The sequence below is a fragment of the Meleagris gallopavo genome, chromosome 2 (genome assembly GCF_905368555.1).
Source record: "Meleagris gallopavo chromosome 2, MGAL_WU_HG_1.1, whole genome shotgun sequence".
Classification (NCBI taxonomy): Eukaryota; Metazoa; Chordata; class Aves; order Galliformes; family Phasianidae; genus Meleagris; species Meleagris gallopavo.
The window spans coordinates 44853815-44995089 of NC_139405.1; the positions used below are offsets into that span (position 1 = coordinate 44853815).

A 141275-nucleotide genomic window follows, 5' to 3' on the forward strand; every position below is an offset into this window, starting at 1 on the left:
CTGGCATGTTTCCACAGCTGCAGTAATGCAAACTGATGGCAGAATATTAATTCCCCTCCTGCTCACAGAAAAGAGCTCCCGTTTCAGAGAACATCACAACAGAGTCACTTAACCACATTGTCCCTCGTTAGCAGATGATCAGCAAAGCCTAACAAGATCAAATCCAATGCTTGGAAGACAGCACACTGTTTCTGAAGGCATATTTGCCATTTAGTGCCTCCCATGCCATTTTGGGATTAAGTGGGAATGGTATCATTCTCTGATTTCTTTGTTTCAAGATGAAGAGGAGGAGACCTACTGCTTTTCATAAAATCATAGGATCATAGAATGGCCTGGATTGAAAAGGACCACAGTGATCCTCTAGCTGCAACCCCCCTGCAATGTGCATAGTCGCCAACCACCAAACCAGGCTGCCCAGAGCCACATCCAGCCTGGCCTTGAATGCCTCCAGGGATGGGGCATCCACAATTTCTCTGGGCAACCTGTTCCAGTGCATCACCACCCTGTGTGTGAAAAACTTCCTCCTAATTCTAACAGAAACCTCCCCTGTCTCAGTTTAAAACCATTCCCCCTTGTCCTGTCACTATCCACCCTCGTAAACTTCAAGTACTAGAAGGCTTTTGTCCTAAAACTGTCCACCGAGTTTGTCATTCTCTCCAGCTGCCTTGTGCCATACAGGCTGACTCCAGTGGACCTGCAGTCACTTGTTCAGAAGAATTTCTCAGCTATCGCTGCTCATTGCTGAGCATAGTTCTCTCTCCACTGGGGACAACACCAGACTTTCTTCTGACAGCCTTCAACACAGAGCAATGTCCGCACACCCTCCTCCCATATGGAGCCTCTCAGCTTGCAGGTGTGCTGCTTTCCTGATCACCAGTGGGATAGAGCACTTCACCAAGTGAAGGTCTGCCAAGCTCTGCTCTCTGAGGGCTCTGGGATAAGCAGTGCAATAGCTACTTCCTAATTTTACCCCCTCCTCATGGTTCTCTCCAGTTTGATCTTGTTTACCGCTGCCCAAAAGAACCTGCCACAACAGAGGTCCCAGATGAGGCTTTACATCACACATCATTGTCACCATCATGGCATTCCTCATCTTTGCCATGCCCATCAGACTCAGAAGCATTTTGAATTGTGGGACTTCTAAATCAGTGTCAGACTGATTTACACTTCTGCCTTGTCCAACCCTATTAGCAGCACTGTAAATGCTTTGGTCTGCCTCTGTGTGAGGGATGGAGTAGGATGAGGTCTGGGAGCCAGTTCAGACAGCAGTACAGAGAGTCCTGAAAGATGAGGCAGAGATGGCAGGAGCAGAGTCAGGACTGAGTGGGAAACCCAGGTCTTCAGGCACGAGGTGGGCGTGCATTTCTGACTTCTCAGGACTATAAAGACAGTGAGTCACTATGCAAGATTGCCCAGGAAAACTTCTGAGTCTTGAGCACAAAGCAAAGCGAAGGCCTCGCTCCAGGAGCTGGGCAGTACAGTGGGAGCACCCACTAGCTGCATCTCCCAGGAAGGAGGCAGGGAGCAGCAGGAGGAGGACAGAGTTCAAGCTGGGCTTGGGGAGGCCAAAGTGCAAAGCCCATCTTGGGCTGCAAAGTCTTTGAGGGTAACCATGGAGAAAACCACCTATGTGCTCTAACCAGAAAGACCTGTCCAAAAGCTGGACCACAGAAACTAAGCATGGTGCTAAAGGGTGGAAAGGACAGAGAGCAGCAGGAAAGAAGCCCTGCCCCTGGCTGCAGGCTGCCCACTTCTCTTGGTTGCTGTGCCAGCCCTCGGGCCTGTCTGCTCAAAGGGGCTGTGTGGGCCTTGTGCTGGTGTGGCACCTTTTGTCTAGTGCAGATCAGAGGGTGAGTGAGTAAAAGGTGCCTATGGGATTAGGGAAGAGCTCCAGCTGCCTTTCTGTCCCCCATCAGCATGATTTTCAGCTGTACTAATCATAGAATGGCTTGGGTTGGAGGGGTCCCCAAGTATCATGAAGTTCCAACCTCTCTGCCGCTGGCAGGGTTGCTAACTGCTAGATCAAGTACTTGATCAGATTGCCCAGGGCCCCATCCAACCTGGCCGCAAACACCTCCAGGGATGAGGCATCCACAGCTTCTCTGGGCAACCTGTTCCAGCACCCTAGTATTCTCTCAGTAAAAAACTTCCCCCTGACATCTAGCCTAAATCTCCCTTCCTTAGTTAAAAAACATTCCTCTTTGTCCTATCACTATCTACCCTTGTAAAAAGTTGATTTCCCTCATGTTTTTAAACACTCTTTAAATACTGGAAGGTTCCACAGAATCACAGAATATCAGGGATTGGAAGGGACCTCAAAAGATCATCCAGTCCAATCCCTCTGTCAGAACAGGAACACCTACATCAGGTCACACAGGAATGCATCCAGGCAGGTTTTGAATTTCTCCAGAGAAAGAAACCCCACAACCTTTCCCTATAGCCTTCTCTTTTCCAGGCTGATCAAACCCAGTTCCTTCAGCCTATCTTCACGGGTGAGATGCTCCAGCCCTTGAATTAACTTTGTGGCCCTCCTCTGGACCCTCTCCAACAGTTTCACATATTTCCTGCGTGGGGGGATGCAATACTTGGATGCAGTACTCCAATTGGGGCCTCACAAAGGGCAGAGTAGAGAGGGACAATCACCTCCCTCACCCTGCTGGCCATCCTTCTTCTGATGGAGTCCAGGATACCATTGGCCTTCTGGTCATGGTACACCGAGGATATTCATCAAACTATGAAGCATAGGCATCCCCACTCCATTGTGATGCCCCCAGCTGCAGACACCCCTCACTGAGCCCTATACCTGTCCTGTGGCATCAATTCCCATGACCCAGCAGCCCTATTGGAGCAATGACATCAAGCAGCTCCAGTCTCACATCCCAGGGGAGGGGCAAGTCTCAAGTGTTGTAGGCAGCTGTGGGAGTTTGCAAATCCTTTTCCTTATGTAGGAACAACTAGATCTGCTGAAGGTGTTTCAGGCACAGAACAAATCATTTCTGTGGGGTAAGTGAATGTTGCATGTCCAGTTATGCTGGCTGTGAGTAGTTTTTTAAACAATGGGAAATTATAGCCAGCATGACCTTTGGTAATCAAAAGCTGAAGGCAAAGCAGAAATTTCTAGCAGCGTCTTTTAGAGCAAACCCAGAACATGCCACAGCGGCACCCGATCACAAGTGCCAAGTCTTCTGAAACAAATAAAATATTCTGCATTAGTTCCAAGTACAGAATGAGGAGTTACTGATGATTCTTCCACTGATTTCAATGCTTAGAAATTCAGATGAACCCCAGGGGTGTCAGTGGTATTACTATTTGGAGCTGCCACTGAAACCACGAGCCACAAGTTTGCTTCTTCCGTTTATGGCACAATAGATTGTTATCTTTTTTTGCATAATTGAAGAGTATTTGGGAGTTGGGCTCTTTTTTTCATAAGCTCTGCTGTAAGTACAAGCAGGGGGATGCAAGTATGGAGCACAGCCCTGCTGAAAAGGAACCGGGAGTACTAGTGGATGGCCATAAGCCAGCAATGTGCTCTCAGTCAGCTATACCCCGGGCTGTATCAAAAGAAGTGTGGCCAGGAAGTTGAGGGAGGTGATCCTGTCCATTGCTCTGCATTGGTGAGACCTCATCTGGAGTACTGCATCCAGATGTGGAGCTCTCAGTACAGGAGAGGTGTGGACCTGTTGGAGAACATCAAGAGCAGGGCCACAGAAATGATCTAAGGAATGGAACTTCTCGTCTCCTCTACATCTCTTCTGGGGCTCTTCAGCCTGAGAAGAGAAGGCTCAGGGGAGACCTGATGGTATTTCTTTTAATGTGAGAATACTGAGCTCCTCTGCTGCCAGACTTCCACTCTGGGAGTTTGGCAGCAGGAGATGCCCTGAGAGGATACCCAGTGGAACAGAGACATTAACTCAGAAAATAAAAGGTACCTAATCATGAACATTTGACAAAAAGGAAATGTATCAAAAATCAAATTGTTCTTAGAAACAGATAAATTCAGACCTGAAATGCTCCATTTGCAGGGTTAGATATTTATCAGAGATCTTTACAACTGTTTCACTGACTCTTGGAATTATTCTTTCCAGACTTACAAGCTAAAGTAAAACCTCCTAATGGTGCTGAGGTTCGCAATAACTTCTATTAGGGACTTTGCTATAGTTTCAGTCCTGACTTCAGGAGGCAGCAGGTTTGATTTCTGAGCTGACAGCCCTCAGAGCCACTCAGCAACTTTGAGGTGCACCTCTTGAGTGCTGGAGTGATGAGGCAGGTTGTATCACCTCAAATTGGTTTCACAAGGAGAAGTGCCTCCACTCCTTTTAGAAGCATGTAGGAATGTGCACCACAAGAACTACTTCCAATACTTCTAACTTCGGTTTGTAACAATTTCCTGACTGGAGAAAAAGCAACAGCTGAGGTCAGAATGGCCATGTTGGCATGTTCAGGGAGATTGATCTAGAGCTACTCAGAAAAAAATTGAAAATCAGTTCCCACAGCTAAAATTTGCTGCTCTGATTTGTCAGTCTGGCCCCCAGCTAAACTGTTTCATGGGAATTGACTGCTAGTACATCTGACTGATGTCTTCAAAAGGCTCTGAGCGAGTGACCCTGGGTTATTACAGTCTGGCAACTCGTTTCTGAAAGTCCTCCCCCAAGGGAGATCAGAATATATTCAACCTGTTCGCATTTCTTCTTTATGTATAAAAGCTGAACACAAATTTAACTGATACGTAGTAGGAGTATCTAGTGGATCTACAGTGTTTTAAGTTCTCCCAACTCTAATGCAGGAAAGCCAAGCCTTGATTTGCTACAATATTTTACTTCAGGAGGCATGTCCGTGCCTTGGAGGAAAGGAAAGCATTGTCAGACCTAAGGGCTCTTTCTCAAAAAGGGGCGAGAGGATCTCTGCTTTACTTGGAATTGAAGCTTGTTTCTGTAGAGGATGAACCGAGAGAGAAATCAGTAGTGCTAGGAGCTGATTTGCTGTTTGTCTGTGTATTATTTGGAAGAGAAAATGGGAGAAAAGAAGCCAAATTTAAAGACAGCACAATTGATTTCTTCGTTACTTATATCAAAGTGCATGCTCTCTTAAAAACTGCAGTGCTTCTCAGAGATAATGGCTTCTATAACCTCACACTCCCTAGACTGTAAAGATGAAAGAGGCTTTATCTCCACCACATTTAAGTAGCTAGCTGAATGTGAGAACTCTCCCAGACCACACAGTTCAGAGCCCGTACTTTCCTTAATACAAGGGGATCTCTAGTGATGCTAAAAGACAAGAAGAATGACAGAATAAACAGGGAGATACTTGTGCAGTTATTTAAAGGAATGCTGTGATAGAAAACCCCATTACTGCAGGGGTTAAAAAAAAAAAGTCAGACCGTTACTTGCCTGGCTGGGAGCTATCTTATGAAATGAGAGCTGCAAACCACACACTGTGCTGAGATCAGGAACCACATCTGAAGATACAGTGCCCTTTTCTCCAGCACATCAGCAGAGCAGCTAACCATTAGCAGCAGAGTGCCAAGCACACTGCAATACTGTCGTTGCTGTAAGGTCCTCTGCAGCAATAAGCATTTTAGAGTAAACTAAATGCAGATTCTATATATTATTCACCTACAGGCACCGTTAAATTAGGTGCTGAGCAATGAAATCTAAAGACTGTTATTTGGACATTGCAGATCAGCAGGTTGTTTTTAAGAAGGAAAATTGTTTAAAAAAAAAAAAGTTCTTAAGCTTGCAGTCCCTGTGCTGACAAATACAGCAGCTGTATCAGAGAAACTGATCAACAATGCACACCTTGTGGTATTTTTGGATAAAGAAGTGCTCACATGCTGAGCACTAGAAGCAAATGGAAATTGATGCCAACTCACCTGACCTGTGTATATTCTACAAATTGGAAGTCAGTAAATTCCCTTTAGCTGTGATTATCTTCAGCTCTATCACTGAAATACGTAACACTCACAGAACTGCAAGTCATTTTATATTCTCCATAATACTTCATGAGCCTCCAGAGTGGTTTCTGCCCATTTCCAATTGGTAAACAGTGACATTTCCCCTGCTTTACAACTGCCGTTAAAAATAGTCTCGTTCATTTCATAACTTCCAGAACTTCAGCACAAATGTGTTCTATGCAGCAGAGCAAGCACTGAGAACAAACTGGCTTATGAATAGCTGCAAAGCACCAATAGAAAATCAAAGTAAATCAGTCATAAAAGAACAATCTGCACCTCTGTGCTTTGAACAGATTACAAAGGAACACAAGCTGGACCCAATATATCCTCTTCAAAAACACTTTTCCAAGAAGGCAATTACAACACTATGCTTTTTGCTCATACTTTATTGAATGTAATGAAAATGAAACAACAAAACAAACATTCAAAAAAAAAAAAAAAAAAAAGGATCTGTTCCTCAGAGCTCATCTGAAAGAGTCATTTACGGTGAACAGGAAGGAGATCCTCCAAGCAGAAAGGCCAACAGAGACCAAAGTGCCACAATACCAGAGACTCTAAAGGGGAAGTGATAAAATACTGTTAATTTTGTTCTTGTTCAAAACTGACTCTTTTCCAGACTATGTCAGGCCATAAATGCACCACTGACAAACACTGCTGTCACTGCCTCTCCAGAGAGACATACTTTGAATCTAGAATTCTCTCCTACTACTGAGTTTTCAACTCTTCTGTAGAAAGAAACACAGCCATCCCACACCTGGAGACTCTGCCTCCTCCTCCCAGGCTCAGAGCTGGCACTGCAGCTTATCAAGGTCATCCTCTGCCTGTTACCATGGCACATAGTTTTGTGCTATCTGTGGGGAAACCTTCCCTAGTTAATAAAGATCAAGATCACTCCTGCTGCACAGGAGTGAAAGCTCACAAGCACCAACCCACAGTCAGCACAGGAACCTGCTTCTGAATCCCCTGTTCTCTGGGACATGGCCAGAGAGCAGCACACTGCCGAGGCACTGAAAGAAATGCCTTTCTCCCCTCCTCCCCATTCATGTGATTTCCGTAACTCACTTTAACAGGCAGTTCACATGCGGAGAGTGCCTCCAGCGGCCATAGACAGAGATCTGCAGCTTAGGGTGATCTTTGTAATCATGCAGAACACGAATGACACTGTAAGGAGAACAGATGTCATTAACCATGATTCCCAGGCTTCTTATGAAATCTCACACATCAGGGCAGGAATCTCTCTGTCTAAATAGAGTGATACAGGAGAGAGTGGGAGAGAACTTGGATGAAAGGATTAAGGTACAGAAAGTTAGGATTTTCTGGTTACTTACTGCTTAAATCTATTGGAGAGCAAAATGAATTGGTTCTCTGAAAGCCGTCTAATATCAAAGTGACAAAGAGGCTGTAACTCCTGGTAGATCTGCCTTTCATCCAGCCGTGGCCAACCTCGAACACAGACAACCAAGGGAGGGGGATATCGGCAGGAAGCATCTTCCCCAGAAAAATTCTGGAAAATGTGCAACACTGAGACATATCTGCATGCAGCAATACTGCAGAAATACCACTAACAGAAAACATGCAAAATGCAACACAAAAATAAGACAGTCCTCTGTACAATACAGCTGATGGCGTGAGGCTATGTTTCTTCTTCCCCAAGGATTTTTTCTAAACGTGAGTCATAAAAGCAAACTCTATCATGTAGAAAAATGTATCACTTTTCTATCATGTAGAAAAATAAAACAGAGAAACAGCAAGCTCTCTGCCAGGCCACAGCAAGTGAGCACAGCATAAAGGGACTAACGCCATCTTACAGGATAACAAGATTAACAAACTCCATAAGGCAGAACTTGAACTCAGTGACGTTCTGAAAGGTCATTTGTGCCACCTGCACGGAGACAGCTTCTGCCAAGGTGGGCCCAGGCAAGGGTGGATTGTTCTCCTCTAATGAATGCATCAGCTGAGCTATGGACCTACATATCCCACCACCTGGTTACAGACCTGCAATTCATACGCACAATGCTTGAGACGCCACCTCGGATGAAATTCACCTTGTTCAAATACTCAGCTAACATGGTGAGATACTGAGAGAAAGAAGAATCGGCCTTCGCTGCATCGCTAGATCAGAAAACAAAATGGAACAATGTTTTGTTTCTCCAGCAATGCACTCTCTGAAGCATAGAGTCCTAAATTAGTGAGAAAATGGGTATTTCAAACCTTAGCATCATCTACAGAAGCCAAAAAGCTGCAAGCAGAGGGAATGGATTTGAACAGTATCTTAAGTGAAGTCACTGAATCACACAGATTTCAGAAGTGGAAACTAATGGAAAATGAATTGACCCTTAACCAAGTGAACTCACCCTGAGAGAGCTGATCCAAGGATAAAGGATTCACTGTGCCATTTCCCAACCTCAGAGCAATTTCATGGTCCCCAATTTCATTTTTTCAAATGTCAGCTTTGACATAAAGCTACTACTTTCAGATTTATAAGATAACAATCTAATTAGAACAGTGACATTTTCAATAACGCTCTCTTTTATCCAAAAGGAAGGCCTGACTACAAAGCATCAGCCAGAACCAACTCATGAGTTGTATTCCGTAAGATCCATCTATGCAACAATTCTTAATAAATCCTTAAGCTCCACTCACTCTGTCAATCTGCACAACAGCAAATGAGCTGATTTCAGAAGAACTAGAAAGAGGAACAACGAGGTGGCATTAGAACAAAACTGTAGAAACACAACTAATGGAAATTACTTTAGAAAGCACAAAAGTCACTGAAGTGCTAAGTTACTAAGAGCAACATTATATAAAAAAATGCTTCTTACCATTACATAAACAACAGAGCCACAGAGCAGTGAAGGAATTGTCACATTCGAACAAAAAGTGTTGAAGAAGCATTTTACCTGAACCACAGAGAAATGCATCATACGCTGCCTCATGAGGAGCCGCCTTCCCAGCTGAAGTGTCCGACAAAATCAAAAAGAAACAAACACCTCTAGCACACTGTGGAAATTGCTTGGCCACAAAACCTTAATGCCTGTAAGATCCATTCTGCTGTTTATTCCCCATTGCTCAGCTGTTCCCTCCCTCCCCTTAAAGCCCTTACAATCTATGGCACATCTATGATTCTACCGGGCATTTTAAAATGACCCCAACAAAAAGGCAGCACTTATACCAATGTCTGAAGAGCTTAGTGAGATGCACATAAAGAACAAAATGAACTTTCTTGAAGACCTAAACCAAATTGTGTTTAACGCTACTGATGGCATGGGAACTGCGTATCAGCCGCTCGATGTAAAGTCAGCAGTCCTACTCACACTCACTGATGCTGTGCCTGTGGACACACAGAGTAAAACAAAACCCCCCAACTTGGAAAGTGTGCTTAAAAACTGTACCGTATCGCACTGAGTCACTTGCGAGATCAATCACTGGACACGATGGATCCATGGGATTTAGGTCGCTGCTGAAGACAAATGGACATGTAAGATTTTTGTCCTTCCTCGTTATATTAGAGACAAAGTTACACACCTGTTCTCTAGTAACCTGCGGCTTCATTTTAGAAAAGGCTACTGAACATTTTAGAAGGAACTTTTAAACTACCCCATGAAAAGGGTGAGGTACTTTGCTGAACACAATCTTTGAAAACTCCTAAATACTACTTCAGTCTCTTCTTCCACTCAAACCTGCAAAGGAGCATATTTGTTCTAACTGCACATGAAAATGTGAATTAAACTGAAAATCAATGGGCCAGATTAAATTGATACCCATGGAATGGCTGTAATAAAAGAACAAAAAACACAGGACCTCTGAGAACCTGCAGTCTGAAACAGCTAAAAACAATAACACCACCCACCAGAGAATAATACTGTTTCTATAAGCTCTAATTTTGTGTCTGATTTTTGGGAGTGAGGTTGAAGGTTAAGAGGGGAAATTTTGCTTTCCTACCAAGTATTTACAACATACACAAGCAATTTATCCACAGAACAAGTGTAGAAAAGATTAAGTGTTCTAACACACCACGGCTAAGCTGATGAAATACAGCATCTACTAATGCTCCACTAGATTACTGTAGTTAGTTACTGCTTTCAGCTAAGACAAGCTTTTTCCTGAGAGCGGGTATTTGAAATCAGTGGTTTCACTGAGAAATTAAATTCACTCATTTCATCACATGCCACAAGCAACATCCAGCTGTGCAGCTGCGTATAAGGCTACTTGCAAGCAAATCTTGAGACCAATTAAATAAAGGTGGAAAGCTATTATAAAGCTACAAAGTCCTGGTTGGTATTTTGGAATACAGGCATCTCTACAACCACATAACTAGAAGCACAGAATATCTCAAGACAGGAGGAGCCCACAAGGAACATCGAGTCCAACCCCTGGCTCCACATAGGACCATGCAGAATTCAAACCCCCTGTCTGAGAGCTGTGTCCAACCACTCCTTGAACTCCAGCACTTGGGGCTGTGCCCACTGCCCTGGACAGCCTGTTCCATGCCCACTGCCCTGATACTCTGCAGTTACACAGTAGAAACTACAATACATCTCATGGACTCTAGTCCCATTGTGACAGATGAAAACTGACTTAAAAAAAAAAATAAATTTCCCAATTACTTTGTAACAAATACAAACAAAACTTTTGCTCTTAAATTTAGGAAGAAACAAGCTTGAAAACTTTTGGGAGGAGGAAAATTATGAACAAACAAAATATTTTTCCCACGAAAACAAATGGACTACAGAAGCTTTATAGCCCACCACTGACCTGCACAAAACCTCATACACCTCCAGAAGATTAGATACTCGAGGAAACTGGTAGTTCTGTAAAACAAATCTAGGTTAGAAAACCATGTGAGTTCATTCACTGATCCTACTGCCTCATTAAATGGGATCTGAAATCACACCGTTTCAAGGTAACACTTAGAACTGGTCACAGCTCCATGACCATCGCACATTCAGGAAAGGTATCTTCTTTACTGGATGAAAGAGATCTAAGTCCACATAGAAAGATCTTTCCATCTCACCTTCCAGATGGATTTTGTTACAGTCTTGGTGTCTATGAGGACAGGAAACAGGTGGTGAATATTCTTTTTAAATTCCTCATAGCTTTCTGAAAGCAAAGCACACAAATAAAGACATTACAAAAACGATGAGAAGTCAATGGTATTCCAAACAATTAAGAAAAGGAAGTGTTCTCAGAGGAATGATGCCCTGTTCCAGCAGGGCACAGATGAGATAGGTGATCAGCACTGTTGCTTGCTCAGCTTTGTGGGTGGCTGGGGTGGTGAAGGGCCACCGGCTCTCACCCTCTCATCCCTGCTGCAAGGGCAGCTGCTGGGGGTACAGATCCTGAAGACAGCAGATATGCACAGCATTACCTGGCAGAGGGTTGTAGAACTTGTCATGGAGATGACATAGGTCCATCAGCATGTTGTGTCCCACCAGAGGCTATTGGAAGAACAAACATAACAGCAGCCTATTGAAGCATAGTTTTGCAGTACTCAGACATAACCAACCTCAGGCATGCTCAATAGCTGTAATCCTTTCCTCCCAAAAGTAATTCAGGTTGCAGGATTTATATCAAGATTATTATTTTCAGGAAATCAGACTTGCGGGCTCTCTGAAGAGGGTATTTTTCAGTACTTCTCTATTTTGAGTGGATTGAAGGAACTATGGGGCAGATTCCCATTCAGCTGAGGAGTGGTACTATCTTCCAGTGATCAGATTTACAGTCCTATTCAGAAGGGGAAGGACATCACCTCCTTATCACCCATAAAGCCCTCTGAAGCTGAAATCTGTTCAATAATCTGGATACAGAACACAAGAATTGTCATCTATAATCACAGCAAAGGTCTGCATGATCCAAGAAACAGGTCCATCACATGCTAGAAATCTGAACTTGTTCAAAAGGCAAAAATCTGCTCGGCTTTCTTAGATGGTGATTCATGATGTAACAAGGATTCAGCATTGCAGACTCTTGCATTTACTCAAGTAGACAACTGACAACTGAACAGGATGATCACACTGAATGAGCTGAGTCATTTAATACAAGCTACTTTATCTTTTATCACGCTTTTACATCCAGAGCAGCAAGATAAATAAAAGATTAAAAAAAAAATAAATGAGAGTAGCGATGGGTCGTTTTACCTTTTTAGCTTTAACAATTATCTGGAAAAGGTTGGTAAAGCCCCGGGCAGATGTGAGAATGAGCTCCTTCCGGCAGGAGTCATGAGAAGAGCTTTCCAGAAGTCGACGGTGCTGCGGACTCACTTTTTTCACCAGTACCTGAAAAAAACAGCGGATATCAGCCTTCTACATTACCTGTGTGTACTGAATGCTGAGCACTCAAGATCCACTTCTAGGCTATGAAAAATGGAGAAAAAAGATGAGAAAAACGCACATCCCTGAGACCTCAGAACAGCCAGACTCACTTTTCTTCCCTTTTGAGGTCAGTGCTCCAGTAATACGAGACCTCTTCTAATGGTGCCTTATTAATGCTTTTCTTTTTAAAAGGATGGCTCCTATCACAGGTAGTTTGGACCACAAATAAACATAATTAACTTTATGCCAATTCTATAAGTTTATGGAACTAAAAAACAAACAAAAGCATTGCACAAACTGAATCCCCAAAGGCTGTGCTTCAGGTGAGCAGGCTGAGTAAGCCTGTCACTCTGCTGATAATGGCTATCAAGCCAAAACAGAACTAAAGCAATGAAAAAAAAATAAGAACAACAACAACAAAAAACCCTTCATAATCCATTTCTAAGCAACTGACTGTTACCACTATTGTGCCATGTTCTAAAATGTCTGCAGCCATTGGTTTAATTCAGAAAATACTGCATCAAATGGAAAATACCAATGTAAACAAAGGCAGATCCCACTAAAGCAAGACATATAAAAGTGAAAGCCTTCAAAACAACTGTACGGCAAAAGACAACAAAGAAAAAACATAAAAGGCTGAAAACTGCTATTTCTTGCAAATGTATTAAAGGAGAGATTTTTCAAAGGCAGCAGGAGAGTTTCTGCAGAACTGCCCCAAGGACAAGTATTTCTCACTCAAGGTATTTTGTGGTTACAAGGGAAACAGTTCCATTTGGGAACTGTTCCAATAACCAGTTATTCAATTTTGCGAGATCCCAAGAAAAGGGATTCAGAATTGACACTTTCCTTTGTCGCTGCCCTCTCCTCTTGGACTCATCATTAAAAGGCAACATTTCAGAATCTCTGCGGGAATGTCAGTCCTACCTACCTAGGTAGAAACTCTCTTACAGCTCACCTCATTGTCTCTGAGAGGCTGTGTCCAAACGTTTGGGAGAGCTTGTCGCAGAACCAGTTGAACATCAAGCATCTGGGAATCTAAGACAGAAATGAGTAGTAAAAACTTTAGAGGTGCAAATAATTCTGTTTAGCAAAACACTTTTTTCTAGACAGGACTAACCATGGTTCTGCTCCGGGGTACAAAAAACAGTCCTGAATGATACGATCTTAATACATTCCTGCACATGTGGTGACATAAAAAAAAAAAAGTCACATGGAGAATTTCAGTCAAATAAGCTTTTGGGAGGATGGTAAAGGAAAAGACCAACTGAAAATTAGTGGAGAAAGACAGTCATGAGAGCTCTGGAAAAAAAAAAAAAAAAAAAAAAAAAAAAAAAAAAAAGGCTGCATTTGTAAAACAGCAACATGGGCTGCAAATGGGCTTCTATGCCCACTATAGCATTAGGTGCCCTGTGGTTTCATGGGCCTTTCCTGTTGCTGCACAAGGGTGGTAATACACTTTGGATGAAATCCCATCTTCTTCTAAATCACCCTGTACTGAAAACAAGCCCACAGCAGACAAATTCAAAGCTTTCCTGTTTCAGAGCAACTATGAATTCTCCAGCTGCTACTCTGAAGCACACAATGGAAACCAGTTACTGCAAAGCAAGCTCTTCTGGTCCAAGCACCCAGACATCCATCTCTGCCATGGGAAAACCCAATGCCACAACAACACAGAAAAGCAGAGCTCAGAGATAAATTGCTGACAAAAACGGAGACATAAATAGAGGGAGGAAACAACAAGCAGCCCCAGATGTTCAGAAGTGACGAAGCCACTCAGAGCCCACAGGAAGGCACCCTGCTTCATACCGCTCAGTTCCTGCAGAATCATTGCGTCCCCTTCCTTGGCTGCTGCTATCCAACAGGTCACTTCATCAATAGCCTTCTTCACCACATTCATGTTCAGAGCACTAGAGCAGGATCAGGGATGAAGAAGGAGTGGGGGAAATTGTTTTGTCTGTTTCCATAGATGGAGACTCACACCCTGCTGTGGGAATGCAGAATTTCCCAACTATCCAGCCAAATCCAGATTGTATCCTATGATGTTTTCCACCTAAGTATCAGGAAGCACTTCTTGACTGCGCAAGTGAAGAAGCATTGGAATAGGTTGCCCAGAGAGGCTGTGTAAGGCTTTTCAAGCTCTCCCTCCTTCTCTGGAGATCTTCAAAAGCCACGTGGACATGATCCTGAGCAAGTAGCTCTTGGTGTCCCTGCTTGAGCAGGGGTTGGAGCAGATTACTTCCAGAGGTCCCTGCTAGCCTCAGCAGTTCTGTGATCTCAGTCCTTCTCAGGACAAACGAGCGCATGTGGAAAAAGTTGGCAGCAGGGCATTCAGATCAACAGGTTTTACAAAACATGATTTAAGAAAAGATAGCTGTCAGCAGTGACATTATGGGAGCCATCTCTCTGAATAACACTCACCTGTAAACTTTCCAGCTACCCTCTAAGAGACGCTGGCTAAGGATCTTCTCCTGTAACTCATTCATGTATGGGATTCCATCTTTCAGGAACTGAGGGGGAAAAAATGCCAGGTTGATTATTCTCCCCTGGACTTTCTTGCATCAGATAAGAGAACAGCATGGCCAGATTCAAACCTGGCATGTATTAGGGAGATGAGGGTGTGTCTCATTTTAAAAACAGCCTCTTTGAAAACACCAATTGATGGTAATTCAAGATACATGTTTACATAAAGGAAGACACGTGTTTTCGCTGTGCTTTCACCTTTCCTTTAAGGAGATAATTCACGTGTCAAGATAAAAATCACACCATGCTACCTGCTTAGAATTGCTAAACAGTGCTCTTATGTAACAACATAGCCGCAGTTTTATGGGAAATCTGGCAGTAGAAAAGATGCGGGTAAACTGAGAGCTTCCCACCTTTATGGCTAACAAAGACACCCTCTCCTCTGAGTCTCTTTACTGACTTGTATGCTCACTAGAGATGCCTTTTGTTCTTCAGAGATGGGGAAATGGGGCCTTAGGCTGACAAAGACGTGCTGACTGACTCTAAGGCACTTCAGAAAACCACTGTTCCTTCTCCCCGTTGATAATAAACCACATTATGTATTCATACGTTAGCAAACAGCTTTTTACCCCGAGTATGTGGACATTAATATTAAATTCTCCTGTAATTGCACAGATTTCCTCTGTTCTAGATTCCTAACACACAGACTACCTACCTTATTATAGTCAAAGCCATAGTGAGACAGGAATTGAATGCTAGATGCAGAGAGGGTGAGTTCAGCATCCATAACTCCCAAAGTTGAGGGAAAGAGAAAGAAATTGTACGAATGCACCACATACCTACAACGAAAAGGAAAACTCCACTAGAAGATAACAACAAGAAATAACCCTTCCCAAGAGACTTCTGCATAGCACTACAACCACACTGCCTTCATTTTAAAAGGTAACTGCAAGGCCACGTGGAAAAGACGCTTTTTACCTACTTGTTTGAATTTTCTTCTGAGAATATTGCTAGCCCTGCAAGAGAGAGAAACATTAATTGAAATGGTCATGTTGGGCTGATATCTACAAATGCTGTGACAATTAGTAATGTGATGACCCTGAGGGAGCACACCTTTCTCATTCACTAACAACGTTAGACCAGTGAGAAATATATGTCCCACAAGACTTCAAGTTATTTACATGTTAGAAAGCTGATTCTGTTAAACTTCAGAGAAGATCATGCTACCAACCAAAGCAAACCAACAGCCCAGTGCACAGAACACAAACACAACAGTCTGCAGGGCTCAGCAGGAGGCTGGAGATGAAGGGGACAAGGGAAGGCTACTTCCTGCCAGCATGGCACTCACCCAGCTGTGTGATGGTGAAGCGCTGCACGCTCCGCCTGACCTTCTGGTACCGCTCAGCTGGCGAGTCAAACAAGCTGATAGATAATAAACAGGGTGGGGAAGGGGATGAGAGTAAGAAGAGCTGCAGTGCTCAGGTTCACTTCCACAACACCTGAACAGCAGCTCTCTCCTGCATGTGAAGCCCAACAGCCTTACCTGGGCTGGTTATTTTGTGGGAAAGCTGAATGTAGGCCAGTAAACTCCATGTCCAGGCCTGTTAGAAAGAAGGAATTCCAAAACAACAAATAAAAACACTGGATAAAGGAAGCATACATTTCACTAGCATCTCGGCAATGACCTCTCCTCAAACCCACAAAGAGCAAACTCCAAAGAAAAGGGACTGACTGCCACAAAAGCGTGGCTGCATGAGGGCAGCTGCCGCATGGGGAGTCGGCAGCAGAGCACGGTGCTGCTGCGAGACAGGACTGATATGGTTCACAATACGTGAGAGCATCATCCTCTGCCCTCCTGTCTGCCACGGCGTCTTTATGGAGAACAAGCTGCTGAAGCGCCTCTCGGTGCACTCCCTCATTTACATACAGCAAGAGTAAAAAGCTTCAGACGCACAGAGCCCCGACCAGGAGCAGGCCCGAAAGCGGCGTGGCCGACAGCGGCCACACAGCAGAGCCCACCGCCACAGCAGAGCGCGCAGCGCCCACCCAGGAAGGCGGCGCGGCCGACGCGGTCCCGCAGGCAGGGCAGGCAGCGCGCGAAGTCCGCCGCCCCCACGTCCATGGCTGCCGCCGGGCAGCACGCTTCGCGCAGGTAAGGCAGCGCCACGCCACGCCACGCCCCACCCGCTCTGCCCTCTGGGCTGCCGGGCCGGGGCAGACGCACGCAGACCGGATGGCCGCGCAGCTGTGCTCCTCGGGCTGCGTAGAGCCGCAGCGGGATGCAAGAGGACTACAAGGCACGGTTAGGGGAACATAAACTTTCTGGTTTTCTTTTTCACGAAGTACTGCATAAAACTAAGTTACTGTTCTAAATTTTTTGCTAAGTCAGACGTACAGGGATGGAAGTGATTAAGATGAACGTTTCATTCCAGTATAAGAAGAAAAGTGTTGGAAATTTCATAATCAGGAATTCGACACTGCTATTTATTTATAAATATTTTATTATTAGATGCCATGTTCCAACTCCTTCCATTTCCAGTCCCTCGCTGTGGCTGGACCCACACCTACGAAAGCGAGTGCCATTCCTTGGAAGTTGTCCCAGTGGTCTCCATTTTATTGGTAGATTCTCCTTGGCTCCCGCAGAACAACACCACCCTCTGTCATCGCTTTTTCAAATTCCTGGATCTTGTTGGAAATACAGAGATGTGAATAGAGAGAAAGCAGTCAGCACCCAAACATCATTGTGGACACAGAGCGTGTTAGCTTGTCAAGGTTACCCTTTGGACTGTTGCAAACAGAAATAGTCAAGCCACATAAGGAAACTAATGGTGCAAAAACATAAATCAGTGTTTAGAAAGCGGAGGAAAAAAAAAAAAAAAAAGGCAAATCAAGTTTAAGGTACTTGCCGAATCACAACGATATTCCCAAGGAATAACAGCTTTAAAGTTCACAAAGTTGATTCCCGCTTCCAAACAGCGCTGTGCCATAACACGGCCAAGGTTTCTGCAGGCTGTAACGCCCTTAGGACTGTACAGGTGCCTCTTTATAGCCCACTCTCGAGTAGAGGCAGATAACACAACATTGCCGTTACTGCGCTCCACAAAGGCTTCTACATAATGCTGTGTCCGCTCCAGCCGTAACCTGGGTGAGGGAAAAATGCAACATGCAGTATGTTTTTCCCAGATCTCTAGAGAAAACACACTGATATACGGTAAGTAACTGAAGTTATTTGCTTTATGAGATAACTTTGAGTGCACTGGAACTATTAATATAATGATTTCTTAATATTGCTTTTATTAACTTGGCAGGCTTTATTTCTTACTTTATTTGGACATAAAATAGGACTCCTTTTACCAGTTAAAGAGACTGAAGTTCCAGGAGTGACTTTTCAGTAATCACGTGCCTGGCCCTATAGTGCTTCACACGCACACCCCAAAAACAAGCACTGTGCATCCGAACGATGCTGTACTGCTGTCTGTGAGAGGGAACTGCTCCGACTGAAAAGCAACTCTAGGTTTGTCATACAGCCTCTTAAAGTCTATTGCTATACAGCTGGGAGCAACTTGTCAAGATTGGCAAGTGGCCAAGGAGTATTGCTAAGCCTTAAAAATTACAGTCTGTTAACAGCAGAGTATTTCCTATTGCGCTATCAGGAAAAAAAAAAAAATCAGATTTCCAGATATGAATGAATTGTACATAGTTCTTCACTCAAGAAGAAAATAATGATATTGATTCCCCAGCTTAAGATGTACTTGTTTTCCACAAGGCAAGCAATCAACATTTTCTTACAAAATAAAAAAAACAATCAAGTACCTTGAGTAAGACAATAATGCACGGTCAGCACAAGACTATCCGAATCCTAAGTTAAACTGCAGTTGTTTAATCAATATTACTATATTAAAGTTAGAAAGATCTTAAACATACACTACGTTTCATGTGATGATAATCTATTACTCTCTGAACATAAAAGGTATCTGTCAATTAAGAACAGCTGAAGGGTTAACTCATTCCATAACCCAAAAAGTACATTTTATGGAAATACCACATAGTATATATTTTTAAATTCTTATTTATTTTGGATCTTCATCTCCCCTGACTCTTCTGACTCACCTATACCAGAATTCACGCTTTGGCCATGTTGTCTCCCAGCCACGCTCCTTCCTAGCAAGTGCCAACTGCTCAAGGTTCCGAGGGTTCCTGTTAGTGAACTCTGGGGAAACAACCTCATTCTCCTTTGTGTCTATTTCACTCTCAGATTTCAGGCCAGCTGTAGTTGATGCATAACGGAAACCTTAAAGGAAAGCAGGAAAAAAAAAAAAAAAAAAAAAAAACAGAAGGAAAAAAAAACTTTAAAAAAAAAGTTAGGAATTATATATAACACAAGCAGTAGATCAAATACAAAATAATGGGTTATCAGACCTCAGCCTCTTTCAACTTATGAGATAGAATGTATGCTAAAAACTGAAGGAATGTGTAACGTCAACTTTGTTTTAAGATGGGTGCATATAACACAAATTGGAGAATAATTACAAGATTTCTATAATTAGGACTCTAGGAAATACTGACACTGAACTGCACAAGGAACCAAGCACTGCAATACCAAATTAGTTAAAACCCATCTGTCCCACCTACCTGATCATCACTAATCATGCTATCACCTTACACTTGCAAACTCACTCTGCTACACACTTTTTACTTCCGGAACATCAGCGGAAATCCCTCCACCGGGCTAAGGCTCAAGGCCCCGCTTGCCAGCCCCCGCCCCATTCCACAGCAGCCGTTACCGGCGGCAGCACGGGCCTGCACAGGACGGAACAGCCGCACCGAGACACCCGACCTGGCAGCACACGGGGCGCGACGCCTCCTACTGGAGAAAGCTGGCTTGGAGAGTGGCAGAGCAGTCGACCTTACCCGCTCCACGTGCCCAGAGCCGGCCAGCCACCAGCAACATGCAGCCGCGACCGCCCAGCGCCATGGAGAGCCGCCGCGATCTAAAGCGACGGTCACCTCCCGGGCGCTCAGAGACCCCTGGGCGCCGCCATCTTGGGTGAGACCGGCACCTCCCTCCGGAAGTCGAGGGGCACTTCCGCCCAGATGGTTGTGTCACGTGGGCTGCGCACGAACAGCACGCATTTACCGGATGGGCAGTATGGGGGCTGCACGCTGGTGGAATCTGTCCCGGGAGGCAGAGTGGCTTTTAGTATTGGCCTTTCTCTATGGCCAGAAAAGAAAGTAGGGCCTGAGACAATACAAATCGTGGTTTTGCGATTAGGAGAGTAATTAATTCCCTTAAAAAGTGAAGTAACACGTTATAACATCATAAGCAAAAATACCACACCCCAAAATTGACGTTAGACTTGGGCCCTTTTCCAGCCACTGTCCAGGGAAGAGCACCACGGCGCAAGCCACAGACGCCCACAGCTCCTACAAGCTCCGCCCGGGCCAGTAGTCCCCCGCCCACTCCCAACCGGCAGTCAGCGCGCATGCGCAAAGCAGCCGTGCGCCGCCGTTTCTAGAACCTCCTAGAAGCGCTGCCACCTCCCATACGGTTCAGTGGCTTTGTTCAACGGCAAGGACCAATCACGGTTCGAGACCGGGCTGCACCGCGCCCCTGGATTGGGCGGGCGGCCGTGGCCCCGTCCCTTCAACGCCCGGCCTGCCCGCGCCCGACTCGGGCGGAGTTCCCGGCATTCCATAGCGGCCTGTTGGCCATTCTGCGGCTCGGCGCTGTGTCTGCTTCTCGCGCCGCGGCCTGGCGGGAAGATGGCGGCGATGGAGGGGCCCCTGGCTGTGTTCGGCGAGCGGACCAGCGGCGACACCATCCGCACGCAGAACGGTAACGGCCGTGTGCTGCCGGCGGAGCCCGCTAAGCGGGGAGGGAGCGCGGAGGAGGTAACATGGCGCAGCCATGTGCTTCCCCGCCCCGGGCCTGCCGCCGCCGCCTCGGCTCGGTCGTGAGGGCGGGCGGCTGCCGGCCAGGGTGTGTGGGGACCGCCGCCAACTTGTAGGGCCTGCAGGGTGCCGGGTGGGGAGGTGGCTGCTGGGGAAAGGGACCCCGTCCGAATTACATTTCTCACAAACGGCACACGGGGAAGGCTGTGCATCCCGGGATCGTTTGCGTTTCTGAGAAGGTGAACGAGAAAAGAAGAAGCTGAGGAGTTGTCTTCTGGTGATTGTGAGGGTTGTATGGTTCTGATGTATGCTTAAGGTCTAGATGGCCTTAATCTGCCTGAGACGCTCGGTAATGGTAGTTTCTTTCAAAAAGCTGCTCTAAACGGTAGTAGTTACACCGTTGGAAACTCAGAGTGAGGGCCTGCATTGCAGCTATTCCCATTATACTACCACTTTTTCATTCTCCAGAGGAAGTGGCTATGCTTGTGGGATAGAGGAAAAACTTGCCACGGTCTGAAGGAAAAGGTTGATTGTATCTTTTTCCTACATGAAGTTGGCAGAACATCACGTGGACAAGCTGCTACCTTAGATGCTCCATTATCATTTAAGTGCCTGGAGGCCCCTCGCTTCTGATTTTCATGACTTTAAATATTTTGTGTTAGTTACAGACCTAATCGAGGTAAAAAGATATGTTATCAGCTGTTATATGTTCTACGTTATGTGGTTGTACCATGGATCTACCTTGGTTTGTGCTGCTTGTATTTAGTACGGCTTAATACCCGCAAACCAGACTGAAAAGTGATCCTGAGTTAGTTTATCTAAAGTTTCTGAGGCACAGGCTTCTCGTGCTTTTTGGTTTTCAAAATCTTTTTTTCTTTTCATTTATGTAGTTACTGCTGCATCTGCAATTGCCAACATTGTGAAAAGTTCCCTGGGACCAGTTGGGCTGGATAAGATGTTGGTGGATGATATTGGGGTAAGTAAACTTTATCTAAGTGGAAAATGCTGAAGTGTTTTATTGTTGAAGTGCTTCCACCTAGTGTGCTTCCTAGGTGTCATTTTCACGTACCTGTTCTTGTGTTGTGTGGAGAGAGAGTGGGAGGAGGAGCATTTCAGTAAAATAGTCTATTCACGTGGTTCGTGCTGTATCACTTGCATCAGTAGCTTCTGTATTACAGTTGACTTTTTTCTCTGTGTAAAAGTAATTACTTGACAAAATTATTTGAACTTAAATGAGTATATAATGCTGTAGTCAGACTGCTGTTGACTCGTATACCTGGTTCTCTTCCCTGTGAGATAGAATGTAAAAGCGACTTCAAATAACTTTTTAACAATTTTAAGATTGGTATTTTGCACTTAAAATTATTTAAACTTTTCCTGGTATAAGACCATAATAAAATACTACTTTGGAAGCGATTCACCGCCATGCTATTAGCATGATATTTGCAAAACATTTTGTATCTAACAGGTGTTTCTGATGAAAATGAGGTGCCAGTTGTCCCTGATAACTACGGGTCACTTGGTTACAAAGAAGCAATAAGCATTTGGTATAAATAGCCATTTCATGAAAATTTACAAAAAAAAATTAATGTTCTGTTTCATGAACATTGCAGAACACGACAGGAAAAACAATAGACATATATTTTGTACTAATATTCGATTTCTAAAAACTAGGATGTGACCATTACTAATGACGGTGCAACTATTCTGAAACTGCTGGAAGTTGAACATCCTGCTGCAAAAGTCCTTTGTGAGCTGGCAGACCTACAAGACAAAGAAGTTGGTGATGGGACAACCTCAGTGGTATGCAAGAAGTTTTATAGGCAGATGCAACAAATGTCAGTGTTTCGTGATCTCAGGTTTTTTTCAAAGTGGTTTGCAGAAGAAAGAAATCAGATTTGTGTGTTTGTTTCATAGATGCTTGTTTCCATATGCAGTCGGTATGCTGGAATGGAATTCACTCACTGCTGTTTATGCACTATTGTTTCTTTGTTGAAGTCAAGGATAGTTTCTGAATTTACATTCTTTCTTTCTAACCACTGGGAAAGTAAAATGCTAAGGCTAATTAGTAAGAATACTGAATGTTGTAAAAGTTTTTAGGGAATTGAAAAGTTCTATGCCTTTTAAAATTGGATGGCATTTTCCCCAAGGTCAGAAAATACGGTTAAGGTGTTGTTTCTGCTGAGCAGACATTGAACCATCGGGGATTCTACTTCTCTGCTGTATGGTAGCAAGTAGTTGTTTTGGTTGTATGAAATAGGTATATTTGGTGTTTGTATTTCAAACAGGTAATCATTGCTGCGGAACTTCTAAAAAATGCTGACGAGCTTGTCAAACAGAAAATCCATCCTACCTCCATTATTGGTGGATACCGACTTGCTTGCAAGTAAGAAACTGATACAGTTGAAGTATATTGCATTTTCCAGGTACAATAAGTGCACGCTTTTTATTTCTGGTTTTATATCTGCATTAATGAAGACTTCTTTGTGCAAAATGGATACGCTGGTTTCATTGTAGTTTTAATTCTGTATTTGTATACTGTCACATAAAAATGTCATTTTACTGTTCAAGAAGAATAATTGATTTAACTTCTCTGTAACATTTAGTGGGACTGAGGGCATGAGATTTTTGTCTTTTGTAAGGGTGGCATTCTTTATTGGTATTTTGTTTTTATTCTACAGGGAAGCAGTTCGCTACATCAATGAAAACCTTATTATTAACACAGACGAGTTAGGCAGGGAATGCCTAATTAATGCTGCTAAAACATCCATGTCCTCAAAAATTATAGGAATGTATCCTTTAACTTGTTTCAGTTATTTACATGTTCAGAGAGCTTAATCAGTTAGGCTAGTTTCCTTTACAGCAGCGGTAAAATGATAGATGAAGTGTTCTCCCATTCATAACAAACATGCAGAAAACACTTCACTGGTATTGTTATCTCTCATGGGAAAGCATGTTCACACCTTTCCAAAGTATTTGAACTTGGAGAAGGACACCATAATAGACATAAGTGTATTAATTTTTTTTTTCCTTACAGTGTGTGTCTATGCAAAAGAACTGCGTGAATGGAAAAATTCAGAAGTCAGGTATCTAGGGGAGTGAAACTGCAGGAAAGAAGGTTGTGTTTTACTTGATAGTCACAGAAAAACCTGTATTCTTGATCTTTGTGCTAATAGGAGGATGCATTACTGTGATCATAGGATAGATGTTTTGTTCTGTTAAAGAACAAAAAGGGTCAAAACAAGCTTTGCATTAGCCTGTCCTAATTTACTTCTCATTATTTCAGCTTTGAGTTACTCATTCTTCTAAAAAAAGTGTTAAAAAATATTTTATACAAGGAACTTTGCTTTTTTTTTTTCCTTTCTCTATTTTTTAAGGATAACAGTAGTTTTCGTTCCAGTTTTAACCTTAACAGTATTTTAGTGATGGTGATTTCTTCGCAAATATGGTGGTGGATGCTGCAATGGCAGTTAAATATACAGACCAGAAGGGCCAGGCCCGGTATCCAATCAACTCTGTTAATGTTTTGAAGGCACATGGCCGCAGCCAAAAAGAGAGCATTCTTGTGAATGGTTACGCTCTGAACTGCGTGGTGGGCTCACAGGGTAAGAAAACACTGTGTTTCATAGAGTTTTTTGTGAATTTGGTATTTTCGTTCTTTCTGCATGGATCTTCCTACTGACTGCACTAGTTGTGGAACTTTTGCTTTTTCAGTTCTAGAATGATTAAATAAGAAAAAAAAACAAAAAATCTTAGCACTTCATAATAATTTCTAGACACTGGTTTGAGAGGCCAAGTAGGGTACTCAAAATATTTGTAACTGTTTATTTTGCTGGTTTTGACATGGTAACACTGCAGTCTTTGAGAATACAAGTACCTCCCTTTTTGAGAGCCAGTGTCAGTTTTTACAGAGGTTTAAGTTTAATAGAATTGTCTCATGATTAAGTAACTTAAAAGTATGTGAGACTGATGGGTTAGTTCTTGTGGATGTTCATGTTTTCAGAATAGGGATCCATTGAAAGGAAACAGAAGTTATACTAGGGACTTAAAAATGTATTTCTGTCATTGAAGTCTCTGTTCATATTTTTTCATATTGGGCAGGACTGGAAATTGAAGAAACGAATAGATACCTGAAACGCAAAAGCAGCATTGTTTTCTAATGTAAACTTGAGAATCTGTTAACTCAGTTTGACAGCAGCCTTTTTCCTTCTTCTCTTCTCTATCCTCAGGTATGACGAAGAGAATAGTTAATGCAAAGATTGCGTGCCTTGACTTCAGCCTGCAGAAAGCAAAAATGAAGCTTGGCGTTCAGGTTGTTATCACGGACCCAGAGAAGCTGGACCAGATAAGGCAAAGGTGTGTGGAAGGTTGACTAACAGCCAGTGGGGTTGCAGTGGATGATTTGATCTCTTCAATTCTGGTGGGCTTGATGTAATTTTGACTGAGTACAAGAGACAGAAGTATTTAGAAAACTAATGTCTTAGTCAACAAATAACAAATATTAATTGGGGAAAAAAAAGTCTTTATTTCTGAAGGCGGAACTTAGTACTAAGTCCACTTCAAAGAAATCCACATAAACTTGTGTAGTGGTTCCTTCTTGCAAAGCTCTGCATGAAGATTTCAAGACATTGGTTAACGGAACCTAATTGCAAGCTTCTAAATGTGTTTGTAATTTTTTACGTTGTCCTTGCAGAGAATCAGATATTACAAAAGAAAGGATCCAGAAGATTTTGGCCACAGGTGCCAACGTTATTCTAACCACTGGAGGTATTGATGACATGTGTCTGAAATACTTCGTTGATGCTGGTGCCATGGCAGTACGAAGAGTTGTAAAGAAGGATCTTAAGCGGATTGCTAAGGCATCGGGAGGTATGTGTGTATGAAAATGCTTTTTCAAGTAAAAACTGCTGTAACTACCTGGTGTAGCTGGTAACTTACCTGGTGTAGGGAACCTGCTTTGGCAGGGGGGTTGGTCTCGATCTCTGGAGGTCCCTTCCAACCCTTACAATTCTGTGATTCTGTGAACTAATCTTTGGAGTATGGCTTCTTAGTGTGTAGGCCATGCAAGGAGAGAGAGGATGAAGAAAGCTGAAGCACTCTTGTTATGTTTTAACTTTACTGTTCCTTTTAAATGAGCGTTCCATCAGAGTAGATAGTTGAAGGGATTGCCCAAGGAAGGTTTACAGCATGGAAAAATTAAATGGTGCTTTATACTGGGGAAAAGTACTCTGTATAGATAGTTCAAGACAAATGAAGAATTGCTGCAGTATTTAATGCATAATTAAACAACAACTAGAAAAAAATCTGGCCCTGTGCATATTTTCTGTCAGTTCTTACATGTTTAAGAAAGTGTTTTCATTTTGGTAAAGCAGGAGAACTTCTGGTTCTAAGAAAAATAAGTGCTGTAAAAATGGAGCAAAACCAGCAACTCCGATGACAAACTGCAGAAAATCTCCTTGCTGTGTGAAAAATAATTAACCTTTGCTACTGAAGTGCGGTTAATTAAATTAATTTTGCTCATTCTGCTTGTATTTATGTTTCTGATGTTCTTTCCATGTGCTGCTTCTGGGAAGTTGGCAAAGGATGTATTGGAACTGAATGCTAATTTCACATCTTGTTTGTTTTTTAAAGCGACCATATGTTCAACCCTTGCAAATCTTGAAGGTGAGGAAAGCTTTGAGGCATTAATGCTGGGACAGGCAGAAGAGGTGATTCAAGAGAGAATCTGTGATGACGAACTGATCTTAATCAAGAAGTAAGGGCCCCCTTTAGAGTATTCATTTTTGTGCATGGTTTTCTGTTGGATTTGAGATAAAATCCCATTTATTTGCTTCCATGCTATCTCAGTGGCATGGGTAGTTTATACGCATGGGAAAGAGTATATTAAAGTCCACTGCAAATGAGAGGTGAAAGTAACAGTATTTCATCTTGTCTGTTGGGGCTGGACAGCTGTTACATCAAATGTGATGTATCAATCAAATTGCTAGATAGGCTGTACTTAAAATGTGGTTTATCATAGTTTCTTTAACAAGAACATACTTGCCTATCGACTTCACTTCTGATCTCAATATCCAACTTTTGTCTCTTTTTGTAGCTGTTTCTGAGGAATCAAATATTCTGTGACTGTGGCACTTAAGCAGTTGTATGACTGCATTTACTGTACTGCTGGCAGTCATGACCTCACTTAATGGCTATGCAGAAGAGAGCTCTGCTTTTTCCTGTGCCGTCCCTCCTATTCCACAACTGTTCTGACACCAAAAACACTACAGTAATTGAAGTGTCTTTTTTTGTGTATCTTTCTCTAAAAGACTGCATCTCAATATAGGTAACAGTAATAACCTACTGGAACTTAAACTAAATACTAACTTACTATGTCACAATACACATACCCTGCAGGGAGCCATAACAGTAGTAAGATAGAACTTCTAAATGCTGAAAAAAGTCTGGCTCCACTGAGCTTGATTTTATAAGAAAAATGTCTACCGAGAGGAGTTGTAATTTGTATTTCTTTTTCAGTGAAGCTGTCTTCTGCTTCCTTTATTCCACAGCACAAAGGCTCGTACTTCAGCATCAATCATTTTACGAGGAGCTAATGACTTCATGTGTGATGAGATGGAACGATCTATACATGATGCTCTCTGTGTTGTTAAAAGAGTATTGGAATCCAAGTCCGTTGTTCCAGGTGGTGGTGCTGTAGAGGCAGCACTTTCGATTTACCTTGAAAATTATGCAACAAGTATGGTGAGTAATGGTTTCACAGATAAGTAACAGTGTATGTGTGCTTTGTTAGGACAGTATGAATTTTCTTTATTCTACCAGAAGTCAGCTCCGTGGTTCTTGAAAGCATAATTACTTTACACAATCATAAGATGCTTCTTTCAAACAGAAAACATGAATTAGTTTTCCTGATAATCAGACTAAAATGTGAAAGATGTTCTGTGTGGTTTGACCTATTGTCTTAATTCTGGCTGTGCTTTTTTCTAATTCCAGCAACAGCAGTAAGTTTTAAAACTTTGTTCTCTTTTTAGGGATCACGTGAACAACTTGCAATAGCAGAATTTGCAAGATCGCTCTTAATAATTCCAAATACCTTGGCAGTAAATGCTGCTCAAGATGCTACAGATCTCGTTGCGAAGTTAAGAGCATTCCATAATGAGGCTCAAGTTAACCCTGATCGCAAAAATCTGAAATGGCAAGTATCCCCAGGGGGTGGGTGAGTCGGATGGGAAATTGTTCTGGCAGTTTAGGGAGCCAAAATTTGCCTTCAAAAAGGCGTAGATTATCACTGAAATTCTTCTCCTGCTGATTTTTAGTTCTATGTATGTGTCACCAGGACCTAGTCTTAATGAAATGATAACACTCCAAGCTTATTTCTACTTTCCCTACTTTTCCATCTGATGATAGTTGTTCTTTCCAGGATCGGTCTCGACTTGGTCAACGGAAAGCCTCGTGATAATAAGCAAGCTGGTGTCTTTGAACCAACCATGGTCAAAACTAAGAGCCTGAAGTTTGCAACAGAAGCTGCAATTACTATTCTTCGAATCGATGACCTTATCAAACTGCACCCTGAACCTAAAGAAGATAGAGGGTGCTATGAAGATGCAGTTCACTCTGGAGCACTTGAAGAATAATTAGGCTTTATTTATGTTTATCTAACTTACACTTCCCACTCTTGTAACGGAAATGTTAATAAAACAAGTGGTTGAATGCTGCTATTTCTTTGTGGAAAAATTTATTTTCAGAAGCAAAAATTTCTGTGTAGTAACCATTAATCTTAATTGACAAGGCAATGATGAAGGAGCACAAAAAGCATTGTAGTAAGCCTCTGTAATGCTAGGGAAAACAAAAACATGCATGATTAGAAGGTTGCTAGTAAACTCTAAGGCAGTTATTCATCTCTCAATGCACATAGCTATTCCCATTCCTCCTCCTATGCAGAGAGCAGCAACACCACGTTTTCCACCTGTTCGTTCCAGTGCATGCAGCAGAGTCACAAGGATGCGACAACCAGAGGCACCCAGAGGGTGGCCAAGAGCAATAGCTCCACCTTGAGTGTTGATCTGAGGGGGAGGAAAGAACATAAGGTCAGGTTCAGAAGTCATTTGGCTTGCTGGAGTTTTGACATCAATGACATCACTGGGTATAGTCTCTGAAAGTGACTAAGCTAATGTGCTACATATACTACAAGGAAAACTAGATCCTGCGTGTAGAAGCTGTTACCAATTAGCATTTCTTCCCCAAGGAGCCTATCTAGTCATCCATTTTTATTTGCTACAGCTGTTAATGATGGTGTAGCTAGGGTGAATTTAAGGAGGAGAGTAATAACTGAAATTCTTAACCACTCCTGGAAGAAAACTGACTATCTTTCAGGCTTAGCTACTTTGCTGCAGAACTTAAGAGTTGTGTACATATCTACCAGAAGAAAGCTGTAGCCTGGTCTAGTAGGAAACAATTTGCTAGCAAAGCAGGCCTGCAGCTGAGGGAAATGCCTGATGTGGTATTGCCTATACCCATAGGGCTGCTCCAGTTCAACTCTGAATACAATCCAAATAGAATCGAGGAAACAAGACCTCATACGTTCATTACCTTTTCTGGATTTACTTTCAATTCTCTTGCTATTGCAATTGATAGTGATGCAAAGGCTTCATTAATTTCAAACAAGTCAACTTGGTCCAGAGTCCAACTGGCTTTGTCAATCTGAGAGAACAAAACAAATTTTATTAGAAGCTTTTTTATGTTTTCCTCAGCTCCTGAGGAAGCTGTTAATGAGACTTGTATCAGTGATACAAATTCACCACTATTAAAAAGCTGAAGGAAAGAAACAAGTTTTTTTCATAGCTGTGGTTCTCTTGAGGACAAGTGACATCATATCATGGTGTCAGCAAAAAAAAAAAAAGTCCCAACATGCTCACTGCTGGTATAACATCCAGGTTAATGTTTCACAGCTCTTGGTGCCGTTAACAACTGCAGGGAGTCAAACTGCACATGGTGCCCATAGTAGAACAAATAAAGTTTTCAGATGTAGGTTTTAGCTGATTAAAAGCAAGTTTTTACAAACAAGTCTGATTTCACTAGAGATTCTGAAAGCTTAATACAGTTTTTGAGTACAGGTGTTTAATTCCCAAAATGAGCACTAGTGATGGGTGTCAGGGCTAACAGCTCCGCTCTCCTGTCTTTATTGAGAAGCTGCTACTCAAAGCTTCCATGGTGCCACTTTAGAAGACAGTTTGATTAATGCTTTCACACAAGAAACTTGTAGTGTAATTGCCTGCTTAGGTATAGGCTCAGGCATGTTCTATGTATTTAAATATTTACTTCCACTGACTGTTTCTAACAGCAATGCTTTATCAGCAGAATCATTTGCAGCAATGATGTTTTGCAACCAGATTGACACATCTCTCCCGAGTCAAGGATGAGTGCCCCTTTGTACTAGATACACAGTGGGTAAAAGAGCCAACCTCCTGAGAAAGTGGTATCTTTAAGAATTACTACATTGCTGCACTAAAAAGCATGGCTTAGTCACCCTGCAGAGAAACTGGTACTAAGAAGTTCTGAAGCAAACACATTGGGAGGGTGTGAAGTATTTGGTAACACACATTATTACAAAGTTTATATTAAGAAGTGCCCTTTTTCAGAGTACCTATAGAATTTTAGGTAGAGCTAAATACTTGTCTGTGGTTGTCTATCCTACAGTTTAAACTAAGAATGTGTATCGCGTACAATAGAAACAGCATTTATGGCACTGATTTAGAAGAACGGGTCAAATGAAAAAATGCTTCAGCTTTATGACCATCACTTTCCCATTAAAAGCCAGAGAGGCTATGTGACCAGACTAGGCTTCCGCATTACCAGGACATTTCAAACACTAACAAAATAAGGTCTGCACAGCATAAATAAAACTAGGAAAGAATACTAAAGCAGATAATCAGCTAGGGTTGCCATGGGCTACATCTGTATTAGCAAGCAGCATGGTGCCACAGGAGGTTCTCATAACAGAAGCACTCAGGGGACTGGACACAGGGTGCCTCAATGGAGGCAATACTGGCTTGAGCACATCAGATGTGATTCTAGAAAGCCCCTTCTTGATTAGTTTCATCTGAAAGGAAATTGAGCTTTCACAGAGCAGCACTTTGGCAAGACAAACCAAAGCACAAAGGGCATAATCATATTCGCGAAAGCAGACGCACTCACTGCTCATCCTTTCAGCACGTAGTACTGCAAACACAACTAGGCAATGGTATGAACATTAACCTGGCCAGACAAAGAATCAGAACTATGCTGTGGCAGACCCAATTCATCTCCAAATTAGGTCAGTATATGCTTCCATTAAATTTGATCTTAACGCTCCTAGGTGATCAAGGAGGCCTATAAACTTGACTACATTATGTTCCAAATGCTATACTTACATCTATAAATTATTTTTCAATGAGTAGGCATCTCTAGAAAATGAAAAGAGATTACAAGTTCTTTTTAGTAATGGATAGACAGATAAGCAATTACTTACAGCTTTCCTTATTGCTGAAATGGGCCCTACTCCCATTATAGATGGATCTACACCCGTCTGAGCCCAAGATACAACCCGGGCCATAGGCATAAGACCTCTCCTAGCAGCTTCAGATTTCTTCATTAGAATCACAGCTGCAGCTCCATCATTTAAACCTGTGGAATGACAAACAGCTGCTGTATGTTTGCTGGGTAACTGCAATCAAGCATTGCTATCAAGCATTGTATTGTCCAAATACTTGTGTTACTTCACAGAAAGCAAGCAAATAAAAGACATCTCAGGAAAGAAATCCTTCTCCACAGTTACATTTGAGTTCTACTTATATTGTCAAACACTGCCACTTCCTTTAAAGCATATCTAGTAGTGACCACACAGCAGACACCTCTTCCATGCCCTTCCTTGAGCTACACACAGCTATTATAGTTTTCCATTTCAGTTTTAGCCTGACTGACCTGAAGCATTAGCTGCTGTTACTGTCCCAGTTCCATCAGTCAGAAAACAGGGTTTTAACTTTGCCATTGCTTCCAAGTTGCTCCCATGTCGAGGGTATTCATCTGTTTTAACTTCTATAGGACCTGCAAAGCAAAGTGTTAGGCTCATAGGAGACCCTGGTAACACGTACACATACCTTAAACACAGAGCTGACAGAACCAGCAGGGTGATTTGGAATTTATGCCATATTCCTCTTTACCAACAAATTAAGCACATTAAATCTCCCTCCAGCTGCTTCTGGCAGGACAGGCAGCTGGGTTTCATGAAATGAATGCTAGCAAGCAAAATACTGTACAAAAACATACATTGTTCTGGCTCTTCCTAGTAGAACCGCTTCTCTTCCAAGAAGGGGGCAATTGTAGGAATATCATTGGAAAGAACAGTCAAGTAACATGAAATAATATCTACACTGGTTTCAAGAAAGTCCTGAAGGCCTAACGTCAGAACTTTTCTCACAGGAGCTTCTCAGTTGATTGTAGGGGGAATCGCCCTATTATACCTTTGGCTTGTGTGCCGTAAGAGGTCTGCTTAAATCCTAAGCAAACCTAAAGAGAAACACACCTAATGTCCGTAACTGCACCTAGTTAATTAACTAGTAATTCTAACTATTGTTTACTGTGTATTTTACCAGGTGGTCAAGACTTGCCATATCAACATGACTGATTTAAGTTTTGTCTAACAACATGAAAATATTGATTTTAATACAGCATCCAAAGTTGAGAACCTATGTTAAGCATGATATGGGCCTGGATTGTAATTACTTCTCCAATAAAATAGATAGTAGTATTTGCATAGAGCTACATTTGAGTATTCCACATTTGCATTGTTTCTCTCTTATTTCAAAAAAGAAGGGCTGGAAACTGAAAAAGAGAGCAACAGGTTACAGACTTGTGGAACCACTTGTATAACAGGCTGCGTAACTGGAAAACCATTAACTAAAAGAGACATAGTAGGAAATGGTTTTTTTTTCTTTAAAATTAGCTGTAGTTATCCATTTAACACCTACCTTTTTTGGAAGGTACAAGAACAGGAACAATTTCTTTTACAAAATAGCCAGCTTTCTGTGCTGCCTCTGTCCTGTTCTGTGACTGTAAAGCAAGTTGGTCTTGTTCCCCTCTGCTAACTTGCCACTGATTGGCCACATTTTCAGCTGAAATTAGAATAAAATGCATATTACTGACAGTACCTCCCATAGCTGTAAGCTTTAAAGTTGAAAGCACACAGGTAGTCATTAATGTTTGCTGTAGTGAGCAGCTGAACTCATTGAACAGTTTGCACTTTAATTTCTTGTTTTGGTTGCTCATGATTCTCTGCTATATTTCATTCTGTGGGTGTACATTTCTGTGCAGGATCTCCTCCCAGGTGGTAAATCTAGCTAAATAGAAACGCCAACAAGCTTTTCTAATTGCTTATCTGGATCAGATCAGATCTCTCAACAAGCACTTAGCTGACTATACCATCCAGGATGCAATAACCTAAGGTTGCAAAACTACACGCATCCACAGTACATTTCACCTAATTCCTCCCCACCGTAAAACTGTGCAGCTGAATGCTTCAGTTAGGAATTAATTTGGATACTTTTCCTGAAGTTAATTTAAATTGCTCAGAAGCAAAAGAGGTGCAGTGAAATGAAGTGCGGACAGGTATAAGCCAGGGAGTCTGAGTATGTACTCTTCCAGGCCAACATTTTATTAGCTCCAATAGACAAAAAAGTTTGTTTTACTTGCAAAGCAAAAAATGCCTTCAACACTTATCAGTATTAGGGTTTGTAGTCATGAAAAAGAGAACAACTTAAGGATAGCTTGGAATTTCTTAACAGATTTTTGAAATTTCCTAAGAGTGAATTCTCCTCCCGCCTTCCCATTTAACTATTTGATTTTCAGAACTATCACCACTTACCAGTTATACCCATATGATACTGATAAAAAGCATCTGTAAGGCCATCCCGGATTATAGTATCCTGCAAGGAAGCCTCTCCCATTTTCACCCCAGCTCGCATGTGAATTGCATGAGGAGCCTGCAGGAAGGTATTTCAGAAGGAGTTAGATTGTTTCTACCAGTGGTATGCAAAGTAGCCAAGACAGCAGGACAGACAGAGACAGATTCCCACCTTGGGACTACAGGTACCAATCCCAACTCACCTTTCCTTCTCACAGTCTCCCTTATACACATACCCTCCTGCCCCCAAAACCACCCACTTTAAGTCCTTTTCTCACACTGCAGGATAGAATGAAAAGTAAGGGGAAAATTAGGGTCCTTGGCCAGTCAAAACATGGGGATCCCCAGCTGGATGCTCTGTCTCTCCTTCCAAGGTCTGATAGCTGTCATGGTGCTTGACCTGTGCATTTTCCAGGCAGCAGATCACCAACCAGTAAATGTTTTCTCAGCACAGACAGAATCACACAGTACTGTGGGGCAAGACAGCCCGTGTATCCCTCTAAATGTTTCCCATTGTACTCTGCTACCAGGAAGCACCAACATCACCCTCAGCATTAGGCAGCCAGTGGACCTTTGCATTAGATCGCTTTCCAAGCACGAGTCCATGACACAGCCTTGGGCTGAAAACCTTAAAATGAAAGCACTTTGCTTTCTTCCCAAGCTCAAATTACTTATTGACCGATTAATCTGTAAGAGAATAACATTTCCAGTTATTCATTCTTTGAGCCTCTTGCAGCACAGAAACCCTCTCTCATTGCCAGCTGTTGCAAGCAGATACATCTCTACATCACAACAGGGCTGGATGGAAATTCAAATAGAATTTTAAACGTAGTGTGTGTTTGCATGGCATCTTTTTAGTAACTACAATATTATTAAATAAAAGAAAAGCTACCAAGTCCTTTTTTGATGCATAACTTCACTTTCAAGTGCAGAAACTGCCTCCAAAGCATTAACCTTGGAACACCTGGTTTCATCATCACTTACTGCTGTCCTCAGTAAGCCAGAAAATGAGAGTGAAATCTCTTGCTTTACCTTGCTCATGCTTTCCATGCCTCCTGCGACCACAATACTGGAGTCTCCCGTCATTATGGACTGTGCCCCCAGACAGACTGCCTTCAGGCCAGACCCACAGATCATCTGACAGCTCCATGCCGGCACTGAGTATGGGATTCCTGCTCCAACACTCGCCTGCCGAGCTGGGTTCTGGCCAGCACCTGTAAGAATAGACAGTTGTTGCCCTCGCACTCTCTTTAAATGAAACATGGGTCTTGCCACTTTCTATGATTGTACTCCAATTCCCCCCAAATGCTGAGCTTGCTCCTACTATTAGTTGGTAGATAAAGCTTCTGGCAGCAATCTGCAGCTCAGTTACCTCCCTCATTTAATTGGCCACTTACTACTGTTATTTTATATTTGTAACCCTGCTTCTGACTGTGGGTGAGATGAAGCACCAATTATTCAACGTCAAATCAGCACCAACCTGTTGTACATGTATAGGACATGCATTCACTTTAACTGCTGCTAGCTGAACAGTTTCTTTCAGACATCTTCTACACGTTATGAATAGACAGTGTTTCCTATAAACTCCCTTGAAAACCAATTTATGCAAGGTCAGTCACAAAAGCTTCCATTCTTGTTTGCAACTTTGATGTTGAGAACAGGAGCGCTACATTCAGCTACAACATTCTTCATCTACACGTCCTCCAGGCTAAAGTGACGCCAGCTCTTTTGTATGCAAAGGAATGGATAAAGAGAGCGCACCGTGCATTGTGCTAATAACATACAGAAATCCAAATCAGCTTTAAACGTGATGTTCAACTATCTATTTCCTTTATTTTCTTCCTCTTGTTTGAAGCACAACCTGCCCGGTGATCCTACTGCTTAAACATCACCACCCCACAAAGAGCAGGCAACCGCACCTAAACGACCAATTTCCTGCCTGCTGCAGTTCCACGAAATCAAGAGACCCATCCGCAAGCAAGCAGGGGATGCTGCAGTGGGTCCCGGGCGGCCTTTGTCCCGCAGCGGCGGAGCCGTTGCCGCCCACACCGTCACATCCACGAGAAGCTACGCCCGAGGTGAGAGCGGGAGCAGCCGTGCCCTACCTGCGGTTAGCACCTGGCCCAGCACCACCTCCGACACCTCCTCGGGGCCCAGCCCGGCCCGCCGCAGCGCCTCGCGGATGACAGCGGCGCCCAGCTCGTGCGCCGGCAGCGCGGACAGCGCGCCGTTGAAGGAACCTGGCGAGGAGAGAGAGGAGAGTCGTCACCGCCCGCCGCCCCGGCCACGCCGCGCCCACCGGGCACCAGCGCTCCAGCGGGCACCCGGCCCCGGAGGGGCACCCGTCGCCCGGCCCCTCACCGATGGCGGTCCGGACGGCCGCGACGAACACAATGGGGTCGGCGCTCATGGCGGCAGCGGCGGAGCGGAGGCTGTGAGAGGCGACGAGAGCCTGCACGGAGCCGGGACCGGGGCCGCCCCTCGCGTGTTGCCGGCGCCGCCCCTCGCCTGTTGTCAGGCGGGCCGAACCGCGAGCGGGAGGCGGTGGGGGCCGGGCCCCGCTGGAGGGAGCCTGGCTAGAATGGAGGGAGGAGCCGACATCGCCGCTCGGTGCAGGCAGCTAAGGTCTAAGAAAAAAAGGATGGGTGGGCTGAAAACAACGGCCTGTTTCACAGCTGAGCTTTCTAGTCCTTATTCCTTCCCGTGCTGAGTCACGGCCGTTCCTTTGCAGAGCGGTTTCCAGCGTAAGGACACCGATGGTAACTTATGGTACAGGGACTAAGGGAGCTGACGAGGAACGTGTCCTTCTGGATTAGTTGCTTGTAAACAGGGAGGGTCCCGTGGGTGAAGAGGCTGTCGGCAGCCATCTTGGCCAAAGGGACCATCAAGTAGCCGAGTTGGAAGTCTTCAGTGATGGGAGAAGTCGCCAACGTTTCACCTGGATGTGGGGAGAGCAGGCTTCAGGCTGCTCAGGGAACTGGTTAGCAAGGTGCCCTGCTTTTGAAGGCTTTGGGATCCATCAGCGCCGGTAACCTTTCAAGCACCACCTCCTAAGAGCACAGGAACAGGCAGTTCCAAAACGTTAGAGATCATGCAGGTGGGCAGAAGGTTGGCTTGGCTGAGCAGGGATCTTCTCAAGCTTAGGTGGAAAAATAAAATACATGGCCACCTGAGACAAAGCGGGGTGACATGGGAGGACAACAGCATGAGAAGACTACAGAGAGCTGCTCACCATTGTAGGGAGCAAATTTGTTTGGATGGGGCTCAGTTGAAGCTGGTCAGTAATGTGGGGGGCAACAAAAAGGACTTTTTAAAATACCCCACCTAGTTAGAATCATTGAATCATAGAATATCCTGAGTTGAAAGGGACCCACAAAATCATCAAGTCCAACTCCTGGCTCTGCACAGAACCACCCAAAATTCAAACGCTCTGTCTGAGGTTTATCCAAAAGCTCCTCGAACTCTGGCAGCTTGGGGCTGCAACCACTGCCTTGGGCAGCCCGTTCCAGGACCCGACCACCTCTGGTGCAGAATTTGTTCTCAACGCCCACCCGCCCCTCCCCTGACAAAGCTCCATCCGTTCCCTTGGAACGCTGTCACAGGGAGCAGAGCTCAGCGCTGCCCCTCCGCTCCCTGTGAGGAGCTGCAGCTGCCATGAGGGCTCCCCTCAGCTCCTCTGCTCTGAGCTGTGCAAACCAAGGGACCTCGCCACTTTTCATATACCTTGCCCTCTAGACTTTTCTCCGTCTTCATACCTATAACTAGATGGGTATCTTTATCATAAAAGGAGACTAAGATAATTAAAGTTAGTTGGAAGCCAGCTGATGTAATTCTGTAGGATTTCAGCAAAGCTTTTGATACTATTTCTCATAGTATCCTTCTGGACAAAATGTCCAGCTTACAGCTAGGCAAAAACATAACGTGATGGTAAAGAATAGGCATTTAGTAGAGTGACTAATATTGGTGTACAAAGGCAGCACTAAGATACCTAGTTTATCAGCTGTCCCATATGCCAGTAACGTCATTCTTCATGCAATATTTGACTGATTACAATTTGAGGTCATCAAAGCAAACAGAAAATCAACAATGTAAGAGGACCTCAGATTAACATTAAATGTCAGCAGGTGTACAAAGTCCAAATAGGCTAATACAGCTAAAGTGAGCATTACAGGATTCCTCTGCATTTAAAGCTTTGCAAATACTGAATAGAACATAAAACATGGATTCAGCCCCTTTTCTCCCCATATTTGATCTTTACCTGCTATTAGACAGAAGGAATTTGAATTTGGAGGCCTAGTGATCTCTTGACAGCTGATTTGCTTCAATTTTGTTCTCAACCACAAACAGCAGAACTGTTTTCCAACTCAGGAGGAGTGGGAGACCAGGCTGTAATAATGGGCCAACTTGAAATCAGTAAGTGATATCCTGTCTTTTGGTGTTTTTTTTTTCCTGTTTGTCTTCCACCATCCTATTTAACTCTGCTTGGACACAGTATCCAGGATTGAGATTCAAATGCATTAAAGGAATGCTTAAAGGAAACAAACAAACAAACAAACAAACAACAACAAAAAAAAACAACCCAGCAACATAGCAATTGCACAAAGACAAATAATACAGACCATAATCTCTATGGTACAGACTAAAGTTATTTAAACAACAATAACAAAAAAGATGACTAAGCATTAACAAGCAGCTGTGCTTTGAATTCAGTGTAGTTAATGAGCAGCATAATATCAAATAACAACCTACTGCCCAATATTGGTACATTTTCACATTTCTTGGAAACCTAGGCTCTGTGAAATTCACTCAGTAAGAATTAGGACATCACCTCAGAATAGTGAATTTACTAGCTATCATTCAAGAAGTAAGACTATGTTGTGCAAAGTTTATCTTCCTTTGAACACAGTGAAATGGACTTGTGCTTTGTGTGAAACACTGAAAATACTCAAAGTTGGCAGTTCCTTTTGGTATTGGGTAGTTCAGTCTTATTAGGAATAGGTTAAAATGTAAAACATTTCAGTGTTCACTAATTTACTCTGCTAAAAAATGCTCTCTAAATTTAGCCTATGCAGATATAATTGTTACGAAATAACACTTTTTACTATAAGTCTGACACATGGTCAGCGAACATTTATAAAAATAACTTTGTTGGGGATATGAGTTTGACAAAAACTAAGTTACATTTTCTGTAGGCCAAAAAGGAAAAAGAAAAAAAGTGCAAGCAACTATGAATTTAAATAAAAAAACTGGGATAGGAGATAATTCTATAAATTTCAAAAAAAAACCTCTTCATTTTATAACTTTAATATAAAGATTTCTAGTGCTTAAAATCTCCTACCAAATGGTACAGATCTGTATTTTATGAAAATATATCTTTGCAGTAGTGTATGATGTTTGTGGTATTTAAATTTGAGGTAAAATAATTGGTCAACATTTGGGGCTTCTGTTACTAACAATGATAAGGGTATCCTGCTTTTCTATATATTTTTTTTTTAATTATTCTTTCCCAGCAGCATGAGACACATTTGACTATTTCAGTACAATGTGCATTAAAACAAGCATCTTCAAAGCTAAGAGTCAAACACTGCCATAATAATTATATAGCACTTCATAATACTTGATACTTGTGAGGCCCTTAGCTATCATCTGAATAAAGAGGCATATACTCTGTGCTTGATCTGTATTTGAAATTACTTTTATTCCTGCTAGGGAGTAGGAATTATTCTTTGGTTGGCTTCAGCAAAAAGACAGTTTTTTACAGACAAAAAGACAGCAATGTCATGTTTTTTTTTCTCCTTAAAAAACAGATCAGCTACCAAAACAAGTTCGCATGACAATTATCACTATTTCATGAAGATCTGATTTTCCTAAATCTTTCTGTGATTTGGGAAGATCTGAGAAAGCCTTTTCCTCTCTCCACATACTTTGGCATTGTGGTGGGATAATACGGGACATTCAGACTCGCTGAGCATCTTTAGTATCTTGAGGCCCTTTCTGAGGTCTAGAAAGAATATTCTTTCTAGGTTTTCTCATTAGAGAACTGACAGAGTTATCTATGGATGGGTCCAGCATGTAAGTTATACTTCAAAGAAGAGACTGTTTTCCTAGTGAAAATTCGATTTACATTTTCTAACATGCCTAAATCTCAAATTCCAGTATGATTAGTTGGGCCCTTGAAAGTCAAGATTATGATAAGCAAAACATGTTTTTGGCTGTGTTAAGAACAATCTGTTCTCCTCTCTTTTGTTTTTGTCAGGAAAAACTCATAATCTAATCAGTATTTACTAAAAAATACTGTCTTTCCCTCAAAGAGGGACAACGTTGTGATATTAAAAAACCATAAAGACTTTAACATGGTTTTAAAATGAGCGTAGTCAATATCCAGCTTTATATCCTTAGTTAACTAACTAAATACACATCTGTACTTCAAATGCAAGCATTACAATGTCTGCTAGTCATCCCAAACCTGAGCTTAACTGAGTCACCATTTGGCTGTAATTGTGGCTTAATTGACTGACTGCTGTTTAGGTGATGTCTTGAGGAGACCCTCTGCAATTTACAGCTGTGAATATATTCCTGATCACTGTATTGCATGCAGAAACTCACAGGTGTGCAGTACCAAATAATGCAATCAAGCATTAAATCAGCTCCACAGACAGTAGAGTTATAAAATCATATGTAGAACATTAATGTTGTAGACATTGCTGTGGTGCTGTCCAAATGTTACTTTTTCACTGCTGTTTGCACAGCGCTTTGTGTGCCTGCTTGCGTTAGGACTAACAGTGCTGCTGGGAGTTACCACAATGCCTAGAAACAAGGAAAAAGCTACTGCAGCTACCACACTGTGAACATAACTTGGTGCAGGTATTAGCATGTTTATAACAGGAGCATGAAACAAAGCCCCAAAATGCATTACATGCATTTTTAGCATTGTAGTGTTTACATTTGTGCATAAAGAAATTGGGACAGTTTGGTTAAAGTCCATAGTTAAGGCTTGTTCCAGTATTTAACACCTGTGACCACTTCACCTGTTCATCTTCAGCATTTAAAGCAAACACCTGCAAAGGATTTCTGGGGGAAGTGGGGCAGGAAATCCCAAAGCAATCACAGTCCCTGTTTTCTAGTTCAGAACTAAGATTAAGCTTTGGAAAAACTTAAGCCTTCTGATGCTGGTGTCACCATTCACACAAAACTTGCTTTTTTGTGTAACCACACCAAATTTCCATATGCATGCCTTGGCCTTCAGGATCTTTCGGTCCCTAACTTAGAAGCATCTGTTTTCCTATGTAAATACAGGGTAGGGAGTACGTACACTAGAATCCCTCCTACAACCTTTTGCTACCAATTACCACAGCCAAGAGGCTGGATTTCTATCACGCCTTCAGCAGGCAGCCAGCGAGGCACAGAGAACTTGCTTTAGCGGGGGGCTGACGACTTCCAGAAGCCCCTCGCCAACCCCCACGGTTCTGTGATTCTGTGACGCTAACGAGCACCACAACCAACGAAAGCTTTCCCCCCCGCGACCTGGCAGTGGGAGAGAACCCCGAGCTCGCACCGCACAGCGCTCACCCCCTGAGGCGCCCGACGGGGCACAGCGACTCAGGAGCGCTGAGACAACGCATGAAGGCGCAGCGCCCCCACTGGGCGACCCTCTGGTCCGCGGTATCCTTCCGCCCGCCCCATGATGCCCCGCGCGCCCCACCCCTCCGCCCGTTTAACTGACAGCTTTTAAACCAACGTTTCGACAACCGAGGAAACAGCCACAGCGAGATAGCGAACCCAGCCCGCCACCACCTTCTACGAGAGAGGCGAGTTCCCCAGAGAAGCCCCTCAGTGGCCGGGTCGGACCCGCGAGGCGCCGCGCTGCCGGTGTAGGCGGTATTGCTGTAGCCGTCAATGCGGCGGCTCCCGCCGCGCCGCGCGGGTTGCGCGCGCAGCTGCCGCCCTGTGGCGCGGGGCGGGCGGTGGGCGGAGCGGCCGGGCGCTCATTTCCTCCTTGGGCGCCATTTTGTAGCGCAGAGAATCCGCAAATAAAGAGCGGGCAGAAGCGGCGCGCAGGGACGCGGCGGCTGGGGGGGACGTGGCGGCGACCCCGGCTGCGGAGCGGCAGTGCCCGGCGGCGAGCGCGGATAGGCGGCGGAAGGCGGTGGGCGGCGCGGATAGGCGGCGTTCGGCCCTCGATGTGACGGGTGCGGCCCAGGCAATCGAGCGCGCTGCCGAGAGAGCGGGCCTCCGCACCGCCGGTGGGAGGTGAGTGGACGAGCGAACGCCGCTCCCCGTCCGCAGAGCCCGCCGCGTTTGGCGGCGGGGCCCGGCGAGCGGCGGGCACCCGGCGGTCCGGCCTTTATCTCGGGCGGGAGGGGAGCGGAAGCGCGTAGAGCCATTTTGTGCGAGGCCCGGCGCCCTGCGGGGAGCCTTCTACTCAGCCGTCGGCCGCGCCGCGCCCCGGCGCTATCCGCCTCGGAGAAGGAGGGAGGGCAGGCGGGCAGGGCCGCGGCGGGGTCTGCGGCTGCGGCGGGCCCGGGCCGCGGGGCTCCGCGCAGGAGGCGGGGCTTGGCTGTGGGGAGGGGCGGGGGCGGGCGCCGAGGCAGTGTGAAATCATCCCGCGGCGGAGCGTGAAGCGTATGCAAGTGTGCGTGCGTGTGTGTGCGGGGAGGGGGAATGCCTTTTTTTTTTTCCTCCCTTCTCGCGGAAGCTCAGAATCTTTGCAGGGGTTTCCCCACAGCACTCATTTACATAACATTAAAGTAACTGGCAGTTACTTGAAATATAACTGGGAAAGCAACAGCTCGCTGGCATCTAATGCTTAACTACTTAGCTTCTTGACTTCCTTTTCCTGTCTAAATCGCCAACTTGATAAAAAGTTTTCAGTGAAAGCAGTGCACGCTACCAGGGTTTCCAAAAGCAAGGTGTACTTTCTCCATTTTGGATTTCCTGTGTTTAAGTTGCCATAAAAACCCTGATGAAATCCTGTTAGTGGCCATGTTCTTAAATACAGGGCGTAACTTTATATTGAGCAGATGCAGAGAGAGTGAAATATAACAGCTGACATTGCCCAAACAGTTGTGGAAGTGCTTAGATGGGATATTGTGGTTAAGTTGTTAATCATGTAAATGAACTTTAAAAGAAGGTTTTATGGAAACGTTGTTTTCACTGTTTTTTTTCATTGTAGAAAATTACACTTATTGTGTTCTTAAAAAACATTTCAGAACAGAGAGATCAGCTCTTTTTCAGAGGGCAGCTGAGCGATGAAGAGTGCCTTACTGCACAGCACTTGGAAAGCCACTGAGCTGAGTTAGAATTAAAGTTTCAGTTGTCATGTTATTGTCAGTAATGTGTAAATGTGTCTTACAAAGATAAGATAAATTGCTGTGACAACTGAGTGTTATAATCAGCCTGATGCTCATAATGCTTCCAAAAAACATCGAGACCAACAGTACAGATTCAGTCCATGCCACTAATAAATTCCTGATCTCATTTTGAGTCACTTTAGGTCCCCAGGCTTACATGGGAATTGGGGGGTTGAAATTCACACATACAGAAAGAGCTCTGTCATCTATTTGTATATGTAGTCAACCTACATTTTCTGAGATAACTTATTGAATTCTGTTAGTAAGCTTTTTTGCTTTTATGACAATCACTGCAAATGATAACAAGTGATGGTAAAACTACCTTCTGTAATGAAGTTGCCTGTAACAGCCATCTTCCTCACTGTTGCTGAAGGATCTTCAGTAGGTAGCAAGAGATAGTTTTGTTGTAAATGCTGGAGTAGAGGCGTGCTGCTGATGTAGAGAGCTAAGTATTGGGATCTTGTGCTTGCCCTGGACACGCAAGGTAGCCCAGGCTTAGAGAGAACATCAAACATATTTTCTCCACACTTGTTGCAACACTCAAGTGTTTGTAAGTTATATGCTGCATTCATGAGGCAAGTGTTTGGGCAAACGCAGCTTTTTTTGGCATTTGCATGCTTCTGTTACTTTTTGGAGGAACGTGCAATTAAATAATTGCATCATCTGTGCATGATTTAATTGGTGCTAGCTGTAGTTGTAGCTCTCTTGAATGTAGGAAATGGTGCTTCTGTCTGTCAGGGACTTACAATCATAGAATCACTCAGGTTGGAAAAGACCTTAAGGACCATTGAGTCCAACTGTGACCTAGCCATACTACCTAACTAACAATCCTCTGCTAAATCATGTCCCTGAGCACCACATCCAAATGGTTTTTAAACACATCCAGGGATGACGACTCAACCACCTCCCTGGGAAGCCTATTCCAGTGCTTAACAACCGTTTCTGTAAAGGGTGCACTTGAATGGTGCTCAAGATTCCAAGGCTGGTACTTCCAAATACAGAAGCAGTAAAAGATTCCTAAACATTTTTAGGAAAATTGTATTTGAAGTAGTAGGCAACTTAAATACAGGGGTCACTAGCATTCTTCTTCCAATCTCTAAGTTATTCTGTATTAGATTGAATGAGTGAGTTGAGCACCATTGAGTTCATATTTAGCCTTTTGAATATATTCAAGGTACACGTTAAGTGAAGCAGGAGCTGTGCCAAAAGTTAAAGCACTGAGTAGTGGGGAGGAGAGGACTTTCTATCTTGGGGAAGCACTTCAATGTCTGTCATGAAGGCTAGGAACAGGAAGCTGCCATTCATCAGTGAGATGCTTCTACTACATGTTTTTAGAGCCATTCCCATGGATTCTGATGTCAGTTTCTATTTTATGAAAGGCTTAGAATCTGTTTCCTCTGTGTGCTCTGCTTGCTGTCTTAGGGTTTTCATTTTTTTTTTTTAAACTTTATTTGAAGGGAGTTCTGTATATTTATCATTGGGTAGTAGGTTTGTGTAAGGTGAAGTGATTGTGCTTCATTGACAATAACGGGGCTCTTAGAATTTGTAGAAGTTAAATTAGTTCACTGGGTGCCTTTGTGAATATACCGAAGATGCTTTGTGTGAGTCTTTCTGAAAAGTTTTTTGAATTAAAGTGCACTGTTTTCATGAAGTTGTGCTTGTGACCAAGGAATTGGCCACGTACTTTTTCTAGTATATACGAGTAGCAGCAGCTTTACAAACCTGTCAAATCTCAATGCTGTTTGCAGCTTTGTTCTAGAAGGCACATTGCAAAGATGCATGCCTCTAAAGTAGCTCAACTTCCTTATTAAATATGCTTTAATGCTGTATGTTTGTTTTTGTGGGCTTGATTTTTAATGTTATCACTCGTTTAAAAAAAAAAAATCTGTTTGCAGGTGAGGAAGCATTGTCTAGTAATTCAAGGAAGTATGAATATTAACTGACATGCTACCTTTCCTAAAAATAACCAAGAGGGCTTTTAAGTAACTGCTTAATATTTATTTATCACAATCTTAAAGGTAGTGTAAGAGTTGAAAGCACATAATGTAACCCAAACTTTACAGGTGATGTTCCCAAATCATATGCTTTACTCTAAAATGGTACTAAAGTAGTAGTTTTAATTGCTTTTATAGTTCCCCCCCTTCCTTGGGAAACACTGCGTTAAATAGTTTCGGACACACAGGAAATGTCCCTTTGCCTACATTTATGTAAATTAACAAAGTCTGATGTTTTGTTCTTAGTTAAGTTGAAAAAAATATTACTAGTACCATTTTTAGATGCTAAAGAAAGCTTTGACTCACTTCTAGGAGATAGTCCACTGACTTTTTATCTCGATGACAATAGTAAACTTGTCTTAGTTGTAATCTGGCTATATGTTGTGTGGAGCCAACATTTCAGTAATCTAGTTTCAGAAATAGAAAAATTAAGAGTAGAAATACAGCTGTCTTACTGACTATTTCATTCACAGTAGTAACTAAACTAACTAACGCTCCTTTCCTCCCCTTCAGAGTTCACAATGACGAATGAAGAACCTCTCCCAAAGAAGGTATGTTTAAAAATATCTGTGGCTCCCCTGGTCCCCCCGCCCCAAGTAGTCATGATAACTTGGTAAGTTGTGTTCCTCCTTTTGCTCCACAGGTTCGTCTTAGTGAAGCAGATTTTAAAGTTTTGCCTAGAGATGAACTTATCCTAAGGTAAAGCATCAGTTTTTTGTTTTTTTTTTTTTTTTCCTATGGCAACACTCTATTGAATTCTTTACAGAAGATGTAACATACCCCTTCCTTGGTCTTCAGCACTCTTGTTCTGAAAACCTATAGCATTTTCACAGTGCATCTTTTTTTAACGCTTTCATACTCAGAAATATTTTTATATGTAGGTTGTGTCCTTCAGGAAAAAGCGTTTTCCCTCAAAGTCCTGGAAAGTGTTTTCTAATCCATAAGTAGGAGTTGTTTTTTCTTCACTTGCAGCTTTAGGAGTCAAGGTTGCATACATTCCTTGCTAGATAGCAAGTTATTTTTAAACATCACAAAAAGTAAACTAATTACTGCTGCAGGACTTTCCTAGTCCATGCAGTTGTCTTCTCAGCACATTCAGGTATTAGCAGTAAAATGTCAAAAAAAGATTATCACACAGAACTTGCATATAGAAGAGCCCAGTTATGTTTTTCACCTTACAGAAAATTAAGGGTCGCCATGGAAAACAAATCAATGATTCTGTCATATTGAGCATTTGATTAAAGAAACAAACCAAGGCACAGGTATTACAGAGCCTATATATCTGACAGACAAGGAACTAAGTGAATCTGTGGGTCATTTATTTATCTGGTAGAGTAGTTTGTGCATTTTGAAAAGCTTTAGCTCTTGAACTTCTTGTGCAGTATAAGTTATTTGCATTATTACAGTCTCCTGAGGTGGTTAAATGTTACCATTTCATAGATGAGTTTAAAGGGCTAAATTTTGTAGGAACATAAGAATACAGGTCCAACACAGCTTGTACTACTGCTAGCTACTACTGGAGTGACATTTATTCCACTGGAATCAGCATCATCCTTTGTATATTTCAAACTGGTCTCTGGCTTCATCTCCTCAATATCTATTCTTCTGGGAGTGAAGAGGAAAGTGTTTACACAGAAAAATGCTGCTTTGGTACTGGGTGGTTTAGGTCTTGGGAACCTTGAACAGAAACTTCCATACTCAAGAATATCTCTGGGGATGTTCTTGGTTGCTTTCTGCCATAGAAGTTGGTATCTGTTGTTTATTAAAAGGAGAATATGGTGGAATCTGCCCAAGGAGCTGAAGTATGTCAGCAAATAAACTGAGTTGATGAAGAGACAGAAGGCAATGGACTGATGACAGCTGTGTTGTTATTGTCTTCCTCTTAATGTCTAATGTGGATGAAACAACTTCTATTCTCAGAAAGGCCTTATTGCTTCAAGGAGAGTAACTGTCCTTATTTAAATGCCATCCTGGCCATGTCCATTTTGTTTGCATTCAGCAGTCCTGTAAGCACTTTTTAAAATTTCATCTATGTATGTAAAGGATTTACACTAATATTGATTTTTGTTCCTGGCTTTACGTGAAGCTGGCAATTACTGCACATACTGTTAACTTCATTTGTAGGTTGGAATAAAATGTTATCCCATCATGCGAGTATCATTTTAATTAAAGGCATCTCTGCTGCTTTCAGGCATAGAAAAATGTGCTGACCCCTACAACATCATTTTAAAATAAGATGGAGAATGTTTGTGTGTTTTTTTTTTTCCCCGTGCTTCAATGGGGCATATGCTTTTAAAATAATGGTGTGTGTCATCTATGGTTTTGTTCTTACAGCTGATGTGTGATCTCTGTGCAAGTTGAGCTGCTAAGTTGCATGTGTGGAAAATACTAATGCTTTCTGTCGCTTCCTCTGTGTTGTGTTGAAACTTCACTAATATTTTCCATAAAGTGTGTAATTGAGGTTTACTGTTGCTTCCACTGACTGAAAGTGAGCAGGAACAACAGGATTTGTCTGGCCTTTGGGGCATTTCCTTGTCTTGTTGCAGCTGTGGTATCACCTGTTTATCTTCTCCGTCTCCTCTGCAGTAGGATAGGCACTTGGAAGCTCCTGTCAGTCTGTGAACGAGGAAGAGCCAGCAACATGATAGCAAAGCGCTCTGTAGATCATAGCTTAAAAAAAACTTCTTATCTGAATTCCCTGGGCTGTTTAGCTTAGTGGTCAGTAGGCTGAAGTACCTATATTTATTCAAGCAGTGGGTGAAATACAGTGCCTTTAATGACTTCTACTCAATGTGTCATACAGCCAGTCAGTTTTGGAATGGCTTAGGCTCAGTGCTGTTTTTTCCTTCAGGTTGGCTTCAGAAATGTTCTCAAGAAATGTTTTGTTGGTATGGTTTGTAAATACTTTGACTTTAAGAAAAAATCTTGTTAATTACTGCGATGTGTCAGGTATTTTTGTAGTTAAAGAGCTGCAACTGCAAATTCAATTGAAAAGAAATTGATCCACCTTCAGTGTGGGCCTATGAACTACTTGCTTCATACAGATAATTTTAAACTTCTGTTATTTCATTTTCTGTTTGGATGCTTTTAGCTTAGTAGATTGTTTTGAGGGTTTAAAGAGGTCTGATCATATGAAATGAACCTGCTTTGGATTTTTGTCTTTGTAATCGGTAGCTTTTTGGTTTGCCCGAAGGGAGTTAAAAATTCTGATTGCTGGAATTGAGTTTGAGATCTGTAGTTGTACCAAAATTACAGAGACCGTGCTCATGTACAACATTGAAGCTGCTTTAGTAGTAAACCTCTGATTTTTGAAGTTGATGACTTGATTGCTGGAGTTTTCTCTGTCAGTGTGGTGATCACAGGTTTATTCTGTACAGTTTCTTAAACATACTTGGAGAGGAACTGCTGCAGTATTTGCCAGGTTTTGCCTGTTTTGTCTTGAAGGTCGCTTTGATGGGGGAACTGGGAGTCATGCGACTTGGAAAGTCCATGACATGTTCTAATACAGTCTCTGTTCTTTTCCAGGAATTGAGTTCTTGCTTAAATGCTAGGACTTACTGAGAGGTGATCTAGAGATGGTAGCTCTGACTTGTGTGATGACCACAGGCCGTGCGTTTTCTTTCTGATGGCGGTCTGTTACAACTGCCTAACTTTTGTATCAGGGCTTTGTTTTGCTCACTGTGTATAGCTCCTGTTACTGATCAACAGATCTCAGTTTTGACAGAGCTGTTGTTTTCAGGCTGTAAGAGAGAACTCTGCCAAGTAATGCTGCATTTGTATTTGAAGACTTGCTTTTTTATTCTTTCATGTAATTAATTCATGCAAAATACAGGTTCTTTCTGTATTTGCTATTTAGTTGACTGTTTCAGTTTCCCTTTTTGAGGGCTGTCATTCTGACTGAATGCTGTACTTCCAGTGGTCAAACTATGAAACCTTTGTTTCTAACCAGAAGTGTTCTTTTAAAAGCAGTCAAAACACTAAGTTTAAGGGTTTGATGGGAGTGCTGCTTTCCTACAGATCTTAAATGTGCTCATTGCTAATTCAGCTAAAGAGATATTTCTAGACTGCTTGTTTATTAAACCATCCAGATCTTACAGCTTAGAGATAGTATTGTTGTAGGTTAGGAAGTAGTTATGATGGATCTGGCATAAAATGGTGGGGAAGAAAAGGACAAATTGGGAGGGAGGGAAGAGAAACTGTCCATTTCTCTAGTGGTAAAGTTTGTTAGGTGAGTTTATTTAATCTTGTGAAATCATAATGTTGTGAAAAAGACATGCAGTCAGTAGTACTCCTGTGCTTACCCCTCCTCTATCTTCCCTCCCCCCCCAAATTAAACAAAAAACTGCAACCTAAACAAACCCAATGGCAGCAACCAAACAGAAAGGACCAAAACAAAAGCAACAACAACAAAAAGCTGCAATGCACCATGCTTGTTGATGAGTCATGGTAAACTTAACTGTAGACTTTATTTGCTGTTGATTTGATGATTTGTATCAAATGCAATGCTGTTTCTTAGTGTGAAGCTTTCTGAATCTGGATGGATTACATTAGCAGCATAACTTCAAAGAGTTGTTTAATTGGTTGGCTGTTCAGTAAATATTGCCAGTATGGTCTTGCTTTAAATGAGCTGTAATAACTGCTTAACCTGGACTGCAGGCTGTAGCGTACCACTGATATATACTTCTACTTGCTTTGCTATTCACTTGCTGACAGATGTGTATTATCCTTGTGTTATGGCTTCTGTTACAGAATTCTGTTTGCATTGTTCTGCTTTGAGAATGAGAGGCTTCCTGGGTACTTAGCACAGATAACTAAGTAATAGGTCTGATTTTGATTGTAGTGTTTGTCAAAAGTGTTAGAAGTAGTTTTTAAGAGGTAAATTTTGAGTGCTAACAAAGAACTTTCACAATGCAGAGTGGAGTTAACTTTTTCCATAGAACTGTCTTTTATTCAATTGCGTGATTATCTCTTGACATTTTCTGATTTTATTGTAAACATATAAGCTAAAAGTTTAGGAATTAGATGCTTTGATTTTAATGAATAGCTTCAGAAAAATATTTTTCTTTCTGCAATAGGTGGAAGCAGTATGAAGCGTACGTGCAAGCTTTGGAGGGCAAGTACACAGACCTTAATTGTAAGTTAGCAAAGTTTCAAAATTGTGTGAGTTGCCTCAATGTTTTGAACATTTGTGTAAAGCAGAGTGGTCAAATAACGTCATGTTACTGTTAAAAATAATATTCATTGGAAGTACAATGTCACATTACTTTTTTTTAAGCTAAGTCCTTATTTTTCCCAGGAGTTTTCAGATTTTTCCCAGTTTTTCAAGCAACTTCTTTTTCTTTGCCAATCTTAAATGACTTTTCAAAATTCTGTTTTTGCATTTGTGGGACCATCAATACATGAATTGTTAGGCAAAAACGTAACCCCACAAATACCTCTATTTTCAGAATTCTTACAGTAGTGGAAAGTTTTCTTCTTTTAAAATACTGTGAATGTTTGTGCTTTCAGTAATCTTACACAATTGTGAATCATGTGGGAGGGAGAACAGTTCCTAGAGGTTAAGATCTGAAATGAATATCCAGCTGATTCTTTATCTGACTGAGTAATTTGAATTAACAATTAGAATGTCAATTTTATGTAATCTTTAAACTTTGTGCTGCACTTAAGTCTTTTGAAAGTGAGACTATTGGAAAATTTCATCCTACTCTCAACTGAGAAAGTCTAAATACATTCGGGAAGTGTCTGATTTACCAGTCTGAAGCCAGTTTTAAAAATTATGTGAGCAGCTTGAGACTCTTCCTGTTTTCTGTTCACCTTATCAGCCTCAGTACCCAAAATCTTGGTAGCAGTAATTTTGAAGGGTTTTTTTTTGTCAGTCCACAGATGTTCCCTCTTACCTGTTGTTATATCTCATCTACTGCCGTATATGCAACAACAACAAATTAGAAATAATAGTTCTGAAGCAAGTTCTGATGTTTATACTTAAAGCAGGTCTAATACTTGTCTACAAAAAAAAAAAAAAGAAAAACACATAAAAAAAAACCCGCAACCTTAATTATTCCAACTTTCAATCGTTATATATTTGAAGGTAGCAGAGTAAATATATTCTGTTTGTATCAGGCTGCTCGCACGTGTTCCAGTTTTTGGATAACTTGGAACTGTGGCTTTCTTCCATATTTCGTATATTAACTTTTATAAATTTTCATGGATCAGAAGACGTACTTGTGACTGATCTATCATCTCTGAAGTTCTCCACTGACTTACTGTTCGCTCTTAAAGTGTTGAAATCATTTTGAGAGCTGATCACACGCGACACCATTCAAGACACGGAATTTGTTACAAATGTCAGGAGAGTTTCAGCTTCCCCAGTTTCACAATGCATGCAATAGTGGTGAAGGATGGAGCAGTTGTTTAATTAATCAAAAGTTAATTCCTATATAAAGCATGGGAACACTTTTAAATTTAGTAGTAAGGAAGGATAGCTGTATTTAAAATGAAACTTGTCATACTTTTTCAAGTACTTAATGATACTTTGAGCTTTTTGTTACTCATGCTTATAGCTGTGGTTAATTTAACTCTTTTGCTGCCAACGAATTTGACTATCAGCTTTTTTTTTTCAAGCTGCCTTGAAAAAATGCTTTAAAACCTGTGCTTTTTGTTCCATTAATTTTGTCAGCTAATGATGTGACGGGATTGAGAGAATCTGAAGAGAAACTGAAACAGCAACAGCAAGAATCTGCCCGAAGAGAAAATATTCTGGTCATGAGGCTGGCAACTAAAGAACAGGAGATGCAAGAGTGTACTGTAAGTATTAAGAAATAGGTGTTTTAGGCTGTTCCAGGAGTTAGTGGAGAGTACTTATGCTATGTGTTTCATGTATCTGTAGCATTATAGTTTCTGTGCTTAAAAAAAGGCAGGGTACTTAAGCTTTCACTAAGTTAGTAACTATCATTCTGTAAAGTGTTTTATTTATTTATTTATTTAAAGATTGGTTATTTTGATTGTTTTTCAGCAGCATTTCTGCTTGGAAGAGCATTGCATTGCTCACTGTACATATTTACCATAAATGTTATTCTGACTGTCTTTGAACGCAGGAAGAAATTGAAACCTGAGGATAGGATTCAGCATATTGGATTTTATTTAGAATTTTTCAGGCTGATGTTTATGGTGTATTCAGATAACTGTCTTTGCATCGATTCAGCTGGTTAGAGAGTGCTTTTGAAATATCAGATCTGCTTCTTGGATTTCTGATGTTCTTTGTACTGATGCCTTTGTTGTTGTTCCGTTTTCTCTCTCCTCTGTTTCTGTTGGTCTTATGTGTTTTGTTTTGGCTTTTTGAAACAGCCTTTTGCCAATTTGGGACTTCTCATGGTTTTGGATTATCTTAACTTCATTTGCATCTGCTTCTTTAACTGGCAGTTCCTGAGAGAGGATTGTAAAAAGCTTCTTAATGCTAGTTTTTGTAGCATACTGAAAGCTTATTTCAGGAAGAATATAAGCTCTCTGAAAAACCAATAACTAGTTTTGTCACTTTGTTTTTTCCTTCTTTTAGCCCTCCTTTCTTTTTTCCTGTAGGAGTCCTGAGCTGTCAGGTATTGCAAGTAGTGTAAGATTTAGCCCTGTACACTTTTCTTTCTTAAGACTGTAAGATGACAGACATTAGTCTGTACTAAGTATTTGTATGGAAAACAACAGATGAAGGAGTAAAACTTATTTTGCAGTGGTTAATAAATATATCACTGGAATTGAAGGGGACTTGTGGATATTGTCTAGTCCAATCTATCTACTCAGAGCAGGGTCAGCTGGAGCAGGTTACTAAGAGCTAAGTCAGATTTTCAGTGCCTCCTGGAATGGAGACTCTACAATCTTTCTGGACACCTTGTGGCACTGTTCAACCACCTTCACAGTATAAAGCATTTTCTTACAGTTTAAATGGAATTTCTTGTATTTCATTTTGTGCCCATTGCCTTCTGTCCTTTCAGTGGGCATCAGTGAGAAGAGCCTGGCTTCGCCTTCTTTACTCCCCCCACCAGGTATTTATGCACATTGGTAAGATCCCCCCTCAGCCCTTTTTTTTTCCTCCAGGCTGAACAGTCCCAGCTCTCAGCCTCTGCTTGTATGTCAGATGCTTCGAGCTCTTCATTTTGTCCTTTATATAACCCTTCATTGGCTTCGCCCTAGTATGCCCATATCTCTTACTGGGAAGCCCAGAACTGACTGTGCTCCAGTTGTCTCACCAGTGCTGAGTAGAGAGAAAGAACGGCCTCCTTCAACCTGCTGGCAGTGTTCCTCCTAATATAGCCTGAGGTGAACATGCGTATAGTTCAAAGAAGCATTGGAAGATTTCTTGGCTTGTATTATCAGATGTTGCTTTTCCTGTAAAGTGACAGTAGCAAAATAAATTGTTAAATGTGAGCTGTAAAGCTAAGCTATAAGTTGCTAAATCATTTAATAGATGAACAAAAACTAGTCACCATATCATAAATGAATATGTCAAGTAACATATCCATAAAGTAACTTCCTTAATTTTTAGTGGTTAACTGTCTTAAGATTCATATTTTATATGCAAAATATTCCTGTGACACTTGCATGTAAACCTTTTCTATCACATCTTCAGTGTCTGTGTTGTCAAGTTTCTTAAAAACTGCAGGTAATTATTTGCTGTATAATACCTAGTGATCATATTATTCTTAATATTTGGTGTATTTGGTGGGACAGGCTTTATTTGCACAAACTTAACACGTTCGAATCTTGCAAATTTAAATGGAGAAAATTTAAAATACTGTACTGTACCATATTCAAGTAGTAATAGTTTACAGACATAAGTGATTTTTCTGATTACCAAGATGTAAAACACTTTGCTACTTAAAATTCACTGGTCCTGTTTTAAATATGATGTGGTAGACTCTGCCTTGGTTCTTTTTAATTTTTACTCTTTTTCATTTTAATGACAAAACACAGCAAAATCTCATTAGCTTATAAAAGTCACCAGTGTTCTCAAGCCTTGCAGGCATGTATGTCAGAGAAGCAATCACTGTTTATTATAATAATAATTGTTATGATCGTGGTATTAAAGGAACATGATGGTAGTTGAGTGCATACTTCCTGTTGTGCTCTGTTCCCTGTCTGGTTGCAGAGTATATGGATTTCTTTTGAGGAAGGAGCTTACAGAGTCTGGTGTTCCAAACCTACTTTGACTAGTTCAGATTGACTGCTTTGTGGTTCATAGATTTAATATTTCAAATACCCCATTGTCCACAGCTACTCTTTTTTTAGTGTATCCACTTCCCACACCTTAAAAAAAAAAAAAAAAAAAAAAAAAGGCTGCTGATAGTAGGTAGGAAAGGACAGGTAAGGTATTGACTATCGTGTCTACATAGAGCTTTACTTTTAGCAGAGATGGTGATTGTTATTTTAGGGAAAGGCCTTAATCCACTCCTAAGATACTGCATAGCTGCTGTAGTAGACAGTTATTAGGAAGTGTTTGCTACTCAACAGCTTTTTGTGAAACAAATAGCAGTAATGAACGTAAACTTGTAGTTGTGAATGGATTTGTAGAACTGTGAAAGTAGTTATTATTAATTTTCTTGTGATTTAGGTTACAAATTTTTTTCTTCATTATCACATTCCCTTCTTTCTGCTTACACGAAGTATTTATATTCATGCTTACTTAGGTGGCTTGTGATTCTTGTCAAGCACTTGCTTTCTGTTTAAGTACTTCATGTCAGAGTGTCTGTTCTTCGTGGATGTCTTCGGGCAGCCTTGCTGAGAGGCTTCAGCTGTTTTCTAGAATGTGAGAAGCAGTCTTAATAAAAAAAAAAAAAGCCCACCCAAACTAAAATATATGTAGCTTAATGGAATACTTCAGCATTCTCTTGCCTTGGGCTTGAGCAAACAAGAAGATTATACTGTAGTTATTGATTCTGTCTGTGAAAATTCATCCCTATTTGTTCACCTTACAGACTTTTCAGAAGTACTATCAGTGCTTCAGGAATTTGAACAGTCAAGAGGTATTTTAGGTGTTTGAGTGGACGTGACTACTCCCATGTATTCAAGTCTAGCCTGCAGTTGAGCTTTTGGACCTGAATGCAGGCAAACCTTTGCTCCACACCTCTCGCTCAAGAATATGGAAAGGAAGAGAGGCATGCTAGGGAGTGCTTGAAGGGGGCAAGAATGGGAGACTTGGATTGGCAAAGTGGGAAGGTAAATGGAGTAAGGAAGTAGGCAGGATTAGTAGGTATAGGCTCGTTTTGGAATTGGATGTTTGGATCTGGAAAAAGTTGCTAGATCTGGATGGATGAAAAGTTGGAACTCTGGAGTTACGCAACTGGAGAAAACAATTGTGGAGGTGTGGAGAAAACTGGAAGAATAAATAATCTTATAAGTTTGGAGAGGGAATAGATGAGTTGGTCAGCTCAGGCAGATTTCTCCTGTGCTACTGTGTCAGAAATGACAGTTGAGGTACTGTATTGAGCCCGCACAAACTCTCCCTGCTTGGCCTAGTCATGTGAGCTAGAGATAAACAAATTATGTGCTTTAAATAATTTGCATTGGACAGAATTATCTGGGTCATATTGAGCTTTTCAGTTCTGACAGTAATTCTTCATGCTAGTGATCCAGGGAATCTGGCATTAGAAGAGGTTAGGAGCTAGGTCTGGGTAAGGCAAAGAAAGTTGTTTTTTCTCAGTGATGCCTTCCTAGAAATGGTTTGCAAACCATGTTATTGTGGGATAATGTTGCCAGCTGGAGGTGTGTCACTGTCTGCAGAGTTATGTTAAGAAAGTGGTTTCACTCTGCTAGTACTAGCTCTTAGAAGGAATGACAGGTTGTTGAAATACTTCCATTAGTGCAAACATCAGAAATGTTAGTGGATATGTATATAGGACCACTTAAATGATCAGAGGGATGGAGAACCTCTCCTATAAAAAGACAGGTTGAGAGAACTGGACTTGTTTAGCTTGGAGAAGAGAAGACTCTACAGGGACCTCATTGTAACCTTCCAGTACTTGAAAGTAGCATATTGGAGGGGGATCAGCAGGGGGAACATCTGTTTACGAGGGTGGATAGTGATAGGACAAGGGGAGAAGGTTTTAAACTGAGACAGGGGAGGTTTAGGTTAGATATTAGGAGGAAGTTTTTCACTCAGAGTGATGACACACTGGAACAGGTTGCCCAAGGAGGTTGTGGATGCCCCATCCTTGGAGGCTGGATGTGGCTCTGGGCAGCCTGGTCTGGTGGTTGGTGACTCTGCATGTAGCAGGGGGGTTGAAACTAGATGATCATTGTGGTCCTTTTCAACCCAGGGCATTCTATGATTCTGTGATAACAGTAAGTTAAATAATTTATTAAATGAGCAAGACTTTGTGCATTCAGTGAGGTGAAATTTCGGTGGGGGGTGCAATGCTATAAAAGAAATGTTAGGATAATCTTAGGGCTTTCTTTTTATAAGTAATGTTTATATGAATGGGTTATTGACTACATATTTCTTGAAAGTATTTTTGACTCAGTGCTTTACTCCCTATTTCTGAATACATAGAAGTTTATCTACTTAATCAAACTTTTTAAAAACAATTTTATTTCAAATATCTTTTTCTCGAGTAGATAAAAATTTGTATTTTGGTCGATTCAAATGAAGCCAGTTTGAAGTATTTCATCCATTTCACTAGCTTTAGAATCATATATATATGAAAAAGAATCCAAGTATTATTGCTATTTGATACATAAATTAAACCACAACTTCCTAAATCAGTAAGTCACTCTGAGGTCACTACTACACATTTTTTAAAAATTAAACAGTATCTTTATACTTACACTTTCTTTTCACTGTTGCTGCATGAAAGCTTTTCATGGAAGTGGTTAAACTGACTGCTACTGACTGTGCTGTGTTGTAAGCAAAGCGAAGAGTGGGGGGGGCAGCAGCCTTAACTCTTTCCCTTGATTTTGCTGGTAATGACTTGTACTGTTGTTCATTTTAACTATTGCTGTCAACCTGGATTTGTGTGCAGCAGAAGGCAAAACCTCCTGACTTTGAATTAATGTTTCTTATTCAGTCTGTAAAGTCAGTGTGTAAATGTACCTCTAGGTGACCAAGAAATGTGTAATATGAGGAGCATCATAAATTGAACTTCAGAATGAATAGTTTCTGTGCAGGCCAAAATGATTTTACTTACTTGCTGAAAGAAAATTTAAGAAGCTGTCAAAAAATATATTAATCCAGTATAAGTACAGTGAAGTTTTGATCAGTAAGTGCACTATATTTAAAATAAATTATTATCAAAAATTCAGGAGTAAATATAAGACTGTTTCTAGGGTTTTGCTTACTACAAGAGGATCAAATCAGTCTAAACTTATTTAATTGATGGGAGTGGCTCTAAATGATTTTTTTCAAGATGAAAAAGGTGACTTGCAGCATAGTTACCATGCTTACAAAAACACATAGGTGTTTAGAAACACCTTTCAGTAGATACGTAAAGATATACCAACAGTAACCTCAGTGTTCTGGAATAACTTTAATTGAAGTTGTATGGGAATCAGTCATTCTAAGCAGGCAGCTCTTTGTATAAATCTTTTTGTTTGGAAGTATGCAAGTAGTTTTAAAAGAAAAGGGAGAACTGTAATGTTCCAGTAGTTCAGGCACATGTTAACTGATGTATAGAAAACAGCTTGAAACAAAAGAAAAAGACCAGCTTTGAAAGTAGTTTTGAAGGCCTTGGCAGGATTGGGATTGGGAGATTGGGTGAATATGCTTATTGATAAGGGCACAGGTGGGCAGAAGTTATTTTTATTCTGTCCTTAACAGGTTAGGACGTTGTAAGAAGGCAAATTTCCTTGATGTCTTCTTTGGAGTGACTATTTTTAATCCTATCTAAATGATCATAAACGTATTGAATTATGTATAAATAAATCTCTTTTCTTATTTTGTGCAGAATCAGATTCAGTACCTCAAGCAAGTCCAGCAGCCTAGTGTTGCCCAACTGCGATCAACAATGGTGGACCCAGCCATCAACTTGTTTTTCCTAAAAATGAAAGGTGAACTGGAACAGACTAAAGACAAACTGGAACAAGCCCAAAATGAACTGAGTGCCTGGAAATTTACGCCTGATAGGTAAACAAAACAAATACTCCCCAGTCAAGACTTCCCTGACAGTCCCACTACGAGAATGCTATGGTGGGACAGCCAAGTACTCGTTTCCACACCAAGACTCAGACGTTTTGAGGCAAAAGCCACATTCTTATACTGTCCAGCTTGTAATGCTTAATGTAAAACTTACCAGATGAACCTTGTGTTTCAGCTTTTTTCTCCCCCTTTGCTTCAGAGGCCTGACGGCGTCGGACTATTCTGAAGAAATTGCCATCTCCGAAAAAAAAATATTTTCTAGAACACGTAGACATTTGCAAAATTGTTCTATTTGAAGAAAATAGAGGGAAAAACAGAAGTCTTAAGTCTGTGGCACACTGTGTCTACAGACAGTTGGAGGAAAGAACCTAGAGATTATAAATCATGAATTGAACATGCAAAATTCCCGTAAAATGTAGAAGTGGAATATGCTTCGCTCTTAACCTTGAGCCTAGTGACTTAGAGACACTAAGTCAGTTTTCCAATAAGACTGTGGACTTCCTGCTTGTTCACTGAACTGCTGGGTCAAAACTCGATGAGGTGAATTTTGCATTAAAGAGTTTACTTGCTAACCAGTTTTGAATAGCCACGAGAGTGCTATTTGATATCACGTCAGTGGTAGTGTACACATTTGACTGTTAAGCATTTGGGCTCTGTAACACCTGACGGAGCCTTAAGTCAATGTTGCTAAATAATGAACTGTTCTGGATGGTTGGTAATGCTGTGGACGCCTCAAAATTAGGACTGTACAAGAACGTACATTCAATCTAATTGCAAGTTTAAAGTTGTTGGAAGCAGTATATATTTGATCACAACTAGCATGTATAAGAAAAACTAGTTGTGATAAGTATTCCGCTGCATGTTTTCATGCAGAAGTGAGATTTTTTTTTTTATCTTCTATATTAACTGATCTCAAATGCTCTATGCGGAAGGCACACAATGACAGCTGTCTTCAGTGTTGGTGGGGTGTTCTTATTCCTTTGTACACCTGTTTTTTTTGTATTGCACTTCTATATGAAATGTGCCTTGAAATAGTTGTAATATATAGTTCAAGGAACACTATTGGTTATATTGTTGTACTGTGAAACTCCTGGGATGAACGAGAATCGAACAGGTTGTTGTTTCTGCATTGTCTCGTTCTCTGAATTTAAAAAAAAAAAAAAAAAAAAAAAAAATTAACAAAGCACAAGAAGTTAAATGCATGCATTTTCCTTGGTGGAATCAGTGAAGGAACCTTTGCTACTCTATCGATGCCTCTGTTCTGTTGTCCCAAGTTACTTGTAAGAGTAGCAACAGGGGACAGCTGGGAGTGCAGATCTGAGGTGTGTAAAGTGAAATGCAGATTTGATATAGCATTTGTATATTTATTTTTTATCTTGGCAAATTGAGCTCTAGTAAACTAAGTTTTTGATTTTTCGAATCAGTTGGGTGACACTTTATGACTATCTGATTCTAGTAAATGCAGTTTTAAGTTAAAAAGAGATTCAGCTGCGACAGAAGGTGATGTATTCTCTTTCAATGATTTTAACTAAGATAATGTTACATATTTTTAACTTAAAAGTATCACCTGTGCTTTAGATGGATTAATACGGGATTGAAGATTAGTGTACTTATGCAGATTTATTTTTTTGCATGAGTAATGATTTAACAGCAAAGAAAAACATCTAGAAAAACTTTAAGTGATTCATCTGGGATTATTTTGCTATAGCAGAGTCTGAGATTTTAATGATCTAGCATCAAAACAGAGGTAAGACTTGCATTAATAAACTGTTAATGTGTTGCCAAGGCATTTGTAAAGCTTACTATAATGTGTTGATAGAGACATGCCATGTAGATTGCTTGTTTTACGTGGAGTTCAGAAATGATTTAAATGCCATTAAGTACAGGTTGGTTGTTTTCCTCAAGTTCTCAGATTCTTAAGTGAGACACAAGTGACTATTACCAGTTTCCTTCAAGCAAAAGTATCAAATTTTTGTCACTTCTATAGCTATGTTGTGCTTTAATATGCATCATCTAATTTTAAGTAACAGTGGTGTAAATGTGCATACTTAAATACGCAGTAGTTGGAGTAGAGAAGATTTAGATTTATTTCCAGGTATAGAATTGAAGCTATTTTCGTAACCTCTCATAATTTTTTAAAAATATTTCTGAAAGGGCAAAAAAATGGTTAATCATGTAAAGCATTTATAGAATTTTTAATTCTTTGCCCTTTTTCCCTCTTTTGGTTTTAATTGCCCTTCCTTGTATGCAACCACTCTTATTTCACGGTATCTGACCTAGTATTTAAAAGAGCTGATGCTTCTATTCACATCACCAACTTTATGTGTTCTTGAAGTTACATGTTGATTGCAACACTAAGCAGTACTAGTTCTGGATCTTAACCAAAGAAGAGTGCACAGTGTAATCCTTACTAATGCCTAGACAGAGAAATAGAGGGGCATATAATTGAGGGAATAGCTTTGTTAAGCTGTTTTAATCATCGTTATACATACAATGTACATTTGAATTAAAAAATCAGTAATATCAATTGCAAGAAGCTTAATACTACAAACACTATCCTTCTGAAACTTAACCACTTAATTCTTCCAGGTTTTGTTGCATGTATGTTCAAGTGGATTTGTGAAAACAATGCCAAGTTTCGTTTTAAAGCTAGTAGGAATTACTTTTTATAGTTACTGAATTTGATATTCTTGCATGTGTTGTCTTCTGTGTAAATTGCAAGGGAAGGCTACTTGGTGCCACGGTAACTCAAAACATCTGGAAAAAACTTGATGGAAAGAAATAGCATTATAGGTAACTATGCAAATTTCTATACAGGTAATAAATATTTACATTTTGGCAGGAATTACATGAAGGAATTAATGAGATTTTTAATACTGTCCCAATGTCCAGCTACCTGGTACTTCTAATTCTGCAGGTGACATTGTTTTGTGGAGAGAAAAAACAGTAAATGACTTCAGCACTGTGAACTCCTTAAACTTGCAGTGAATGATGAATACAGTAACAAGGATTTGCAAATGTCTAAAAATCAATACACATCTGCCTAAAAGCTTTTGGGGGTACATCACATTGGTCATCTCCAAAGCAGTCCTGCTTCTTTGTACAGAATGAACATCTCTAAGAAAACTTGCATCTTGTGTTACATGGATTGTATTAGCTCAACACAATTTAAACTTCAAGGACCCGACATTGGACATCACATCAAGAAAGAAAACAGGTTGCTGCCTTTAGCAGAGTTGCAGGCTTCCAGGACTTTATGCAGCCAGATTTCTTCTGGAGCAGCCCATCTGAAAGATTTGGGAGAGTCAGTTGGAAAATGTTCAGTGAGGCAGAGTTCTCAGAATTTAAAATTGTTTTAAGGCTTGAATGTTTAAAAGGTAGTCGATAAGAAAATCACTATTTTAAATTCTTTTTGTTGGTTGTATTGGTTACAGGAAAGAAAGAACTATGGCTGTGAATCACAGTAGTGGAAGTTTCCTATTCTTTTTTTTTTTTTTTTTAATCCTCAAAATTTCTTTCTTTATCACTTAAAACTTAAATGACCTTCTTGCTCTTGGAAAGTAATGCAAATCCTGCCCTTGAATTCACAACAAACCCGTTCATGGCTTATATATATATATTTTTTTTTAATATTTTTTTGCTACAGAGGTTATGCTTCTGTAGAAAGAGATATTCATTGTGTTGCTGAGTCTTGTGGAAGAACTGACTGTGGTCACTATTCTGACTTTGGCAGACAGTTTTAAAGGACTTGAACTCTTCTATGGAGTCAGCCATATTGCCTATATATTAATTTGCATACTACTTCCTATAATGCTTTACAGTTCTATTCGTGAAGATTAAAGATGTGATGTTACCTATTTAGCAGAGAAAATCTTGACAGTTTGGAATACCTTTTTCTGCTCACTTCTCGAAGAAACTGGATATTCTAAAACATTTATGATCTGAACCTCTCATTCTAAATGAGTGCTATGGCTTCCTTAATTTCCTGCCGACTTTTAACTGCATTTTACTTTCTCGTCATCGTGTAAGATGTGCTTAGCAAAAGCTGACTATAGGAAGCATGAAACACTGTACACTGCTGTCAGATACACAAATTGAGTTGAAAAGTAGACATGCAACTCTTTTAAACATGCAGAGGGGAATGTCTTAACCTCTCACAGAAAGAACGGATGTTGCTATAAACATAATGCTCATTTTTTAATATTCCCAACTTTATTCTTAGTTTTACTAGTACGATAAAGGAGGACTTTTGTTAATAGTTCAGTTTACACATTTTTTTTAATGCAGTACTTAATCTTTAAAATTGCAAGGCACATCTTTAATCACTTAACTCAGTTGAGAATTAGCACATGCAAGATTGTGCAGACTGATAATCCAGATTTTGGTATTGAAAAAGAACAATACTTGTTCATATTTACAGTAATAAAACTTGCCTTCTGCTTTATGGGACACGGACAGAAGATCAACTGACGCTGGAACAGCACGTGGTAATATAGGGAGATTTTCTGCCATGACAATTATGTTGAGACATAATGTTCCGTGAATTGTGACATGCAGAAATTGTATCTCCTTTTTGTCTGTAATTGTGATTGAGGAAGATTACAGAAGGTTTTGTATTCAATTTGTGATAGATTGGTTCTTTCCTTTGCAGCCAAACAGGCAAAAAGTTAATGGCGAAGTGTCGAATGCTTATCCAGGAGAATCAAGAGCTTGGAAGGCAGCTGTCCCAAGGACGTATTGCACAGCTTGAGGCAGAGTTGGCTTTACAGAAGAAATATAGTGAGGAACTTAAAAGCAGTCAGGATGGTAAGGGATTTTCTTAAGAAAATGGAAGTTGCCTTGCACTTCTGCTAGCTTAATTTTCTGATGATATGGATACTGTAAAATCTTTGCCAGAATTAAAGGGCTACATCAAGTAAAACATGAGTGTTGTAAGTCTCTATTGGTAGTCTTAATTGGGAGAAAAAAAAAAGCCACCAAAAACTAGAATAGAGGCTAAACTTTAGAGTACTTGTGGGATTTGCAGCTCCTGGTAATGCGAGATTTGAACACGAAATACTAGACTTTGTAGGTCTTGCTATTTAACATGGGATATTAAGGTAAGCACGCACTGAAAACAGAAAGCTTCTTGTTAAATGACTCATTTTGTAATTACTTGAAGGGGAAAAAAATGTGTAAGAAGAACAAAAATGCAGTTTTGGTTAAGTAATTCAGATTAATTAAAATGTTCTGTTATTGTATTTGTGGTCCAAATTTTACAGCATTGTGAACCTAAATTGGAATTAGCTGTAATCTCTGGCCTCTTGTATATTTTAAATGATGGGGAAATGCAAATTTTGAAAATCTTCCACAGAGAGTTCAGCACAGATTCTGTGTTCTTTGAGATGTTTGATGAAAGTACTTGAAGTTTGGTAGATTACACAATAGATGATCTGATTATTACACTAAATCTTGAGACAAGCTAATGAATTAAACCCAGGCATTTTTGTTTCACACCTGGCATCTGTAAGATAGCATAGGCATGATTTGGCATGTCTGATATATCCTGTGTTCTTTAAAGATTTCTGCTCTTGAGTGTAGTATATTAAAGTAAGCTGCAGAACTGCGATGTTCTTAGGCCCTTAGCTTCTACCTCATATGACGATGATAATCCTGACGTTTTCCTAGTGTTTTTTTCATTGCAGTGGGCATTTAATTTTGATTTTTACAGCTATAAGCAGTTTGCATGTTATTTGCTCAGTCATGTGAATGTGCAGTTGAATTCAGGCTGCAATTTTTATCTTTCACGTCAAGTTCTTTTTGGTCCAAAATGCAGTCCCAGTTGTAAAGGATTTTTTTTCTTTGTACATAAGTACTTTGTGGAATTAACAACTTTTGTTGGTAATAAATTCAACAAAAGTTTATCCTTTTTCTTTGTCATGCTACATGGAATTAAATGTATTAAAAGCAGTCAGAGCTGACATTTCCTTGAAATGTGACTAAAATTTTTTTTGTCACTGAATAGGTTTTTGTGAGTATTCAGAACTGTCAAATGCAGATAAGCTTTATGGTCACTTTTACAGTATTTCAGCAATGCTCTGCACTTCAGTAAAAGGAGATATGTTAGAATCTACTTGCAAAATAGTAATTATTGGAATTGAGCTGCTTTCCATATATCTTCTTGTCCAGAAATGAATTTCTTCTCATATATCCAAAGTCATAAATATAACAAGTATAGTTGGCAGTTTAACATTTCCTTCGGAGTATCAAAATGGTGTGCATATCTAATGATTGAAAGAGTTGAATAACTTCAGCATAAAATACTGCTACAAGATGTAAATTTTCTTGTCTGACATTTGAGCTATATGTGGGTTATTAAGTATTTGCAACACATGTGTTTTCTTTATTTAGAATTGAATGACTTCATCATCCAGCTTGATGAGGAGGTAGAGGGTATGCAGAGTACCATTCTAGTGCTTCAGCAGCAGTTGAAGGAGACTCGCCAGCAGTTGGCGCAGTACCAGCAGCAGCAGTCCCAGGTCTCCAACCCAGGTACCAGCAGGACTCCATCTTCTGAGCCTACAGACCAGGGAGAGGCTGTGGGTAAAGACTGCAGCCGTCTGGCTAACGGACCAAGCAATGGTAGCTCCTCCCATCAGCGGACGTCTGGGCCTGGATTTTATAGGGAGGGTAGCAGCACAGAAGATGACTTCCCGGCTTCTCCAGGGAATGGTAATAAGCTGTCCAACCACTCTGAAGATAGAACTGGTAGAGGAGGTGGTAGCTACATAAACCAACTCAGTACTGGGTATGAAAGTGTAGACTCTCCCACTGGCAGTGAAAACTCTCTCACTCACCATTCAAATGACACAGACTCCAATCATGATCCTCAAGAGGAGAAAACAGTAAGCATGAAAGGTAACAGAACTGCGGGTTCTCGGCATGTCCAGAATGGCTTGGACTCCAATGTAAATGTGCAGAGTTCAGTTTTGTAACATTTTTCTGCAGCATTTTTATACAGTGTCATTTAAATTGGGAGAGGATACTGTTCAGAAGCCGTTATTAAATTAGTGCATACTTGTCACAATTTTTGCCTTTTTGTGGATTTCTTTTTGCTTCAATACCTCTGCCACTTTGGGAATTTTAACAGTTAATTACGTTGAATGTTGCTAAAAGGACATTTGTGTAGCTCAAGTTATTTTTATATGAGTTAATGTGAAGTTGAAATGGAAATTATTTCCATAAAGTATAACATAAATGATGTCTGTACAAATCTGTGTATATCTAGAACCTGTGCTGTGTAAGGGCATTCTTACTCATACTGTTATACTTAACACCACCTTTGAGATTTGTCATAATAGCTGTGGGTTTATGACTGCCAAGTTTGCCCAGTACAGTAGTTTTATCACTAAAAGATGGACTTGCTGAAGGAGTCCTTTAGTAGTTTCAGTGTTAATTACAGTTTTTCCCACCATACATCTGTGCATTTTCTCCTTAGGTGACCGAATGTTTATGAATTGTGTGCATAGTTACTCAGTTTTTAAGAACTGTTGTATCCTGTTTATGCATATTGCTCTGTGACTCCAATATTATCTTACCTGTACTGACCAAACCTAAATAAAAACTTTTAATAATGTAATTTCCTCATTGTTCTCCATTGGCTTACACGGCTTACTTGTATGGGCTGTAATACTTCTTAAATTGAATTTGTTTCTGTGCCAATCCTGTCTAATACAGCTTATGCCAAGTACCTGTGCTTATAACTATCATGTTGATTTCAGGCCAGCCTTTTAGTATTTGTTCTACAGAGATTTTTTTCCTTACTGATAGATTAAAAAAAAAAAAAAAAAAAAAAAAAAAAAAACCACTAATAAAAGCAAGCTTCATAATTAGAACCTGGCTCTTATTAAAACTTAGGAAGTATCCTGGAGGTAAATGTACAAACTAAATTATGACACTTCTAAGAGGTTGAATTACTTCTTAAGATACAATTTTTGATTAGTCTACATGAGGGGAAGCTTAGTGAACTGACTTTGCAGGTGTTGCAAGTGGGAGGGGGGGAGAAACACACTTATACTGAACAAAATAGCAAGTTAGGAATTTCTCGGAACCTGAATTTCTGGTGATTTTTGTCTACTAGTTTGTGGTGGTAGCAATATGCAAAGTGATGAAAAGGGTACTGACTTCAGTAAGTACTGTTCAAAGGGAAAAAATGAAAGCATTTAACTATTTTCAGATAGACTTAAGTTGGTTTCAGCATTTTCCTAACAGAATCCTGCAATAACCAGACAGCTAGTGGAATTCTCTCACATGCAAATTCACTTTGGGAACGCTGAAACTGTTGTTTGAAAGCAGTATTTCTCTAAAGTTAGGAGATATTTGGATGTAACTGCAGTTTAGTTAATAAAATCATAGATTATAGAAGGGTTTCCATGGTACTAAATGAGAACTAGCACCTGCAGTATTATTGTCCACAAAAAAATATAATTAGTTGGAACTGTTAGTAGCCTTTATGTATGTTGGAAACATACTAGTCTATGTACTACTGCTACTTTAATTTCATAGAGCTTAGACATTTAAAACAACTTGGCAGTCACTGGAGGCATTAATTCCATTGGCAATAATCTCATGGCTTTTTTGGAACATTACTTCAGCCCTTATTACCTGAAAAATAGCAGTTAATGGACAGTTGAGCATATAGAAATTAAAAAAAAAAAAAGTACTGGCACCTAAAGTAATTTCTGGTTTACAAAAATCCATGGTAACCTAAATATGTATTTGCTGGTGCTTTACATTTGGCTTTAACATTGCCTGATTTTAATGTTAATACTGTATTAAGATACTTTGCGGCTATTAAAAGTTTAAAAGGATAGTAGTAATAAAATGATAGTAATAGACAGTTACAATGACTTGATAATATATATGGTAGAAAGCCTTGTGAGAATGGTGGTGGTTAAAATCTATCTGAAATATGGAAGAAACTCATGTTGAGAAGATGGCATCTAGGATAAGAAATTAGATAAGAATTATTTTTGGAGTTGAAGTAATGGCTATTGTGCTGTAAGGTAGGGGCAACTTTTCACTTAAATTTATCAGTTATTGTGGGAAATCAGGTCTTGAATTCGTGAAGATTTGAATTTTCTCAAGAGTGTGTGGTGCTTTAAATAATTAAAAAAGAAAACAAAACCATACAGCTTAGCTAAATAGCTGAAAAGTTAGAAATGCAAATTATAAGTGCATACTAAACATCGGCTTAACTTGGAAAATAAATGTAGGGCAAGAAAAGCCATTTCATTTGTCGTTCTCTGCTTAAAGGTTACCTCCTAAATAAGGTTGTTACATTTTTTTAATTAATTTTATTTTAAATGAAAGCATCATTTAAAAACCATCATGTAATTGGCTTGCTTTTTTGCAGTGCTTACTGTAAAGCAGTAGTGAAATGCAGTATAATAATACACAAATTTAAAATCAATAATGTTCACGTTCTGGCTGTCTATACATACAGCCTATGTTATGGCTGTTAATAATCCTGGAGATGACTCTTGATACATTATTTTCAGTTTTCAAGAAAATCCTGTTTTCAGATAGATTTTGATTAAGATTATTCACCTTGTGTCATCAGATTTCTAGAGTACAGCTGGCTGATAACCTTAAGTTTGGATGGTGTTCTAGGGCCCTTTAAAGGGGCATTGAAGGAGGAACTACCATTCTGTACATCTGTGCATTACAATGCGCTTTGATTTCCTTTGTGGATCTCTCCATGTGGATTTGCTAGTAAATTCCAAGATGAGGTAAGTTATTCTAAACATGGTCACTCCTTCAGACTTCACCCCTTCCATTGTTTGTTTTTGTTTGTTTGTTTTTGTTTTTGGTCCTATAAATTAGGTTAAGATCTCTGAACATAAGTGCTTATTTAAGTAAGATTAAAAAAAAAAAAAAAGTGGTTTGTGTTAGCAAAGATGTTTTCCCCAATAATTTGAATTAAACTTCATCTAGTGTTAATCTTGATTTTACAGAATGCTTCATAACTTTGAGGGAAAGATTCTCTTCTCTGGCCCTATGGGAGATCTAATTTTTCATGGTTTTTTGAACTCCCTTTGCACTTACTCAATGCTGACTATTTTAGCTGATGGAATTAAGGTGCACGAAGCATTCTCATGAGCATTAATGGCCGTGGACGTTGGGAGAAAATGGATATTGGAAAATGAGATATGCAGAGAAGTGAGGAAGAGAACTGAAATGGAACAAAAGAAGTAAGTAGATCAAATAGATGAAAAGATGTTTGTAAGTGCCTCGTTCCTGGCAATTGAGGTGGATAGCTCCTAATGGCAGCTAACCTTTGAAGGGGAGTACCAGCCTGCTTGCAAGCTCCAGTACAAGCTGCCTCTGCTTGCAGTACTGACACGGAGGGGTTTCCAGTGCCTTTGCTGTATGCCCAGGTGTAACAGGATGAAGTGACAGATGAAGTCAAAAGACCTCTGTATTCACTTTTTGTTTAGAAATGTCCATCTAAGAAACTGACTTGTTGCTTCACACTATGATACACTGAAAATGTTGAAATGTGAAGCATTCTACGTACTTGCTCCACAGATCATTGCATTTAAAGTCAAGGAATGGCTATGTTTGATATGTCTGTAATAATAAAAAACGGAAGAGGACATGTCTGTTTAACAGTTCTTTCTGTAGCCCACCACTACTGTATTATGAAGCCCTAAGAACATCCCCATTCTGCATGTGTCAAATTCGACAAATTCTTGCAGCTTACGGCTCATACAAAATATGATTATCAATGGGAAAAATATAGACTCCTGAGGTCAAAGGGAACTGCTGTGGTGCATTTGGTGGGCCTGCTATCAGGCCCGCTGCCAAGCCTTGCTCCAGCAGGTTCTCAGGGCTGAGCTGCCTGCTTCTGGCAGCACTGCTCGTGCACAAGTAAGACCTGCACACAGCAACGTGCCAGCTTCTTTTTTAGAGAGTTTTACCTTGCTCTCTGCTTACCTTGTGGACCTTTTTTCTCCCTGTTCTAGAGCAATCACTGGGAGCATTGTGCTCTCACTAGGGTTGCTTAGAAAAATGACCTTTCTTTCCTATTTCAGCTTGATTTTAACCTCTGGAACATCTAGCGGCTGCTCTAAGCAACTTTTTCTTCTGTAGATTGGATTAAGCATGCTGTATAAAACTTTTTTTTCATGTATTATTTCAAAGTCTTAATGCACTGCAACTGATCCTCACAAGCGGTGTACCTCCTTTTCCTATCCAGTTAGTCTTTGTGCTACCTGTTGACTTATTTATATTCCCAAGGTCATGGCTACCACTAGGACCGTTGGCTCGGGAACCCCGTTAGCCCTGGCTCTATCGGTGAGCTGATGTTCACTGCTCTGTTGTACCACTGGTCTGGTAAGTGAGACAGTGGGTTCACCTTCTACTCTAGTACAGGGCACTAACGGCGCACGTCTTTTAAAACACAAATACCGATCAGTGACTCAAACACCCGAAAGCACCGCTATCCCTCCCCTCTCAGACGCCCGCCCCTCCTCGTCCCGCCGGCAGACCCCGCCCCAGCAGTGCGGGCGCAGGCGCGGTGTGCCGTCGGTGCAGTGCCCGCAGAGAGCTGGCCGCCATGTTGTGCCGCCTGGCCTCGGCGGGCAGGTGAGAGTCGCGCCGCGCCGCCGCTGGGAGGGAAGAGAGGTGGGGGCACCGTGCTCGCCGCAGCCCTGCAGCGTGAGGAGCGGCCAGGCCCTGGGCTTCCACGTCCGGGCCGCGGGACGGGGCGGAGGAGGGGGCACCCCCTGTTGTTTCCTCCATTTCGGGAAGAGGGGGTGGCGGTGCCAGCGATGGCCCCGCGAGGTGCAGCCGAGTCGGGCAGAGCGGCCGGGATCGGCCTCTTTAGGGCTGTAGGATTTCGACCCTTTTTCGTATCAAGGTCACCGGTGCAATGGCCCTCGGGGCTGACCTTCCTCCTAGCTCAGAGAGCTTCCTGTCGTTACGACGCCAGAACGTGGGTTAGGAGGTGGCAGCTCTATATCGAGAAGCACCTGTATCAGTGACCTTCACGTGGGCAGCTGGCCGTAGCAGGCCAGCGTTTCACTCTGCTGAAGTGGTAAAGCACAAGTGCTGCATGAGACCGCTGCTTCCTTTTCTCGTTTCTCATCTAGAAGCAGGGCTGCGCTGGTAGCACCGTTAGGGTGCTCTGTCGCAAGGCAGAAGCACACTCTTCCTGACCTGCCCTACGACTATGGCGCGCTGGAGCCCCACATCAGTGCAGAGATCATGCAGCTGCACCACAGCAAACACCACGCCACCTACGTGAACAACCTGAACGTTACGGAGGAGAAATACAAAGAGGCGCTAGCAAAAGGTGCGTATGGCCATCGTCAGCAGGTGAGGAGAGACAGTGTGAGCTGTTGAGGATTTGCGCTAGTGACTGGGACCAAAGGCAGAGTCAGTAGGAAGTTGCCCCTGAGAAATACCAGTGATGTGCTTGAATAAAGAATGTTGATTACCTGTGAAAGCTTTAAGATTTTCAGGTGGCCTCGTAAGCCTAATAATAATAACTTGTGCAGTCTGAATTAATGAATGAATGAGGCTTGATGAAGATTCAAGCAAACAAGATTGGCTGTTGCTTTGTCCTGCTAGTGGTGGAGTCAGGAAAGCTGTATTCCAGAGGTTAATTAATGAGAAAGGAAACTAAAGTATAGGAAAGCAGCGTAACTGCTGCAGATGTCATTACTGCTGTGTAATGACTACGGATTCAGCCCCCAGTGGAGGCAGAATTTCTCTGCCTAGCAGAAACATTGCATTTTTTGGACCCTTAGAGGTGTTTAAAAGAAAAACGAAAAACCCTTATCCTTTGATAGGCTCTCACTGCTTGCTCTTGTTAGTAGCGTGTCTGGAGGTAGAACTTAATATTTTATAAGGGTTTCGCTGGTATTATTCTGCAGCGCATTGGTGATTGGTCACACACATCAAAGCAGGTAAATATTTGCTTGCGGCATTTTCGCGTGTGTCTTGGGTTGGCTTATTAGGTGATATCCTCGTATAGAACACGTAGTATTTGATCCTCATTAGAAAGACTAAGGCTAGGCTTTAGGAAAGGGTAAAGTCTGAACTGCTACCTCTTTTTGTCAGTATTGTCATTCTCTTCCCACACTTAAAAACTGAGCCTGACTCAGTTGTGCAACTACTGCACAACAGTTTGGTTGTACAGCAGATCTCATGACTGTTTAATATCTCCTCTGGATAATAGAACCTTGAAACTGACTTTTCAGCAATAGTAAGTAATTTTCAGATTATCTTCAACGTTTTCTTAACCTGTCAGTATCTGCTCAACTCAGAAGCTGTTTTGACTTGAGTCCGTTGTCTCCTGCTGTTACCAGTTCTTCTGAAAATGAATCTGCTCGTCTGTGATAAGGTCCTCCTCAGCAACTAATAACTTTGTTCTAGAAAACTTCCAGCATAAGCTGGTTCTGATTACTTCTTCATCAACATGTTCTGTATGCTGCCAGTTGAAGGCTATAGTCACAAAACTTATTTTCATTGAAGACTTATGCATACCAGAATTTTTCTGTACTTTTCTGACAGTTGAGCTGTGGTGCTTTACTGTGCTCTTAGAATGGAAAGGAATCATTCAGTCGACTGAGAAACTGAGCTTACAGGTCTCTTGAGCACCACTTCTGAGCTGAACCTGTCCAGCGTGACTGTGTTAAGGAGTGTGGTAAGCTGGAGCAAAGGCCAGGGGCTCTACATACAAATAGATCCGAGGATACTTTGTGGTATCTCAAGGACAAGTTACCTTTCTTCATCCTCTTTTCCAGTGCCAAGTTCAGCAGGACTGACTTGACAGCACCGCAAATACTGTGCTTTAAGACAGTGATCAAATGCCATCTCTACCTCATAGTGGTCTTGGGGAGTAGGTCCCTACAGCATGGTGGGATAAACACTAATGAAGACGTTCCCAGTGTCCTGGGTTATTTTTGGATTCCTGGCCTGTAGGATGATGTGGATGAGTTTAGTCTTAAAGGCATGTAAAAATCTTCAGGAAGCTTTCCCTGAATCTGTTGAACTGGACGTGAGAGATATGTCTTATCCTCAACTTGATACCTAAATGCAGCAAGTAGTGTCAGTATTAGCTGCACTGCATGCTTTGTTCCAGTCCTGTTCCTGTAGGTTTTGTTGCACTGAGTATGATTATGACTGGAAATACAGCAACTAGATATTAGTTACTGACTGGTTTTTAACTTACAGATATTTTTCTGAATGATAGAAGTTAAACTGTCTTGCACCTGAAAATGAATTTTTGCTGAAACAGAAATATTCTTAAGAAAAGATTACAGAAAACAGGAAGTTTTTTTGTCTCAAGGAAACTCTTAACAATGAGGGTGATTGTTTCCAGCAAAAAGAGAGCCAAGGGTTATGTGATTGAGCACCACTGTGATTTATTTTAACAAAGAATTGAATTCTGTATATCTGTATATTGGGAGTCTTGTGAGTTGTAGTGGAACTCAACAGCTTCTTCCAGATATTTTATTTCTGTGAGACTTGCAAAGACCATTGTGGTTTCTTAAGGATATGAGGAAATGCTGAGAACTTGCAATTCTATAAACAAAAACAAAACAAAAAAAGCTTTATTAACAGGTGTGCTACTGCTTCATGTCTGTGCTGAGATGGCTCATTCCTTCCTATAGGAAGATTACCTGCACTCGTTCCTGAAAGAGTGGGGGGAGCAGCTGCCTGCACTGGTTCCATATTTGAGAATCTATTGGAAAAAGCCTCAAACAATTGCAGTGTTCCAATTCTTTGAAAACAAAAATAACATTCAAAATACTTGTGTCAAGGTGGTGTAACACCTGTCAGACACGTAGGGCACAAGTGAGTTCTTTAAGGAATATGACATGTTTTGATTGAGATTCAGAGCCCTCTGATTTTGAGTGGTATGAAGGTTAGGTTGTATGCAGGCTGTAAGCAAGGGTTGGGATTGTGTGTAAGCTATTCAGATATGCTATGGATGTTTCTTGATGAACCTTGATTTTCTCTTGAAGTTAAGGCCTGCCTGGACTGAGAAATTATGGGGAGTTCACCAATATTAAACAGTGGTATTTAGGTGCAGAGTTCTGTTATGTTGAGTAAAACAATTTGGGTCATTATCTCTTCCTGCAAGTATCACTCTCCAAAAAAAAACCTCACCCAACCAAACAAAACAATTTTCCTCCCCAAAGTAAATGAAAAAACGTAAAGATAAGAACATCTTGTTTGTATATTTTCTTGTTGTGCTTGTCAACTGTTTCTGGAGCACGCTCTGTTTACCGTCTTTAAGGTGTTTAAGGAATTTAAAAATTCTTAGTTTGAAAATCAGCAACTCAGGCATAAACAGTGTTCTTGTCTAGTAATAATAATACTGAACAATTTTCTAGTGCTAGATCCTTATTTCATTCTGGTACTGCTGTTTGTTTTGTTTAGCTGTGGAATGGCAGTAGATACTTTGCTGCTGTAGATGTAACATGAATTGCCTGATAAGTGGAGTATTGGCACATCACATGCAGTTACAGAGCAAGAAAAGGCCAAAGATAAATCTCTAATGCAGTTTGTCAGCGACTATCTAAAATGTGAATAACAGTCACAAAACCTGTCTTTTCCATAGGCATATTACAGGCTAGTAAGACTTGAAAGATTTGGGGTATTGGTGGAGGCCTAGTGACAACTTAATGACTGCTATAGTGGTGGTGTTATTATTTATCTATTTATTTATGTTCTGCATCCTCAGGTGATGTTACAGCTCAGGTGTCGCTTCAGCCTGCACTGAAATTCAATGGTGGGGGTCATATCAATCATACCATCTTCTGGACAAATCTTTCTCCCAGTGGAGGAGGAGAGCCTAAAGGTTAGTGCTCGTTGTGAGTGTTCATTGAGTCAGTCTTAATTGACCAGCAGAACTGATGATTTTTTCTCTCTTTAGAAGAGTTTAAGTCTTTATTTTCTTTATTTTTCTGAGATTATTTGCCTTTCCATATGACAGCTGCCATAGTTCTGAGGAATTCACGGTCTTCTTCATGCAAGTGAAAAATATGAAAAGATAACTGTGCTAATTATATTTTTAAAGATGATTGTCTATAGGTTGCAAAGTACTTGACTATTGCTGTATATTGTCCTTTTCATCTTCATAAGATAAAACACTTATCCATAACTGTGCTGACTGAGATTGCATTCACTTACTCAATTCGCAGAAAGGAAGGAAATGTGCTGCAGGCTACCCAGCCTAGTGACTGAACATATGCTCCATTTTCAGTTAGGGATAGCTTAGCAGTTAAAACCTAAAGGATGAAATCCCATTTGGGAGGATAGAGAAATGTAATCTACAAGTGATCTGCAATTAAAAGCAGTGGTCCTATAATACAGATCTCACAAAAGCTGCTGTGATAAATGTGAGGGTTTTAAATTGAGGTGTTTCAGATGGCATTCTTGGGGAAGATCATAGAATCAGAGAATCATTAAGGTTGAAAAAGGCCACTGAGACGATCTAGTCCAACCATTAGCCCATCACTACGTGCCTATTAAACCATGTCCCTCAGTACTGTACCATATCGCTACGTTTCTTGGTCACCTCCAGGGAAGGTGACTCCACCACTTCCCTGGGCTGCTTGTTCCATGCTTGACCACTCTTTCAGGGAAGAAATTTTTCCTAATATCCAACCTGAAAAGATGTGTTAAAGCCTTATCTTTGTCTGTGAAGTTACTGTGAAAGGTGGTAAGCTTAAAATGTCATCTTTCAGTTTCAGTTGGATGGTTCAAGTCTTCTGTAGGAAGCCTGATGAAACCTGTCTGAAGATGCACTTTCAGCTATCACCAAGAAATTTTTAGATCTGAGGGCAGAAGGAATGAAGAATGTAGAATTTTCCAGCATTGCACTGTATGTTCTATTGATAGCACCATGACTGTCTTTGATAACAGCCTGTTTGACTACTGTTCTAATTTGTTTCTTGACTGCTATCTGGAGCAGGTTGGGACAGAATTGTTAATGATGCATCTGTTCTGTCTAGACAGTTCCCTCAGAGCCCAAATGCATCCGCATCTCTCTTCTATTTCCAGCTGATATCTGGGAATTGAGATACGTTAAATACCTGATATTCAGTAATGTTTCTGTGCTTTTTTTTTTTTTTTTTTTTTTTTCAAGGAGAATTGATGGAAGCCATCAAACGTGACTTTGGTTCCTTCGCAAACTTCAAGGAGAAACTAACAGCTGTATCAGTTGGTGTTCAAGGATCAGGCTGGGGGTGGCTTGGCTATAATAAGGAGCAGGGACGTCTACAGATAGCAGCTTGTGCAAATCAAGATCCTTTGCAAGGAACAACAGGTCAGGTTTCTTTCTTCCTCTTCCACTTTTTTCAGATTTCAGAGGCAAATTATGAGATGTGAGAATATGAGGAAGCATCTTAAAAATTGACTGTCGCTTCCAGCAGAAGCAAAAAAAAACAGTTGCAGTTTTTAAAACAGCTTTTGTAATGCAGGACTTAGAAATTCTGTGGAGAGTAATAGGTTTTGCATGCAGATTGTCTAATCAAAAGGGAAATAGATGGGGCATACTGTGAAAGAGCATTGGGCATTAAATTTAGGTTAGGCTTCTCTGGACTGTTTCTGAGTAGCAGCAGTAGCTTGCCTGTCAGAGCATTGGGAAGATAAGTGTCTTAGCTTTAGGTTATTTTCTCTTGTGAGGATATATTTACAGACCTGATGATGTAGGGCAGACACCAGGAAAGGGGAAGATGTGTATAATATTTCTTGTTATGAAACAGGCTAAGCACTTAGAACGTGCTTTTCTACTATTGATAGATAGTAATGAATGTCAATTAAATAAGGGTTGGATGAGGACAACACTTAGGGCTAGACAAGCAGCTGAGATCACTTCTGAAGGAATGTTTGTTTGCTTAGAGAGACATAGCAGTGATGAAGACAGCTTGGACATGCTCCACAGAGGAAAGAGCTAATCCCCAGTGAGAATCCTGCTCTGATGGCTGTTGTCCAAATCCAGTCACAGATGTCTTTAAAACATGTTCTGTGAAATTCATAGAGAATGATAGGGACTATCATGTGTTTTCCATGTTTACTTTGAACTTCTGCAGTGGTCTGTGCCCTGCTTATCAGTGGGGAAAAAGGTAAAAAAGAACAGTTTTAGTGTTGAGACATAGAGTATAATGAGTAAATTTCACCCTCTCCCACACATTGAAAACTCCCTACTAAAAATTCAACTAGAAAGATGTTTTAGCACAAAAGCAAGGAAAGCAGTGAAACAGTAACTTACAATTAAAATATTGGAAGCAAATACTCATGTCAAAGGACTTCTTTGTGGTGTCTTGGTCCAGGAAAATACTCGTATTACTGTGTGTGTGGAAGATGCAGACTTTTCAAAAATGTCTTCAACTGCTTTCAGTTGTGCCTTCAATGAAATTCTAGGGTATTCATAGGTGTGTATTCTAATAATTTAGTTTATACAGTGTGTGTGGAGAGCAGATAGGTCTGTAAAATGTAGTGAGCACCTGTGTGCTGGAGAGCTCTCTGTTTCTACAGTTGAAGAATTTGGTAATTACAAAATAAGACTTTGCAGTGAAGCATTTCTTCACAGGCTTAAAAAACTGTTATCCTCCTTTTTTACAGGTCTCATTCCATTGCTGGGAATCGATGTATGGGAACATGCCTATTATCTTCAGTATAAAAATGTTCGACCTGATTATTTGAAAGCTATCTGGAATGTGATCAACTGGGAGAATGTATCTTCAAGATATGCATCTTGCAAAAAATAGAGTGGAATTCTTGCACAGACTACTAAAATGGCACCACTTCTACTTTGGTTTCACTCTTGTAATAGTTTCTGTGGCATACAAATGAATTGCTATAATACAGAAAACACCTAGCTCACCCCGCAAAAGCATTTCATAATCAAGCAACATGTCTGCTTGTCTAATCCTATGGAAAGTGTTTGCTTAGGTTTTTGAAGCTTTAAACTCTTGTGCAACAAAGGGAAGAAGACACTTTAGGTAATCTGTTCCATTGCATATAGAAACATAGTTCACTTTGTTGAAGCTTAATGAGATAATGGATTTCTTTGTTGCACTTAAATACCTAAGTGGAAACGCACACTTTGTGTTACTATGAACAAATAAAACTCAAAAGAAGAATCTTATGTAACCATCTAACAGACTCGTCTTTGGTAGCAGCTGGTCTGGTTACTAGATTTGAACAGTGCTGGGGAAGATATGTGGTTTTGCAATTTGCTGTTTCACAGGCAATGGAGCTTTCTTAGAAACCAAGAAGATAAGAAGCAGAAAATAGACACTCTGGTGCTTGCCTGACTTGACAATCTTCAGTCATCCCTACCCTTTCCTGGGTCTCTTGTATGAGATCTTCATGTGGTGTAGCAGTATATTAGCTTTTGAGATGTTGTCTTGGGCAAGAGGTTATAGTACTGATCAGACTAAATTGTTTCTATAGGAACTGAATAACAGCATGTGGTACCTGTTTCATGTTAGTTGTTTGAATAGATCCTGAAACTACTTTTAGCTCTAGAGACTGATTGCATGCATCTGCAAGTGTATGCTGTCTTTCTGCAGCAGTGGTCCTGAAGCAGTATTTACAGGTTAAACTTAACACTTGAGGCAGGAATGAAGTACTGTCTGGTATTACAGAAGCATTCTGAAAAGGTCATCAGAAATACACGGGGAGGTTGGTGCGTTTGGATTGCTTTGTTAATTCTGTTGCAGGTAGTTCAGATGGAATGCTACTGAACATATCTAGTAGCTTGTGCATAAATTTTCTTTGAGCATTTCCAGAATGCTCCCTTAAATTGAGGGTGGATTATCAGAAAAACAGGGAATATGTTTGCATTACCAGACTGGTAGGCTCCTGTTTTGAAGTATCACGTAAGATTAAAGGTGGAGATGTAAATGAAAATAGGAATGCATTTAATCAGCTGATGCAAGGAGAGAAACTGCTACCACCATAAGAACAATCTTTAGTCTCTAACCAAAACTCTGAATGTTCATTGTAAATTAAAGTGTGTTGCACAAGGTGGCATATTTTGCATTTAAAATGTTTGAGAGTTTTGTGTTCTACTGTGTGATCTTGAGCTGCTTAAGTCTGGATTGCCTTATATATTGTTTAAAACATATATTTGTCATAGCTTTCATGTCTTTGCTTTCTTCTGATAGTGAGCAGTGATAAAGTACCTCTACTGGTAATCAGTCTGGCAGCTTTGACTTAGATTAAAAAAAAAAAGAAAAAGCAAAACCAAAAATCCCAACAAAACAAACAAAAAAGACAGACTGTTGAAGGGTCCATGCTTTTACTGTTCAAGTTCCACTATAATTCTGGAGAGCTGTTGTGGAAGTCTTTATCATGAATTATGAATCACTGTTCTACTTAGGAAGCCATGGTCTCCATGAGTAAAGTCTAGCATCACACTTGTCCTCTGGTGGAAACCTCCATGCAGAAAAAAATCACACTTTTAGGAGTCGCTTTTATGAAACGAATCTAAATATTTGCTTTAATTATTTACTGGGATAAAGAGTTTATTCCTTACTTAGTGTTTGGAGCTGCTGTCTTTCTTCTATGTACTTCAGAATGCTTAATGTAATTCAAATTGTCATCTGTCCTATGATTTTCCTGATAGATTACTACTGAGGCAAATCCATTTTAAGAATTTAATATTAGTTACAGAAATGCCTAATATTGCTGACAGCTTCTTGGGGAAGAAAGAAACAGTATAGCTTGTAGAGTCTGTGTAGCCCTAGGTATAAATCAGTAGCTACCTGTAGATGTAAAGCTTAATTTAAGCAGATTTATTGCTGAATGTGTTGGTATATAAAACTGACATTTTATATACCAACATTTGTGTTTTGGGTTTTTTTTTGCTTTTTTTTTTTTTTTTTTTTTTTTTTTTTTTTTGCTTTTTTTCTGCTGTTGGGTTGGCATTTGGATTAGTAAAAACTATACTTAGGTTGTTAGTCTTCAGCTTACTGAGGTCCTGCAGAGAAGCTGGGTTGAGTGGGGTATAGAGAGAGAAGCAGTGGCATTTTTCTAGATGAAGAACAGGGACTTCTGATGAGAGGAGAATCTTTTATCTCTTACTTTCCAGAGAAAGTACCTTCAAAGTATGGACAAGGCATGTTGTGTTTACCATGGAATCTACCCAAAGTTGAAGGAAACAACAGGGTTTTTTTTTCTTTCCTATTGGGACTACATAATGTGGTGAAATACCACATAGCCAAGAGATCCGAGAATCTTCCCTATAAGTAAGTGAATGCTGAGGCAACAGTTCATTAATAAATGCCATAATGCAGGTATTATCAGGTTGGTACCTGTGTGCTCTTAAAGAGCAAAGATGGATGTGCCTGAATGCTGATGATATAAGAGAGAATGTTTAAGCTGTGCAGGAAGCCTGCGTTACCTTCAGGCCAAAAGGATGCAAACCATGGAGATCTCCTCAGGCAGGACCAGCTCTTGCTCAAGCTCTGAAGCTCAACACATGCTGGTAAGGCTCAGTTTGTGCTGTGCTTCTGGTTAAGAACAGACTTTTGCTCACAGTCAGCTGGTGAGCCTGTCCCGATGTCTGATCATAGGAAGTTAAAAGCTGTATACAAACAGGAATGTTTGTGGAATATGGAGAAAAATGAGTAAATGTTGAAGGCATACACTAAGAGCAGTGAAGCAATGAAAATATTCAGTGCCTCTTCCACTTAACAATTACAAAGGACTGGTGCTATGTGTGTCTTGTGAAGGAAGGGCTTGGTCAAGCTGTGTTAACTCCAGTCTTCTGTGAAATCTGGAAGAAGTGTTTCTTAGGACATTTGACCTGGAATACATTATAGCAAAATAAATTTAAAGTGCTGCTATGTATTTCTGCTAACGTTTCAACAGTCCTCTTGCAGTACCTTGCAGTACTTGGTCAATGTGTTTGTACAGTGGAAAAGATTTCTGTTTGCACTCATGTGTAATGCTGAGCAGGTAATACACTGCTAATAGGCATAACGTACCTTTTTATTGAAGTGCCTTCCGCTTAACCATTAAAAATAATGCCCTTAAATTTCATCTAGCTGTTATTACCTCTATTGATTTAAAGTGTGACGCTTCTAGGCAGGTTCCTGGTAGGTGTGTGTGTGTGCGGCTGCAGAGTTGGAACCGCCCCTGTCGCTGAGAACCAGAGCTGTGCGCTCACCGCTAGGTGGCGGTGTGTACCTACTTTATTAGTAGGGTTTCTCAGCAGTGTTTCCAAGGGAGCAGATAGATAAAGAGGCACAGGAGGGGAACTACTTGGGCTGCTGCTTCCACTTTGTAAATGGGGCAACTCTTGTCACTGAAGCTGTGAGGAGGTAGTGTGTGGGAAGGAGACAGTGCTGCTGTAGAGAAGACAATAAATATAGGCAAACATGGGTCTTCCTGTAACTGGAGACAGGCATAGGGAGAGGTACTACTAGTTAAAGTAAAGATGTTTCTAGGATTTCCACCTGTTTGCCTCATCATGCTCTAGCTTTGTCTATGTGGGGATGTGCATTGTCTGTGACATCTTGAGCAGTCTTTCAAACACAGATTTAACAGCAGGGGGGTGAAGTCTCTTGCATTGTTGTAATTAAGATAAGTCTGCAAAGAACTCAGCAGGCTACCTGAGGCACTGAGGTTGTACAGTTACAGTTGTGCTGCCTTGCAGAGTGGTTGCTACTCTGCCAAAACTCCAATTTTTCACTGGATCTTCTCACCTGAAGAGATGAGTACAGCAGCAAATCAGCAAATCTCCTGCTCCAGGTCTTCCCCGGGACCTGCAGAGCAGCTAGTTTCCAGTTTATCCTTACAGCACTACAGAAGCTGGACTCAAGTGGACCTGTCCCACTGAGTTTTTGAGCATCTCTCTGGATTGATGGTAGTCCCTGGAACACAGAGAACTTGCTGCAATGGATAGAAGGTCTGTCCAGGTCTGTCTTCAGTTGGTCTACAATTCCCTTATCTTTTTCCTAACTTTTTTGTTCTGGAGAGGAGCCAAGTCAAACTCATTGGACTCTTCCCTGGTTGAGTTAAAGTACCGTTTTTAGGACTGCCTTCAGAGCAAGCTCTGTAGTGCTTTTGTACTTGGCAGCTGTGTTCATTCCCATCTGCTGCTTCATAGTGTGTGCATCTCAGAGAACTTGTCCCTTAGGCCACTGGCTGTAATTATAAAAACTTCTGATCTAGGAATGAGTAGCATAGTGATTCAGGTACTGTTATCAATAAGTTTTGCAGTGCTGTCAGTATTGGAAGACAATATTTTACAGTAATTACATTTTTTCCTTTATTTGTTCATTTTTGAGAGAAATGTAAAAGTTTTCGTGCTGTTATTATAGAGATTTTTTTTGCCACCATGGAACTCGAGTGTGTTGGAGGTCTGGAAACCAGAAGGTATAGAGAAAGAACATCTGTTAATGTAAGAGTCTGGATTTGAAGGTAATCCTGCAATTCTGAGAAAAGCTAATTCATACTATTACAGAATTTGGCATTAGCAAGAATAGTAATATTGCCATTTCTGGTATGACTCTAGAAATTCTGACCTGAAGTAGCTAAAAGAAAGGGCTCCCGATTTGCAGCAGTTTTGAAATTTGGCTATGGCCAATACTGGCGAGAATAAAAAAGCTTGTCTGTATTTCCAGGAATCCAGAAGCTCACCAGGCCCTACAGCTGCCAGAGAAGTCTGATGTTTCTGTCTGTCCCAACAGCTGACATAGGCTTTGAGCCTCAGACTTGTCCAAAGATCTTTCAAACAGAGCTGCTTCAAACAAAGTTTTGGGACTCACCAAGGTAGCATTTAGGAAAGTTCTCCTCTCCACTGTATCTGATACCTGTATTTTGACTAAATGTTTCACTTGGCTATTTCTAGCCACTCTCATCCCTTAGGCAGAATACTGTTGAGGAAGATGTGGGAGGAGGGGAAATGCAAGCTTTCAGAGGATGCATCACGGAACTATTTTTGTCTTCTCCCTCCCATAAAAGATGCACACAGACCTGACTAACAAGCCACTCTGGCTGAGGAGAGCTTGACACTTGGGTCCTTGGAATGTTGTAGTTTATTTTCTAAGCTGCTGAGACAAACTTGAAGTTTGTCAGAAATGATGTACTCTCTTCTTCCGTTTTGGTTACTCCAGCTTCACTTAAGATTTCAGACTATTTTAAAAGATCTTGGATTTGATTACAATAACTTGTATTGATGTTTTCAAGGAAGAAATGCTCATGAGTTTCTATCTATTCATGTTTCTTATAAAAGAACAAAGATCACAAAACCAAAACTTTCACCTAGGTTTTTGGGAAGGATGGAGGACTATTATTTCCCAGAGCTAAGTGTGGGCTTGATGCCTGTTTGCATAACTAAATGAGACAGGAACAATAAACTGGAATTAGCCTGTCTGAAGGTCAAAAGCTCCAGAGGGAGTTCTTCCCTTGTCTACATGGGATCCAGGTCAGTTAAAAGCAGTTTAAAGCCAAAACTGCTGCTTTTTCTATGTTATCTAGCTGGGAATTGGAGTTGTTCCTGGATTTTGTTTTATCGTAAGCATAAGTTGTAGTACTTAAGTGGTTGTTGTCGTCCATCTGTTGATAGTCATTGCTTTTCCATTTGCATTCTCTGCAGCTGTTAGAACTGTGCAGTGCACACTGTGTGTGACAGGCCAAGCCATGCTTTTCATAGGTGAAAGCACAGGATATTAATTGGAACGGAATGTTGTTCCAAATGTGTTTGTCTGGCATAGGCATTGGGATGGATACAGGTGTGAGCTGGTGAGCTTCAGTCTTGAATGTGATCCTTGAAAAGTAACATCTGCTGCTTCTGATTCCGGGCCTGACTTGCTCAGATTTTTCTCCAGTGAGTTCTGATTTCAGCTTCACTAAAAGGAATTGTGCCTCTGTGGCCTCAAGTGAAGTATCCCAGGACATATCTTATGTTGGGATGTAGGACTGTGCCATCAAAGCTTTCTTTTGCCTGAGCCCTTTGCATCAGCAGCTAGAATGTCTCAACAGTGCCGTGGAATTCCCACTGTGTTTATTACTCCAAATCACATGGAGGTCACTGCAAGTTTTGCATGGGCAAAATAGCAAAGCTTTCCTTTGCCAGCTGGGAATCTGACCCCAAATGCTGCACCCAGGAGCGTGTTTGGGGCCAGCTGCAGGAGGATGCTGTAGGTTGGATCTCTGGGAAGGTCCCAGTGTGGAGGCAATGATGCAGGAAAGTCCTCGTCTGGCAGCTGCTCACTTGGAACTTCTTGCAGATGCTGAGCTGCACCTGATATCTGAAAATCCTAGCTGTGCTGTCCAGTTATGGATCTTTGAAGATTGTAGATTTGAAGGGGCTAATGTGTATGTGCCTAAACATGTCATCATAAGCTTATATGTCTGTGTTGTTCTGTTAACCACTATTGGGTGCTTACAGACAAAATGGCAGAAAAACAGCTGATTGCAACTTACTCTTGCAATCCAACATCTGCCTGCCAGACTCAAGAGGCAGTGTAATCCTTGCTTGTGTGGTTTTCATACTTTGATTTCCCACTAAGAGCAAGTGGGAGCAAGCTGGAGAGGATCTCACCCCCAGTGGCAGAGGGAAAGCTGACAATGTATTGGCAGGACAGAAGGTATCTACCATTGGACCTTGTTTACATGCCAGCATTACCAGATTAATCAGAGTGGCAGTATATGTGTATTGTTCTTGTACTGCTTCGTTACTGAAGCCTTGTGCTAAGAAAGCTATTGATTGGGCTGGAATCACTTTTGTGGTTACCCAGGCAGGTCACAGAGGTGAAATACTGGTTCTGTGCATTCATGAGTCACAAAAAATGAAGGCCAGTGGGTGTATTACAGGTCAGGTCAGGCAGGATCTCCACCCTTCACTACAGTAATTTCCAGATGGGACTCTGGTAATGAACAGATAATTTTCCTGTTAGCCACTGAACTGATTTCAGAGAAATAAAAGAGTTGTTGTTTTCTTCCCCCTACAGTGAAATGAGACCTTCTACCTTCTCTTGAGTTATTTCTGGATGACAGCACCATTCATTGAAAAAGCTTCAAGGTGAGTGCTGTAGCTTCACCTCTGCTGTCTGGGTGGTAGTCTGTTAGGACATTCCTTAAAAATGCAGAAGAAAAACAATGAATTCTTTTGTGCTTAAGCAGATCTAATGTGCATCTGCCACCAGAGTGCTCTTCCTGGCTGTTCCTGGTAGCATTTTGGAGTTGATGAAATCTGAGTTCCTGCAGACAAAATTTTGGGAATGTTTGGTAGCAGTCAGACAGATATGACCCCCTCCAGCCCATGCCTGAGCTACTCACCTAAAATGAGGTGATGGGTTTAAAAAAAAATAAAAATACTGCAAGCAGTATACTCACTGCTTAGGGGAAGCTGCATGCCCACGCCATGGTCTCATTCCTCATTCCACGCCATTTAGCCTCATGTCCTTTTTCTGGCTCCAACTGCTTGATGTCTTCAGATGAATTGGCAAGACATTTTGAATCAGTCAACATCCGACATTCAGTAAATAAGTTATGTGCTTCCTCAAGTCTTGCCCAGGGCATTTTCCATCTCCATAAAACTCTTTTCTGTTGGTTTGAAAGGGGAACAGAAATGGAGTACATTTTTTAACTCAGTCATAGAATGCTTAATGGCAGCTAAACAAGAACTCTGATTTAGTCATTTTCATCAGAATCAAATTTAGACTTCATCGTCTACAGATATTTAGACTGCAGAGTCGATGTTGCTGGTTTTCATTTTTTTCCTTTCCCAAAATAATTTACAATGAATTAGTTCATCTCATGTCAGCATGGCCATCGTGGTGGCAGCTGGCAGTGACGTTTGGGTTATGCTGCTTGAGTGCAAAATTAAATATAGTGTCAAGTAGGAATCAGAAACATGAAAAACAAGAGGAAAAAAAGAGGAAGAAACACAAGAAACTTCATGGAAAACTGCAGGTCAAAATGAAAGAATTATTGGAAAGTTACAACTTGGTATTTTATGTTAACATTTTTCAAGTTAAAATGGAGACTGCAGGCTGAAAATTAGCATAATTTTCAGGGGGAAAAAAAGCAACACAATGACCTGAATGAGGGAATGAACTCCATCCTCAGCTAGATTGCTGGTGATACAAAGCTAAGAGGAGCGGCTGACACACTGGAAGGCTGTGCTGCAATTCAGCAAGAGCTGGACTGACTGGAGAGTTGGGCAGTGAGCAACCTGATGAGGTTGAACAAGTGTCCTACACCTGGGAAGGAACAACTGCGTGCAGCAGTAGAGGTTAGGGGCTGATCTGCAGGAAAGGAGCTCTACAAAGAGGAATCTGGGTGTCCTAGTGGTCAACAGGTTGGCCATGAGCCAGCAGTGTGCCCTTGTGGCCAAGGACAATGGTGAGGTGCATTAAATAAAAGTGTGGCCAGCAGATTGAGGAAGGTGATCCTCCCCCTCTACTCTGCCCTTGTGAGGCCACATCAGATGTACTGTGTCCAGTTCTGGGCTTCTTAGTTGAAGAAAAACAGGAAACTTCTGAAGAGAGTCCAGGGGAGGGCAACTAAGATGATGAGGGGCCTGGAGCATCTCCCTTACGAGTAAAGGCTGAGAGACCTGGGTTTGTTCAGTGTGGGGAAGACTAAGAGGAGATTTTATCAATGCTTATAAATACCTCGTGGGTAGGAGTCAAGTGGGTAGGGTCATGCTCTTTTTGATGGTGCCCAGTGACAGGACAAGGGGCAAAGGGCACGAACTAGAACACAGAAAAATCCATCTGCGCATAAGGAAAAAATTTGCTTTGTGGGTGACAGAGCACTGGAAGACATTGCCCAGAGAGGTTGTGGAGTCTCCTTCTCTGGATATACTCAAAACCCACCTGGATGCTTTCCTGTACCATCTATTCTAGGAACCTGCTTTAGCAGAGTGTTGGACTAGATCCCCAGAGGTCCCTTCCAACCCTTGTGATTCTGTGAACACAGTCTCAACCTCTCATGGAGAAATGATTGGAAGAGACAAAGAGGAGAGATCCTCTGTTTTGTCTTTTGTACCTGTACAATAATTCAGTTGGACAGGACCTTCAAAGGTCAGAGTCCAACTGCCTGGTCACTTCAGAGCTAATTGGAAGTTAAAGCATATTACTGAAGACATTGTCTGAATATCTCTTGACCACAGCCCCCTGCAGTGTGAGTACAAAGAATCTTTAATCTTATATAATAACTTCATGATGGAAGATTTAAAGCTGTTCACAGAAGTCAGTATGATGAATGTCTACCCAAAACTACCCATTCATCTACTTGGACCTTATCAGTCAAGCAGCAGAGACCAGAAAAAATTTGCTATTCCTGCTAAATCATGTCTGATTCATGTGTAGTTAGAGAAAGCACGGATACCTTGAGTAATGTTTTGTATATTTGAAGTGGGAATTGAAAGAGACCTTAGGGGCTCCATCCAAAATGACGCCAATCTATGAATGTCTGATTGATAATGCTGGATTAGAATAGTTATGAGCAGATGGGCTGTGAGCTCTTCTTCCATTGCAATTTAACAAATTAGTGTTAAGAAAGTTAATTTGGCAAAAATGTTCTGCTTAAACAATTACTGCTGGGTCTGCAGTAGTGTCTAGAAGGTCATTCCCTCAATCGTTGGCCTGAGATGAAATTTATATTAAAAGAAGAATCTTTGCAAGTAGGGCCCAGAGACCATTAATTGGCTTTGTGTAGGACAGATGATGCTGTCTGCTTGCTTTCCCTAAGGCACAGCCATAAACTGCTGTAGTAATGTGAGATCATAGAAAAATCTGAAGTAGTTTTTGCTCTGTGAGGGACGTTGTTTCAGAAGAAGCTTGAATAGCTTCTCTATGTGTTCTCTAATAAGGAGATCTAGTTCATCTTTTCGAGATTACCTAGTTAATATATTGGCTACAGCTGAAGTATTTTTGCACATATGGACAAAAGTTCACATCCACTGTCTAGAAGAGGCTGTATAAACATATTCCTGTAAGATGAATGGGTGATGCTGGCAAAATATTGCTATGTTGCACACAAGTATTCATATTCTGAAGATACCTGCCATATCATTACCATGTGTTTGAATGTAATCAATCATGTCATGGTTTAGTTTATGTAAGGATTCATATGAAATAGATGATCACAGTGTCTCTTTGTGTTTCAAAATTTAAATTTCAGATATTTTCCATTTATTTCTCTATTTCCACCTCATTAGCTTTATACATTATCTTTCTCCTGTATAAGAAGTTTAGGGCTCTGATCCAATCCTTGTCTCCTTCTTATTAATTTGCATGATCCTGTAGATTATCCTGTGATGCCTGTGGCTCTTCTGAGCCTTTGTGCTGAAGTGAATGGAACCAGTGAATGTTCCAAGGCCAACTTAATCCCATAGGATACATGAATTCCTCACAAACAGACATGATCTCTGTTCTCAAAACAACTAATCCCCAATTAAATCATGCTGATGTAAATATATATATATATATTTTTTTTTTTTTTTCCAGTAGACTAAGTAGTTTGGATAGGAAACTCTCATGAGAAAACTAAAAAAACTGTGGTACTAATGTGGACAGAGGATTCATATTGCTAAGAAGTTGAATTATTTGTAGTGAATGTTGGGGTTTTCTGTAAACAAATAACAAAAAATACCCAACAACTAATTAATGTCTTCACAAGCCAGTTTCATGTCTTTTTTTAACCTGAGCTGCCAGAACTCATATCCTACTTGGTCTCTCACTGATTGTATGGACATGACACCACCCAAGGGTGAGATTTTTCTTGATGATAGTCTATGAGTCTGCTTTAGTTCTCCAATATCCCTTTGTGATAATAATCTTGGTGCTCTCAAATCTCCTTGTCATGCCTTCACCAGTACTGTGTGCAGAGAGTGAAAACACCCACCAGTGACACTTAATACTCTCGTTTACCCACCACAGCATCCCATGAGCTCTGCAAAGAATCTCCTTTCTGGAGAAAGGAAATTAAGAGAAGTGGTGTCCTAGAGAGAGCTCAGAAGTAGTTCTTGGTGATCATGTTGCAACTTCAGAAAAGGCTGAAGAGAAAAGCCTCCTGTCAGAAGCAGACCCTCTAAAACCACAAACACAACGCCTAACAAAACTTCATGGCTGTGGAGGGACAGCTGGCTGGCATGTTTTTTCTTCTCTATGCAGAGTAAGTGTATTGCTGCTCAGAGAAGAAGTGTACTCCATCAAAACACAGCTCTCCTTCCACTGTAGAACGTGGAATTTGCTCTACAAGGAGTCGGAGTGCTTCTCATGCTTTTCACAGATTTTATGCTAAACAAGTCTTCTGGGTCCATGGTGAAGCCAAAGGCACTGATCTTTTGGCTGATGACTACACAGAAGTCTGTGGAGAAGAAGTATCCTGCTGTTGTGCAAAGTGGGCTCCATCCTGAGAGCTGCCTTCTGCAAATCTAGGATAGTGTTGTTGCAGCAGGTGAGTTTTCTTATTGGTTCCTGGGAACAAGCCTGCCCTGTTACATGTGACCATGCCACCTCTCTTGGAGCCTTTCAGGCTGCTTTCCTTCCCAGCTTCTGTTTTGCTGGTAGGCATTAAATCAGAGTGCAGTTGGCCAGCTATGCTCTTTGAGAATAGTACTTAGTGTAACATTACCTTTTTGGCCTTTTTTTTTAAATGTACTACGCAGCTTTTCTATAACAGCCATAACTGTTGGAAGAAAAATGCAAAAATGAAACAAACTGGAAAAGTAGGAAGTATAAAGCTAAATTTGTAGCCTATGTGAAGTTATGCAGTGGTGTGATTTTCAGTAACAAACCTTGTGTAAAGGGCTGAATTTTTATTTTTTTTTTCAGTATTAAGAAAGTCATTTGACAAATCCAAACTGAAAAGAGAAGAAAATCACATTCCCTTATGAATTGCCAAGTGAGTGCACAATGGCTGTACTTATTTTATTAGCCTTCTGACCTTTCCTTTCTCTGATGAGGTTTCTTTTCCCTATTAGCTCTACTAGGATGTCTACTGAGATGGCAACAAAACAAACACTGTTTTTGTTGGCTAATTCATCTTGTCTCTGTGTGGGGATCACAGACACGGAAGCCATGAGCCGATGCCTGCTTTGCAGCATGCATGAGAGCCACCCTGTGCCACTGGGTACTGGGAAGGACGCTGCCATGTTGAGGGCAGCACATCTGTTCTCACACAGCAATTTAAGTCATGCTTGACTGGGAGCCTGCAAACGGTTTCCTTGCCTCCAAGGAGTGTCATTTTGTTTGACACCATTCATGTATTTTTGCACAGATATGATATTTCGTCTTCACTTTTTTTAGCAGCTGCTCCACAACATCACTTTCCCTGGAAATTATTAGTGCCAGACTGTGTGGGAAAGGCTTGGTACTTCTTGTCCTCCCTGCTGTTTCTGGAGAAGACTGTTTTGCTGCAAAGTGTTACTGGAGAGAAATTGTGGCAGCAATTGACCAAAGTCCTGGGTTTGGTGTCCTTAATTTACCGATCAGTGTAACCAACTGCTCAGCATCAGTGGAACCAAGTGTTTCAACATTTTCTACTAAAGCAGTAAGGGTTGGCTGTCGTGCTGCCCTAGAGCAGGACTATGGAATTTTTGGACTTATATGGAAATCTGAGGAAACTTCAGAAATAATTCTGGAATATGCCCAGCAGACTGCATGGTAACAGAGGAGCTGGCTGAAGAATTTATAGCTGTGGAGAGAGAATAATAATCTTTTTCTAAAGAAATGTTGATCCAAGGAAGGGAAAATACAACTCAGAAAGCTAATGGAGAATCTGTCAATTATTTTTTCTCTGGTGGGTGACTTACGTGGGACCTATACCCATAAATCAGAGAAACAACACAAACAGCTGAAATTAACCAGAATTTGGGGTGAGGATCTCACCAGCTTTCTATAATGCCAAGATTGCAGTGCCTTGTTGTTCTAATGTCAGTCACTTCCAGCAGATAAGGTTGCATATAAACCACAGCCCATCTGCAATTTCAGAAGGGCCAAACCAACTGGTTTAGAAATGGCTAAATTGCTACTTCTCATGTTTAAGTGGCAGCTTGATAAATGTGACCTATTTGATGTTAACTCCAGGCAAGTTAGCAAATTTTTCTTTAGTTTAGCCTAAGGGAAAAAGCATATTAAATCTTTGCATGTTGACATTTAAAGTCTTTTCAGAACAATATCACACCATTTTAGAATTTAAGGTTGAATCAGTTGCTGTTATACATTTACTCTGTGTAATTACTTTGTTCTATTAATTAATTTCCAGATTCTTTTACTACTCAGGAACCTTAGTTACTTGCCATGATCCATAGTACTAGACACTTTCAAACACAGTGCCAGTTAAAAAAAAGAAAAAAAGAAAAAGAAAAAAAGAAAATTCACCTTGCTCTCTTTCTGTGTCCAATAGATAACTGGAAAAAAAAAAAAAAAAAAGTGCAGCAGCTGCATATATGTTGTTACATGCCAGGTATCTTTTAATTATTGTGTCAAGGTCTTGTCTGCAGCCCTAGAGCCATGTTCACCTCTTTGTGATTTAATGCTTGATCTCACCTCCCCATGTTTTTGAGCATTCTGTAATGATGCTTGTCATGGGCAGAACAGCGGAGACCACATTTCCTCTGGGCCTGTGGCACTAAGAGTTAAGCCAGGATGAAGCTGACATGAACTATTTCGGTGTTTGTGTTGAGAGGGACTTTAGGAATTGCCTTTTAGGAGCTGTTGCCCAGAAGGCCCCAGTAGTTGAAAGAATGGTTAAGAATGTCTTCAGCTGTTTTTCCTTTCTGTTTCATACATCTGATGCAGGCTTGTTATTGGGGTTCCATGGAACACCTCAGCAGAACAATACTGGTGTGAACAAGTAGCTATCCAGTTCTATGTTAGCCTCCTAGGTGCTGTTCTTACAAGGCAAGGAGTTGTGCTTTTCTGTGCACAGATGTTCCTGCAAAATACCAGTTAAAACAATTGCTCTTTTGTTTCCAAAGTGTAGGTTAGACCCAGGCAATGACTTTAGTTACACTGATTTGACTGATTGCATCCTTGGAATATGTCAAGAATGTATGTTACCATTATACACTGAAAATGTGTATGCTCCATAGACTCTGAAGCCTTGATTGGCTCAGCTAGAAATGTTTCTGAGTGAGTGTCGCAAAACATTATATGTTTTCAAAGTGTTTGTTGGTCTCTTGCTATTTTTTGAGCAGTCAGGAGAATAAGAGTCAAAGAAGTTCCACCTCAATGGATTCATAGCATCGCATTTTAACGACACTGAAGCAAATAGTGTGCGTTACCCTAATGATCCCTTCCACTTTAATAGCTGGACTACCTCTGTATTTCTCAAATAACTGAGGCTGTAAAGTTTTCTGCCGCTTAACTAGATTGTTTTTGGTGTCAGCTAATGTCATGTTTTATTGAGTCAGTGTGCTGGTTTCCCGCCAGCCATATTTCATGTTTTACAGACAAGTCATCTCTATAGGGTACTGTTAGAAAATATTTTATAATGTCTCATGTCTATTTGCAAACCACAAACGGTCTCTCTGGTAAAACAAAATGCATTCAATTACATTAATTTTTACTAATTTCACTTTTCTCTGAAAAGTCCCTTCTGATGTGGAGAGTGCAGCTGTGGAGCAGGAAGCCAAGAGCAGCCCGGAGAGAAAACATCGGTGTTGGCGGAGTGGTGGGAGCTGTGGCAGGGCAGGAGGAGAGCAGGGATGACAGCACAAGGAGGGCTCTGTGCTCCATCTGGGATTCTCACAGCTCCACCAGTTCCTGCAGGACTGAGGAGTCAACCTGGGGAGGGTGAGGCAGTTTCACTTGCAGGTGACAAGGGCACAGATGGAAGTACCAGACCTTGCTGATGGTTTTGGAGTGGGCTCATGTGACAGCTCTGCAGCAGCCTCCTTGCAATTGCTAAAGAGCAGCAAATACTGAGGAGTGAGGTAAGCAAAGTGATGCCAACAAAAACCATGCTGCTGTTCCACTTTCTCTTCTATAGAGATGTGGACTGGCACAGCGCTGCTCTTTGGGATGTGCCAGAAGGCGTTTATTGCTTCCCTTTCTTGAGGAAAAGGGTGGAAAAGCAGGCTGACCCAGGAAAGCTAATCATTTTGCCTTTGGGGTCTATATGGCTTGTAATGTTGGGAGATTGGTTAATATCAAACTAGGTGAATGGAAGGAATTATCTTCACCTTGGAGATCCATTTGGGATACCAAAGGTCTTGACCAACCTCTTCAGCACACTTTAATAGAAGGCAGCTGCTCCGAATACTGTATTTTGAAGGTTCAAAATTATTATGGTTCTTTACAATATATTTTCCACATGATTTTGTTTAAAATTCTGCGTGTGGCCCTGTGGCCAAGAAACTTACTCATCTTTGCAAGCATGTGGATGTAAAATAAACCCTGCAAGGTAAAAACTCTGAATCATGTGAGAAGTTAAATCATTCTGTTGGAAGCAGGGACTAACAAGTGGAAAGAAAGAACAATTGTGAGCACATTCTGTCACTGCAAGGTGTGAAGTATACATTGAATATAATGCCTATTTATACTTGTATTCTAAAACTGTCAAAAATCCTAGCTTAAGATTGCTCTTCTATACACAGTGGAGCAAAGCGCTCATTCTACCTTGGGCCTGGATGCCTTGAAGGCTTCCTCTTGCTCCAAGCAGCCTTTCCATGGAAGTGACAACTCTCTACCTCCTCAACGGTGGCAATTTACTTGTTACTGTCAGGAGAAAGACAGCACTGAATTGGGGATTTTTTTTTTAAATAATTGCCAGTTAAAATGGATTTGGATAGTTTATTAACAAGAACAAAATTAAAAAAAACACGTTCCACTTCATCCCCCTTTGTTCAGGCTCAATCAGTCCTTAATTTCTTGCTCCTCTATCTCTGTTGCAATGAAGTATTTGTTCCTTGGGCAATGGGTATGCTTAATGATCAATGGCCACTGATGCTGGGAGATCCCCTGAGACTGGATAGCAACCTGTTTGTTTATTACACCTAACTTCCCTCTCCTTTCAGGTGTTGGAGTGATTTTGTGCAACCTGAACTTGTTAGCTTGGTCAGTGTGTTTTCCTGTAAACGAATGCTGCTTTGCATACAGAAGACAGAAGATTAAAAAAGAAGAAGGAAGAAAAAGCAGTGATTGGTAAGACAACAAATTGATAAACAATGAATAACTCAATTGACAAAACTTGTTACAAAATGAATCTACAAGAATATAAGAGCTACCAAGCAGGTCAGGACAGAAATTCATCCCTCTGGGCTAGCTTTGTCCTGCCATTGCTGATACTGGATCCAAAGGGATGCTTCTCCATTCTCCAGCAGCTTCTGTCTGAGCCAGAAAGGAGTGTATTTTTTGTATTTGCTCTTGGTGTGTTTATGGTTTACAAACTTACAAAGCTACATCTTGAACCCAACTTTTATACCTGCAGTATCTTGTGCCCAGCAATTGAGGTGGAAAATGCTGGGTTCCTCATGACATGAACAGAATTAGATGTTTTATCTGCTCTTTTACTACAGTCAGTAGTGAGACCTGGAGACCTACCCAGTCTTCCTGCATTGATTTATTTTTTATTTTTTATTTTTTTTGGTAACAAGATGAGGCAAATGACCTGAGTTAAATATTTAGTAATTATAGATATAATATATGCCAGGCTTTTGATACACCTGGTCTGCAGCTATGTCTGCCTCCTGAGGTCTCCATGTACCCAGAGAGCCATAACTCATATTGCAGTGTTTCACACCATATTTCTGTGTGGTTATTTTCCCATCTGGCATCCTTCATTCGCAGCAGCTGCTCCTCTCTTCCAAGATCCAGGCGAGGAGAGGATGTTGGATACTCAAGAACCTTGGATACAAAAAAACTACCACCATTTTATTTTATTTTTTGAAGGGATCTTTTGAAGCATTATGACATTTCACAGCTGCTATAAGAAAGTGTAATCTAAAGGGGAGTACTAAAATCCAAAACAGAGCATGTACCCACACTTGGGGCACAATTCTTGCCTCTCCAAGTGAAGGCTCTCTGCCAACTCCCATCACTGCTTTAGGAGCATGCTATGGATAGTTCTCTGGAATATCTCCTCTGGATAGGATGTATGTAACCACCCATTGGAAATCCACTGCCTTTTGGAGTGAGGGTGTCACGATATCTCTAGACCAAAGCTGGAGGAAGTCTTCAAATGTCACCTACTCCAGCCCCACTATTGACATGGCACTAAGGTCAAGTGAAATCTGCCACATAACTGTGTATAGTCGTCTGCTTTTATATCACCTGGCACCAGCGGGATCAGCTTTTCTACCTTCATAGCCCTCAGCTTTCAGCCAGGTAGCTGATGTGTTCTGTTGCACAGCCAGCACCCACGACCACCTGGTGGTAGGAGATGTGATGCTGGGGTGCTGACGGGGGCACGCAGCCACCTCGATTTGTCACTCTCCCCACTGTTAGGACAGGTGACCTAGCGGCTTGGAGCACATGTCTGAATTGCAGACAGTAAAACTGGGTGAAATGACACTCATGGTTGGTCTGACTTTTCTAACCACGTGTGTTAGACTCACGGGGCTTTTATACGAAATGAAAGTTGAGATCTTCATCTAATCCAGATGCTTGCAGGAGTGGGGACTTCATTAAATACTTAGTATCAGCAACTCATGATACAATTGCAGTTGGCAGTGCTGAATTTCTGTTTGCCAGCTTTTTTAGAAGCCAGACTGTGCAGTGAACAGTGGCAAGAACTGCAATTTTCCCCTCCATTTTAGAAATGGTTGTAACTCTCTGTAATATCCCTGGGACCCACCTGCTGACATTCTTTGGTAACGTTTTCTGACTGATTGCTTTATACAAGCACTTAACAGCTCTCACTGGGTGAGTTCTAGTTTACTAATGACAAATTCAGAGTAGAAAGTAGATATCAGTGCCCGCAGAAGAAAAACAAAGGCCAAATTGTGTGTAATTTACAATAAGATGATGTATTTAGTTCTGTTTAACATTAGTGATGAGGGCAGTGGTGTTAGGTTTAACTGAATACAGAAAAATGATGAGGATTTGTCCTGCTGGAATTAATGCTGGCAAATCTCCAGGAAGATTCACAAGTGTTTTAATAGATTGAAGACAAATGGGGGGGGGGGGGGGGGGGGGGGGGGAGGGAGGGAGGGAAAGAAAGAAAAAGACAGACTGATTTCTTATTTTTATCACACAGATTCCATTTTCAGCCCCCTGTGGCCCTCTAGGATGCTGCACTGAAACAGCATCTGCACCTCTGATGGTAAAAGTAGCTGCACAGATAGCTCCAGCTTTGTTCAGCCATGAGCTGAGGATCCCAGAGGCAGAACTTTTGTTAAAGTCAAGCTAGAAAGACAGCAAGATAGCTCTCATAGGTTATTTTTCCTTCAAGGATCCCTCATTGGAGTTAGGTATAGATGTATGTTCTCCTGGTGGGGAGATTTACAGATGCGTGTAACCTGCAGTTACATCCTCACGGATGCTGTGAACTGATGTGAGCTGCCCAGAACTAACAGCAGTGCAAAGCAGATTGCCACCCCGTGCATATATGTGGTCCTGTGTCTGCAGGATTAGCCAAAATGCCCAGTGCAATGGCTACAGCAGCTCTGTGCTGTATGCAAAATCGAACAGATGGTCCCTGCCCCAAGAACATGAGCAGCACAAGATCAAGTGCTCATCAGTACTTCCTCCCAGCTTGGTATCATCTGCAAACTTACCGAGGATGCACTCAATCCCCTTGTTCAGATCATCAGCAAAGATGTTGAACAGAGCTGGCCTCAATACAGACCCCCATGGGTAGACCATTCATGTCAAAGATTCTCTGTATGTTCAAAGCCATGATTGGCAATCAGTAGAAAGCTGCTTAACCTGAAGGAGAGAAATACAATCAATTACAAAATAATTTTTGAGGCGTATATATTGCATTATCAACATACTGGCTTGAATTACTACCTCTGTGTCAAGTACCAGAGGCAGTTTACCTTTACTTACAACTACTTCAGTTCTGCTTTCCACTCAACTAGCTCTGACAATATACAAATTTCTGTTGCTCAGACCCTTATTTGAAACCCAAATTCTTTTTCAAATAATCTGCTTGGAAGCAAAAAACCATCCCTATTTTCAGGGTTCTGTGATCCCCATGGAATATCCCTTCCAGCTTGGGATATTCTATGATCCTATGGAAAAACAAAACTAAACTAAACAATGCCTTTACAGTAGTGCAATCATATTTCTTGTCCATATGAGAAAACCTGAAATCACATTTTTGTTTAAGGAATAGCTGGATATCAAGGCAGATATAAGGAAAGGGAGCTGTAAGGGAGCATTAAGAAAATCAAATAAAATGTCATCAGTGTCAAGTCTCTGCAGAAATAGAGATTTTTCTGGAGATTTGTCACACAGAAGGGGAAAGAAATCTTAAGAATCTTGTGAAGGCTTTAGGGAGCAAAGGCATGTTGGGAATCTGGATTGGAAAAGGTAGTAGAGGAAGGGAAACTTCTTGCTGATCTTATTATTGTGGAAAAAATACACTTTTGGCTTTGAAAATAAAGCTGAAAAAAAGGCAAAATAAATGGAGACAGCACGTAAAAAAGGTTTCACTCAAAAAGAGCAGCAAAATATGTGTGCTATGTATCTAGCAGAAAAGGAATTGAAGAAGGAAGCAAGCTGACCAAGTGGAGGAGCAACCAGTGGAAGTTCAGGGGTGGCTTTATCTGGATGTTTGCTGCAAGTGGGCTTTAGCACAGAGGGGAAAATGATTTGTTAGGCTGCAAGAACCTAATGACTGTAATCCTGAAGCTGGGCTGGTGCAGGGAGATATAGAGCAGGGGTCTGCTTTCTGACACTGTATGCATGTCAAGAAACAGAGGACCTTCAGCAGCCCAAAGAGGCATCTCTCTGCTAAAGCAGAGGTGCTTCTGTGCTATAGACTGAGCAAGCCACTTGACCATAACATAATACAGAATGCTGTAATATGCAAAGCAAAGGAATGAACGTCCCTCCTCAATCTCCTTGCTAAGAAATGGGAGGTCACTGAGGGGCCAGGCACTGGTGATGGGATCAAGGAAGAGATTTTAAGAAAGAGCAGATGGTGACATATTTTAAAGAGGTTATAAAAAGGGGAATCCTCAGGGCAGATGTTTTCTCAAAGACATCGGAACAAAGCACTGCAACGACTAAGAAATATGTGGAAAATATGTGGCTGTTGTTAGAAGATGGCAGCAGCCACATGGTTCAGATTAATGGCAATCACTGCAAAGACAAAATGCAGCAGCAGGTGAGTCAGGCCTCAGCAGAGCTGCAGCTGTGCAACAGGTCCTGAGTTCCCCATTCATTTTACAATAATGGAAACATCTGGAAAGGTGACGTCAGACCTCACACTCTTCATCTTAAATGTTAAATTCTACAGCAGTCTCTTCTTTAAGCCTTTATTTTATTTTATTTTTAATTTTTAATTTGAAGGGATAAGAAGACCTGGAAAGACAATAGTCAAGCAAAGAAACTGGCTGAAAAATGTACATGAAGGATTTTGGAAACAAAAGAGTATGAGCCTATGAATGTATAGATGTGGTGTTCTGCAGGCACTAGCTGCACGCTGGGGGCAGCCTCAGCCCCTGCTACAGAAAAGCCAATGGTTCTGGCTACCATCTGAAAGGATGGAGCCACAGGGGATCACCAGGCTGTCAGTATAAGCACTAAGGGTTTTGGCAAGCCCATCACTGCTCTGTGGTTTGGGCAACAGGAGCTGAAGTAGGGCAGGTTCCTGAAGAGTGTTATACTCATTTAGATTGGCTCCTGCTCAGCGAGATCTGTTTTATTAGTTTTCCTCTTGGTACAGTGCAATTTTATGCTTCACTTTTACTGTATAGGAATTATCTGCACATTTTGGATAGAATGTTTGCCAAAGAAAATTTATTTCTGTTGCTTCAAAGCATAAGAGTCTCAAAAAAGCCTATGAGGTTTCTTAGCTCTAGTGCTGAAAACGTGGCACTTGTGCACAGATGATGTCCTCTCCAGAGATACAGTGGCAAAGGGATGTCAAAAAGCAACAGGACTTCTAGGGCTTTTTCCTTGCAACGTAGTGAACAGGACCTGCTTTTTCTGAAATGCTCTCTATTAACAGAATACATTTCACCATTAACATTTGGCCAATAACATTTTTTATTGGGCTGTCTGAAGCCTGGCTAGAAGTTGAGGCAGGCACTGAACTTATGAATGTGTTTAAGATTTTTATTACGGAACTTTAAAAGCAGTCACAAATTAATATATGTTTGAGGGTAAAAAGTGAACTTTAAATTAAATAAAACATTTGAACACAAATGTGTGTCGGTTGTACGATGAACTTGTTTATAAGTCAGTGCCAGAATCATAGAACCATAGAATATCCTGAGTTGGAAGAGACCCACAAGGATCTTCAAGGTCCACACAGGACCACCCAAAATTCAAATCCCACGTCTGAGAACAATGTCCAAAAGCTCCTTGAACTGCAGCTTAGGATCATGCCCACCACCCTAACCTCCAGCTACCCCTCCCCTGACACAGCTCCATGCCATTCCCTTGGGGCCTGTTGCTATCCCAGACAGCAGCACTCAGCACTGTCCCTCTGGTCCCTTCAGGAAGCTGCAGAATCTGGCACTTGCTCTTGTTAAAGTTCATGCTGTTGGCGACTACCCAAGCCCTAGAGTTTGTCAAAATCTCTTTGTAAAGCTCTCTACCCTAGAGGGAGTCAACAGTTCCTCACAATTTAGGTTCACCTGCAAACTAGCTATACTTTAGAGTCCTGTGTTCGAGTCACTGATGAAAATGTTGAAAAGAACTGGTCCTGAAATTAAGACCTGAAGAACATCACTAGCAAGTAGCCACCACCCTGATGTAATGCCGTTCACTGTGACCCTTCAAGCATGGCCTGACAGACACCTATCCTGTTATGTTTTTGCCTAACTATATACCAGACATTTTGTCCAAAAGAATACTGTGAAAATAGCTTTGAAAACACTGCTGAAATCCAAAAATTTAACATCAACTGGCTTCCCTTGGTCAACTTGAGTAACCTTGTCATAAAGGGAGATTAAATTTGTTAAACTGGACTTGCCCCTTTAGAACTCATGCTGGCTGTGACCAACAATTGCATTGTCTTTCAGGTGTTTTTCAATAACTCCCACTGTGAGTTTCCAATAATTTCCAAAATGTTGGAATGAGACATTTTTTGACTTGCACATATCCTCAGCTGCTTAAGTGTGAACTCAGAAACATCAGCCTGAACATCAAGAAATCATGATACAGAACTCTGAAGCCCTATTACAAGCCTGCCCCACCTGTCTCCCCTCAGAATAAAGCACACCTGTTGCATTCAAGTCATTGGCTTTTCAACCAATACCCATCTTACAGTTTAACTGCATTCAACATTTGCCTTTATTGCATGTCTGCTGCTCCTCAAGTATGTTCTCTATTGCCTTCTGCATTTATTGCACTGCCTACTGAGCCCTTCATGAGGCCCTTTCTAGTACAATCTCACAGGGTGTGCACTGGTTCTCAGCAACATTTTTTCACCTTTTTCTCTACCACTTTAGCTCTTTAGAGATTTATACTGCAGTGACAACAATGGTGGTTTCACATCTCTACCCAGCATCTGCAGATATCAAATTAATGATGGTTTCTAAAGTAGTTTTTGTTCCCACCTTTTAACAGACTAAAAACCTCAGAATTAGACTAAAAACATCCCTGACAACTGGTCTGTAAAGTCCTGACTTACCTAAGACAGAACAAGAATTTGTTATGTTCCATTGTTACCAACAACAAAGTCTTCCCTGGCTCATAGAGAAAACATTAAATGAGGGAGAGCATTCTACTGGTTGGTTAGCTGCAGGGAATGGATAATTTAATCAGAAAAACTGAGGTCAGTGCACAGCAATCAGGAGCACAGCTGGAATCCTTTGCCTGTTGTTTAAATCAAGAAGCTGGTTGCCACCTTCTACACACTGAGCATAATGGCAGCTTGCAGGAAGAGGCAAAAGCTGTCAGTGTGACACAGTGGAGCTGAGAGCAAAGAGAAGGGAAAATTTGGACTAAAGTCATGGCTCCCAGGATGTTGCTGATCCTTTTTTTTTTAAAAAAAAAAAAAAAAAAAAAAAAACAAAACCAAACAACCCTCTGGCAGGTTTATGCTCACTGAAAATAAACCCAAACAGCTAGCAGCTTTTGGCCAGGTCTTGCACTTGTCACTTGAGCTCTTCTAAGGACATGTCAGATTCCTGCCTTTGCTGGGCTCTCTGAGCAGCCATTCTACAGGAGGAGGCAAAGGCACACATTTCTTACAGATATTTCTGTTTATTTCATTAGGGAAAAATTCATCTCTGGACAAATGTGTTTTCAGGCTGATGCTATGGTAATGACTTCAGAAGTCAGCAGAATTGGCATGTTTATATTTCATATGAAACCTCTGAATATTTCAGTGTTCTTCCGCTGAAGGAGGAAAACCCAGCCAGCTACCTACCAGCCTGGAAAAATAATGTTCACCCTCTAATAGATAATACAATTCATGCCAAAGTCTTTGCATGCTTACCCTTAAACAGCATCCCATGGAAGATAGCAAGAGCTTTAAGAATAAGGACTACTCAGTGGCAAATTTGCCATCATGAGGAGATGGATCTTCTCTATATATGCACATATACAGGTATGCTTATGTATCTATTTTATGCATGCAGATGATTTCTGCGTGACCAAGCGTATCTGCTCATTTATATAGCTCTGAATCTGACTAGTAAGGTCTACAGGCCTTTCAGCCAAGCAGTGTTACAGTCATCCCATCCTGCTCACTGTCATCTCCTGCCCCAAAGTCGGGTCTTGGTAAGGACTGGTATAAGACATAGAAGAGCAAGACTTTTGGACTCGGGTATCTATTCTTGTTGCCCTACCCTCTCACTTACCTCTGCAGCTGTGGGACAAACATGGTCTCCTGTCTCCAGCTGCCTCAGCTGTCCATTCTCCAGATGCTGCCTTGCTGCAGGGCTAGGGAGAGGAGAGAGGAAAAAAAAAAAAATAGGAAAGGAGGATGCTGACATCACCAGTAAGGTAATTCAGAGGGACTTTGCTGCAATAGGGAGCTGAGCTCTAACATACCAGAAGTCAAGCACGTGCTGGACTGTGTTGGGCAGCCACAGCGAAGTGCTGGGATGGTCACTGCTGGAGTAGCTGAGATAATGCTCTGTAAATGCATGGCCAGAGTTTCTGATCTAAGACGAAACTTTCCAGTGGCTCACTTTCAGTGGTAGTCACGAGTGTATAATGTTCCTCTCAGGGGCTGAAGCCAGGCGCCAGTCCTTTGCCAGTTTGCCACTGGCCATCAGGTGACAAGGTGGAAGGTTGGGGCAGGTGCCCATTTGCCAGGATATTACCCAGGTAGCGTAGTGCTGTGTGATGAATGGTGAGGAGGATCAATCGCTGACCCCCACAGAAAACCAGCTCCTTTCCCAGTCCCTTGGAGCTGCACTAGCTTCCTAATTACAGAGATTTGTACAATCAGTGGGGAATTGCCTCAGTCAAGCCATTTGCTCCTGTTGCTGCAAGCATCCAAGCCTTCTCAGTCTTGGGAAACTATTGAAAACTTCTACCAAACCCACAAGAACTCAGACCCTGTGTCAAGCATTTTGGAGAGGATTTCTTGGTTAACGAGGTGTGCAGACCTAGAAAGAAGGATGTGTAAGTCCTCTTGCACTTGAGCTGTTGGTTGTGAAGGACACGGCTATGCTTTTTTGTTCTTCACATACTTGTGTCAAGTCTCCTAATTTAAGCAGACAGATGAAAGGGGAAAAAAAAAAAAGGAGTTTATTCTGAACTGAGTTAGAGTAAAAATGAAATGTTTTGTTTCTCTCTCTCATTGAAGCAGAACAAGCTAATTCTACTCAATAAGCATTCCTTCTGACTCCAGATGAAATGTTTTATTTCAGACAATTAGAAAAAAAGCAAAGAAAACAAACAGCTTAAAACAAAACACCCAAGAAGGCAGCAGTGGACACCCACATTCCCCCAGCCTCCAGGATGTGAGAAACCTAAATCCATGACTACCTCTGTCCTTTGACCCATCCACTCTTCTGAGAGTTTCCACGAGACATTTTGCACCTGAATGCTTCTACACTGTCCTCCAACAGTACTCACTATTTAAAAAACAACATCTGTGTTGAGCCCTATCAGCTCCAGCAGCACTCAGAACTATCACAGAAAGAAGTATTTGGCCTCAGGTGACTACATTGATCATCTTTCAATATGTTTAAGTATTACTCATAACTGAAGGTAAGGGGAAAGATTTTTTAATAAATAATTACAGCAAGTATCAGATTTTCCTGGTATTTAGGAAGAAGGAACAATACTGTCATCTTGAAACAGCTCTATTAACTTTGGGAATGTAATGGAAAACCAAAACAGGACAAAAGCTAGTCTTTTGCTCTAAAGAGTCACTAACAGGCACACAGACAGAAAGGCAACTTGCATCTCTATACTCATGCATTCGGTGCTGTTTTTTGTTGTTGTTTTTGTTTGTTTTTAAATAAAGTGAAGCTTTGTTTCATTTCCCTGACCATCCTGGCTTGGCATGGATGGAAGAAAGGAAAGCTGGCTAACTATATTTTTTATAGCACCTACATAAATAAGTAACATGACTATATTCCTCTTAGAGCTCCGTATGCCACCATCATCTCAGTGTGACATGCAACATAGATAAAACCAACTAGGTTGAACTCTAGCTCTGCTGCATTCAGTCAGGTCGGGAACAATTGCCAGGTGCTAGGACTGGAATCTGAGCTTCTCCAGTATTGATTTCTGAGGCATGGTGCAGTAGACATAGAAGACAGACCACTTGCATGAGCAGCCATTACCACACAGATATTCAAAGACAACTAAGCAGGCATTTACCTGGACAACCTTATTGTTGTTCCAGGTCTGTGATGGTGAGGCAGAGACAAGGACAAGCTCAGCAGCCTGCTCTGACCAAACACAGCAATTCCTGCTGTTGTTTCATTCAAAATTATGTCCACAACCTCTAACAGATCAAAGCAAGCAACTCTTAAAACAAAATTTTATGATACATTGTTGTTGTTTCCTAACACACTGTATGTTCTTTTTCTTTCTTCTCTTTTGCTTTGATCACGAACTTGAAAGAGGTTAGAGAATCATTTAGTTATGTGTTTGTATAATACCTTAACAAGCTGAACATTGCTCTGTGCTTGATATTGATTACTAGTATTTATTTATACTTCTGAAATAGAGCACAAGGCAGTAAGTTTGGTGTTCACATAAGCATTTTAAGTAAGAAATAACAGAGCTCCAGTTCTTGCAGCTGAGAGAATGTCAGATGCACTATTAAAGAGTCACCAACAATAACAGCCTAAACAGTAACAGATACTGTGATCTGGATCTTAAACACCATACGCTTACCAAAGACATGTCTTTGGAAATCCACTGACACCGGATGAGATAAGGGGTGAGGTACAGGGGAAGAGGTTACTACAGCAGAACACATGCAGAAAATGAAACAGCTTCAGCATCTTACTCCTCACCAACTCATGCTCATGCCTTATATTGGGAGCTATGCTTACCTTGACTTTTATCCGGTAATGGCTCCAAGAGATGCAGTCTTTCTCCTATTTCCCATCCACCCATGACAAGACATTTGCATTGCACTCCTTGAACTCTGAATAGCTTCACAGCATGTGAATGGTGGCACAGTCTTTTTTTCTCCAAAAAAAAAAAAAAAAAAAAGGCTATTAAAAATACTTGATACACACTAGTAGCCATAATCACTGCTGAGCTACATAATGCAAGCTCAGAGCTATCAGTGACCAATTCCACCCACATCAGCAGAAAAGCCCAGGTATCTCTGAGAAGGCTCAGAGGGCACCTGGAGGGCTAAGTAGGAATTTGCCAAGGTCCATGGGGATGCTGCTGGGTCACAGCATGCCTGCATTTGGGCCTTGGTGTCTTCACTGCAGCAGGAAGCTAGAGTGAGTCTTATCATATAATAGAGGTAGTTCCTGCTCCATCCTTGCTACCAGGGGAAGAAAGGCTGATATACATTAACATTGAAGAGTCAGTTGTCTATGCCACATTCACATGGGGAATTGGAGAATGATCTTTTCCTTCACTCTATTGAAAAAAATATTTGGCACAGCTTTCCAGAAGACAAACCAACAAAACTCTCATATTCCTTTCCTGTTAAGTCTGGATGTGCACTATAGATTTGATTTTTGCACTTGTTTAAAAAAAGTGATTGGGAGGAGGAAAAAAAAAAAAAAAAAAAAAGAAGTGACAAAAGGAATGTGGTTTCGCTAATTCATTTGACATCTTGACACCAGTCTATACCAAAGAACACCTCTCTTGGCTCACATGCACAGCCTGTCACCTGGATAAGAGTCCAGCTCAGAATGGATGTGAGTAACACAGCCAAGTCAAATGATACACCTGCTCTATTTATCTTACCTATACTCCTATGACTTCATCAGTTCTGCAGGAGATGGAAAACAGGTTATCTACTGCATGTGCCTAGTGAGGGTAACAGTCAAGTGAGAGGGTACAGAATAAGCCAGACAGTGCTTGGAGAAGTTTTCTGGCAGCAACTCCTTCCGTACAGTCAAGTTTCTTTTATGCAGATGCCATTTACACTGTTGGCAACCATGCAAAGCATAACATCAGCAGCCCCTAAATGGCATGAGGCATTCTCCATCAGCTTCTTAAACAAGTACACCTTCAAGCTCAAGTACTATTTATGACATCAGTAATGCTGCAATGGAAAGTACTATAGTAGCAGGATAGAGCAGGGTAGCACAATCCTAAGATGCCACAAGTGAAAACAAACACAATTCTAGGAGCCATAAATACAGAAACAAAGGAAGAAAAACTACTTACCATTAGAAGGCCTCAGGTAGATAGGGATCTCCAAAACACTCTCTCCACTGCCAACTCTTAAATGACGTCTGGGAAGGGGTGGATCCTGACTCCACTCAGGTGCACTGCATGTAGCTGAGCTCCTCTGGTTTGGCCCTGCCTTCCCACCAGGTGCTCAATCACTGCTTCAGGCCATAACTTGGCACTTCCACTACAGCATCTTTATCATGTATTGTGAATGAGAGGACAGTAAAACCAAGTTTGTTTAGCTGGAGAGTGCAGGCACTGAAGTGGTGGGTGAGCTCAGCCCCACAGGACTAGCAGCAGGGACTGGGCTTTAGGCATGATACTTGTTCCTCCTATCCCACTCTTGACAGTTATTGACACTATTACATTGACCCTGTGCTCACAACTATCTCCTGGACTTCATAACTGCTTTTAGCAAACTCCAGACTCTTAGTAGATGTCCAAAAGTCACCAATGCAGGGTACCAAAGCAGACAGGTGGGGCACTGATCATGGGTCCCCACACTGAACTTGTACTAATTACAAGTCTTACACTGTGCTATATGATTCTTCCTTCAGGCTCTCATTTTGCTGGTCTGGAAGTGTCTCTGTCTCCACAGGTGTTCAAAACATGGTTTTCTCTCATGCTGTTATGAGCAAAAGTTTCCTTCAAATCATCCTCATGAATGTCAGCCTGAGCCCTGCCAGGGCCAAAACTGTGATCCAGTGGGAGCTCCTGTCCTCATAAGTCAAATGCCAGTTTGCATTTTCTGGTTTTATGTAATCATAGATGCACTTTCAATATTACATACAATAAAAAGCTGTGCTCCTTTCCCTGGGAATTCATTATTTCTTAAGCACACACAAAACCCATAAAGCTTCTTGGGATTTCATTCTTGGCTAAGGATACCATCCATATTTTAATATATAGTGATTTTAGGACCCTATGAGATATTTATATGGAAGAATGATTTATACATGAACTGTTGAGCTGATCTTTACAACGAGCCCTCCAAGGCTATTATACTTAAAGAGAGAAACGGCGTGCTCTGAGCGTACACAGAATCTGAGTGAAGAATTAACTTTAAGCACCTGCAAGGCTAGAAAATTTTTAGTGGATCACTCCATTTAATACTTTAATGAGCTCCAATAAGCATAGAAAGGTAGCAGCAGCTACTGTGGATTCGATGGACACATCTCTCACTGGTATCCTTTCAAAATCCTATCACCATTGCTTTCCACTATAGGGTTACAAGGAACTTGGCTCCTCTGTGCTTTCTCACGTCAAAAATATTGTAGCCTCCAGAAAGTACAGGACTTGACTAATCCTTCCTAATTAAAACATCTGTGGTTCGGACTGCACTTCTCACTCCAGGATCCCTTTCCACTGCTTTTTCCCCAGGGGAGACAAAGATGCTGCCAGCAGAGGCATCTCCTGCACGCTCCTGCCCCAGTGCCCACAGTCCTGGCTGCACCACAGGGAGGAGAAGCTCCTGCCTGCAGCCCCTCACATCTCATACGATGCCTTGCACACAATAGCCTTGAGTGCTAGAAATGAAATTGCCTCTGGACAAGCCGGTACTGAGACTACCGGCTCAGGTAGGAAGGATTTCTTTGGATTTGACAGGTTATCTGGGAAAGCAGCTCCTGGGATGGCTTAATGAGTACCTATGACACAAAAGGCAGGGAGCAGAGTTAGCAGCTCTGCTTTGCAGGTTTCTTGGCCTATTCCCAGACTGACAAAGACCCACAGGAGGTATCACATCCTTCCAGATGGGAGAACAAAGGGTGGTCCTATTGGTCATTTTAATATAACAATAAGCTAGGACCTATGTATGCTGGGCCATTTCTGAATTATACGGAATCTGGAGTCTTGTAATATCTTGTATGTAGAGTGCCTGAGAGCAAGACAAGAAGGACCTCAGCAAGCTGCTAGGAATAATGTGTTTCTGAGCGTACATGATGGAAGGCTTGGGAGCCTAGGCATTTCCTGGAGAGGTTTCTGTGATGAATACACGAGGAAGGAGATTAAGCAGGTCTCTTTGGCTGGTTTCCTTCAGATCCTCCAAAGATACCATTTCTGCACTTGGAAGGGGGCCACAGGCAGCAGAGATAGAGTTATGCATGGCTCTGACACCAATTTAAAGTCTGAAAATGCCTGGTGGTTTTTTTTTGTTTTTTTTTTTTCCTGTACTAAGGTATTTATGGAATGCCAGAGATTGTGGGTCCAAACTGTGTCCCAAATTACAACTGCCTGCCTCTTCCTGGGACAATGCCTTCAGTGGGGTGGATTTTTTATACTAGGAACTCCATAAGATGTCATCACATTTGTTTGGGAGTGCTTGAGGTCTCCCAGCTCACCATTTTTGCACTTACATTAAAAGCTATAGATTTCTTTTAACTCTCTAGTCAATCTGACTTAATGCATTGTGAGAGTTTCTGAGTGTTCCGTTTTAACATAATGGTCAACTGCTCTTTGCCTTCAGACAGATCTTGATTTTGCAATGTTCTGTGAGACTGAAATACTTAAATACAAGTTACTTACTTGTGGACACATCTTTTTTTTCTCCTACATGAATTATTCCATCTTGCCCTACACTGTTGCATTTACATGAAATCAGCCCATTTCATTTACATTAAAATACAAGGCTGACAATTCCCTTCCTATCGTGCTTAATTGGACATGATAGATACTTGCTCACTGATGATTTTAGCAGAGCTAAAGGCCCAATTCTTCAGCGACCTTTTTTTTTACGTGAAGGAATGGAGAAGTTCCACTAGTGTCACAAAATTTGCAAGTGCTGTCCCTTCAGGGCGAAGTTATTTCTCTTACAGCAAATGTAACAGAGCTTCAGTGAAGGTATATTCCAACACACATGATAAGAGTTATGAGTTTTATAGATTTAGATAAAAAATGTCTACTATCCTTTGTGGCAACCTGTAGGTTACTGCCTATGAAATAATAAGGTGTCTCCCATTCTTCCTCTACCAAAGTTTGATCCAGAGTATCATAGATTTGGCTGGGAGTATGGAAAGCTGGAGATTTATGGATGGTAACAAAAGATGACATTGTACATCTGGACTGATCTCTAGCTTGTTGCTGAGTGCAAAAAAAGTATGTTTTAGGCAGGGATGCTCTTCTGCACATTTCAGTGCCCTTGTCTGCATGTAAGGAATCGTGGCCGAGTCCAAGTTCTATTCACCTTTTGCATGGCTCTTCCCACCAGGGATACGTCTGTAAGAGTCTTTCAGGACTGTGTGATTGCCTTTGTACAGCTGAGGAGACTGAGGTGACTGAGGTGGAAACAGAAGAGCCTTCTGCTGCTTGTGGACCACACAGAAATCTCACTGAGCTTCACCTGCAGACTTGCCATAGCAGTGCACTTGGATCAGGACAGATGTAACAATGCAAAAGCCAAATGATACACCTGTTCTTTCTATTTGTCTCACCTGTGCTCTGTCACTTTGCCAGTTTTGCAGGAGATGGAAAGCATGTTATCTACTGTGTGTGCCTGGTGAGGGTGACAGGCAAGACACTGATTTGTTTACATTCAGCAGTTCTTTGCTGGCACATCTTTTCTAACACTTCCAGTAACGACTGACATCTTGGGTAGCAGGCTTTTAAAAAAGGACAGAGAGATTTAGGAGCACAAGTCAATCTAAAAAAGGTTTCAGAGTCCCAGTGCTCAGTCCCAGCCCTATTGGTATGTAGAAGAGAAGATCAAAGATCTGGTTTTGATCTAAGTAATTCCATGTGCTGGGCTTATGATAAAGAGTACTTGCCGCTTGTGGTCATGGTGAACTCCTCACATGATTGCTGATATTGTCAGAAATTGTGACAATTATCAGTATTGTCAGAAACACCATGCCTGTTTTCCAGATGGTTTTTCTGGTTGAGAGCATCACACCTTGTGAAGACTTGAAGTCAAGGGCAGCTGGTGGTCACTAGAGGCTGGGATTTTCAGGTTCCAGCAAAACATTGGTACTTTGCTCACATGAACCCTCTTTACTAAATGAATGACTTATTTGTGTAGGCTTCTTGAATATCTCAGCCTTTGGGAAATTATGATACCATTACCTCATCCTTCTATTGTCCATTTTAATGCTTCTCCTCTCATAGTGTTTTTCCTACTGTAATGCCTGCTTTAAAGTATTTATGGTAGCAAAATAAAAAAAAAAAAATCTCTCATGGGAAACACATTTAGAAGATGGGATTTCACATATATAAAATTCAGACTATTAAACCCTTGGAATGCAGGACTCCCTAGGAAAAAATGAGCCATGGAAAATAAGTTTTCTTCTAGCTCTCGTAAGGTCTGCAGCAACCTCTGGAAAGATGCAGGCTGCTCAGTGGATGACCAGTTAACTGCAAAAAATCCCAAGAAAGCCTGCAGTTGAAATTCCAGGCTTTTCTGAAAGGACTGAATAAAAAGCATCTGTCTGAGCTAGTGCATAATCTCTTTTGATCTGAGTTCAGATATGAGGTTTTATAGTGGTTTATGTCAATCGGGGTATGAAACTATCATAACATGCAGATGATACTAAATTTATTACATCAAAGTCAAGAGCATATAGTGATTTTACTCCACGGGGCTGCAGCAAGAGCCACCCAAATATTTTTAGCACATATTAGGGGAACAGACTTCAGGGTGGATCCCTTCTTTGCTATGTGTTTATTTCTGCTTTTATAATTTTGAAGCACAAGTGATTAACTTCATCCTCTTGCAAAAGAATTGCAGTATTGATAGGATAACCCAAGAAGCTTTAAGTCAGATATCCTTGTATCAGTGTGAGATAGGTAGCCGTAGATAACAACACCAGTCTTGAAAAAAACAGGAAGACTTTATCTTGCGAAGTTTTTGCTCTCTCTGCATCTGAGCTGCTCTGGAGAAGTAACAAAAGTGGCAGTCTTTCCGAAGGTATAAACCAGCTTTGCTCTAACAGCTTCACGGGATCGCTAGTGCCCTAGAGGGATGTCAAGTTGTAAGGCATACCATGGCTCTAACAAGTATTGGTCAGTTGTTTCCCCTGGAGATTAAATGTGTCATACTATTATAATTTCTTGGTGAGTCCCTGAACAGCTCTGGTCCATGTTGCTGGTGGCAGCCTCCATGCCATATCACAGCCACCTGAACCTGGTGCTGGGAGTCCTCATCCTCACCCTAGGGCTGCCACCAGCTTATTGTGGCTAGCGTGGAGACCCACTTAAAGACTAACACATTCAGAGGCTGCTTCCGTTATCAGTGTGTACCATTCCCATTGCTATTAACAAACAGAATCTAGAGCTTCTCATTGCATAGTGTTCATTCTATATTCTTCTTCCTCTGCAATGCTGTGGGGAATAAATTATTTGTGTTTTGATTTTTGCTTGCTCTGAACAGTGTTTTTGATTTGGAAGGAATACTTCATCTTCTGTTTTCTTTAATCATTAACATTAGAATTAAGTTTCCAAGCAGGCTGTTTTTCGTTAACCCCAGCACTTCCTTCCTTTCCTTTTATGTGTGCTGGTGACTCACCCAGAGCAGAGGCACAGTGAAGGTGAGTTGCATATTGTTTGTAATATGTATTGGAGGATTTCTAAACACATCCAACCTTTTCCTTCCAGTTGCAAATGATCAGCTGAAATGCAGACCTCTTCCTTACAAAATAAAATAACAATAAATCCCACAGGAGTTTTACATTTCTATCTCTCTCTCTCTCTCTCTCTCTCAAAAAAAAAAAAAAAAAAAAAAAAAAAAAAAGAAAAAGAAAAAAGAAAAAAAAAGCCTTTGAAGAGTTATGTTATGAAGAGATATATGCATATATGTAGAGCTTGATCTTTTGCTGCATGCTGACTCTCCTCATCCTTTTCCCTGTTGATTTTCAGGTATTTCTAGCTGCTACTGTATCTTCGTTATGCCGTCTCCGAGATGTATTCTTGCTTCCTCTCCAACCAGCCTGGCACACACAACTTTTTTTCTCCCACTCTTCCCATTCCTTCCAAACATTCCTTTCAAGCGATCCTCTGTTCTTAGCTCCAGTCAGAAACAAAGCTGCAAGTTTTGGGCTTGGTTGAAAAACTCCAACACAGCTGTCTTGGGTGGGGTTGGAAGCTAGTGACCTTTTGCAGTGAAAAAAGTGTTGAAGTTCAGAATTAACATTTTCTGTTGCATCTTCACTGTTCAACCCAGGCAGACCTGTGCTTAAGTTTGAACAGCCTAAGATCTGATCCTTTCCTCTCCTTTCCTCATGTCTACATCTAAGGATCATGATCTGCTCCACAATATCACATCACAGTTCTGGAAGTGGTCCTTTGGTTGTTGAATTGTATCTACTCCAACTGAAAGCAACCAGTTTGGTAACTGTTTTTATCAAACATTTACCTAGATCAGACTCTATTTGAAACCTACATGGCTGTATCCACATCTTGTCTCACATATGGCTAAAAGACACTTAAAGTTCTACCAGTTCTACTCACTAGGGTTTCTATTTTACTACTGCTCTTCTAACAATTCTTCCTGCTATTTTCTGATTGATGCATTTTTAGAGAACAATTGCACATATTCAACCTTGCTTTTCTGTTAATTTCATGTAGAATAATTTCTCCAGTCACTTTATCTCCCTGATGGTCTTTCTTTGCACTGCTGCAATTTCAGTTACTTTTTTAGAATAGGGGTAACCAAAACTGTGCACAGCATTACAGATGGAGTGCCAAACAGCTTTTGTATAATCTCATTGGTTCATTACTTCTTGTATGGGAAATATTTGATTCATCTTATGATCATGTCTGCCTTTCTTCCAGATGCACCACATCTGTAGCTTCAATTTGCCCTAAATAATACACTGAAGTCTTTCTTCTCAGCTTCAAACAAATGATCTCCTGGACAGTAGCAGATATCACTCTTACTAGATCCTAAGTATATGTTCCATTTCTGTTGCTCCAGACTTGAAGTTCATCTAGTTTTCCCAAATGATATTGCAGTCCTCCTCTCTTGGCAGTTTTTTTCTGTGCTCTTTTAGTGGCAAATTTCATTAATACATGATGAACTGTAGTTAAACCATACAGATCATTGCTAAAGTGTTACCATAAGATCCAATACTTTCTGCTGGATGAACTCCACTAATAACTTCCCATCAGTACAATCATGCCCTTTCTATGGAGTCTGTTCTGTTCTTCTCTGTTTTCAGCCAATGTACTGCCTCTTGTTATAATTTCCTCAAGCATTACATCCCTAAGAAAATGTTCTACTCAAGGCCAAAATAATGGGTCTACCATCTTCCAAAAGTCTTGTATCCCAAAAATCAAATCAATCCACTTTAGATTTTATTCCCTTTTCCTCTTGTCACTGTACCTTTAATTGTTTTGGCTTCACCACTTCCCAGTTCCAAAGACTAGCTTTTCCAGAATTTAGGGAGAAGGAATGTATGTTCAATCTACTTTTCCTGCAATATCTTCTTTCAAATTTACTTACACTGTGGTTTAGAGTAACAGCTCTTTCCATCTACCACTGTTCTTAGCCATTGCATATTCAAGATGACCACCTCAGTCAAAACTCAGGTTTTGGTCCTTGTCAAACTTATCCTTCAATTCAACCTTCATGCTCCCCATTGGACTCTCTTTTTGGCCCTTCTGCTTTTTCCATATGTGATAGAAAACTTTCTCCATTTTTTCCTAAGTTCTTGCCTTTTTAATTTCAATACCTATACTTCCTGAATTCTTAATCTTAATCAGAAGCTTCTTTATTGACTACTTCTTTCCCCTTCTCTATACACTTTTAGCACTTCATTTGGTTAGATGCAACCCTTGTATATAAGATGTATATAAGATATTATCTGAAACATAGGCTGGAGATAGTTGTTCCACATGTGACAAAAGCTCTTCAAACAGATATCTAGACTAATTTGCATTTGAATGAATTTTGTAAAAGCAAAGTGTCACTCCTTTTTTAATTCCTGTTCACATTAATTTTAACTTGTTTCTTAGTTTAACTGTGGCATGCAAATGAAATAAATATCAATTAAGGATATCTTAATTTAACTGATTGTTTGACCATGTTATAACCAGGTAACAAGATAAATCTGATTTTACAGAAGACAATAAGGGCGCAGTAAGAATGCAGGTTTCAGTTCGTGTTCCTTTGCTAAAGAGAGATATAACATTGCAAGTATTTTGGCAAATGCTGTTATTTTTGTTTATTAGAGTGATCTTATCCTAAAGTCAGACTGCCTTTGCAAGTGTTGCCTGTATCTCTTTAGCTTTTAACACAGCTTTTATCTTCGTGTTTTTTCTTCCTGATTCTAAGGAAAGCATATTAAAAATAAAGTGGCCTTGACAGGCCTGGCAACCACCTGTGGAGTCTAGTGTGGTTGGAAGTTGAGCCATCTTTGTCATGTCTCCAAGCCATGGAGCTGGCAGCTCCAAAGTCTCCAGGAGGTTCTCCATGAGCTAAGTTGGCTGCTGGAAAGGAACATGGGGACATCCAGATCAGACCTTCACCAGCACATGGCATTGCCATCTTCCTAGTGACTGGTGCGTCACTGCACTAGATGTTTGGGGACACAGTGGCTCTCCTTGTCTCTGAGAGGCTGCAGCAGCTTCCACCAGCATGCCGGGTATAGGTAACTGTGAAGGCTCTGACAAGCCTTGGGTTACAGTGGTTTGAGCCACTGCTTTCATCTGCATCTCCCATCATTACACTTTATCCTCCGATTTATCCTGCATATGAAGAGGGGAAACAAAAAGAAATGTCTGACTGCCAACTGTGTTGAGTATCTCACCTCAAGTATGGGATTTCTGTGGGGAAAAAGCCATCAAATGAGACTTATTCCTGCACATTAACCTCTGGTAATGTAGGTACTCTTTTTTTAAAAAAAAAGAAAAAAAGTCCTCTCACATACCTTTTAATTTACTTCAGGTCACACCAGAGACACAGTACTTTGAAAGGCTAAGTCATACAAAAAGAACTGCAAAATCCAAAGGCCACAGGATTTTTTCCACTGAGAGGACAATGAATGTGCAGAAGTGCACCTGAACGATGGTGCAGAACCAAGCAGTGTGGTATAATTGAACATACATTGGTACTAGCCTGCAAGAACAGAAGTGAGCACAAATTCTCCCCTCTAGGCAGAAGAAGCCCACGGAATGAGAGAGAGATCTGATAAAATTCCATCCCTACTGAAGTGGATGGAAATTCTGCCACTGACTGTTCAACAAAGGACTCTTCCCTGCAGACCTGTGAGGAATTTTTAATTGGATATAATGTGTGCTGAGAAAGATGATACAATGGGGAAAATTTGGTGCTTAGATAAATAAGCCATAGATGTTGCATCTGTTAAAATGTCTTCCACCAAAGGGCCGTTTCTCCAGTAAGGACAGAGAAATGTAGGAAGGAAAGGAGCAAAAAGAGCCCATTTCCTGCCCATTTGGCTGTGTTGTATGCCAAGAAGGTCATAGCGCTGCATGAATGCTTGTGGCTCTTCTTCAAAGGCTCTGCTTCAGTTCAGACAATCAAAGCTGATGAGGACTCACCCTAAAGTGCACTCCTGTTTTCTAACATAGCCTCTCTGGAAAATATGATGTTACAATATTGGCCAGTCAGTTGGTCTGTCATTTTTGGTTGGCCTCTTCTTTTGTAACACGATGATACTGGGTTTTTTTCTTCATTTTTCATCAGCTGTCAGAGAGATACAAATGCTGACTTCCTCCTAAACCTTTGGATCCCATTGGGATGTCCCAGTGCTGGGTCTACTTACTCCACATTTGAAGCTTCCTTCCTGTAAGTTTTCAGCATCCTCTGTAGAGTTCCACCTCTGGTTTATTGGTATGTATTTCTCTTGCAGCCTTCACTGGATATCTGACTTCCTCACAAACATAAACAGTCATTTCACAATAACCCTGTTAGAAAAGGAAGAATTATCACTTTTACTTAGATTACAAATGCAGGGGCTTTCACAGTGGCCACAAACATGCAGCTGTTGAAGACTGATTGACTTTCCTGTAGGGAATACACTGTGTTCTTTTTCAGAGGAGATGAATCTTTTCTGAGCGGGAGGAAGTTCCTCCACTGACATGGGGTGCAGTAGAAGCTACTGGGGTCCATCCCAGTAGCTAATTCAGGTGACTGCTGAAAAAAGATATTCCCTTGCTTTGGCTGATGAGTGTTCAGGGTTAGTTCAATAAATTACAATTTTTTTTTTTTTTTTTAATTAAAAGAAGGAAGGGATGTGTTCAGTTTGTAAACACAAATGCAAACACATTCGGTAACTAAGCAGTTTGGCGAGCATTCTGCTGATGAAGGATAAAGTTTGCAATTAGGCTTTGGAATAATAGCATATGGCAGTAGACTGAACATTTGTCATTGAGTGATTTCATCTTCTGTGCTAAAGTAGTCTATCCAGCATGGAGGCTGATATTTTAAAAAGTCAGACATGACAAAGGGAAAAGTTAATCCCTCTGACAAAGAATAACATATTGATTAGACTTCCTACTTTGACCTATATGAATATGGATTTAGATCATGCCGATTTTAATATTTCAAGAGCTGGATGCAGCTCCTAACAAATATCAATTCCTAAGAATGTTAAAAATGCTCTAATTTTCAAAGAAAATAAACGTTTTTCTGTGCTTTTATGACTAACATTTTCTGATATTAAAATTCAAAAATAAAAAGCACTGAAATAATTGATAGAAGTTGATACTGTATGTTTACATATTACATTCTTTTTTAGTGTAGATACTGAAAGTAGATTAGGTGATTATTGACTTTTTTTCTAGAAAATGCCAGCATCAGATTCCAATTAACACAGTGCTCTGTTTAAAACCAGCCTTCCTTTGTGAGATGCAGAATGAAAGGACATCATCAAAGTTTAAAGTACAGATTTGCCTCACGCATGTGTCCTGAAGAAGGTACCCTGTAAGATGCGACTAGTAGAAGAAATGCAGAAACAGGAGAAAGCTGTACTGGTTTCTCTTGACATAATGTTTCTGCACTGATGATGTATTTCTGTTAGTTGCCAGTGTGTGAAGGTTGAAGGATGTTTTTGCATCTAAGATAGTTAAACTTTCCTTCCTATGCTATCATTTTTTCCCTTCACTACTCTAAAACAAAATGAATCCCATTGATTAATAAATGTTTAAAAGGATTTCATCAAGGAGTTGCTCTGTTTTCTAAATGCCTTCATTTATTCACGTCTAATTCCTATGCTACTGACATTTTCTTGTTTTTCTGTTTTTAGGAAAGATTCAAGTGGTGCTTTAAACCAAGACCTTCACAATGCCTTAATGGATCAAAGATACTGTTTATACTATAAATCTTTTAGTCTCCTGACAATGCATTATGTCATTAGTGGCAAATCTTTATGAGACTGACTTTGTGGTTCCTGCATAGCATTTAATAATGCTGTTTCTGATGGCTAAACATGTAAAGAGTGGCCACCCATGGGCAGAGATTTATGCGGCTCTGAGAAAGACACTTCTAAGGAAACTAGTCTTTATATCTTCATGGGCCTACTGGCTCCAGGGGTTGCAAATCTTTCCTATATACCGTAACTCAAGGCTGAACAACTGTTACTTAACTTAATGGTACAGAATCTGCAACAAGAATGTTTTCAACGTTCATGTCAAGCCCGAAAATAAGTCACGTTTTATGAATTTGAGTTTATTTTGCTCTGCAGCAACTATTTGGCATTAGCTGGAGGCATCAAGGATCTGATTTCTGCCCCTAGTTATGTTCCTGCAAAACTACGCCACTGACCCTGAGTCTAACATCCCACCTCGTATCTCCTCTCTTGGCTCACCGCTGATTGCATACTGAGTGTGAATGAGTGTAATTCAGTGAGCATTTTCTGATTTGTGGTGGGACTTTGGGACACATCTGTTATAAGCAAGAAGACTTTCTAAATCCTCTGGGAATTTTTGGATATTTCTACTCTTGTTCCTGCAGATTTGTAAAAGTCTGCTTCCAAAAAGCAATGTATTTACTTATTCAAAACACAAAGAGCAGAAGCTTTAAAAGCAAGGGAAGAGCTCCAGCATTCTCTAATCCAGTGAGTTTGGTGTGTGCCAGCAGTCATGTGTAATTGTCCTCAAACAGATGCATGTACCATTGCTGCAAACTCCCTCGGAAAACATCCGTCAACAAATTCTGCCCTCAGAGTTGCCCCTGCAACATCTTCCCACATGTGGTAGTGCATGGAGCTAATTTGTGAGAACTCAGTTGGTTGTCTGTGTGTTCAGAAGATTATGAAGAGGATAAAGTGGGTTTTACTTATTCCCTCTGATTTAATACTGTATCAGCACTGCTTTCATTTAGTATTCTTATATTGGTAAAATGTGGGCTTTCACTGCAAGATTTACTTCTTAGCAATGAAAAACCTGATATAAACCAGAGTTCAAGTAATGTTTTATTTTGCAACAGACCAGCTTTAAATCTAGTGGGATAACTGTGCTGGCAGAGAGCACGGATCTCTGCGTGCAGTATAGATTTAGACCTGTTTTCTCCAGAACATGGGGGCAGAAAGTTTTACAGCTAGAATGCTGTGAAATCCCTTGCATGGCCAATCTGCCCTCCCCACACAGGCGCCGTGAGGAGGACATGGGCACATGAGCATACAACCACTGAACAAGCAGAGTATGAATGTGTAACAGATCAGCTTTCTGATAAGCAATTTAATAACTCTTTCAAACTTGAAGAGATTTCCTCTCTGATCCTTGTAGGTTAACTCCCCCAAAAGGCCCTTCTGATGCCTTTGATCTCACTTGTAACACACAACTACTCCTGTCCGGCAGAACGGGCAGCATTTGCTGCCTCCTGACCAAGCTATCTAGAGTGTCAAAATAGATCTTTCTGGTAAAGTGTGTCTTCAAGGTAGGGACCAATTCTACTATTACTGCTTCATTCGATCCAAATTTTTCTTTCTCTCACTTTTTTTTTTTTTTTTTTTTTGTTAGTTTACACTTTCTATCTTCTCTGTTCTATCTTCTCTGCTCATCATTGTTCGTATTTTTCTCTCTTCTTTTTTTCCCATTTTTCCTGCCTGTTTGCCATTAAGTTTTTCCTTTCTTCACCTTTCTCATCCACTTCCTTTTCTCAGGTTATTTCTTTGCTCTCTATTCGCTTCCTCCGTCTACCTCTTTCTGCTCATCAGCCACATTACAACAGCGAGGAGTAGTTCACAGAGGCAGACCAGCTGGGATATGTCCCAGTGAGAGCACATGTTGCCCAGAACATAGAGCAGAGATGTCTTGCGATGGTATTGGTTTTGAGCATGTGTTACAGATAGGAAGGGAAGGGGGCATTTTTCAACAGGCCTGCTCAATTGGCACATATTTCACAGCCAGGGAAGTCAGCAGAAGGAGAACAAGCTCTGAATACATGGTGAAAGGAAATCCAGAGAGGAGATACAGCTTTGCAGTGCAAGGCAGCAAGCCAAGGAGAAATCTTTGAGATGAGGGCAGAACTCTGTGCTATGCATATAAGGCCCAGCACCAATGAGGCCTGATTTTATATATGGGAAGGAAGCAAATGCTGAGCATGGCCCTGCTCCTGACCAAACCCTGCATGCTGGGTATATTCTTCAGGAAAATGCTTCCTGGCTTACTCCTCATGATTCTTCTGTTATGGGATGGAAATGGGCATTGAACAGCACGTGGGAGTTGTGACAAGGAACTACGAGTAAAGGAAAATTCATAAAGGTAGGAGTTGGGGACTGAGTTAAAGGACAGTGTAAACAGAATCATCCACCAGATGCAAAGCTTTTCTGAATGAGCGTTAGCATCAACAGCAGTTGTGACAGGCACTGCTGACTGTGGTTGTTTCTGAATGCCCACAAGCCATCAGCCATATAACACAGTTTGTGCATTGCTGGTGGTACTTGTATCTGTTCGAAACACCCACTCTGACTTTCCTCTTCCTCTCATAGTTCAGTGTTGTGGAAGAGTGTGTAACACCCTGTGGTGAACAGGAGAGGTGGCCTGAGGTGTATCAGGGGTTTATATGTTAGGTTACTTAGTGTGGGAAGGGGGAAGAGGATGCTGGGACTTTGCTGGTGGCCAGATGTCTCTGGCCTCCACTAAGTAAGATGGAGTAGTGCAGAAAGGCTGCTGGAGGGAGGCCATTGGTGGTGCTGGGCTCCAGGGAAAGCTTTCATATATGTGAATAAGGGAGAGCGAGGGAATATCCAGAGATCTGCTGTCCAACATCATGTTTAGGCTAATCCCACGTTGCTAAGAAGCCCTCCACATATTTGGTATTGGCTCTGTTACTCTGCAGTCCTTCCTCAGGTGGCCACCCCCTCCTCCCAGTGAAGTCCATCTGTTTGGCCATGAACCTCATGACTTTTGGCTCTGTAGGATGCAGCATGTCACGAAACCCCTAAGCGTGCCTTTCTCAGCTTGATGAGACTCCAAGCCCAGCAGTCCGGCACTGCTGAACATCTCCAGCTGTTTCTTGACAAGGAACTCATGCCTGAGTCAGAGCCCTTCACAGCTCTGCCTTGAAGGGTGCACTGCCCGTGGGGAGGGAGATGTCTCTGGCTCTGAACTCATTCTTCTGGAGAGAGCTTTTAGTCCTAGTCAAAGCAGCTTTCCAGGAGAGCACACAGCTCTTTGTGTTGAGGAAATGTGGAACCTCTGGACACCGCAAAATCAGCCAGCACCGCTGGAATGCTTTTGAGATTCCTCAAATCCCAGACTGGTGCTGAACCTCCTGAGGTGCTGCTGCCCACAGTTCAGCAGCAAGTCCCAAATGTGTCCCTTCTGCCACGGCAGAGGGAACTGTTCCCTTGTGCTACAATATCTGGGAACTCCCATGCCATGGGCTCTGAGGCCGGTCCAGCCAGGGGCTCCTTGAAACTGGGGAAGACTCTGTGGAGATTTGGGCTATCACACCTCCATCCTGCCCCAGCCTGAGGGACAGCATGTCTTTGCCACTGGGGAGGCTCAAAGGAAGGGATTTTGGTGTAGCACTCAGAGCGTAGGCCAGGCTGTGGGTAATGTGCATGCTGCAGTGCAGAGACATGGTGTCATTTCTTCATGAGTAGCTGGCAGCACTCTTGGCCTGGCATGAGAGTTTCATTTCCAGTCAGGGTGTACAGCAGTGTTTTCCAGAGACATGGCCCGTAGAGTGGGGGGAAAGGCAATGCAGGACAGTTCTGCTTTTCATGTGTTCATAGAGAATGGTCAGTGTGGACACTACCTCAATAAGAAGAACATCTTCAATATCGTGGCAGGAAGGCACTGTTTGGCATCTGAGTGGCTCAAGAAGGACTTGGTTCCTGACTTCAGGGCTCTGCTTCTGACTGGAATGGACGTACCTGAGCTGGCCTGCTTTCCATTAAATGCCACACCTGCCAAATGTAGATGTCCTTTAGGACTACGTGCATCTGTGCAATCATTACATGTGAACTCTCCTCTAAAACAATTGCAAGTCCAGCTTTCAGTAGTTACGAAAAGATAGGATTAAGCTTTCCTGTGCAGTGTCAACCAGTCCTAATACTTTTATAATATCTCTCTCTTAGGATCTCTTCACTGACTCCAGCTTCACATTTATTTCAGTACAATCTTCTACTTCTCTCCTGTTTCATTGCCTGCTCCAGTTCTTTATTATTCCTGCTGCTGTGGTACTGAGCCTCCCTGCAGCTGTTAACTCCCAAGAACAGAGGCTGCAGGCCATGCACCTCCTTTCCAGCCCTGAAACAGAGGTGCTCAGCAAGGATGGGTCCCAGCTCTCGCACTGTCTTTGAGTGGGGCACCTCACCTCTCAGCTCCATTTCCTTGCATTACACAAGAATTAACCTAGTTAGTTGCCTAAAGTTCAGATAAAACCGATGGTCCCGGCAGCATGTAAATCTCAACTGAGGGCTTTAAAGATTGGTAAGTTTCTGAGTAGCTGTAAGCAGGTCTTTCAATGGAGGTTGTCAAGGAAATATGATATGCGTATGGCACTGTTACTGGCTTAGTTTGCAATGACTCAACTTAGAGACTGTAGACTACAGGGGCTACGGATGGGGCTGTCAGAAAAATGAAGGCATTTCTCACATAATTTGATGGTTTCATTTATTACCTTCTGGGGATATGAATTCACAGAATATCACAGCACCAGGTCTGTGATTTTTTCATGAGGCAGAACTGCTTTTCAGGCTGTTACCTCTTGCTGGCATGGTAGTCTTTTGTGGACATGCCACAGGATGTGTAATGCTGTGGTGTTTTCAGCTGAAGTCACAGACAGCAAATAGAAAACTCTGAGTTATGATCATACGATACCATAACCTGCCCTCCTGGGTGAGGGAGATTGGTTGGTCAGAAGCTGCACAGATGGCTTTAACATATCACAGAATGAGTTTTGTCTGGAACAACTCTGAAGACCTCTTCTGGCTTTTCTGGAAATCTTGGCTCCAAGCTTCTTATGACAGCCAAGATGATGTAAAAAGCATTGGACAGGTTGGCGCTTCAGACAACGTTTAGAAACCATGGTTATAAATGCAACCTGACCAAGTAAACAAAACTATTTCACATGATTGTATGCCACCCTTTTATGATAAAGAAGAAAGAAACAGGCTGTGAAATAGATCAGTGATACACTTTCAACTCAGTTTTCTGAAGCGCCTATAATCACAATTTCTGAGTAGTTGTGATGACATCTGAGTCAGCAAGTTTGTTCTAATAAGTGTGTTGCTGGTTGAAAACAAACAAAAAGCAAATGTGGAATTACTTTATCCACACTGCAACAAACTGAATTGGGTGAAACAAGTCAGCTCAGAAAATTGTTTGTTGGATAGATTCATTATTGGTAGGCATGGTTTTCTTTTGATTGGCAGAATGCCCATCTCCATTTATTAGAATTATTACAGAGGTGCATCAGAGCTAAAGAGAGATAATGTTTTTTACATCTGGCTAACAGTTTGGTTACATGAGAGGGACGCTCAGACAAGCCATTATATAATTAATGGCAGTTTTTGGTTTTTAGCAAAACTTATAGTTTTCTACTCAGAGAAAGGAGATACTATGTTTTCTGAATATTCACAACTGCATCAGCTTAGGGTAAAATTCTGCTGAGATCTTCCAGGTTTCCTGTCTTCTGAGCCAAACCTTACGACAGATGTGACTGCAGGTTAAACACATCTATGGAGTTTTGAGGACTCAGTCCAGAACCAAAACTTGAAGGGAAACGTGGGGTTTATAGATTAATCTGTTGCCTCCCTTGCATCCCAGAGAAACAGGTATTTTTGGTTTGGGTTTGGCTCGGCATCTATGCAGCTGGCATTCTGGAAGACCACATAAGAAGCAAACTGAACCAGTCAAATTAATCATCATGCCATTTTACTTGTTGATTTATAAGCACAGGAAAACACTGATCATGTTTCACCTGTTTGCCTTTTGCATGTTTCCCACAATACAGGTAATATGTTTTATGCTTTATATTCTGTATTGTTTGGCAGCAGCCTCATGAGTTCCTTTTCAGGAGTATATGTCTTTGTTCTACTTTGGAGGTCTCTCGTGTGGGTCTTCTGGATTTTTTGCCTCTGTTCTTCTCAGCTACTTAAAGCTTTTTTGCCAGGAGGTTGGAAGAAGAAACAGGCAACAGGAAACACTCAGGACATGATGGCTCAAAGAAAAACAATCCCCTGATGTCTGCCTCCAGCTTCTGAGTCTCTGATGTACCTGCCTGTACCTCTGGCCCTTGGCCACCACTCACCTCCCAGCTGTTCCTCTCCTGCTTCTCCTCCACCAGCTTCCCACTGCCTGCTGAAAAGATAGGAGTTTACCTCAAAACTGCTAAGCTATTTTTGAGGCTAGTCTCCTCCTTGTTGATTTTGCCATGACCGCTGTAGGAACAGCCTCTATATACATAGCTAAGATGCGTTTTCTCCCACATGACAGCTCTCCTTCTGTGAGCACCAGCAAACTGCTTGTGCCTCCTTCCATCTCCTGATCACACCGACCCTCTGTCCCACAGCCCAGTCCAAAACCAAGCTCCCTGGCTGCATGTGAAGGGCTGAGCTGGCCACTGAGGCATCCTTGAACCATTCCTAGAGCTGGAACAGCTCAGGATCTGTTGGTCTGTCAGTAGAAGTCCTCGCATGTGCCATTACACAACCGTATAATGTTGCTCATTAAACCATTTGTTGACATGCATTTGATTTTCAGCTCATTTGCAGTACCTGCTCTGCTGAAAGAAAATTTGATTTAACTATCACCGTAAGTTCTTTCCACAAAATATTATGCATTATTTTGAAATGCCTGATTGTGAATGAACATTTTTGTAAGCCTCTAGTGAAACAATGTTAGATTGTCCTTATCCTTCTTTTTGTCAAACAAATCAAAGCAAACACGTCTCTGCAAACTTTAAATAACTTCTTAATCTTTTGCATAAATCTTATGATACACTTCAAGTAAAACTAAGTTGATTTATTTTTTACAAGTTCCTGGGCATAACATTGTTTTATTTGTAGATCAGAATGTGCCAAAAACTACTCAGAGTCACATAGCTTGGGCAGGTCCCACCTCATTCCTGCTCTTGCTGCAGCCTTGGAATCTGGGACCTTTTATCAAACACGTAACAAGTCTGGCAAACATGAGATATTTTCCTGGGGGCCTGCAGCTGGACCTGCTTTCCTTGTCTTGTGTTCCCAGCTAAGAGGAGCTGCAAACTGGCTGGCCCCAGGAGCACTGTGCCCAAGGCCATATCCCAAAACAGCAGAAGCAGGGATCCCTGGTCATCTCCAGACCTCATCATCATTGCTCTAGGGATGAATTTTTTAGAATGGTGTAGTAAAAAGTGGGAGAAGTGTGTTCCCTGCCAGCCTCTCCTCAGAGGCATTCAGACTGTGGGGAAAGGAGAGGGAAGGCCAGAGCCCCTATATTGCATACATTGTGGTTTGGTAATGCAATAATCCTACACCTCCACAACACCATTTTTTTTTTTCAGAATGACGATCTCACGTTTCTGAATGGCTGACCCATTGCTGCAGAGCCTAAGCACTTGTGGTCATTATTATTATTATTTTTATCCTGCTGCAATGGCTGTGAGATCTATGTCTGTTTCTCCATTTTAATTCAAATAGAAGAGATGAAATTTCTGTGATAGAAATTGTTTTTCTTAGATACCTTGAATATTAGGGCCAGATCTCTACAAGAGAAGTGTAAGATCCCACAGGGCTCCAACATCACTTCTATAGGAGAAGTAAAAGCAAAGCAGATTAACCCCTGTTTCTGCATGAGGGTATCTACATTGGCGGTGAATAAGACCTTGCAGTGTGCCTGCTCTGGGCTGAGAAAAAGCTGTGTAAACACTGTCATTGCAGTGTGCAGGTCCATCTTGAGGAGCCAGCCCAAGCAAGAATGCCTGTCCCCAGCAGGCCTGGGAGGCTGGGACCAGTGAAGCCCTAACCACATCCATGCGGCTTTGCTGGACCCTGGATATAGGCTAGTAAACTCTCAGCATAATGCTGTGCCAACACAGTGAGCACCATACAGTGATGTGCTGCTTCAGCTAGAATTGAGCTTGTTTTAACAAAAACCCTCAGGATGCTCAGTCATGAATGCATTCCCCTCCTCCCTTTGATGCAAGGCAGCCCAGTGGCATGTGAGGTGGGGAGCGGATTGCTGTCAGGGTGCTGGCTCCACTCCTGCAGACCTTCCACGATAGCACACACACGTCCAGCCCGGATGGAGCTACTGCCTCCTTTGAAATGACAATTTGTTCTTTGTTTTGTATGTTTTCCAGATGCTACCTGCAGGCTTTAGGCAGAGGGGGAAAATTAATGTGAAGAAACTATTTTAGCAATTTGACTGGAAAGCCAGGTGCCTCTCCAAGCAGCTTGAACCACTTTTTAAAACTTCGGTAGGAAGAGAGTGAGGATTTCACCACAGGCAACTGTAAAATGGAGCAACCAGCTCTCAGAGTGTCTTGAGAAAGAGTGTTTTTCACTCAGGCTGAAGCCGAAACAAGCTGATCTCTCTGCTCATCAGCTGCCTGCAAGACCAAACAACATCAGCTCAGGTCTGCTCTCCTGGTTTGTGGCTGTAGTTGGGTATAGGAGGCTACAAAGCAGTCATTTTTGTGTCCCTGCTTTAGCCTCACAGTGAGATGGCCCCAGTTTTCTGCTTTAGTTACAAAGCTGGTGAATGGTCTGGAGCACTGGTCTTATGAGGAGCAGCTGTGGAAGCTGGGATTATTTAGTCTGGAGAAGAGGAGGCTCAGGGGAGACCTTATTGCTCTCTACAACTGCCTGAATGGAGGTTGTAGTGAGGTGGTGGTCAGTCTCTTCACCTAGGTAACAGTGATAGGAAGAGAGGTAGTGCCCTTAAGTTGCACCAGGAGAGGTTCAGGTTGGGTACTATGAGAAATTTCTTCTCAGGAAGAGTGGTGAGGTGTTGGAACAGGCTGCCCAGGGAGATGATGGAGTTGCTATCCCTGGAAGTGTTCAAGAAAGGTGGAAATGTGGCACTGAGGGACACAGTTTAGTGGGCATGTGGTTATGGATTGATGGTTGAACTTGATGACCATAGTGGTCTTTTCCAACCTTAATGGTTCTATGCAGTAATAATATGGTGCAGAGTGGATATTGTGGTTGGGTTGACAGGGCATCATCCTTAACACATTAAGCACTTTCTGGATGAAGCCCTCTAAAGAAAGCAGAGGCTGTTGACTCATCCCTTGAAGGCTGAGGACTTTGAGATGGCAGTTTTACATTTGAGTTTACTTTCATGCTGCATCTTAGAGCTAATCTGTATTATTTCTTTCTTGCATTTGATCTCTGCCTCCTTTTCCCCAAGCCAAACCAGTTTTTCTGTAATCTAAAAGCTCTTTATTGATGAAGCAGAGTGGGCAAAATACAATATACTTTAATATGCTGGGTATAAGAAGCTTTTAATGAGGAAATAACAGATAAAAGGCTTCTTGAGTAGAAAAGGAAAAGGTAGACAAATAGCTTTAAATAAAAATATATCTTTAAAGAACCTGAAATCATTATAAAACATAGAAAAAATATGTCCATATAACATGCAGTAGTATTATAATTTCCCTTATTAACACACATTAAAAACAGAGCGAAATGATGGCACTCCATTTTGGTGAGACTGTTTTTAGGAAGGTGATCCTCATGCTGCTTGAGAGTGCTGAGCAGTCTCTTATATTCATTAGTTAAGTAAACAGAGATATAAAATAGCACCTTTCTTGCCAGTGCCTAAAGAAACAGTTTGGTTTCTGGCAGCTATAAATTAATCCCATTGCTTCCTGGAAGTCTGTCAGACTGGTGGAACTTTTTTTCTTCTCTTTTGACTCGGGAAATATGCTATTTTGAGAGAAGAATATCCTTGCATTCTTGGCTCACTTTTTTTGCTGGCCTGGAGTGCAGAGAATCAAGGTAGGTTTAGGTATTTTTGAGTAAATGCAAAAAAGATTGAAAGGGATATTTTCCTCCTGGGATTAAGGTACACACCAACATTCCCTCCCATCCTGTCCCCAGGCACTACTGTATTAGACAGTTTTACAGTGGTGCACGAGTTTTAGAGAGAAATCACTGTAAAAATGAACTACTAATACATGTATTTTTACATCTCTTTGGTTACTTCTTCAAGAAGTACTTCATGAAGCCAATTAAAATTTTTCAAACAATACAACCTACTTTCTCAGTGGAAATTAGTGCTTTTCTTGAAATCTCAGTGTTCATTTCTTCCAAAGAAAGAGCCATTAATCCTCTCTTTGTTGTTTGAATTTCAGCAGATAAGGGCTATTTTCCGGTTTTGTTCTTTCTCTTCACTCTCTCCCAAACTTTTTTTTTTTTTCTTGGCAATGGAGAGAGAAAGAAAATGTGGAAAAACAGCAAAATGTGAACCATTATGAACATGAAAAGGTACAAATGCAGGTTATACCTATCTATCTAACTTTATCTATCTATTATCTATTATCTATCTATCTATCTATCTATCTATCTATCTATCATCTATCTATCTATCTATTTGGACTGTGTCCAGGCCTGGGGCCCCCAGCACAAGAAGGACACAGAGCTCTTGGAACGAGTCCAGAGGAGGGCCACTATGATGATCAGAGGGCTGGAGCACTTCTCCTATGAGGAAAGGCTGAGGGAACTAGGATTGTTTAGCTTGGAGAAGAGAAGGCTCTGAGGAGACCAGCTTATAAACAGGAGGGGAAATAGCTGTTTATGAGGGTGGATAGTGATAGGACAAGGCGGAATGATTTTAAACTAAGAAAGGGGAGATTTAGGTTAGATATTAGAAGGAAGTTTTTCACTCAGAGGGTGGTGATACACTGGAACAGGTTGCCCAATGAGGTTGTGGGTGCCCCATCCTGGAGGCATTCAAGGCCAGGCTGGATGTGGCTATGGGCAGCCTGGTCTGATGGTTGGCAACCCTGCACATAACAGGGGGGTTGAAACTAGATGATCATTGTGGTCCTTTTCAACCCAGGCAATTCTACGATTCTATGATCTTTCTATCTCAGTTACATTCAACGATCTGCAGGACCTCAGTAAGCAAAGAGTAACAATTGTGTCACTCCTGGACTGACACTCCCATTCTTTTCCAAGTCCTCACAAAGAAAAGAAACCAAAAACATCATGATTTTGGATAACATATTCCACTCATCTTTTGCTTGATCTCCTGCTCTCCCTGTTCCTCACTACTGGACAACTGGCATTGCTTGCTGAGGTGTTTGACATGAGCAGTACATTGTGTGGCAATCCATGGTCATGTCATTGTGGCTCACAGTATGGACTATTACAGCATGGCTGGCACAGTGCTTGCTCCTGCTTCTACTCTCTTCCCTCACTACAGCCCTTTCTCTGCCTGTGTAAAACATTTAATTCCATCAAACATTGATATTCCCATTGCCTCTCTGCATGCCTCTGCCCATCATTCTAGCCCACTGTAGGAGCTGGCAAGGCAGGGCTGGCATGTCGGAACCTGAACTTTTATCCTGAGGAAAATCCCACCAAAGTAAGGCTGGATAGTGCAGGAAAAGCCACTTGGAATTCAGGTTCCACTTGAGCATGAATTTCTCTGTGCAATTTTACTCTGCAAGTTTACTAGCACAACTAGAGATGACCAAGAAATTAGACTGAGTTTGGGTTTAGAACTTGTGCAAAACCAGCCCAGGAACACAAACCATTCAGCTGATACTAAACCTACCAAGTTCACTGCATCAAAGACTATTTTCAGATTTAGACCTAGACTATGATCTAATTTTGCACATAAATCTTGGAAAAAAAAAATCCCAGTCCTCGGCAGTTTAACCTTTTGTTTCAGTTCAATAAATATCTCCTTTCAGCACACTGTAGATTTGCAAACATTGATTCACATCCTCCATCAATGGGTAATCTGGCAGGCAGTTCTGCTCCTGCCCTTCCTCCCTGACAAAGCAGACTTTAAGCAAAACACCAAAGCACTGGGTACAGATCATTTAGAGAATTCTTTATCAATCAGTGATGACTTTTTCCCATGAAGCCAAAGCTGCATTCTGGGTTATACTGTTGGGTTTTCAGGAAGCTTGTTATCTGAGTGGAACAAATGCAGTCTGGCCCATTACATCTTCCTGGAAATTTTTGAAATTTTTGTGAACTTTTTTTTTTTTAAGTAAAATTTAATAAATTCACTATTGTTCCTTCTGGGTTTTTTTCTGGGATTTACTATCTTTGCAATTTGTATTCCCTCTCCTCCTTTACTGAAGATGCTTAGGGATATTTTGTAATTCAACATAACATAATGCTCTGTTTCCTCCTTGCAGAGATAATGAACTGCAGATGACTGTGCTGAGGGATGTTCCTTATGTGTAGGGGGGAGGTGGTGCTGCCATGCAGGCTCTGCACTGCACAGCGAGGAGAGGGCAGAGAACATGCTTGCCATGATGTGAACTGGTACAGACAGGGTCAATTCTGTTCCCATATCATTAACAGAGCAGGAAAGAAAATGTATGTTTAATTGTCTTATTAGATATTTAAAGTTAACAAGAATCTTTAAACTAAAAGATTATGGTTATGACTATATGTGCACAGACTCTCACAAGCATATGCAACTGCTTCTCTGTGTTTGCAGTCTCCCAGGACTTCATCTCTGCATTTTCATGCAGGTCTCTCCTTTTTACATTCTGCTTTCTGAAAGCACATCATCCATAACTCTAAATTCACCTGACTTCTTGACACTTCCTCAGAAGCTCAAGCAGGTCTGGAGACGAATGCCAGGGTTATAAATTTTCATCCTCTGATCTAGAACTACTGTATCATGTAGCTGTGTCCAAGATCTTACCCAGGTCCATCCAAAAAACATGGAAACTTCTCCTTGCTGCATCAATTGGAAGAGCCCTCTAGCACTGGGTTTGTCTGGTACTGACAAACAGGTTCATGATTATTAGCATAAGGGTAGCAGTGGACCGTTCATATTCACTGGAACATTGTACTTTGGCTCAAGTTACTATTTTCCCCCTTCTGTTTTTTTACACTATTATTACATTTACAGACAACAGCAATGTTTGTTTTCAGCCTTGGCTTGCTTTTTGTTGAAAAACCAAACTAATCTAATCTTTGGATGCCCTTTCCATAACCCCATGGTCATCACCTGCTATGCTTTCACTTTATCTATTATATAGTGGGTATTTGGGAACCTTTTTGAGAATGATGGGATTGGATTCAGCCCCTTGAAGAATCAAAGCAGAAAAGTGTCTGATGTCTGGGATGGTCTCAAGTGAGCTGATGCTACCATGGATGAGTACGTTAACTTTCATGTTGCAAACACCCTCTTCATGATAAGGTTGGAAAGAAGTGTCCTTCCTGATTAATTCAAGAGAGTCATTGAGCAGGAATGAAAGAATCCAGTGAGAAAACAGATGCACAGGGACGGTAGCCTGACTGAACTATCTGAATGCAGGAGAGGAAAACAAAACTTCTTTCACCTGCAATTTAAACCACAAAATTTCCTGATGTTATATATGGACTTTGTAAAAACATTTTTCTGTGATCATCATAAAAAAAAAAAAAAGCATGGAACAGAAGAACTATCTTTAACAGAAAACATCTTTTAGCATCTTTTGGTTGCAACAAATTGTAGTGGGAAAATGCAGTCTGAAAATAGTAAATTGACAGGGAAATAGGTCAAACTTGAATATTTTTTGTAAATTTTTGCCTTACAGTTTGCAGTAGACTCATAAATTAAAGTACTCTTTGATTTTCCCAGTTGTTAATTTAATTGCAAATAGGAGATAAGTAATGTAACTGTTTTAACTTTTTAATTGTTTCTGTAGATACACTTAAATGTAAGTTAAGAAGCTGGCAGGAACACAAAAATGTTAACAAATAATACCTATGTTGAACATACTCATCAAATATGTATTCAGATAAATAGGACATTCATAGCTCATACAAAACAGAAAGATAGACTATACAGATTGAATACATTTCATGCTGGAATGAGAAGGTTAAACTGGCAAATGACCCCAAAACTTTGCTACCTGGGAGAAATTTAAGAGCTGAACAGATTGATCATGTCATTCTTTCTTCATTAGAGACAGTCAACATCATGAACTGACATTGAATCCAATTGGTCTGTTACTAGTGATGATCAATCTCCATCCTCCATGGAAGAAAGATGCAAGAAGCTCATAGGAGTCCCATGGCTGGATCACCGCATGTATGGGAGGGGTTGTGTTAAGTCTCTGTTGCAAAGGAAGCAGCTCAGCTTATGAAGAGTCACCTAAACCCAGATGCAGTCATAAAAACACTTCTCCCCAGATTCCTGGCATTCTCACCTACACTCCTATAGATATAATTGCTTGAATCTTCCACAGGACTGTTGTGTGATGAAGGTATCACAATATCACCAGGTACCATAACACTCAGAAACATTCTGGACATGGGATAAGTGGCACCCAAAAGATTGATAGATGCCAGTGAGACAATGGGGTCCCCAGCACAAGAAAGACACAGAGCTCTTGGAACAAGTCCGGAGGAAGGCCACCAAGATGATCAGAGAGTTGGAGCACCTCTCCCATGAGGAAAGGTTGTGGGAACTAGGATTGTTTAGCTTGGAGAAGAGAAGGCTCTGGGGAGACCTCCACTAACAGCTGCTTCCCAAATCACATCCGATTATAGACCTGAGCTACCTGAGGTAGTTTATGAAGGACTTCTCTCTAATTTTCTAGGTTTCAGCCTCCTCATCTGGTCTCCTTCCAGACATCCTCATGCGCAGTGACATTGCTGAGGAAAAGCAGCGATGCAATTAGCACTGTCCTAGCTCTGGTAACAGGGAGATGAGATAGAGGTGCAGGTATTGTGAGAACAGATGTTGCAAAGTACAACAAAACTTGCAAAAAATTGCAAAAGGTGGTATCAACAATGTGCAGATTAATCTTATTATCATAGATATAATGAAAGTACCAGCAGCAACTGATTTCAGTACTGCATGCATTTAAGATCACTGTCTTGTAGTTGCCTGGTATGACTATGGCTGTGGTGATCCTTCCTCATGAGATCAGACTTGTAAGTGACTATTACTCTCTTGCCTAGTATTCCCCTGGAAACAAACTCCCCAAACAAAGTACAAGTAAATAAAATACTCAGAAAGTGATGTTGTGTGTCTTCAGCCAAAGCAAAAGTGAGGAAACACTGACTCTTCAGAAAACTTCCACTAACAGAAAAGCCAAACTCCCACTAACTCCAAAGGAATTGGATGTCTTTTATGTAAGTTGCAATAATAAATGAGGGAGCATATAAGATTCAAGATGTGGTGAAATATCATGATGTGGTCTTTAGACTCATAGGGTCAAGGTTTTCCATGGATAAAGGGAAGGCAGATCTAAGTGACCAAATGACATAGATACAGTAAATTGCAGCACTAGTCAGAGACTCCAGCTATTCTCCAGCTGTGTGTAGAGCAGAGTGAGGACTGTATCCTACGTCTCCAGAAGTCCTGAAAGTCTACCATTGAATTTGCTGCGTCTTATATCAGACCTTACCTGCATTGTTTATCTCATTAGCCAGACACACAGCACCTATGTCTTTTCAGTTGAAACAAATAATATTAGTGATATATTCATATATATATTTAAAAAAATAATAATAATTGATATCTGACCTCTTTCAGTACTCCCTCTTGCTAGATAACTGCAAACTTCTGCTACAGAGCTGACAGACATTATCATGATGCAATGTTTTTCTTTGGATTTTTACAAAAGGTTTTGGCTTCGATCAGCAGTTGCAGTTTTGGTAGTGGTGAACCATTCCACTATGGCTTTACTTTCAGAGAATCTCCCCACATACTTGTGTCTCCACCATGATTTATGGTGCTGAACTTTCCAAGCCCACAATGGCAGGTGAGAGAGGTTATCCCAGCTACCAGAAACAAGTCCACCCTGCAACAGATATGAGGTGTTTGCGTAGCAATCACACAGACATTGAGATCAAATCCATGCTCTAAACAGGAGCGAGGGTGCCAGCTTTTGTTCTCTGGATTCAATTTCATGAGTACATTTCCGTGAGCCGACTGCCAAGGTCGTCTCTGAACAAAGAAAGAATTTGACTGAAAAGCCAAAACCAAAATTTTTTCAAAAAGAAAAAGAACATCCATTTCTGTCTTTTACTATCAGTGTGTTGGAGCTATCTAAATGTGTTTTCCATCTTGCATGAGTGGGGATTCAGACCAGCTGCCTACTATTCACAGCTCATCTCAACATATAAGGGTTCATCTGAAGTGACCCAACTTGGTAACAACAGATGGTACTTTTTTTGTGTAGCAGAGCAAAGAGTCCTGTGACATGAGGCAGATAGGTGATAAATCTGTATGCCTCTCTGTGTAAAATCCTGCATAGCTTTGCAGCAGTGAAAAGCTGCAAGAGGCAAGACCCTCAGCCAAAGGCATGGACTGTATTAGACATTCATCAGTGCCAAGGCAATGCTGTCATATGAGCCATGCAGTGGATGCAGAGCAGTGGATGGGCCCAGATGAAACCTGCAACCTGTGCACATCTACTGGAATACTTACGTAATGCTGTCAAATCAGAGAGCCTCTTCCAGTCCTTTGATTCTCTGCATCAGTCACGTCCAGTAGTCCTGTGGAATAATACCCCTGAGCCAACTACATGCTTGTTGTGTGGAACCCAAATATCTCCTTTTTGGGGGACTTTTGAGGAACAGTTTAAAAATAGCTCAGTACTAAGCTTTTTCCCTTGGCGTGGTTATTCCTATAAGATCTCTGCTTGAGACCTGCTCTATCCCTGTTTGCCCCCAACACTAGGTTTATGAAATCTCAGTTTCTAAGAGCCCCAAAACACTTGCTAAAATGCTGAAGCAGCAAAAAGAATTCTGTAGTCCTCTTTTAATGCCTGAAGTCCCCTTTTAATATACGCTATTGTAAAACAGAATATATCCATTCCTCTCAGTTCAAGACTTTACTGTAGATTGATTGAAAAATTAAACACAAGGAAAGAAAATTACTGCAGAGCATTTTTTTTGCCAGGGCAGAGAGAGAAAAAAGAGAAGCCAACAAATGATTAATCTTTTGTTTCTTGATGGTTCAAGTATCCACATGACTCATATGTCTAAATATTCAAGGTCACCAGTGACCTCCTCTTGGACAGCTTTGCAAAATTTCTCCCTAGCTGAAGTGTCTAGATGTACTAAATCCTCTTATCTTTCTGGGCTTTCCCAGATCTATGCTTTTCTTTTGATCTTTGGGGACAGATGACGTATTATTTAAAAAAAAAAAAAAAAAAAAAAAAAACAACATTCTTTTTCCTGTGTGGTTTCCATAGTCCTCACAATGATCTACCTGTCTTTTCTAGGCTTTTCTGTCTTTTCTTTTTTATATGGAAAAAAAGTATCCAAATATTTTCAAGTGCACACCCAGCCTTACCAAGTTCTATGGAAATATTATTTTAAACCAAACTGATAGAGATGATACCAGTTACAAAACAATATCTATAGAATCATTAATGGGCAAATGTTACTCCATAAAACAGGAATAAGCAAATATTCACTGGTTAATTTAACTGGGCAAAAGTCATCTCAGACAGTACCCACTCATCGTTCCACATCTCTGGCCTCTGGAGGTCCAACATCTAGAATGTTAAACATTGCTACAAGATTAAAACATTTTAAATTAAAAAAAAAAAAAAAAAAAAGTGGCTATGTTTCCACTAACTAATTTTTAGGTTGTTGCTATTTGCACATCCACACCCTTTAGGGATCCACAGATATGTACTCTAAGCTGCTTGTGTAAGATGGAGGCAAGATTTAGGATCTCATTCCTACAGATGTTCACAAGGTTAGGGGAGGGAACTCCTAGAGTTATGGTCAGGAATCAAAGCTATTCAAACATTTACTGATCATCTAATTTTTCATGAAACAAATCACCAGTATAAGAAATTAGATATGTGACAAGTATGTATTTGACTGTGACTGGTAGTTCAGTGCAAACAGAAACTTGATAGTCATGGAGAGGAATATAAAGAACTTCATAAATTTCCACAGAAGGCAGTTAACACCTAATGGACATACAAGCTCTTTGCAGTCTCATTATACCAGTATGTAGCCTATGCCTTTGTCCTGACTCTGTTCCTTACTGCTTTTATTATCCCTACTGCAATCATACCATTCATTTTCATGGAGTTACATTCAGTTTAGATTTTGACTCAGCAACACTAATTTAATCATTACTACAGAACAGGAGACAAAATTGGTGAAGGGTCTGTAAGGACTAACAATTTTTGTATTAAAAATAACAATCAATAAGATGTTGTATAGAAAGCAGGAAAACCCACAGCTTGTCTTGTACTGGCATCTAATTACACAAGTGTTGTGTAATCCACAGGAGGTAATTTTTCAGCTCTGCTCAGTGTGGGTGAGGTCTTCACTGGAGTACTGTGTCAGGTCTGAGGCCGTGCATTTGAAGAAAAATGGAGACTCATTGGAGAGGAGCCAGAAGAGACCAACAAGAATGATGAGAAATTTGGAAAACATGATATATGAGAAAAGGTTCAAGGAACTTCTTTTTGAACATTTCTTTTCATCTAGAAAAAAAAAAAAAGCATCTTGAGATGAGACACGATGAAAGACTTCCAGTACTTTAAGCATTACTAGTAACGACAATGATGAATTATGCCGTAAAGGAAATGGAGAGAATGGGTTTAGTTTTTGTCAAAGGTTAGACATCAGGAAACATCTACTGTTAGGAAAATCTGGAACTGGAGAAAAACACCCAGAGTTGGTCTTGTGATTGGTGCTTTTTAAGGATGAAACAGACATAAAACTGCTAGAAGAGCCAAGTGCGTGGTGTGGACAAGGTGTTCTCCTGATATCCATTCCAGCCCTGCTGTCTGTGATTTATGATCTCAGTGTGACAGAGCTCTGCTGATTCCTCAGATTACAATCAGCACCTAGACATCAAAGGCTTCATCTGGAAAGATTCACTGGCTGGCCAAGTGCCAAACAATTTCTGTCCCGGGAGGAGAAGGTATCTCTGGCTGTCACTCAGCTCTTCAAGCTACAACTGACAGAGTTTTCTGCCTTGCTCATTAGTTGAAATGGTCCTGCAGCAGCATGGCAAGAAAGCTGGAAGTTTCTGTGAAGGTTTTAGCAAGGATGTTTGAATGAACCCAGGAAGCACCAGGAGCTGACTGATTGTTCTTTGCACAGTATTTCTGCCCTATTCTGCACTGTTCTTGCCAATGAGTTGGTACTGGAAAATTTTTCAGGACCAATGTCCAAGCGGAAGAATTCTCAGGGGTCAGAAGGGCAGCCAAAAGATAAAAGTGGAGATTTGTCCAAAATGTGTGTGGAGAAAGTGTTGTTCCAGGAAAACTAACCCGAGCACACCAAACTACTCTAGCCTTTATTTCCTACAGAGAGAAGTCAGAGTCCCTGAATTTACTTTTAGAGGAGGAAGATGGATAGAGGCACATAACCAGGACAGGACTGCTGTGTTGGTATCTGTGCTTCCTCCTACCAGTGTCCACAAGGTCAAATGATTAGAGAAGGAGAAGAGCTCTTGACTCCAATTTTCACTCAGATGTCTCTCTGCTGTTTTTATATGAATTCTTTTACTGGTGACCTGCCTTGGGCTTTTAAGAAGACTATTTTTTCTGCTATACGCAATTCCATTTGGCATGACTCTCTGGATACAGCACTGACTGCTGATCTTGGCCTTACACACACAGTTGTCCCACCCTCATCCGTCAACAATGGTCACAGGCACTTCAAGCTCAGAGGTACCAGCTGTGAAGGTCTGCATGGTCACAGGAGAATGATGATGCAGAAGCAAGGACTGAAACTGAAGATGGCAAATGAAATGTCAGTTATCTGTAAGAGATGTACTGCCACAATGATGATAGAGATACCACCATCCTGTAAAATATACAACAGATAAATACAATTAAGGGCTGTTTCTAGTTGCTAAGTTTTCATTAGAATTTCTTTTCTCCTGATGTTTCTTTTGACCAGGTCTGCAGTCTGAAATCCCATTTGGCCACTGGGGGCAATCCAAACTCTTCAGCACAAATATTTCCAATTTACCACTTGCCGAAGTCACAATATCCAACTGTGGCTCAGGAACTGTAGTCTGTTTTTCTGCTCTCTTTCTCCCTCTTTGTATCCTTGCACACACAAACCACCAACAGGCTTGTATCTATGAAATTTTATCACCACAGAAAGCCTTTCCAACAAATGCCAGCCATATCAAAACATGTTCCTCCACTGCTATGGTTTATGGGGCTCAGTTGCTGAGGAGTCATCTCCTATTCAGGTCTGCAGGGAATGTTTAACTTAGCAAATAGGCTTCATGGTCTGTAGGATGTCTTCATAGCCATCAGTCATTGGCACTTGACCAGTGGCGAGCACAGCAATGATAAGTTACATAGAGGTGGATTTCATACTGTTGTACTCTGCTGCTGCTGTGATATATAAGACTGACAACATTTAACCTTGGGAAGACATCTAGACACATCAGAGAAAGCACTCTTCACTCAATGCAACACAGACACCCTGCCATCTGTCTACCTATAATATTAGGAGTGTCCCTGCTCCTGCCTAAAATTACAGGACCAGACAATAGGAATGAGGAACAAAAATCATTTCACTTTGTGTATTCTAAATTTGAGGCAGACCATCTTTTTTACTTCAGGTTATGCCATTCTGGGTCAAAATAGACCCAAACACCTTGTAGCTGATGCAGAATAGTAACATGAGGGTTTTTTTTGTTTGTTTTTGTTCTTGTTTTAATAAAAAAAAAAGTGTCCAGTTCCAAGGCCTAATGAATGTTTGAACGTACCTGGAGGCTTTGGAGCAATCCCTCAGTAGTTCCACTGAGCAAATTTGCTCTCTCTTCTACAATTCCTATGGGACTGCGCACAGTAAAAGTCTCACCAGCAGGGGCTGTCTCTCTCAAAAATACTTGCCTGGAGAAGTCAAATATCATCATCTTCAGGAAGGGAGAATGTCTGACTTTATCCTTATAACCACAAGGCTCCAAGAAACCATGCCCACTATTCAAGCCCAGTGTCCCAGGGCAGCATGCATCACTGTGGTATCTCCATGGGCTTGGGCAGGCAGAGCTCAGAATCACAGAATCACAGAAACACCAAGGTTGGAAAAGACCTACAAGATCACCCAGTCCAACCATCTACCCATCACCAACAGTTCTCATTAAACCATGTCCCCCAAGACAAAACCCAAATGTTTCTTGAACAAAACTCATCCATAGGCACATAACCTTTCCATCCATTCTGCAGACTGCCTGGTACCTAGCCAACCCCTCTGAAGTCTTGCAGGCAGTGGGACACTTTGAGGTGGAGGCGCTGCTCCATGCCTGTGTCCATGCCCTGGGTTTGCAAGGCCCATCAATGTGCACTACGCATCCTCTTGCACCATTGCCTATGAAACCTGCACTTTGTTCTCAGATGGCTTTTCAGGTGAAAGGCAGATATATGAACTAGAGAGACCTTCTCTAAAAATATAAGATGGGCTTTGTAGGCTGAATAGTCAAATTGGTCACCAGAAAGAAATTGGAAAGGGAAAACCTCAAATAAATGCATTCAAATGAAAGCCAGCAATACACTCACAATTCTATATCTGTTAAACAGTCTTTTAAATGAGAGTGTGAAATTAATATGGAGGGCTAGAGCATAATAGAAAATGAAAAATAATTAAATGTAGGCAACTGCTCAGGTGTTCTCAGACAGTGTGTGTGACCTAGGATATTGCCTCTGAGCCTTGCCCTCTGGTTTTCTGTTAACTGCAATCCACGGTGTCTGACCTGGCATGTTTTCTGTGGCACAGTACTATGTGAATCTAATTCCATTTGGGCACAATTTTGACTCTTGTCTTTCCTCTTGTGCTCTGTGTAGGAGAAAGATCAGGTGATCTATTTTTGTAATGGTTTATTTTTGCAAATCATCTTGAGTGTCTGGAGCAGCCAGCGGTTCACATTGCAATGCAGGTCATAAGATGTCCTTGCACTCTTTTTCATCCCGTAACTTCTCCTTGTCTCTTCTGCAGTATTTCCAGAATAATTCTCTGCCTCGTGCTAAAGTGGGAGTGCAAGATATACCAGTTAAGTTCTTGGATCTATTCACTTACGGTTACTGGCAACTGTTCCCAGATTCTGGTGCAGAAAAGTTCACACAACATTTATTTCCTAAACCCCATACATCAAAAACACTTACTGATACTCTTAACAAGCATACTAAATTTAGCCTAAAAGATAAAGGCCACTAATGTTTTAGGTCTCTGAATACCAGAAAAAATCTCGGAAGAAAAGCTGATCTTAGAATACATACCTTGCTTCAAAGAAATCCAACTGCTATCTCCTGACTTACCCTTCTACTCCTGTGACCCCATGCGAGTAACACATGCACCAAGGTTTGTAGGTTTTTAGTACCTAGGAGCACAAACTGTACATCCTAGTAGCTTATCTCTGATACATCACTGAATGACAAAAACCTCTTTCTGAAGTTAAATATTAGGAAATGGAGTGAAAAAAAATAAAGAATCTTTCCTGATCCCTACAGACCACCATCAAAAGCCTGTAACAATAATAATAATACAGTATCCACTGGCTTCAACATATTTTAAGTCCTCACTCAAAGCCTTTAGACCTAAGGAGCTGAAATGCCCAGCAAGTATAGCTCATGAACCTTGTACTTCAGATGTCTCCTGTGCCTTGCTTTGGGATGGCTGCAGGACTGTACTTCTGAGTGCTTGGGAGGAGAACACCTCCTCAGGTCCCCACAGATGCCTCTCTCCAGGTTTACTTCTGTATGTGTTGTGCAGGCAGTCTCACTGTAGCAAGGCACTTGTCCCAGCACCAGGACAGCCTGTGGAGTGCCAATGGATATGTTTCTTCTCTTGAAAGGCTGCTGAATGGCTGTCTCATCTCTTAGCAGCCTTCCATATGGTTTCTGGAGAGCTTACAAACACTCAGCTTCAATCTCAGCCCCCAAGAGGGGCAAGGCTAGAGCTTCCAGGCTCCCATGATCTAGTTCCCAGTCTGTCTAGGCAGTGGTGAACTGGCAGAAAGCCACAGACCTAGGCTGCAAGCTGCCCAAGTCACTTGGGTAGTCCATATTTTCCTAGCTCCCCTAGAAGTCACCAGGTAGGATACACAGGGCCTGGAAGTCCTGAAAATACAGATTGTTGGCTCCCATACTAGGTGGCAAACCACACCAATAGCACGGGTGCCCATTCTAGGGCAGCTCACTTCATAGGCACATTGGTCACAGTTTAGTGTGCAACCTGCACAAAGAAGCACTGCTTCTATCATAAACAGGACCTCTTAAACTCCTTTTTCTATGCTAATAATAATCTTGTATGTAGGACCCTCCTTCTACAGGTTGGCAGCTCGGCCTATGGCAAGGGATTGGAACTGGATTATCTTTAAGGTCCCTTTCAACCTAAGCCATTATGATTCTATGATTGATTCTATGATTCTAGGATTCTGTGGTATAGGATATGCTGTATATAAAATCATGAAATTTTACAGCCCTTCCTTTAGCTTTTCCTTTTGAACTCTTAAGAGCAACAATTTTTCTATAGATAAGATATGACATGTAAAATCCCCTGGGAAGTGGGAAAGGAAGAGAAGTACAGACATAAAAAGCTCTTTTAAATGAGATTCAGGAAGGGTCTACGCATTTTCCATCAGCTAGGCTTTAAGGGGACTGGGACACAAAACAAAATCCAAGCCAAATACTGAGAGCAATGTAATCAATGAAACAATGGGAAAGTTATTTAGCAACATACACAGCTCTGGAACAGCCACAGTGTAAGTTACGCACGCACACCAAATGTATTTTGGACTGATGGTGCCAGAGTTCTCATCTAACCCTCTGAAAAGGACTCAGACACAGCATGCTTACATTTCCATAACAGCTTGTGAGGTAATCACTGCAAAGGAATATACACTCATTTGTTTCAAACAGCCACTTGTGCAGAACAGCTTGGGTTCTGTGATGCTAACCAGATGCTCTTTAGCAATGCCACATGCAAGGTGCACAGCACTGCTCCCATGTACATCCCCAGAGCAGCATGAGCTGCTCCAATGTGCTCTGCCCTGGGTACCCGAGATTGCTCTGTGCTTTGTCTTCCTGCTGAGCATCGCTGCTCCCAAATTGACATGTGCAGGAGCATGTCTGCCATATCAGAGAGAACCTGGTCTTTCTTGGAAGGGATGCCCTTGTTTTCTGGCAAAATGAAGCTTTTACTGGCTTACATGGCAGATGCATTGGACTTCCCTTTGACCCAAGAGTTTCTCATAGCACCAGGCTCCTCCTTGGACTGAAATCTTGTTGCAGCTAGAAGAGATGCTGCCAACCTGGCTAAACCTTGCTCGCTCTGAGGATGCTTTGGCTCAAAGCTGATGTAAAACTTGCTTTGAAGGCTGGAATCATAAGGAATGACCCAATTTGGGGGGAACAACCAAACTGAAGGGCTTGGGTTCTCTGCCATCATGCAGTGTCTGACATAACTTGTGTGAGGGATTTAAAGCAGCCCGCATTTCTGCTTGGATTGTTTCCTTGGCAGTGTTAGAAGAATTTTTCATTTGTTTTTGATGGATCCACATGCAGAAGAATGCTGACAAAAAGCACTGTTTTTCCTGTGTTTTTTTTTCCCCCCTCATGTTTAGGAAGAAAAGAGCTTCAACATTTTCTTTCTAGTTTCCCACAGTAGAGCCTTGGGAAGACTGTGTCATCCCAAGCTTGGAGAGCAGTGCTGTGCACAGCATCATTCCAGCACAGAACGAGTGGGAACAGCAGGAGCACCATGTTTCCTCTGCAAGATAACATTCATCCTCCTTTCCAGCAGGGGTGTCTCTGCACTTGCCACCCAGTGCCTGCTGGCTCCCACAGGCACATCCTTTGCATAAGTCACTGTTTCTGAAAGCAAAGGATTCAAGATGAATTTTTCAGAACTGATTTTTTTTCTTGCAGGAATATTA

General features: G+C 41.3%; 7 protein-coding genes, 1 long non-coding RNA gene and 1 other non-coding gene across 15 annotated transcripts; 5 read left to right on the forward strand and 4 right to left on the reverse strand.

The window, feature by feature from the left end:
- Positions 1-6078: 6078 nt before the first annotated feature.
- On the reverse strand, positions 6079-17064 carry PNLDC1 (PARN like ribonuclease domain containing exonuclease 1). Of its 5 annotated transcripts, none has more exons than XM_031552447.2 (19): positions 16768-17064; positions 16265-16322; positions 16070-16143; positions 15704-15737; positions 15437-15560; positions 14680-14768; positions 14068-14168; positions 13217-13296; positions 12088-12225; positions 11319-11388; positions 10965-11050; positions 10706-10761; positions 9343-9407; positions 8851-8904; positions 8594-8636; positions 7963-8062; positions 7279-7454; positions 7013-7111; positions 6079-6504 (listed from the first exon to the last, which is right to left on the reverse strand). In XM_031552447.2, the coding sequence occupies exons 1-19, from the start codon at positions 16841-16843 to the stop codon at positions 6432-6434; spliced, it is 1596 nt and encodes a 531-aa protein (XP_031408307.1). In that variant the 5' UTR covers positions 16844-17064; the 3' UTR covers positions 6079-6431. The 5 variants fall into 5 exon arrangements, with proteins under 5 accessions (XP_031408307.1, XP_085073077.1, XP_019468424.1 ...); XM_085216951.1 differs by having other exon boundaries at positions 8773-8904; positions 9343-9410; XM_019612879.3 differs by having other exon boundaries at positions 6081-6504; positions 9343-9410.
- A 140-nt stretch (positions 17065-17204) lies between these two features.
- On the reverse strand, positions 17205-19815 carry MRPL18 (mitochondrial ribosomal protein L18). The gene is made up of 4 exons (XM_003204089.3): positions 19633-19815; positions 18832-19012; positions 17628-17862; positions 17205-17406 (listed from the first exon to the last, which is right to left on the reverse strand). Exons 1-4 carry the CDS (start codon positions 19694-19696, stop codon positions 17335-17337), a joined length of 552 nt encoding a protein of 183 aa, XP_003204137.3. The 5' UTR covers positions 19697-19815; the 3' UTR covers positions 17205-17334.
- Positions 19816-20346: 531 nt separating this feature from the next.
- On the forward strand, positions 20347-28328 carry TCP1 (t-complex 1). Its single transcript, XM_003204081.5, has 12 exons — positions 20347-20557; positions 21504-21589; positions 22288-22416; positions 22902-22999; positions 23295-23405; positions 24037-24218; positions 24843-24969; positions 25307-25482; positions 26245-26368; positions 27162-27354; positions 27642-27805; positions 28031-28328. The coding sequence occupies exons 1-12, from the start codon at positions 20485-20487 to the stop codon at positions 28242-28244; spliced, it is 1677 nt and encodes a 558-aa protein (XP_003204129.1). The 5' UTR covers positions 20347-20484; the 3' UTR covers positions 28245-28328.
- LOC116216403 (small nucleolar RNA SNORA29) lies at positions 21048-21184 on the forward strand. Its single transcript, XR_004159084.1, has one exon. It is a non-coding gene; the product is annotated as a small nucleolar RNA SNORA29 (small nucleolar RNA).
- ACAT2 (acetyl-CoA acetyltransferase 2) lies at positions 28329-36046 on the reverse strand. The gene is made up of 9 exons (XM_085216954.1): positions 35909-36046; positions 35653-35787; positions 34580-34761; positions 33509-33626; positions 32616-32759; positions 31570-31692; positions 31118-31272; positions 29200-29310; positions 28329-28673 (listed from the first exon to the last, which is right to left on the reverse strand). The coding sequence occupies exons 1-9, from the start codon at positions 35955-35957 to the stop codon at positions 28506-28508; spliced, it is 1185 nt and encodes a 394-aa protein (XP_085073080.1). The 5' UTR covers positions 35958-36046; the 3' UTR covers positions 28329-28505.
- Positions 36047-36261: 215 nt separating this feature from the next.
- LOC146544960 (uncharacterized) lies at positions 36262-44678 on the reverse strand. Its single transcript, XM_085218430.1, has 4 exons — positions 44620-44678; positions 41286-41889; positions 37806-37933; positions 36262-36686 (listed from the first exon to the last, which is right to left on the reverse strand). The coding sequence occupies exons 1-3, from the start codon at positions 44676-44678 to the stop codon at positions 37841-37843; spliced, it is 756 nt and encodes a 251-aa protein (XP_085074556.1). The 3' UTR covers positions 36262-36686; positions 37806-37840.
- On the forward strand, positions 41316-65626 carry WTAP (WT1 associated protein). Of its 3 annotated transcripts, none has more exons than XM_010707126.4 (9): positions 41316-41355; positions 45405-45442; positions 45535-45590; positions 49967-50025; positions 51568-51695; positions 52874-52924; positions 57818-57996; positions 62660-62814; positions 64399-65626. In XM_010707126.4, exons 2-9 carry the CDS (start codon positions 45413-45415, stop codon positions 64980-64982), a joined length of 1242 nt encoding a protein of 413 aa, XP_010705428.1. In that variant the 5' UTR covers positions 41316-41355; positions 45405-45412; the 3' UTR covers positions 64983-65626. The 3 variants fall into 3 exon arrangements, with proteins under 3 accessions (XP_010705428.1, XP_085073078.1, XP_085073079.1); XM_085216952.1 differs by lacking the exon at positions 41316-41355 and adding an exon at positions 41657-41797; XM_085216953.1 differs by lacking the exons at positions 41316-41355; positions 52874-52924 and adding an exon at positions 41657-41797.
- A 3886-nt stretch (positions 65627-69512) lies between these two features.
- On the forward strand, positions 69513-76885 carry SOD2 (superoxide dismutase 2). Its single transcript, XM_031552450.2, has 5 exons — positions 69513-69636; positions 70143-70345; positions 73748-73864; positions 75155-75334; positions 76633-76885. Exons 1-5 carry the CDS (start codon positions 69608-69610, stop codon positions 76776-76778), a joined length of 675 nt encoding a protein of 224 aa, XP_031408310.2. The 5' UTR covers positions 69513-69607; the 3' UTR covers positions 76779-76885.
- An 11238-nt stretch (positions 76886-88123) lies between these two features.
- LOC104909713 (uncharacterized) lies at positions 88124-98256 on the forward strand. Its single transcript, XR_792544.4, has 4 exons — positions 88124-88437; positions 91576-91918; positions 93002-93128; positions 97446-98256. It is a non-coding gene; the product is annotated as an uncharacterized LOC104909713 (long non-coding RNA).
- Positions 98257-141275: the final 43019 nt, after the last annotated feature.

Excerpts from the sequence above, each read along its gene's own strand:
- PNLDC1 (XM_085216951.1), bottom strand. The coding sequence starts at position 16,843 with ATGGACGTGGGGGCGGCGGACTTCGCGCGCTGCCTGCCCTGCCTGCGG. Across the intron at positions 11,051-11,318 it reads GTTCTACAACCCTCTGCCAG|AAAGCTATGAGGAATTTAAA; the intron begins GTAATGCTGTGC and ends CTTTGCTTTCAG. Across the intron at positions 7,455-7,962 it reads GAGGTGGCGTCTCAAGCATT|AATTTTTCTGGGGAAGATGC; the intron begins GTGCGTATGAAT and ends CACATTTTCCAG.
- MRPL18 (XM_003204089.3), bottom strand. The coding sequence starts at position 19,696 with ATGGCGCTGGGCGGTCGCGGCTGCATGTTGCTGGTGGCTGGCCGGCTC. Across the intron at positions 19,013-19,632 it reads GCTCTGGGCACGTGGAGCGG|GTTTCCGTTATGCATCAACT; the intron begins GTAAGGTCGACT and ends CTTTCCTTTAAG. Across the intron at positions 17,407-17,627 it reads GGGAATATCGTTGTGATTCG|ATCCAGGAATTTGAAAAAGC; the intron begins GCAAGTACCTTA and ends ATTTCCAACAAG.
- TCP1 (XM_003204081.5), top strand. The coding sequence starts at position 20,485 with ATGGCGGCGATGGAGGGGCCCCTGGCTGTGTTCGGCGAGCGGACCAGC. Across the intron at positions 20,558-21,503 it reads CACCATCCGCACGCAGAACG|TTACTGCTGCATCTGCAATT; the intron begins GTAACGGCCGTG and ends TCATTTATGTAG. Across the intron at positions 25,483-26,244 it reads GATTGCTAAGGCATCGGGAG|CGACCATATGTTCAACCCTT; the intron begins GTATGTGTGTAT and ends TGTTTTTTAAAG.
- ACAT2 (XM_085216954.1), bottom strand. The coding sequence starts at position 35,957 with ATGAGCGCCGACCCCATTGTGTTCGTCGCGGCCGTCCGGACCGCCATC. Across the intron at positions 31,693-32,615 it reads TCTTGTACCTTCCAAAAAAG|GTCCTATAGAAGTTAAAACA; the intron begins GTAGGTGTTAAA and ends TTTGCTTTGCAG. Across the intron at positions 31,273-31,569 it reads AACAGCAGCTAATGCTTCAG|GTTTAAATGATGGAGCTGCA; the intron begins GTCAGTCAGGCT and ends GTCATTCCACAG.
- LOC146544960 (XM_085218430.1), bottom strand. The coding sequence starts at position 44,678 with ATGCATCTTTGCAATGTGCCTTCTAGAACAAAGCTGCAAACAGCATTG. Across the intron at positions 41,890-44,619 it reads ACAGCATTGAGATTTGACAG|GCCGGACCGCCGGGTGCCCG; the intron begins GTTTGTAAAGCT and ends CCCGAGATAAAG. Across the intron at positions 37,934-41,285 it reads GTTTCCTCGGTTGTCGAAAC|CCTGGTCTCCCACTCCTCCT; the intron begins GTTGGTTTAAAA and ends CCATTATTACAG.
- WTAP (XM_010707126.4), top strand. The coding sequence starts at position 45,413 with ATGACGAATGAAGAACCTCTCCCAAAGAAG. Across the intron at positions 45,443-45,534 it reads AAGAACCTCTCCCAAAGAAG|GTTCGTCTTAGTGAAGCAGA; the intron begins GTATGTTTAAAA and ends TTTGCTCCACAG. Across the intron at positions 51,696-52,873 it reads AGGAGATGCAAGAGTGTACT|TGGGCATCAGTGAGAAGAGC; the intron begins GTAAGTATTAAG and ends CTGTCCTTTCAG.
- SOD2 (XM_031552450.2), top strand. The coding sequence starts at position 69,608 with ATGTTGTGCCGCCTGGCCTCGGCGGGCAG. Across the intron at positions 69,637-70,142 it reads CGCCTGGCCTCGGCGGGCAG|AAGCAGGGCTGCGCTGGTAG; the intron begins GTGAGAGTCGCG and ends TTTCTCATCTAG. Across the intron at positions 70,346-73,747 it reads CAAAGAGGCGCTAGCAAAAG|GTGATGTTACAGCTCAGGTG; the intron begins GTGCGTATGGCC and ends CTGCATCCTCAG.